The 132,255-nt window shown below is 58.4% G+C and overlaps 13 protein-coding genes across 25 annotated transcripts; 7 read left to right on the forward strand and 6 right to left on the reverse strand.

Moving 5' to 3' along the window:
* Positions 1 to 389: 389 nt before the first annotated feature.
* On the reverse strand, positions 390 to 8,704 carry OVOL1 (ovo like transcriptional repressor 1). The gene is made up of 4 exons (XM_075005718.1): positions 8,605 to 8,704; positions 2,509 to 2,684; positions 1,808 to 1,994; positions 390 to 685 (listed from the first exon to the last, which is right to left on the reverse strand). The coding sequence occupies exons 1-4, from the start codon at positions 8,702 to 8,704 to the stop codon at positions 390 to 392; spliced, it is 759 nt and encodes a 252-aa protein (XP_074861819.1).
* An 8,784-nt stretch (positions 8,705 to 17,488) lies between these two features.
* AP5B1 (adaptor related protein complex 5 subunit beta 1) lies at positions 17,489 to 21,771 on the forward strand. Its single transcript, XM_075005346.1, has 3 exons — positions 17,489 to 17,555; positions 18,378 to 18,538; positions 18,946 to 21,771. The coding sequence occupies exons 2-3, from the start codon at positions 18,386 to 18,388 to the stop codon at positions 21,574 to 21,576; spliced, it is 2,784 nt and encodes a 927-aa protein (XP_074861447.1). The 5' UTR covers positions 17,489 to 17,555; positions 18,378 to 18,385; the 3' UTR covers positions 21,577 to 21,771.
* A 1,000-nt stretch (positions 21,772 to 22,771) lies between these two features.
* RNASEH2C (ribonuclease H2 subunit C) lies at positions 22,772 to 24,977 on the forward strand. The gene is made up of 4 exons (XM_075005936.1): positions 22,772 to 23,048; positions 23,321 to 23,433; positions 23,749 to 23,868; positions 24,820 to 24,977. The coding sequence occupies exons 1-4, from the start codon at positions 22,895 to 22,897 to the stop codon at positions 24,847 to 24,849; spliced, it is 417 nt and encodes a 138-aa protein (XP_074862037.1). The 5' UTR covers positions 22,772 to 22,894; the 3' UTR covers positions 24,850 to 24,977.
* Positions 24,978 to 26,134: 1,157 nt separating this feature from the next.
* On the reverse strand, positions 26,135 to 39,821 carry KAT5 (lysine acetyltransferase 5). Of its 6 annotated transcripts, none has more exons than XM_075005929.1 (14): positions 39,684 to 39,821; positions 39,529 to 39,595; positions 34,952 to 35,020; positions 33,679 to 33,815; positions 33,038 to 33,217; positions 32,153 to 32,233; positions 31,360 to 31,434; positions 30,545 to 30,628; positions 29,964 to 30,053; positions 28,391 to 28,531; positions 27,652 to 27,745; positions 27,419 to 27,578; positions 27,099 to 27,180; positions 26,135 to 26,706 (listed from the first exon to the last, which is right to left on the reverse strand). In XM_075005929.1, the coding sequence occupies exons 1-14, from the start codon at positions 39,693 to 39,695 to the stop codon at positions 26,572 to 26,574; spliced, it is 1,407 nt and encodes a 468-aa protein (XP_074862030.1). In that variant the 5' UTR covers positions 39,696 to 39,821; the 3' UTR covers positions 26,135 to 26,571. The 6 variants fall into 6 exon arrangements, with proteins under 6 accessions (XP_074862030.1, XP_074862027.1, XP_074862026.1 ...); XM_075005926.1 differs by having other exon boundaries at positions 30,545 to 30,793; XM_075005925.1 differs by having other exon boundaries at positions 30,545 to 30,817.
* A 500-nt stretch (positions 39,822 to 40,321) lies between these two features.
* On the forward strand, positions 40,322 to 62,441 carry RELA (RELA proto-oncogene, NF-kB subunit). 4 transcript variants are annotated; one of them, XM_075005923.1, is made up of 12 exons: positions 41,589 to 42,374; positions 47,014 to 47,295; positions 54,241 to 54,285; positions 56,139 to 56,290; positions 56,848 to 56,996; positions 57,359 to 57,450; positions 58,033 to 58,170; positions 58,647 to 58,751; positions 59,361 to 59,573; positions 59,729 to 59,809; positions 60,209 to 60,307; positions 60,498 to 62,441. In XM_075005923.1, the coding sequence occupies exons 4-12, from the start codon at positions 56,198 to 56,200 to the stop codon at positions 61,100 to 61,102; spliced, it is 1,575 nt and encodes a 524-aa protein (XP_074862024.1). In that variant the 5' UTR covers positions 41,589 to 42,374; positions 47,014 to 47,295; positions 54,241 to 54,285; positions 56,139 to 56,197; the 3' UTR covers positions 61,103 to 62,441. The 4 variants fall into 4 exon arrangements, with proteins under 4 accessions (XP_074862025.1, XP_074862023.1, XP_074862024.1 ...); XM_075005924.1 differs by lacking the exons at positions 41,589 to 42,374; positions 47,014 to 47,295 and adding an exon at positions 40,322 to 40,440; XM_075005922.1 differs by lacking the exon at positions 47,014 to 47,295 and having other exon boundaries at positions 41,587 to 42,374; positions 60,212 to 60,307.
* Positions 62,442 to 64,022: 1,581 nt separating this feature from the next.
* C11H11orf68 (chromosome 11 C11orf68 homolog) lies at positions 64,023 to 67,417 on the reverse strand. Of its 3 annotated transcripts, none has more exons than XM_075005935.1 (3): positions 67,324 to 67,417; positions 66,481 to 66,643; positions 64,023 to 66,133 (listed from the first exon to the last, which is right to left on the reverse strand). In XM_075005935.1, the coding sequence occupies exon 3, from the start codon at positions 66,108 to 66,110 to the stop codon at positions 65,370 to 65,372; it is 741 nt and encodes a 246-aa protein (XP_074862036.1). In that variant the 5' UTR covers positions 66,111 to 66,133; positions 66,481 to 66,643; positions 67,324 to 67,417; the 3' UTR covers positions 64,023 to 65,369. The 3 variants fall into 3 exon arrangements, with proteins under 3 accessions (XP_074862036.1, XP_074862032.1, XP_074862035.1); XM_075005931.1 differs by having other exon boundaries at positions 67,319 to 67,417; XM_075005934.1 differs by having other exon boundaries at positions 66,429 to 66,643; positions 67,319 to 67,417.
* A 1,211-nt stretch (positions 67,418 to 68,628) lies between these two features.
* Positions 68,629 to 77,037, forward strand: DRAP1 (DR1 associated protein 1). Its single transcript, XM_075005298.1, has 7 exons — positions 68,629 to 68,788; positions 72,273 to 72,345; positions 72,773 to 72,866; positions 73,378 to 73,497; positions 74,201 to 74,291; positions 74,702 to 74,787; positions 75,467 to 77,037. The coding sequence occupies exons 1-7, from the start codon at positions 68,747 to 68,749 to the stop codon at positions 75,618 to 75,620; spliced, it is 660 nt and encodes a 219-aa protein (XP_074861399.1). The 5' UTR covers positions 68,629 to 68,746; the 3' UTR covers positions 75,621 to 77,037.
* Positions 77,038 to 78,307: 1,270 nt separating this feature from the next.
* On the forward strand, positions 78,308 to 88,107 carry SNX32 (sorting nexin 32). Its single transcript, XM_075005170.1, is given in 16 exon segments — positions 78,308 to 78,462; positions 79,159 to 79,270; positions 79,395 to 79,499; positions 79,730 to 79,840; positions 80,806 to 80,927; positions 81,128 to 81,251; positions 81,803 to 81,866; positions 81,869 to 81,913; positions 83,523 to 83,615; positions 83,915 to 83,990; positions 84,611 to 84,650; positions 85,032 to 85,118; positions 85,323 to 85,370; positions 85,372 to 85,486; positions 86,442 to 86,527; positions 86,976 to 88,107. Coding segments are annotated over 15 exon segments (1,212 nt in total). The 5' UTR covers positions 78,308 to 78,462; positions 79,159 to 79,228; the 3' UTR covers positions 87,030 to 88,107.
* Positions 88,108 to 89,418: 1,311 nt separating this feature from the next.
* Positions 89,419 to 95,041, reverse strand: CFL1 (cofilin 1). The gene is given in 5 exon segments (XM_075005142.1): positions 89,419 to 89,601; positions 90,263 to 90,339; positions 91,501 to 91,808; positions 94,668 to 94,808; positions 94,811 to 95,041. Coding segments are annotated over 5 exon segments (855 nt in total). The 5' UTR covers positions 95,027 to 95,041; the 3' UTR covers positions 89,419 to 89,488.
* Positions 95,042 to 98,671: 3,630 nt separating this feature from the next.
* Positions 98,672 to 107,974, forward strand: MUS81 (MUS81 structure-specific endonuclease subunit). 2 transcript variants are annotated; one of them, XM_075005071.1, is made up of 16 exons: positions 98,674 to 98,927; positions 99,241 to 99,370; positions 99,829 to 99,959; positions 100,260 to 100,346; positions 100,524 to 100,604; positions 100,889 to 100,977; positions 103,667 to 103,825; positions 104,166 to 104,300; positions 104,454 to 104,581; positions 104,840 to 104,952; positions 105,071 to 105,187; positions 105,870 to 105,965; positions 106,271 to 106,393; positions 106,630 to 106,733; positions 106,935 to 107,018; positions 107,366 to 107,974. In XM_075005071.1, exons 1-16 carry the CDS (start codon positions 98,793 to 98,795, stop codon positions 107,430 to 107,432), a joined length of 1,779 nt encoding a protein of 592 aa, XP_074861172.1. In that variant the 5' UTR covers positions 98,674 to 98,792; the 3' UTR covers positions 107,433 to 107,974. The 2 variants fall into 2 exon arrangements, with proteins under 2 accessions (XP_074861173.1, XP_074861172.1); XM_075005072.1 differs by lacking the exon at positions 105,870 to 105,965 and having other exon boundaries at positions 98,672 to 98,927.
* A 135-nt stretch (positions 107,975 to 108,109) lies between these two features.
* Positions 108,110 to 120,520, reverse strand: EFEMP2 (EGF containing fibulin extracellular matrix protein 2). 2 transcript variants are annotated; one of them, XM_075005073.1, is made up of 12 exons: positions 120,363 to 120,520; positions 117,569 to 117,656; positions 116,786 to 116,834; positions 115,695 to 115,931; positions 115,233 to 115,355; positions 115,028 to 115,144; positions 114,652 to 114,771; positions 112,962 to 113,081; positions 112,187 to 112,313; positions 111,746 to 111,941; positions 109,115 to 109,288; positions 108,110 to 108,406 (listed from the first exon to the last, which is right to left on the reverse strand). In XM_075005073.1, the coding sequence occupies exons 2-11, from the start codon at positions 117,650 to 117,652 to the stop codon at positions 109,127 to 109,129; spliced, it is 1,335 nt and encodes a 444-aa protein (XP_074861174.1). In that variant the 5' UTR covers positions 117,653 to 117,656; positions 120,363 to 120,520; the 3' UTR covers positions 108,110 to 108,406; positions 109,115 to 109,126. The 2 variants fall into 2 exon arrangements, with proteins under 2 accessions (XP_074861174.1, XP_074861175.1); XM_075005074.1 differs by having other exon boundaries at positions 120,359 to 120,518.
* Positions 120,521 to 123,070: 2,550 nt separating this feature from the next.
* FIBP (FGF1 intracellular binding protein) lies at positions 123,071 to 128,964 on the reverse strand. The gene is made up of 11 exons (XM_075005141.1): positions 128,358 to 128,964; positions 127,834 to 128,003; positions 127,327 to 127,525; positions 126,881 to 127,007; positions 126,438 to 126,538; positions 125,863 to 125,996; positions 125,433 to 125,541; positions 125,087 to 125,150; positions 124,385 to 124,471; positions 123,700 to 123,797; positions 123,071 to 123,338 (listed from the first exon to the last, which is right to left on the reverse strand). Exons 2-11 carry the CDS (start codon positions 127,916 to 127,918, stop codon positions 123,269 to 123,271), a joined length of 1,074 nt encoding a protein of 357 aa, XP_074861242.1. The 5' UTR covers positions 127,919 to 128,003; positions 128,358 to 128,964; the 3' UTR covers positions 123,071 to 123,268.
* Positions 128,965 to 129,951: 987 nt separating this feature from the next.
* Positions 129,952 to 131,440, forward strand: CCDC85B (coiled-coil domain containing 85B). Its single transcript, XM_075005457.1, has one exon. The coding sequence runs from the start codon at positions 130,212 to 130,214 to the stop codon at positions 130,815 to 130,817; it is 606 nt and encodes a 201-aa protein (XP_074861558.1). The 5' UTR covers positions 129,952 to 130,211; the 3' UTR covers positions 130,818 to 131,440.
* The last annotated feature ends 815 nt before the right edge of the window (positions 131,441 to 132,255 follow it).

The following is a 132,255-nucleotide window of genomic DNA, read 5'->3' on the forward strand; positions in this document are numbered from 1 at the left end:
GTCTCCCAGGCGCGGGGCGCTCCTCAGGGGGCGCTGTCTCCCAGGCACGGGGCGCTCCGCAGGGGGCGCTGTCTCCAGGCACGGGGCGCTCCGCAGGGGGCGCTGTCTCCAGGCGCGGGGCGCTCCTCAGGGGGCGCTGTCTCCCAGGCGCGGGGCGCTCCTCAGGGGGCGCTGTCTCCCAGGCGTGGGGCGCTCCGCAAGGGGGCGCTGTCTCCCAGGCGCGGGGCGCTCCGCAAGGGGGCGCTGTCTCCAGGCGCTTGGCGCTCCGCAAGGGGGCGCTGTCTCCCAGGCGCGGGGCGCTCCGCAAGGGGGCGCTGTCTCCAGGCGCGGGGCGCTCCGCAAGGGGGTGCTGTCTCCCAGGCGCGGGGCGCTCCGCAAGGGGCGCTGTCTCACAGGTGTGGGGTGCTTGGCAGCAGGGTGGGGAGGGCCCCATGCAGGGCGGCGGCTGTCTTGCGCGAGGCCTTGCGCAGCAGGGGGCTGTCCGGGTGCTGCTCCCGCAGATGGAGCAGGTGGCCCTCCTGGCTGTCAGCCGTGCAGCCGCACTCCTCGCACACGTAGAGCTTGGCCCGTCGCTCCTTGTAGGCGTAGCGCTGCTGCACCCCGTGGATCTTCTTCAGGTGGGACTCCAGTGAGCAGCGCTGCGTGAAGGCCTTGTCGCACAGGTTGCACTTGTAGGGCCGCACGCCTGGGGGCGAGGGAAGGGTGAGCGCGGCCCGTGCTGAGTCACCCCCACGGCTACCTTCATCCTCATGGACCTGCCCCCCCTCGCCTCCCGCCGACCCAGATCCAGCCCCTAAAAGCCCCACGGCCCTGAGACCCCCCACAAGCCCTGCTGTTGTGTGCAGACAGCCAGCCAGACACCGCACCCCCCATCCCAGCCCCAGGAGTCCTGTCATCCCACTCAAGCAGAAGCCGGAGCTGGGGAGGGTGGTTACAAAATCCCCCAGGAGCCAAGTGCAGGGGTTAAGGGTGGGGGGTCTGTTGCCAGGGCTCACGTGGGCAGGTGTGAGGGTGCCGGGTTAACTGGGGCAGGACTCTCAGCCACATGGGTGCTGGGATGGGGCTGGCATGGGCATGTTGCTGTTGGCACAGGGTGCTCACCTGGGCAGATGCTGGGGTAGGGCTGGTGGGAACGTATCCTGGGGGGGGCAGACTGTCGCCTCTGCAGGTGCCAGGGGCATGTCCCAATGGGGACGTGGCTCTCCCTTCTGTGGGGGCTGGGGCAGGGCTGGAGGGGCATGTGCTAGTGGGGGATAGGGCTGGTGGGGGTATGACCCAGCAGGGGCAGGGCTCTCACCTTGTGGGTGCTGGGGCAGGGCTGGTAAAGGTGTGTCCCAGCAGGGGGGCGAAGCTGGTGGGAACATGTCCCAGCAGGGATGGGGCTCTCACCTGTGCAGGGGCTGGGATGGGACTGGTGGGGGCGGGGGTGGCGTGGCCCAGTGGGGGCGGGGCTCTCACCTGTGCAGGGGCTGGGATGGGACTGGTGGGGGCGGGGGTGGCGTGGCCCAGTGGGGGCGGGGCTCTCACCTGTGCAGGGGCTGGGATGGGACTGGTGGGGGTGGGGGTGGCGTGGCCCAGTGGGGGCGGGGCTCTCACCTGTGCAGGGGCTGGGATGGGACTGGTGGGGGTGGGGGTGGCGTGGCCCAGTGGGGGCGGGGCTCTCACCTGTGCAGGGGCTGGGATGGGACTGGCGGGGGTGGGGGTGGCGTGGCCCAGTGGGGGCGGGGCTCTCACCTGTGCAGGGGCTGGGATGGGACTGGTGGGGGCGGGGCTGGCAGGCCCATGGCTCGGGGGGCGGGGCTCTCACCTGTGTGGGTGCGGACGTGGCGCTTGAGGTCGAAGGTGTCGTTGAAGCCCTTTCCACAGTAGGGGCAGAGGTGGCGCTTCACCTCGCTGTGGCACTTGAGGTGCCGGTTGAGCATGCGCTGGTAGCTGAAGCTCTTCTGGCACACGGGGCAGGAGAAGAGCTCGCCCGGCCCCTCGCCCAACGTCACCTGCCAGGGTCGGGGTGGAGCTGTCAGCCTCAGAGCCCACAGAGGGGGTGTCCACTGATGAGCCTCTGTCACCTCCCCTCGCCTAGAAACACCCTCTGCCACCAGCAGCCCTGGAGAGCCCCAGCTCCTCCACTGCCCCGGGGCCCTGCCCATAGCGTCCCCCACCTACCCGGCCACTCCACATAGCGCTCCCACCCCTCACCCGAACACCCCCCCACAGACTGCCCCCAGCATTGGCGGTGGGATCGAGGGGCCTTGGCAGAGCTGCGTGGGGCAGCAGGGCGTTGGGATCGAGGGGCATGAGGCCAGGAGTTCTTGGCCATGCTCAGACCCTCCCTTGTGCTCGGCCGCACTCTGATGGGCAAGAAGCAGGTTCTCTGGCCAGGCTGGGCGGCAGCCAGAGCCTGAGGTTCCCCTGGCTCCCAGCCTGCACAGCTCAGATTGGCCATACTTGGGCCCTATGTGCCCTTCGCCTGGTGGAGCACCACTGATTTCTCTGGCCCTCACTCCATACCTTCATTTTGGGGCGCAGGTAGCCATTGTGCTGTGCAGCCAGGGGTCCCTCCCTAGGGAACTGGGCAGCTGTGCAGTTTGCATCTCGCAGGGTCATGTCCAGGGGTATTGGGTAGGAGGGGGCTTCAGCCACGGCAGGCTCCAAGTCCTTTACCAGGGCACAGCCCCCCAAGCAGACTAGAAGAAAGGAGAGGGGGTGTGTTATGACTCTGCTCTCTAAGATCTAGGGGGTGCAGCCAGTGGAGGAGGGGAGTCAGGCCTCACCCTCCAGGACCACAAGGGAGATGAGCCACCCAGCTCCTCATGGCCCTGTACACATAGAGGACCCTCCCACGCTCCAAATGGGCCTTCCCATCATCCACCTGACCCACCCTGCACACAACAGATTTTCTGGAATAGCTTATTTCACATAGCGTGTCTACACACAGAATGAGTTCCAAATAGCAGGTGGCTATTTTGACATAAAACATCCACACATAGCAGAACCTATTTCAGGTTACAGCCCCTGGAACCACTAGGTGGTATTTTGAAATAGCCTTTATTCCCTGTCTACACAGTCCCTATTCCAAAACCTCTCTTGGCACAGCTGCTATTCCTCATAGAATGAGGTTTGCAGAATTCAAAATAAGCCGTAGGCTCTTTTGAAATCATAGAATCACAGAATACTAAGATTGGAAGGGACCTCAACAGGCCATTGAGTCCAGCCCCGTGCCCCAATGGCAGGACCAAGTACTGTCTAAACCATCGCTGATAGACATCTATCTAACCTGTTCTTAAATATCTCCAGTGATGGAGATTCCACAACCTCCCTTGGCAATTTATTCCACTGTTTGACCACCCTGACAATTAGGAACTTTTTCCTAATGTCCAAACTAAACCTCCCTGGCTGCAGTTTAAGTCCATTGCCCTTGTTCTATCCTCAGAGGACAAAAAGAACAAGTTTTCTCCCTCCTCCTTATGACTCCCTTTTAGATACCTGAAAACCGCTATCATGTCGCCCCTCAATCTTCTCTTTTCCAAACTAAACAAGCCTAATTCCTTCAGCCTTTCTTCATAGGTCATGTTCTCTAGTCCTTTGATCATTCTTGTTGCTCTTTTCTGGACCCTCTCTAATTTCTCCACATTTTTCTTGAACTGTGGTGTCCAGAACTTGACACAATACTCCAGCTGAGGCCTAACCAGTGCAGAGTAGAGCAGAAAAATGACTTCATGAAAGTGATTTTGCAATGTAGATCCTCGTAAAGTTGTTTTGGAATAGCAGCCATTACGCTGAACTAACATTGCTGTGTAGACACACCCAGGCTATGGCTACACTACAAATGCATTCTGAAATACCAACTTTGCTGCTCAATGCCATGCTCGAAATAGCACCTGTGTTAATGCCTGGTTGAACTAAAGCAGTAGTTCTCAACCCGGGGTACCTGTACCTCTGGAGGTATTCAGAGGTCTTTCAGCGGGTACATCAACTCACCTGGCTATATGCCTAGTTTTGAAACAGGTGTCCGTAAAAAGCATTATCAAAGGCGGTGCAGACAAATGTCATCCAATGACTTGCTTGCACAGCTCTGGGCTTTACACTCCCAGATTTAAAGACAATATTTATCTTCGCAGTCATCTATTTTATAATTTTGAGGTGAACGTGAGACAGGAAGCCACTGGTCAGCAACAGGGTGTTGCAACTTTAAGGTCTGATTTTGGAATCAAGTCGTTTTTAAGGTGAGGTGAGGAGTCAGGCTTGCCTGCGCCCCTCTGACTCCTGAAAGCCTGCACTTCCCTGGAAAGGCTGAGAACCACCTCTCTGGAAGAGTTGGGCAATTATTCAGAAAAGGTTTTCAGAAGTTCTAGAACACAAAACAGACCAGGACCGCCATGCTACAGGGCAACTTTCTCTGCTACAGGAGAACAAATGTGTTGCTATGGTAGAAAAAAAAATACATGGAGATAGGCATCTTATAGAGCTGGAAGGAACCTTGGAAGGTCATCAAGTCCACTTCCCTGCCCTCTTGGTAAGGCCAAGCACCTTCCCTTTTTCTTTATAAAGTCCATTTGCTACAGACCCCTAAGTGGCCCCCTCAAGGATTAGAGTGCACAACCCTTAGCTTAGCAGGCCCATATGCACACCACTGAGCTACCTCTCCCCTCTGTGTCTGCATGAAGTAGATACTGGGGTACTTATAATTTTTAAGGGGTACTTTATAAAAAAGAGGCTGAGAAACACTGAACTACAGCAGATTTTCTAGACAGACAGATAGTCTTGACTTAAAACTAGCCAGGGATGGAAAACACACTGCAGCTTTTGAGCTGTGGTCCCCTTGGCTGAGAACCCAGCCATCCTTGCTAGAGCCCAGCACCACCTGCAAGGGGCTAACCTGCACTGGTTGAGAGTTAAGCCTGGGGATCCAAGGGGGTAAGGCCAGTTTGATGGGACACCCCACAGCAGGGCTGAGAGGCTTATCAGATCAGAGGGGGCAGCAATGCTTAATGCACCAGGAGGATGAGACAGGGCTAAGGGAACCAGAGCAGTTAGGACAAGGGGGAAGCCAGCAATAAGGTGAGGGCAGCTAATGGGTGGTCCTGGGAGCCAGGACTCCTGGGTTCTATTGCCAGCTCTGCTGCAAAGGATCAGTTTCTTTCCCCTCCTAGGGCTTTTCTTCTGTCATGCAACAGTGATCTCAGAGGCCCTGAGGTCAGGCCCAGGCAGGGGGAGCCTCACATTGAAGTCAGGCCCCTATGGATTGGGTAGTGACCCAGACAGACGCCAGGTTCTGCGAAGAATCAGCAGGGTGGAATCCACAGACAGCTACTCACACCATATCCGGGTATTAATTACCAGCTAATTACAGACTCCAGAGCCACGCACTCCTAGGCAGGGCACTAATGCATGCCGCCTGCGTGCGGCAGGGTGGGTCAAAAGCCAGGTACTCCGCGTCCCGTTGATTTCATAGGGGGCCTTGTTCATCCATCCTGACTCCCTCCCACTGTCAGCTTTACATGTCCCCTTGTGCTGATCATACCCAGCAGCACCCAGGGCCTCTATCCTCAGCCCTGGGAGGGGAGTGGGGACTAGTGGTTTGATCCCCTTCCTATCGCCCATCAGGGGGCAGAAGTGATGCGGAGATCAGTTTTCTCGCCTGCCATTGGACACACAGTTGGAGGGAGCTCTCCCTGCCACAATCAGCAGAGATGCCCAGCACCAAAGTAGAGCTCAGGGGCACCAGCAGGGGAAGGCTCTGACCTGGACACAGGTAAAAACAAGTGGCATCCAAGTTTGCAACCCCACACATAAGGCACCATACTAGGTTCTGTTCCCACCTCAGACCTGTGACAGGTCCCTTCATCTACCCTGTGTCTCAGTGCCCAGTCTGTAAAATGGGGATAACTCCACCAGCCATAGATTGAAAGAGGCCTTCGGACCATCTAGCCCCCCCGCACGTGCTCAAAAACAACAAGAAGTCTTGTGGCACCTAATAGACTAACAGACATTTTGGAGCATAAGCTTCCGTGGGCAAAGACCCACTTCATCAGATGCATGAGTGGGGGGGTTCCAGGGGAGGGCTTAAAGAGGGAGTCTCGGTCAAGGGGAGGGCCAGAGATGACAAGGTCTGTTGGGTCCTGGAGGATGTGGCCCATTATCAGCAGTTAATGTGCAGCTGTGAACACCAAGAGAGGAGAAATCAAGTCCGTTCAGTCAGGGAGGATGTGGCCCATTATCAGTAGCTAATGTTGAGGTGTGAACATCAGGAACGGAGAAGCTGCTTTTGTAATGGGCCAACCGCTCCCAGTCTCTGTTGAATCCTTGGTTGATGGAGTCAAATTTGCAAATGAATTGCAGCTCAGAAATTTCTCTTTAGAGTTTCTTTTTGAAATTTGTTTGTAGGACGGCTACTTTTAAATCTGGTACTGAGTGTGCAGGGAGATTGAAGTGCTCTCCTACAGGGTTTTGTATGTTACTGTTCCTGATGTCTGATTTATGTCCATTTATTCTTCTATGCAGAGACTGTCCAGTTTGGCAGATGTAAAATGCAGTGAGGCATTGCTGGCACATGATGGCGTATATTATATTAGTGGGTGTGACTCAATCACTTGTGTTTAACTAAAACACGTCCCCCAAAGCAGCCAAGTCAGTCCAAGCAAGGAGAGGCCACCACTGGTCCTGGCTGTTTGTTCCAATGTTAATCACCTGCAGGGGGGGCCACTGTTCTCACTTGAATGTGCTTGGTTTTTACCCACCCATTAGCTCTGCCTCTCTCAAGATTCGAGACCCTTCAGGATTCAATTTGGTCTTTTAGACCCTGTCCTCAAGTTACTGCTCTTCCTCCTTTTTGAGCCGTTCCACCAGCTCCCCTCCCAGCCAGAGAGCTGTGCTCATGCACTCTAGCCTTGAAGATTAAGGTCTGGGAGACACTGCTGGTGTGGTCTGTTCACTTGATCAAAACTCAGCACAGAGTGGGGGAATGCAGCCCTGGGGGCAAATGAGGTGAAAAATAGGCCCGCACTGGCATTTCTTTGCTTGCATAGGATTTTTAAAAGAGAGAGATTCAATTCAACTTTGAGAGGAGGCTGGGATTTATAAACCCTGTCCTGGTTTCTAAAGTGCCTCTTACCAGAGCACACAGGCCCAGCACTTCCAGATCAAAGATATTTCACTAGTCTCAAGGAGAAGAAAAAAAAACCACTCTGCCACTACACTCCCTGTCTATTGCTTCCAGCCCAATGGACTTTTATCCCCATTTTACAGATGGGGAAAGTGAGGCAGTGAGACATTCAGTGACTTACCCACTGTCACAGGGAATCTGTGCTAGAGCAAGGAATTGAATCCACATCTCGCCCTAGTCCTATGCTACTGCCCTAGCCACAGCCACAGCCTTCTTCACGAAAGGTGGCTGGACCAGCATTAACTGGCAAAACATCCCTTAGAATTAACACTATAGAAGGGCGTCCCAGGGGCTTGAGTTGAGGAAGTCCTGCCTTCTAAGCTTACTCCCAGCTCTGTAGGAGGCAGGGGCTAGTGGTTAACAAGTAGGGCTGGGAGTCAGGACCCCTGGATTTTAGCCATAGCTCAAAAAGGGCAGTGGGGTCTAGTGGTTAGATGGAGTCTGGCCTGTGGGATCCTTCCCAAGCAGTGAGGGTACAATGGGTCCTGTTGTTCCTGAGTTACCAACTTGCAAGCTCTCTCCAGTCCCTTCCGCTGGGAGCCAGTGTCCCCGCACACCTTCCAGCCCCTCAGCTAACAAACAAGCCAGTCCCAGGAGGGAGTTTAAACATTAAAAGCTATTTCCTAGGCCTGGCTGCTCCAGTCCTGCATCACTGCACCCTGCCATGTCACCCCCTCCCCCCATGGGGTGCCGCGAGCTGACCTCAGGGCCAAGTGATTAAGGAGCTAGAGGAGCGGCTGGCGTGACACTGCTTCCCCGTGGACCCACTGCTGCTTGGAAAGGCTTGTGGGTCCCCTTGCAGCGCTTGTCGGGTCCCTCAAGTCACACCCAGGCTCTGCGCAGCCAAGCAGTGAAGGAAATGAGCTGTCCAAAGGTCGCACTCCTGGAATCCGACTCCTGGAACCAAGGGCCTGGGGGAGACCCTTCCTGGAGGCCAGGCAGCACCACTTAGCTGCAGGCTGGAGGGGTTGGCGGGGGCAAGGAAACAAGGGCCCCATATTCCAGCTGCTTGCCTCAGTTTCCCCAGGCTCCTGTTGTGAACAGGCAAGGGGCCGCTCCAGCACCAAGTCAGACAGCCCCGCTGTAATGTGCAGCTCACTACCCTAAATTCCAACGTATCTGCCGGTGTAGACAAAGCAAGGGACATGCGGGCTCTGCGCCAGCCACAAGCCTGAACGGCACTATTTCCAAGGGCTCCAATCCCCAGCAAGGAAGACTGGCTTAGCGGTTGGGGCCCTTGCTTACAACTTGGAAGCTCTGATTTAAACCCCGTCTCTGCCACAGACACTCCCGGCGGACTTTGGCGAGTCACTTAGCTTCTCCGCGCTTCAGTTTCCCCATCTGAGCAATGGGCAGGAGGCTGTGCGGTGCTCAGACACTGGGTGAAGGGGGCCAGGAAAGTACGTGCGCAGAGCTAGCCCCCTCCCTTCAGTCAGACTCACCTGGCACATAGATCTCGCCTCTCTCTTCATCAGGCAATTCACTCCAGTTCCTCTTGCCCACAGACACGCGGGGTTTTTTCACTAAGAAAGCCCGCGGCATCTTGGAGGTCAGTGTCTTGCCTGGGATTCTCACACGGATCAACCAACCAACACAAGCCTGGTGTAAAATCAGGGGGCAACAATCCCCACGCCCGGGGCAGGGGCTTCTCCTGGCACGCCGGCAGCCGGGGGGATCCCCGGGGAGGCTGTGACGTTACCGGGGGCGCTTGGAACAAAGTCCCCCCCAACGTTCCGAGGAGAGAACGTTCCCACCGGGGAGCACCACCGGGACCATTGGGTGCTGGTCAGTTTCTCGCCGGGCGCTGGCTGCGCTCGGGTCAGTTTCAGCCTCCCGCGGGGCGCAGCCGCTGGAGGGGGGTAGCGGGGAGATCGCGGCGGGCGGGCGGGCTCCCCCGGGCTCTCCGCTGGCTGCTGCCCAGGCGGGACTTTGGCGGGCCGGGGCGCGGAAAAGAGCTGTCCCTGCGCGGAGCTCATTAGCGAGTTTGTTTTTGACGGAGTGGGTGGGGATGGCGCATGCGTTTGGAAATAACGGTGTCACCCACCTGTGCGCTACCTGCCCGACCGGTTCCCTGCCGGGAGGAGCGCGTGTGACACGCAGAACCCACAGCTGGGGCTCCCCCCCCCACTCCCGGATCCATCAGCCTTTCTCAAGAGGGAGCCGTTTGCGAGGGGACACCCCCCCCCTCGCCCCGGAGGGAAACTTCCCCAAGCGCGCCGGGCCTGGGGGGCGGGGGGGGGCTGCGGATCGGTCCCAGCCAGGGGAACCCCAAGCGCTGGAGCCGGGGGCCATGGCATTTAACACGGGGGGAGGGATGGTCCCGCAAGGACTGGGCCACACTCTTCTTGCTTTACACCCCTGTCCCTCCCCAAGCCCGGTGCGTTATCCCCGAAGGTACAGGAGCCTGGGCTGGTGCGGCCAACAGCTTCCACTGCAGCCAGGGACGGCGGGACACAAGGCACCAAACTTCCCCCTGGGTTGCACTTGTGTAACTCCCCTAGCGGGCATGGACCAAAGTGATTCGCATCAGTGTGGCCTGGAGCTAAACCCACCAGCACTGGCAAGGCTGCAGGGACCCACCGCCCCACTTGGAGATTTTCCCTTAGCTACCAGGCCCAGAGCTGGCTGGTCCAAGGACCCCCAAGCTCGTCTCTGTTAGTCTGGCTGGCACAGGGTGCTGCTCATGCCGGGAGGGGAGGCTGGCTGCAGTGGGGAGGCTCCCATCACCCCACTCTGTTCTGCTCTCAATAGCTGCGTCTACACGTGCATGCTACTTCGAAGCAGCGGCACCAACTTCGAAATAGCGCCCGTCGCGGCTACACGCGTCGGGCGCTATTTCAAAGTTAACTTCGACGTTAGGCGGCGAGACGTCGAAGTCGCTAACCTCATGAGGAGATAGGAATAGCGCCCTACTTCGACGTTCAACGTCGAAGTAGGGACCGTGTAGACGATCCGCGTCCCGCAACGTCAAAATTGCCGGGTCCTCCATGGCGGCCATCAGCTGGGGGGTTGAGAGATGCTCTCTCTCCAGCCCCTGCGGGGCTCTATGGTCACCGTGGGCAGCAGCCCTTAGCCCAGGGCTTCTGGCTGCTTCTGCGGCAGCTGGGGATCTATGCTGCAGGCACAGGGTCTGCAACCAGTTGTCGGCTCTGTGTATCTTGTGTTGTTTAGTGCAACTGTGTCTGGGAGGGGCCCTTTAAGGGAGCGGCTTGCTGTTGAGTCCGCCCTGTGACCCTGTCTGCAGCTGTGCCTGGCATCCCTATTTCGATGTGTGCTACTTTGACGTGTAGACGTTCCCTCGCTGCGCCTATTTCGATGTTGGGCTGAGCAACGTCGAAGTTGAACATTGACGTTGCCGGCCCTGGAGGACGTGTAGACGTTATTAATCGAAATAGACTATTTCGATGTTGGCTGCACGTGTAGACGTAGCCATTGAGTCCTGGAAACAAGCTGCCCGGCTCTGCCCACGCAGCTGGGCACACTCATCTTGTGACAGTTCAGAATGGGGGTCGCTGGGCAAAAGCCACCCTCCGGCTAGTGGTGCTGAGAAGCAGCTCCCAGGTGTGTCTGGATGGGGTCCTGCAGCCAGCAACAGAGAGTAGCAGCCAAAGGCCCTGAGGAAGGGGTGGGAAGAAACTGTGCTGTTTATTCCAGGGCACAGCTTGGCTCCATGTGAGGCACCTGCTCCTGTTGGAGAGACAAGCAGTGGAGCAGTGCAGCTTGCCCTGGAGCAGGGATTCCCAACCTATAGGTCAGGACCCAAACATGGGCCGTGATTAGATTTGTTAACCATCCCCCACAGCTGGGAGCTGTATGTGGCTCTCAAAGGAGCCATTTGCAGCTCCTTAAAGCTGCCCGGTCCAGAAGGTCCCTGTCAATGGAGGAGCAATTACACATTACAAAGACAGCTTCTCTGCCTTTGCTAGGCCTAGTCATCCCAGGCAAGCCACTCAGCAGACTCTTGCAGTAAGTCATTTCACACCCTTCTCCCTTTTACTCCCCTCTGTTCTGTGGAGCTGATTTCTCCATTTTCATTTTGTTGTTTGTATCTCCCCCCAGCCCTTGAGTGCGACCCACCCAGAGCTCCCAGCCCCCGAGTGCGACCCACCCAGAGCCCCAGCCCCTGAGTGCAACCCACGAGAACCCCCAGCCCAAGTGCGACCCACCCAGTGCCCCCAGCCCCTGAGTGCAACCCACCCAGAACCCCCAGCCCAAGTGCGACCCACCCAGTACCCCCAGCCCCTGAGGGAGACCCATCCAGAGCCCCAGCCCCTGAGTGCGACCCACCCAATACCTCCAGCCCCTGAATGTGACCTACCCACAGCCCCAGCCCCTGAGTGCAACCCACCCAATACCTCCAACCCCTGAGTGTGACCCACCCAGAGCCCCAGCCCCTGAGTGTGACTCCCCCAAGCCCCTCCAGCCTCTCAGTATGGGGTGCAAACTGGGGGGGACAGTTTGGGGCTGAGAGTCTTTGCCCCCCCCACAACTCAGATCAACCATAATAACAAAATAATAAACTATAACAAATGCAGTATTATTATTTTATTATTATTAATATTAAATAACTACTTTGAATCGAAACACGAGGGGCACAATTTTATATTCTTGCCTCTGGAGCAAAATTAGCTAGTTGGGGCCCTGCTGCCCCCATTTTTGAATTGCCTGGGGTCCCCACGTCTTTCTGAACTGTCAGAATGGGTGCCAATCTGCAAAAAGTTGGGAACAGCTTTGTCAGAGGGACTGTCACACAGTGCGAGTTCACCGGACAGAGGTTAGCTGGGGACACTCAGCCAGGACCTAGGGAGGTCATCTAGGGCAGCCCCCTATGCTCAGGGCAGTACTAGGAGGAATTACCCCACTGAGAGACACACCCCTCTGGCGAGGTCCCTGGAACAAAGGCCCATGGAATGTTCACAGCCCACCCGCCAGCAGGTCTACTCCTCTCACCTGGAAATAGTCGTGAGCTGCATCCCAGGTCCCCAAGGCCCTGAGTTAGAATGGGGAGGGGGCAGGATCCTGAGGGAAAGGTGTGAGGGGAGGGGTGTTTTGTGGGGGAACGTATGGGGCTGGGGGATGAGGTGCTCTGGGGTGCGGGATTAGAGTAAGAGATTTGGGGGTGGCGTTCTCAGAGGCATTTGGGGCAGGGTACAGCAGGGAAGGCCGGGCTGGGACCCAGGACTGCACAGCTCTATCCCTGGCTCTGGGGAGAGTGGGGTCCCTCGCAGGTAGTGTGGGGGGGTTGTGTGTGGAATGGAGGACAGCTGGGGGCTGTGCCGTGCTGTAGAAGAGTGAGAGAGAGAGCTGTGTCAGTCTGTATTCTATCAAAACAAACCAGCAGACCAGTAGCACTTCAAAGACGAACAAAATAATTTATAAGGGGATGAGCTTTCCTGGGACAGAAGACCCAGTTCTGCAGATCATTGATCATTGATCTGCAGAAGTGGGGCTGTCCCACAAAAGCTCATCCCCTAATAAATTACTTTGTTTGTCTTTAAAGTGCTACTGGACTGCTGGTTTGTGCTGTAGAAGGGAAGTGATGTAGGGGGCAGGCTGGGGAAGGGGCTCAGGACCCTGGATTGTATCACCAGGCCTGGGAGGAGACGGGGATAGACCGTGGAGGTGTTAAGGCTCAGGACCCTGGGTTCTATTCCTTGCCCTGGGGACTGTGGGGCTAGACCAGGAGGGCTGGGAGCCAGTGTCCGGTTCTGTCCCCAGACTGGGAGGAGAGTGGGGCAAGTAGGGGCTGGGGAAGAAGTTTAGCCATGACCCATCCAGCACAGCACCTTGTCCCATACAGCCCCTTCCAGCCCTGTGTTCTTCACAGCCACTGCCAACACACAGCCCTCCCCAGCAACAAGCGGGTGCTTCGTGCAGTCCCGCAGCTTCCCTGGCGGGAGGGGGAAGGAGCTGCCTGTGATTCACCCGCTGCTCAGGGGAACCGGCGCGTCGGGCGGATACTGGAAGCCAACGCCTGGTGGGTGGGGGACGGCAGAGCTGCAGGCCCCGCTGGGCCCAGCTCCAAAGAATCTTAATTGCAGCCGGCTTGGCACCTGTCAGCCGAGATGCTCCTCCTGGCACACGCAGCCCAGTCCTGGGGCCAGAAGTCCCGCAAGTCAGGCCCTGGCACACACAAGCCTGGGAGCCGAGCACAGGCGCGTCTAGGAGGGCCGCTGGCTCGAATTCAGGCCCAGGCTGAGGGGACTGGCTGGCTTGGAGGGGAGGGGGATGGGACACAGCCTCTGTCTTACCAACTGGTGCCTCCTGGAGGGAAAAGACCCCCCCCCATTCCCTTCTCCTCCTCCCAACCTGGACTGGAGCAGCAGACCCAGAATATGTACCCTTTAGCTGGGTGGGGAAGGTAGGGACCCATTCATTATCCAGCCAGCCCTGCTCAGGACTAGCACCAAGGAAAAGTGTGATGCCTGGAATGTATAATTATCCCGCCTGTGTTTCCTCTACTGACCCCGTCCCACGACACGCCAGCGAGCAGCAGAGCTCAATCCATCCCCCGCTGCAATGCGGCCAGCCCTGGGGTGGAATGCACGGGAGTGGTGGAGTGTAACAGTGCACAACAATGCTACACAGCATTGGTGGTGGGGAGATGGGGGGAGAGACTGGGGAAGTTTCCCTCCGGGGCGGGCGGTTCCCTCCCCAAACGGCTCCCTCTTGAGAAGGGCTGAAGGATCTGGGGATTGGGGCGGGGGCCCAGGTGTGGGTTCTGCGCGGCACACCCTCTGGGGTGCAGAGAGGCAGAGCCAAGTCATCAGAGTTGGGGTTTGGCCAGAGTTCACACCCCAGCATGCGGGCAGAGTGCCAGGAGGGTTAACAACCTAACAGTCAGTAAAGTAGCACGGCACCCCCAGGAAGGGCACAGCACCCCCGGACTGAGCTCCCCGCCCCCAGCCCTGCATCACATCACAGCACCCAGCGCTGCCTGGGAAAGGCCAACTCCCCATACCGAGCCCTCCACCACGCTCCCTGGCGCGCCGCACCCTTTAGCACTGTGATGGTCCGTTGGGGCCAGCAGTGACTGAGGGGAGAGCACCAGCTGCCCACACCCTGCAGCTCCTTACTGGTCTCCCCCTCCAGCCCAGCTGAAGCTTAGCATGCCCTCCGCCAGCACCCCAGCCCAGGCAGGGCCCCCTGCCTCCTGAGCCTCAGCCCACAGGCAAAGCGGATGTCAGCATGTCTGAAGTGTGGGAACACCCAGGGCTGGGCAGGTGGTGCCAGCCCAACGGGTTCAGCTGAATACCGGGATGAATAACCTCAGGGAGGAGAAGACAACTAACAGGAATTCTGGGAGGGCAGCGTACCTAGTGGTTAGGGTGAGGGGGGAGTGAGGCCTCCTGGGGTTTCGCCCCGTTCCTGGTGGAGAACGGGGCCAGACCAAAGGCAGGGGCTGGGAGGCAGAACCCCTGAATTTCCTTCCCTCCCGATGCCTTAGTTTCCCCACACTCCACTGGGGGAGTCTCCTGGCTGACAAAGGTGGGCACCAGCAGGTAGACAAGCTGTGAGGCTGATGTTGAGCTGGCCTGGGCACTATGGCCCACCCAGGCTTGTGGCCCTGGCAGCTTGCTGGGCAGCACAGCCTGCGTTGATAACAAGCCTTCAAAGAGGTTGGCTATGGCTAATTAACCCCAAGGTGAAGCAGCATCAGAAGGGCTCAGATAGGGAAACTGAGGCACCACAGCTTCGTCTAAGCCACGAGTCAAGGCAGCACTGGGAATACAACCCACTCTCAGCCCCCACAACCACTCGGCTGCCCTCTTTTCCCACAGCTGCAAAGAGAGCCCAGGTGTCCTGGCTCCCAGACCACTAGACTCTACTCCCAGCACCAGGGTAGAACCCAGGTGTCCTGGCTCCCAGCCAGGCTCTCTGGCTTGTGGTGCTCCCAAAACCCCAGCTGGAGTTTCGACCTCACTAGTTCCTGGTGTTGGGACGCGTCCCAACCTCAGCCCCAGGGAGAAATGAGTCTCGTGGCAGGGATGGGGCAGACGCTGGGGAACCAGTCTGGATGTGGATGGGACGGGTGCGGCTGGAGCTCGGGGTGAGGGGGAGGGAGGGCTGTCCACAGCTCTACCACTGACTCATTGTGTTATCCTTTCCTCAATTTCCCCATCTCCTCCTGGGGAGAGTGCCTCTGAGAGGCTGCCCAAAGGGGTCCGTGTTTAACACACACAAGCGCTTTTCCTCCCTGGCCAAGTGCGGAGGTGCAGCCACTTTCAGGGTGGGGCCCAGGGGCTGGAGAGCCGTCCGCAGCAGCACCCCACAACAGTATGGGACAGGAATTGGAAAGCAATTGGCATCAGATTGAAACTGCAGGGCTCACTGGGACAAAACCGCAACAGCAGAGGGAGAATTTGGGCAGCTCTGCTCTAACCACTAGCCCCCACTCCCTTTCCAGAGCCACAGACAGAGCCTAGGATTCCTGACTCCGGCCCACTTCCCCTGGGGCCTTGCTGCTCCTCCTGCCACTGGGTTCCTCCCTTCTCGCCCCCGCACCTGGCTAGGGGAGCAGGAAGCTACTGGCTCCATGTGGGGGCCTCTCCCTGTGCCCCAGGCAGGCCCCGTTCCCGCTGCCATACAGTTAAGTTTCACCTCCCACCCACATGCCAACCTATCCCAGTCACCCTGTGCGCAGAACTCCCTCTCCTCAACCCTGCACCCAGTGCTGGGGTAGCTGGACCTACCCAAGGTTCCTTGGTCCTTGGCAGTGCCCGAGTCTCAGCCCTAGGGGTGCCTCCAACCCAGCAGTGCCATGGCTGCCGGCTGAGGGCAAGCAGGTGACACAGTGAGGAGGATGGAGGAGTGGGAGGAGATATAACAGTCTGCCCTGTTCTCCTTCCCACCATCTGCCCAACCCACCTCAGGCCCTGGGCTCAGCCTTCCTGTGGCTTTGTCTGTGGCCCCATAGAGCTATGCATGGGGTGAGGGGTCCCAGGGAGGGCAGGGGGCTGCAGGTCGTTGGCATTGCTGGTGGGAAGCCAGGGGGGGTAAGCAAGAGATGGGGATTGGACTGGAGGCACCTCAGGAGAGATTAGGGGGCCAGGCTGGGCTAGGAGGGCATCAGGCCCTGCACAGCTCCCAGGTACCTGCGTCCTGTTTGGCTGCAATTCCAGTGGGGGTGGCTTCCCCAGACTGTTACTCAGAGGTTACACAACGAAACTGAAGCAAGTCCGCGCCTGCGTCTGCCCCTCATCCCAGTCCTGCGGGGCAAAAGAGCCGCAGCTCAGCCAGCGCCGCCTCCGTTAAGTGCTCTGAGGACAGAGCCCTATGACTCCTCCCTGCTCCAGCCCACAGGCCAGCCCTGCCTTCCTCCCCATCCCTGCCTGCCGCACTGCTAAACCAGCCCTGAGCTCCCCACAGCTCTGCCAGGGCTCCATGTCCCCACCCGCAGCCCCCCTCCCCAAGTCTGGGCTTCCCACCGCTCTGCCAGTGCCTCAGCCGAGATTCCCAACCCCCTACAATCCAGCCCTGAGGGCCCCAGCGGCTCTGTCGGCGCCTCTCCGCTTGGATTTGCAGCCCTCCGCTATCCCTACCCCCGGTGCCCTGTAACTGACTGTAACTGACAGGACCCTGCGCAGATGGCTGTTAGGTGGCAGTCCCAGGGGTGAGAGGAATCCCTGGCTGGGTGGGGATGCGGAGCAGGCAGCGACAGGCAGGAGAGAGGATGCTCCGATTGGGGTAGGGGTAATGTTGCGGGGAGACAGGGGATGCCCCGGAGAAGGGACCCGGCAGTGACGCGGGGAGGGAAATATCCCGGGGGGAAGGGCTGAGCAGTGACGCGGAGGGGGTCCCGGGGAGGGGGGGAGACACCGGTTGTGACGCGGAGGGGGGATACCCGCGGGAGGGGCCGGGCAGTAAGGCGGGGAGGGGGCTACCCGGAGGAGGGGCTGGGCAGTGACGCGGGAGGGGCTCGGGGGGAGATGCCGGGCAGTGCCGCGGAGGGGGGATACCCGGAGGAGGGGCTGGGCAGTGACGCGGGAGGGGTTCGAGGGGGGAGATGCCGGGCAGTGCCGCGGAGGGGGGATACCCGGAGGAGGGGCTGGGCAGTGACGCGGGAGGGGTTCGAGGGGGGAGATGCCGGGCAGTGACGAGGAGGGGGGGTACCCGGAGGAGGGGCGGGGCAGTGACGCGGGAGGGGTTGGGGGGGTAGATGCCGGGCAGTGCCGCGGAGGGGGGATACCTGGAGGAGGGGCTGGGCAATGACGCGGAGGGGGTCCCGGGGGGAGGCGCCAGGCAGTGACGCGGAGGAGGATCCCCGGGGGAGGGGCGGGGCAGTGACGCGGGGGCAGACTGGGGAGTACCGCCAGCAGAGCGGGTCTGGCCCCATCTAGCGGCCGGCTGGAAGCAGGAAGGGCGGGGCCCGAGGCCGCTGCTGTACCGGGCGGTGAGCAGGCCGGGTGGGGACCCCCGGCGGGGGCCGGGTAGGGGAGCGCCACCTCCTTCCCTCGGGGCGGGTTTCCCCGGGCCCCTTTGGGCACTGAGTCCCCCCAACTCCGACCGCCAGGAAGCTCCACCCCAGCGCCCCCGCCCCCCACAATCCCCGGCTGTTCCCCCTGCCCCCCCTCACCCACAGTCCCCGGAGCCCCGACCCAGCACCGCCCTATTGTGTTACCTGCCCTCCCCAGCGTGGGGCGCTGGGCCACGGGGCCTTGCTTGTTACCCACAATACCCTGCGCGGGGCCCTGGCTCTGCCATGGCCGCACTCCCCACGAACCCCACCCCCCTTGTTGCCCGCACTCCCCCGTATGGGCTGTTTCCCCAGCCCCCGCTTCCCTGGGCTTTGAAGGGCGCCCAGCAGGAGTCTGTTCCGCAGGTTCCTGAGTCTTCTGGATGCCTGCTTGTTCCCAGCCACTTGTTCTTACTCAGAAACACCTAGGCCCCCCCTAGACCCTGCCCCAATCTGTGTCCCACAGGCTCCTTTAGCTGCCCCATTTTTGATGCCTCAGTTTCCCCAAGCATTAAAACGGGGTGAGTAGTGGCCTGGCCCCAGATCATCAGTAAATCCCGTTACATACATACCCCTTGCCTGGCCCTGAGATGCAGCTACTGCTTGGGTGGGTCATGGGACCTGCTTATACAAACAGAGCTGTCAAGCACCACCATCTCAGAGGTAGGGCTTGGGTGAGACTAGGAGCTGGTGGCTCTGGCGTGGGTCACATTTTTGTGCTGATTGGCTTCTCTCTCCCACCCTGGTGGTTCCTCCCAGGCCTTGCCATGAGTGTGCGGAGTGGGGAGAGTTGGGCCCAGCTCATAACCTCCTTCCGAGCAGGCCCCACAGCCTTTCTTCTGGCCTGTGGGAGCGATGGGACCTTCCTGGCTGAGCTGCTGCAGGATCTGAGCAGCGAGAAGATAAGTGAGCAAACCAAGGTAGGTGGGCTTGGGCAGGAGGCCTGGGTTCTGTTCTGGGCTTGAGGAGGGTTGCAGTGGGTTAGAGCCAGTTTTAGGGACTGCTGGAGTGGATGCTATTTTCAGTTTTGAAGGGCAGGTGGAGTGGGGCTTAGTGGTTAAAGCTGTGGGGGAGTGGGGAGCTAGGACTCCTGGGTTCTCACTTTGGCTTTGGGAAGTGAGCGGGGTCTAGCAGCTAGAGCAGCGGGGCAGGGAGTCAGGACACCTCGCTTCAGTTCCCGGCTCTGGGGAGGGCAGCTTCAAGCAGGCTAGAGCAGGGGCGTGAGAGTCAAGACTCCTGGGTTCTGTTAGTGGCTCTCCTCTTCTAGCTTCCGTTGGTGCTTCTGTGCCCGGTGGCCCCTGACTGCTCTCCTCTCTCTCTGTTGAAGGTCTCCATGCTGACCCTTCTGCTGGAGTTCCCCACCCAGCTGTGTCCAGACCCCGAGGCGGGCGAGCAGGCAGCCAGCTCTCTCCTGGCTCACTTTGCCCAACTGCCCCACGCACCCAAGCTGTCCTGGCTGCGGCGCCACCTGCTGCTGGCGATAGGGACTGTGTTGATCTCTACCGAGTCCTTCCGGGAGAGTTCCCTGGCCTCGCGTGACTACCTCTCTCTGCTGCTGCACCTGGCCTCGGACCTCAATGACCAGCGGCAGGGGCCAGGTGACCGTGGCGTGCGGGCAGCCGCCTGCGAGAGTCTGAGGGAGCTGGAGAGCTGCTACCCCGGCCTGTTCTCCCGGCGGTTGGACTCGCTACGCTCCATGCAGCAGCAGGAGCTCACCCCTGCCCACCAAGGCTATACGCTGCTGTACGGCCTGGCCCTGCGCAATGCTGTGCTGCTGCTGGCCTGCAGGGGCGAGGGGGCCCTGGGTGACTTGCTGGCTGGCAACGAGGGCCTGGCCTGGGAGTCAGTGGGGAACGCCGGGCTCGTCTCTCCAGCCTCCATTGACCGCCTGCTGCTTCTGCCCAGCCCGGCTGAAACCAAGGAGCTGAAGTCGGTGCTGTCTCAGCTGCTGGATGGCTCCTATCTGCTGACGCCCCCTGCCCAGAGCCAGCTTCTGTGGCACCTGGCCCAGGTGGTGTGCGTAATCCGCACCCAATCGCCCGCCATCTTCAAGGCACAGCTGGTGCGGCTGTTTGGCACGGCCCAAGTGGAGCTGCTGCACGCCAGCCTGCAGCTCAAGGGGCTTTTCACCGACAGCCTCTTCACGGCAGAGGACGAGGCCTTCCTCCTGCGCCGCCTGGTAAGCATGGCCCAGCACCCCGCACTGCCCTCCCCCATCAAACTCTTCTATCTCGACTGCCTGCTGCACTTCCCCGAGAACCGCCCGCTAGGCTCGGGCTCTGAGGAGGGGCTGCCTGTCCTGCTCACCCCCCGCCTGGCCTCCTCCCTCTTCCCCTCCCTCTTCAATGACCCGGGCACCATGCTGGCACGCCTCAACCTGCTGAGCCTGGTGTGCCTGGAAAACCAGGGCCCCGAGGCTGAGCGGGGGGTTGGGTATATCTTTGAGCATGTCCTGGCCCTGGCAGCCACGGTAGCTGGCAAGGGTGGGCGTGAGGCCACTGGGCTTTTCTTCCGAGCAGCCTACCTCTTTGCCCGCTACTTTGGCTCCAGGCCACAGCTCATGACAGAGCTGACGGGCACGCTGGTGGGTTTGTATCGCCAGCGCTGCTCCCTGGCCCCCAACCTCATTAACCTGCTGAATGAGACCCAGGCGGTGCTGGATGACCCAGCCTGGACTGCATCCTTGAGCAAGGCCCTGCAGGAGCTGACTGTGAGCATGCCGCTGCTGCCACCCCGGGAACAGGAACTGGGCTGGCACCTCAAGATGTTGGCCCGTGTGGCAAAGGAGAGTGGGGTTCCACAGGGCAGCACACTGGGGTTCTTGCAGCACCTGGTGCAGCTGGCAGGCGCCGGGCAGCTGGGAGATTGGCACATGGGCCAGGCTTTGCTGAGCGTCTGCCGCAACCTGCTGCAGCACCAGCCTCCAGCTGCTGTGGGGTGCCAGCTGGCTGAGCTGCTCCAAGCCGTCTCGCTGAGCTACCCTGACGTGGACGTGCAGGATCGAGCCCGCTTCTACTACACGCTCCTGTTGTGCCTGTCTGGGGACAAGCTGGGGGCTGTGCTGGCACCCGGGGGGCGCCTCAAAGCCCGAACTCTCTCCTCCTCCATCATGGCAGACAGTGAGAACTTTGCCGCCGCACTGACTGTGCATCCAGGCCCACAAGGCCTGCTGCAGCTGCAGCGTGAGGTCCCGGCCGAGCCCACCCTGGGGCCAGGGCCAGCCCCCCAGCCATGCGCTGCTGGCACTCAGGCGGTGGAGGAGTGGTGCCAGCAGCTCCTGGAGCTGCGTTCTCCAGCCCAGCTCAGCCTGGTGTACCGGCTGCTCCACAAGGGGTCCCCGCCCGAGCAACTCTTCTGCCTCCTGCTGCGCTTTGAGCGCTCCGACCACTTCTACGAGCCAGTGCCTGATGTGTGCGTGCCCTGCCTCTCCGCCACGCGCCCGGCGCCCGTCCTCACGCTCCACCTGCAGCCGCGCTGCCCCTATCCCACTGAGCTGGCAGTGAGCACTTTGTACACGACGCAGGCAGGACTCACCTACTGCAGCCGGCTAGAACCACTGCAGGTGGCCTTTCCGGACATCTTTCTGCCTCTGGCAGTGCCTGCAGCTTGGGACCTCGAGAGCCGGCACCACCTCTTTGACACCCTCTGGTCCTCTCTGTGCCCATCCGGGGTGGGAGACTGTGCTGAGAGCCTCTTTTGCTGGCCTGCCACCCAACAGGCCTTGGGGGTCCTGGTGCAGGCTCACTTTGCCAGCTATCTAGTGGCAGAGGAGCCAGACACTTACAAGATTGCCATTGCCCTGCCACCCCACTACCACGTGCTGCTGCAGGCCCAAGGCACCCAGGGGGCAGTGCGCATCACCATCCGCACTGACAACTGGAAGGTGCTTCCCCACCTAAGTGCCTACCTGCGGGAAGTGGTGGGGGTGACAGAGCCTCAGAGAGGGACTATGGGGTGACTGTAAGTGGGGCATCCCCTAGGAGGGGAATCTGTGAGTGGGAGTAAAGGGGATGTCTCCAGCCACTCCAGGGGTGTCAGAGTGAGAAGAATGGGGACACATTTCCAGTTCCTTGAGGGGACAATGAGTGGGACTGGCAGCCTGAAATGTGAACTTCCCAAGCTCTGTATAAATGTTTTACCAGTAAAATTTGCAGTGCAGTGAACAAACTAGTGCATGGGGAGAGGGGAGCACGGGGGTGGAGACAGGAGTGGTACGTTGGGAGCAGTGAGGGGAGATGCAATGGGATAGAGGTGGAGGAGTGTGGGGGTGGCGCTATGCATTTGAGGGTGGGATGTGCAATGAGTTGTGCCTGAGTTCCTGTACTGCTCCCAGCTAGGGGGGAATTTCCAGCATTGGTTCTGCGTGGAGCAGTAGCACAGAAAGGAGAGCTGGGAGTACATTTGTACCCTTACGTGCTGAAGGGCTCCATGGCTGCCTGGTGGACCTAGTGCTGAAAGGAGGGTTTGGTTTCTGAGGCCTATTCTGTCCCTGGCTGCTCTGCTGGGACAGGGGCTGGGGAGCAGAGGCCCGAGGTGTCTTGTTGCTCATGGTGAAAAAGGTTTTCTCTGCCCGTCCAGGGCTCTGGTGTTCCTGAATGTTGGTGACCAGGCTGACCACCTAGCTGGCATGGCCTTCACCGCTTGGCTGGGTGGGGTCGTGTCTGTGGGGGATGTATGGGGGTCGGTCCCTGCTGGGATCTCCACAACTTGCAGTGCAATTAGTTGTCTCCAGGGTAACGGCTGCGCAGGGTCTGAATTAGGGTCATCCTCCACTTGGTACAAAACCGCAGGCCAGCCAGGCTGAGCCTGTAAGAGTGGCCAGCTGGTGGCAGGCCCTGAGCAGCCCCTCGACTCTCCACAAGGCTCTGTTACTAACCCCCAAGCCAGCCCTGCCCTGCTTTCCTGGGGGTGGGGGAGGGACACGACGACCACTTCCAGAGGTGGTCACAGGTTCGTGCAAACTGGAAACTACAGCATCCAGCATGCACCGGGACGGGACTGCCACTCCCAGCATGCACCGGGCGCGAGACCCCCCCCCCCCCAAGCTCTGCCCTCGCGTGAGGACTACAACCCCCAGCATGCCCCGGGGCAGGAGCAGGCTGCCGCGCGCTGAGAACGGGTTCTCGGCCTGCTCCTGAGCCGCCGGAGTGGACTCGCCCACGTGCCGGCTCTGCAGCCACTCCCCCCCCCTCCAGTGCTCCCTCCCGGGAGGGAGGCTCCTGCCCACGTGGGGACAGGGCTCTGCAGCCAGCCCCCGCCCCCGCCCCCGCCCCGCGATGGGTGAGAGCGGCCGCCCGATTCGGCTGGAGCTGAGCGCCCTTCGGGCGGCGCCCCGCGAGGTGCTGCACCTACTGCCCTGCGAGGTGGAGCACAACGGCAGCGCCTCCGTGGCCAGATACTTCACACCGGCCATCCGGCAGGGCCCGCAGGGTCGGTGAATGCCGCGTGCTAGCCAGGGGAGGCTGCGCTGCAGGGAGCAGGATGGGGGCTCGCAATTGCGGGGGGTGGCGGCTTCTCCAGGCCGGGCCGGTCGCGGTGCAGCGCGAGGAGGCGCTGTGCTGCTGCAGGGGTGGGTGGGGGCGCTCTGGGGCGCCCGCCCCGCAGCACGAACCCCAGTGCGGTTGTAGGGTTGTGGCCGAGTCCAGCTCCTGCCTTGGCCAGGGCCCTTTGTCTCCCCGGCTCAGTGAGATCTCGTCTTGCAGACCAATCCGTATCCTTCCGCGGCAGAAGCCTCAAGGGGCAGGAGGTGGCCGTGCCTCAGGGTTACGTGGGGTTGGTGCTGAAGGATGATCAGAGGCCTTGCACGGAGGAAGAGGTGAGCCCTGTGGAGACGGAGGTGGGGGGATAGGGGAGAAGCAGCCCTGGGACAATAGTACCTGCCTGGGGAAGGCTGAGAGGCCAGCCCCATGGCTGTGCTTGGGCTGGGATCCAGCAGGTTGGGGGCACTGGCGGCTTTTGGAGAGACAATGTGCCCCCTTGTGGGGTTGGGTAGGCGGCGTGTGGCTACCCTTTTGAGCAAGGCGATCAGTGCTGGGAACAGCATTGCGTTAACCCTCATGCTGCGGGGGTTGTGCCTGAGAGGTGGTGTCCTGCTGCATGTGTCCCTGACTCCCAGCACCCTGTGCGGCAGGAGCGGACTGTGCGGCTGAAATCAACCTTTGCAGCGCTGACGGTGTGGAACCTGGAGCAGGCTCCCACTGCGGATGATGGACTGTTCCTGGCTCTGAGCTGGCCAGCGATCGCCGAGGCTGTAAGTTCTGCTGTGCTGTTCCCTAACCCCAGAATGGTAAGGGATGTGTTAGGGCCTAATCTTGCTGCTGTACCAACTACAAGAGGGCCAACATCCTTCCTCATCCCACACAGACTCTTACAGTACTGCTGTGGGATCCATCTTAGCAATCAGCCAGGTACGTTCTCAGCCTTCTCACCCAGATATCCGGCTGCTTCTGTGGTTCATCCAGTATCCCTTGAGTTGCTTGGGGTGAGGCAATCGTTACATCCCATAATGCCCCTGCATTTCTCTGTTAGTGAAGGAAGGGCTGGTATGTGTCATTATGATTGGTTCCCCCAGTGTGAGTAAAATACTCCAGGATGAAATAATTATAGCCCGTAATATATACCCCTCTGTGGACACCCAGCCATGCCCACACCCCCTAATGTACACCCCTCGTACCCCAGCTGCTAGCAGCAGGGGAAATGTCTCCAGGCCCAGCAGGGGGGAGAGGCCAAGGCTGCCTTGGCCTGCTGGGATGTTCTTGGACCTTGATATGGGCAAATGGAAGATGCTGTCCCCAGCCGTTCTGCCCTGCTTGATGGGCACTACCGCTTTGTGGGGGAATACATAGGCAAAGGGAAGGTGACTGCAGTACAAGACTGGGCCTCAGAATTCCTGCCCTTGAGCAAGTCTTTGTCCCCCTCTGAGCCTCAGTTTCCCATTCCACTCTTGCTTTAGACAGAGCTGCTTAAGGCAGTGAATCTTGCGGTGGGTCTCTGTAATGCCTGTCCCAACAACAGCCCCACCTCCGTTGCTGTGGGGAGAAGTGTAGTGCCTATAATGGGGGACCCCCTGCTTTGTTAGGGTCACTAGACCATCCTGTGCTACACCTAATAGCAGTAGCTGTTCCTGCAGTGCTGTCCTCTGGGGCTGGGATCCCAGAGGTGCGGAGGGGAGGTGATTTTTGATGTCTCTCTCACATTGCAGATCCATGCACCAGTGTTGAAGGAAAAGTGAGCCCTGAGGGAGTCTGCGGGCTCAGGACCGCTAGCTACTGGCTGATTCTGAGGGCTGCACTGGGAAACGTGGCCCCAGCATCCTGCATGCTGCCTCCATGCTAAGAATACAGGATTCTCTCTCACAAAGATGGCTGTGTGGTCCGAGTTATCATTCTGGAGTTTGCAGAGGCAGCACCTGGAAACTGGGTAGGACAGCTTCTCCCCAGGTCAATGGCTGGCCACCTGCTCTGCTGGGGAGTGCAATGGACTTTATCCTACAAACACTGACTCCTCAGGTCCCTGGTATAGGCAGCGTCGTCATCCTGCAGAGGGGAAACTGAGGCACACAAGCTTGGCTCTGGCACAAGTCACAGCAGCTGAGTGGGATAGAACCCAGGTGTCCTGCTACACAGCCTCTCTTCAGGCCACTTGTCCATGATTCCTCTCCACGGCTCATGCTACCCAGGAAGGACTCTAACACAGATGTTGCCATGGCTTTTGGGTTCTCTTCCTTCGCCACCCTGCTAGGCCTCTGCTTCCCCCTCTGAATGGGGCAGGAAGGAGGGAAGAGAGCTGGTGCATTCACGAGCGCCGCCAGGTCAGACCAGCTGGAGGCTGTGCATGGCAGCAGGGATGTGCTTGTAGCTTCTTCTCTGCCCCAATTCCCTTCTCCCAGCCGCCACAGGCTTTGGCCCCAGGCCTGTGCCCCCCCAAGAATCCTTCTTGCCACATGAAGGTTCAGCAGTGTTATTTTGACGGGGGAGCACGCTGCTAGCAAGGCCTAACTCCACTGGGTGGCTGGTGTTTGCAGGTGGACCCACTGCCAGATGTGTAGGGGAAGGGTGGGGCAGCGCTAGTCAGGCTCATGATGTGACGGGCCAAGGATCAGCAGCAGGAGCCTCCCACACAGCAGAGGGAGATAAACTCTGCTTTCTCCATGCCCCTAAGGTTCAGCTAAGTGTCTTGGCCAATCACCATGGCTCAGTGCTGCAGCCCCTTGGCACTAGGGGACGCCCGGTTCCAGATTCCGCTGCTCCCAGGACAGGGGGAGCACAGCAGTTTGACACCCTAATTTTGTGTTTAACTCCAGGTCCAGCCAGCCTGCACCTTCCGGGGCCTGGTCGTGTTCATCGTGCAGGGCGCGCGCTGCAGGTGGCTCTGGCGTAGCCTGTACCAGTTGCTACTGGCAGGGAGGCTGCCCCCCAGAATCCCTGGGAGTAGAGGCCGGATGTTGCTCATGTATTACACAGCCGTGGGGAGGGCAGTGCAGCCTGAGCTGCCTTGTCCTCCCCAAGCTGATTAGAAAGGGGCAGGATCAATTGTTTTAAGTCCAGGATCTTTATCAAAACTCGGAGGGAGTGACAGAGGAACACAGACACCGGCCAGCTGCTGGGGCTGCAGGTCCACCTGTTCCCAGCCTTTAGGCTCCTCCGTCACAGCCCACGCTGTACAGGGCGGCCGGGCAAGATGCAAGTCCTAGATACAAACGGGGCCTTCACGCTGGTGCTGAGACAAGGAGAGCAGCAGGGGGCCTCTGCCCCTTCCCATGGGCTCGAGCCGCGGGCTGAGAACTACGCAGCCCCAGCTTGGCCCCGTGACCGACCACACGATCGCCCTTGCAGATGGCGGTGCCTGGTCTGTCCCAGCTCGGGTAAACTCCCAGGAGCTGCACGGTAGCTGGATGGCTGAGAGGCCCCAAACCGGGGCCACAGGGGAGTGGACAACAGACAAGCCCGGCCTCTCACCACTTGCCCCTCTTGCTCCAGTCCTTGGGGGTGAAGTGTAGACACTTGGAGTCAATGCGCAGGATCCGCTTCAGCATTGCTCGCTCGTGCCCGTCCACTATGTCCTCTGAGAGAGTCAGGATGTACTGGCCCTTTAAGGGAGACAGCAGGGGGCCAGGTAAGCACTATGTCTGGATAGAAATGTCAACGTCCCTTAGAAGGGGCCTGAGCCAACCTGGGTGCTTGTCTCCACTGATGCATTCCAGTCCAGTGGGGCAGCCCAGGCAGCAGCTCCTTTCTCTTGGCATTTGGGGAGTTCTACCTCTACCCAATGCCCCCAACGCATTAGGTCCCACTCCCCTACCACAGCCAGGGACAGCCCTCATGAGTCCTGCCTCCACGCCCCCCTTTAAATCAGCCACCCCAATGCCTTGGTGTCTCTCTGCGCTAGTGGCATATACAAGGAAGCCATCTGCCCACTTTGGGTACTGCCAGGTCTCTCTTACTGCCCGTCTCCAGCGCGCCTCCCCCCAAGGATGGGTACCTTGTAGTAATTTATGAGATTCAGGTACTGCAGCGTGGAGATCACATCTTCCTTCTTGATGCTGGTGATCTCGCTGATTTCACTGAAAGGGAAGGGGAAAGATGAGGGGTAGAAGGCAGTGGCCTGGGTCACTAGTGTGCACCGGTGGGGGCGGGGGGAGACAGGCTGCAGGAGTCAACTGCATCTTCCCTGTGTACCCTCCGCAAAGTGTTAACTCTGACTCCTAATGAGAGCTGGAGCTGTGTTCCCGCTCGCTTATTACTGGTGTGGAATTGTGGCTCTGGGGCTGGCGAGTTTGTGACCGTGGGTGGGGCACTCACTTGATAGTGATCTGTGGGCGCTCCCCGGTCTCAGACTTCAGGTTCATGAGGATCTCCAGGATGGTCTGGGACCAGTAGCTGCGGTAGGAGAGGAGCCCCAAGTCTGAGAGGGGCTTTTCTGGCGTCCCCGTCTTCCCTTCCACCTTGGACAGCTCGTAGCCTGCCAAGCGAGAGGCAACAGGGTGAGGGAGATGGCGATTCGGGAGGGAGCCGGAGAGGAAGGTGCCACTTACTGAATTCAATGAGCAACTTGCCATAGCCTCGCCTCTGGTAGGGAGGCAGGGTCAGGATGCAGGCCACATTGTAGTCTTCCGTGGACTCCTTCTCCTACGGCACACAGCAAGAGAGTCTGATCTCAGCCCAGTGGCTGCAGACTGCTTTGATGCTGGGGGTGTTCCAGTGACTCTTTTGCCATCAAGATTGCCCCCATTTCTGCTCCAGCTCCCCATGCCTGTACCATGAGTTCTGGCCCGATCCCCCAACCATGCCCCTTCCCAAACCCTGACCCTGGCTACAGATGCCTGCTCATGCAGCCTGCCCCAGATCCTGCGCTGCTCACAGCCAAAGCAGCCTGCCTCCTGCACCCATTCAGGCCAATCACATTGGTCTTGGGCCTTCAATCCCCACCAGTCCCTCCCCCATCCCAGTCACGGTCACAATGGGCCCTGCTCCCTCATCACCGGATACCTACAGCAGCCTGCAGATAGAGCCTGGTCAATGGGGGAGCAGCTGCAACAGTGATTCCCTGGCCAAAGGCTTCATCTCTCAGGTGCCCCCTCGCCTCTATGACCCTCCAGGCATCTCCTCCCACTGGGAGGCTCTGATCCCCTCAGGCAGGGGGTTGGCCTTCAGGTCCCCATCATACCACCGTCACCTGCTCTGGCTGGCCAGAGACCAATGGAACCGGAAGACGGGACCAGGGCTAGATGGTGCCAGCCAGGCCCCGGGGAGCAGAGCGCAGTGCTCCCTCACCTTGGAGAAATAGCCCACAATGTGGAAGCCTTTGCAGTCGTACTCTGTCATGACGTAGAAGAGGAAGGGATCAGTGTCGTAGTACAGGGTCTTGTGGTCCAGGAAGCACTTAGCCAGCAGGCAGAGGTTCTGAGAGTAGCTCTGTAGGGACAACACAAGCTGGGAGTGTTAATATCCCCACCCCGCTTTTGGAGGGTGTCAGCTGGCCTTGAGGGGCTGATGGGGCGAGGGCAGCTCCGCTCCCCAGCAGCGCTTCCTGTAAGCCGAGTGCTTGGGCAGCCGCCTGGCTGGTTAGAAAAGCAGCCACATCCTGACGGCAAGTGTTTCGCACACGCCCTGCTGCATGTAACAAAACTTATGCTGCCTGGGGGTGGGAAAAATTAGAGGCAACTGGTCACCAGCCCCCTGGGCCAGTGGGGAGCTGCACACAGACTGTCTCCAGCCCCCCTCATCCCAGTGGCGCGGGCCACAGTATGAAAGCTCTATTCTGGCCGGGAGATTGGCATAAGCAAACTAGAGAAATGCGGTCTCAGTGTTTCTCAGCCTTCACAATACCAGTGAGTGGCTCACCACCTTCATCACCTGTGTCAGGGAGATCTCACCAGCCAGCCCTGGTGGATGGATACACGACTGGTTAAAAGACTGTACTCCCAGGGGTGTTATCAAAGCTTCACTGTCAGTCTGGGAGGGCAGCGCTAGTGAGATGCCAGAATGGGCTTTACATAGTGGTCCTTGTAACACCAAGCAGGGAGGGGTTGCAAGCACTGCAGTGGGCAGGCTTAGAATTCAGAATGATCTTGATGAAGTGGAGAATGGGGCAGAAATCGACAAGATGGATTTCAAAACCGACAAGTGCAAAGTGCAGCACTTAGAGGGAAACATCAAAAGCACAAATACAAAACAGAATCCAGGGCAGGAGTGGGTAGGTGGGAGTCCTGCTGAAAAAAGAGTCTGGGGGTTAACATGAGTCAATGAAGTGCAGAAACTAGCACCATTCTGGGGTGTCTGACCAGGAGTGTCATAGATGACACATAGGAGGCCAACTCAGCAGCAGTAAAGCCTCTGCAGGAGAGCTGTCCCCTGGTTTGGGTGCCACACTTCTAGTTAAGTACTAAAATAAGTTTCCAAGGGACGTTGTATAACCCCACTCACTGGAGGTTAAGACAGGTTATTAGACAAACACCTGTCAGGGATCATTGAGGTTTACTGGTCCTGCCTTAGTACAAGGGGCTGCACTGAATGACCTCTTGAGCCCTACATTTCTATGAGTGTCTGGAGGAAGCGGATGGGAAAGAATTCTGTATGGGGGAAACTAAGGCACAAAGATGGGAAGACGCTTCCTCAAGGTTACCCAGAGTGGCAGCAGTTAGGTTGGAAATGAACCCAGGAGTCCTGATTCCCAGTCCCTCTGTGTGGTAGCCACTACAAGCCATTCCCCCAGCCAGCCCTGTCACAGCCCCAGGCTCCCAGTCCCTGGAATCAGGCAGTCTCCTAAGTGTGAAAGGTGGAACACAGAGCCCCACTCCAGCCAGGCCTCGGGGAGGGGACAGCTTGCCCCAGGGCTGCTCCTTGCCTTGTTCTTCCGCCCGTCGATCTCAAAGAAGGAGATGGTGCCTTTGCGGTAGATTTCATTCCCAGGTGGGTGCCGCAGGTCACACTTGGTCTGGTGGAGAGAGAACCCCAGGAGAGCGGTCAGAGCCTGCAGCTTGCACATGGGGCCCATCGAATGCAAAAGTGGGGCTTGAGGAATTGAGTTCTGAGGGGCAGAAGGAAAGAGCTGCCTGCACCTAGCAGAGGCTAACAGGCAACTTCGAGCCAGAGGATACCACTCCCTCACGCCCCCCCAAAAGCCCCCAAGATCTAGTCTGCCTCCTCCTCCCCTTCCAGCCTTGGATTAGAGCATTATAGGGACTCTGCATCCAGCACCGAGATGCAGCATCCTCTGGGGTGAGGCAAGGGTGCTGTTTACACAGCCAAGTGGGGCCAGTGTCATCACTGACCTGGCGGATAAAGCAGCCCCTACTGAGTCTCCCACCCTGCTCCCTGCAGGCCAGGCCCCAAGAGCCAGGCAGGAGAACACACAGGAGCAGAAGCCCTGGATCATGGAGTCAGGACTGTTCCCGCCTGGGGCCGGACAGGGAGGGCGATACGTACTAGATGCCTCTGCAGGCACTTGAGGCTCTTGACGTATTTGAGGCAGAACTCGCAGAGGTACAGCACGGGCAGGGCGGTGAGCTCCTGCGGGTAGGGTGAGAAGTACCAGGGCTTCAGGCGGTGCCGCCCCAGCTCGATGCACTCGATGTTCTTCATGCGTGTGATGATGTCGTCGTGGCTGCGGTCTGACACCAGGCTGCCCGTCATGCGTGGGGCTGAAGGGATGCCGTCCGAGCTGTCCTGGGAGTCCTGCAGGCAGCACAGGGGCAGGAGCTGCCAGACGTTCCCCCCCTAACCCTCTACTCTCCTGACCTCCCTGTGCCCTTCCCAAGGGCCTCCAGAACCCACAGCCTGGCTGCCAGTGGAGGTGGGGTGGCACAGAAAGGATCCCTGGCTGCTCTCCCATATCCTGCAGGTCTTCCACGTCTGAAAGACTGGGCCAGGGAGGTCCCCCACCCTACTTCCCAGCCCTGCCCTCCAAACTTCAATGGTGCTGCAGCCCTGGCCTTGGACAGGCCATGACTTCACCTGTCACCCATCCCACATGCGCTGGGGCGCACGGCTGCTTGTTGAGCTGGCAGCGTCTCCCCCACGGAAAGGGGCAGGAGCTAGCAGAGAGCCGAGAGAGAAACTCTGGGCCAGCAGTTGCTCCTGGCTACATCCTGGAGGGGCCCCCTTGATGACCCAGGAGTGGGTCCCTGCCCCATGCCCTGGGAACCTGAGAGCGCTCTTCCACTGCTGGCTCTGGCTAGGGGGTTCCCTGGCAGAGGGTCGCTAACACCCCATCCCTGCATTCAAGACGGGGCAGAGTTTACCTCATCTGTGCCCAGGCAGTTGGATTTCCTTTTCCTGCCAAGCTGGGCAGCCACAGCTCTCCTGGCTGAGCCATTCTGGAAGAGAAAGTGACAGGAGTGTTAGGCGCAGCCAGGCAGGGAGCAGTGGGGGAGCGGGGACGTAGCCTTGCAGCAGCACAGGAAGATGGTGTTGCTCCCATCACCTCATCAGCAGGATGTAGCTAGGAACTAGGCAGTTTTAAGGCAATCCAACACCACATGGTAAGCCCTGCTAGTGCCAAGGAGTCAGGGATGGAAGCAGGGACCTACCACAACATCCCACAGGGGCAAGCAGGCGTCATCCCCACTGTGGGAGGTGAACCCTTTCTGCTCCACACAAAGCCCCTCTCTGGAACCCCTAGCAGGGCTGTTAAATCAGCCAACCCGTTCTCACCCAGGTCCTGCTGCCTGGCCCCCGCCTGGCGCCGGCGGAGTTCACCAACAAGTGCTGATGAAGTGGTAAACATACCAGCAGGGTTCCTGCTTACCGGTTAGCACCGCTAGCCCCAGGCAGCAGAACTGCGAGTTAACACCCCTTGGGGGTACCCAGAGCAGCTGTCCTCTCTTGGAGGCTCAGAGATGCCTGCACTGGTTGAATCTGGGTTACATATGCTCCCAAGCGTGAAGGTGAGAAGCTCTAATTTTGCCCTGATCATAGGGCTTCAGGAACTCAGGCCCTGTTCTCAAGGCATCAGTGCCTCGCCAGGAAGGAGCAAGAATCAGTGCCCAGAGCTCCCTCTCCCTGTGATACAAGCGCCCTCCCCTCAGCTCTTACCTGGGGGAACACAGAAGCTTGAGTGGTCTCTGTCGAAGCAGGGACCGGGGTTGCTGGGGAAACCACCTCCACCTTCCGCTTCTGAAAGAAACCCAAAAATGGGTTTATCTATATGGGATGTCACAAAGCTTCACAGCCCTCCAGCCCCGCACAGCCTCCCCCTCCAGGGCAGTGTCTCAGCTGCAGACGTACATGCAAACAAAAGGTCTTGTAATCTCAAAAGAACTTTCTAGGCCATTTTTATGGGAATCCCTCACCCAGCACTGCCTTGCAACTGCCTCCGGGGTGGGGCGCCATGCTGTATACGCAGAGCTCCCTGGCCAGGTGCTAGGGGTTATCCCCCTCTCAGGCCAAGGGGGTTGGACTGCACACAGAGTGCAGCATGACAGCGCAGAGCAGGAAGGGAAGAATCTCTTTTCCAGCTTAGGCTGCATGAATTTCTAGGGAAGTGGGAAGGAATGTCCAAGCTCTGATTTGGACAGGACTCCACAGCTCACACAGATGCTGGGGGAAGGGCTGAGCAATCTTTAAGGACCAAGGGGAGTCACAGAACCTTTGCTACCTGCACCAACTGGTTGAGACCTCACAGTACCCTCCAGTCTCACGCTGAGAAAAGAGTGCCCCCCATTAAGCCCCTGCTCCCTGCAGCACAGCAGCTTCCAGCCTCATGACCGGACAGGACAGTGGGCTCTGCGGGGCTCTGGGGGTGGGAAGAGTGCCCCATAGTGAATCCCCAGCACCATGCCTTGGGGGCCTCCCATGCAAGTCCAGACCCAGCCCGACCCCGGCCAGCTTGTGCGACCTGGCGCGATCTCAGCTTGCGGCCATGCCCAGACCATGCTGAGGACACGAGATGGGGAAGGTATCCCCGGCGCCGGTGCGTACCGTTGTCCGATGGTTCGGCTGGCCGCAGGAGCTGGAGGAGAGGGGTTGGTCAGGCTCCCCGGGAACAGCCTCCCTCTCCTTGGGTAGGTTAAAGCGGAGCGTTATCTGCACTGGGATGGGCAGGGTTTTACCGCTGGCTGGAGCTGAGGCAGGTTGTAGAGACAGATCCAAGGTCTTCCTCTAAGCAGGGATGAAGATGGGGGGCAGGGGTTACCAACACACCCGGCTGGGGAGAGGACGCATTGCTGGGCAGACGAGGAGGGCATGGCACCACTGTCCCAGCTCGCCGCAGGCCAGACAGCGAGAGGAGTACATGGGCCCAGGGAGATGTGATGAGCTGGTGCTAAGGCCAATGCTAGGCCCTGCTCTGCGGGATAAGGGATACTCTAGCACTCCTGCCCTGGAAACCTGTATGTTTACAACCCCTGGATTGGGATCAGGGAGAGGGAGCCGGCCTGGACCATCTGGAAGAACAGTTCTGGATAAACAACCTCGTCGCCCCGTTACTAACCCCACACACTCTCTCCAGTGCCCCCTAGAGCCCTCCTGATCCCCAGGCCGGCACTCTCATCCTGTCCCACCCCCTACAGCATCCCCCGAAGGCACCAGCATCCTCCCGGCCTGCCGCCAGCTCCTCTTACCACTTCCCGCTCTGGAGAGCTGGGCCGGGAGCCAGGCAGCCCATTCTTGGTGGGAGTCTTGGCTTCTTTCTTGGGGAACTGGATCTTCTTAAGGTCCAGCCGGTCATGGGTCACCCATTCATCCAAACGCTTGTTAACTGCGGACATGAGGAGACCAGGTTAGTGGCTCTCCCCTTAGGGTGATGGGAGAAGAGGACAGAGGTCCCTGCCAACAGCCCGTCTACAGCAGAAAAGTGGTGCTAAGATTGTTCAAGGTGGGACATGGATGGGTGAGCCGCAGAGGGGAAGGCAATGCCTCAGGCTGCTGAGCTGCACCACCCTCTGGCCATTGGGAAAGCTCAGCCCAAAACATGTAGTTCCACGGAGGCTCAGCTCCAGAAGCAGGAGCTCTAACTTCCTTGTATGAGTGAGGCTTACAATGAAAGGGGGAGGGTCTTCAGGAGGGAAAGTAACAAGCCCAAGAACTTGGGACATTCTTAACTATTGACATATACAATAAACCCTCCAGGTATGTGGGGGCTTGTGTTCCTGCAACCCTCACATAACTCACATTTTCACGCAAGTCGAGGGGAGACAGGAACCAGGCTTCAGCCTAGTTCCTGGCTCCCCTGGGCTTGCAGGAGCCAGGAAACTGACTAGCCTGGTTCCTGTCTCCCCTGGACTTGCACAAAAAGTGGCAGTCATGAGCTGGTCAGTTTCCCAGCTCTACAAGTGGAAGGGAGCTAGGAGCCAGACTGCTGACTGGTTCCCAACTCCCTGCCACTCCAGGGACCGGGAAACCATTCCTGTCAGGGGCAGCAGTCACGTTAACCCAAGACATGCGCAACTTGGTTGCACATATCAAGAGGTTACTGTACATAATGCCCCAACTACATGTGTGTGCAGGAGGAGGCCCAAGCAGGACAGAAAGCACAATACCCGACTGTCCAGTTGGGAAGTGGGGTCAGCTCCAATTCTGAAGTAAGTGCACCCCCTCCTGCGTCCCTGACCCCACTTGCCATGACACTCTGATGGGATACCTCAGAAGATCCAGACTTCCTTGAGTTGGATCAGGGCTGGCACCCACTAGAGGGGAGGGCCCTGTAATCCATTCCCTGCCCCCCTGGAGCCAGCCACTCCCCCCAGCATAAGGCCAGAATGGAGACAGCGTCCACTAGATGGGAAAGTCCTCGGCTCGTATTCCCCAGAACTCCCTATTTCTGTCCATATTCCAAACCAGCCTCTGTCAGTAAATTTCCTACTCTCCCACCCGAGGGCCAGCCTGTTTACTCACAGTCAATGTAATGTACGTAGAAAAGCTTCCTGCCGCTGATGTCCTTGACGCTGAGGATTTCAGCGAGGGCTGTATGGAGGAAAGAAATGAGAGTTCAGAAGAACTTTTCACTCAGCAGAGATGAAAGGACCCCTCCCTTGTGATGTTTATACACCACAGGAACAGAGAATTAGGGGGAGAATGCACAGGGTCACTGCTGGCCACCAGAAACAGGTGGGACCACAGATACAATGGTGCATAAGATTAGGTGCTGCAAGGGGAGTGTCCTGCTCAAATCTCTTCCCCCTGCAACACCCCTCCCAGAGCAGAGAACAGAACACAGGTGGCCTGGCCCTTAGTATTCTTCTGCATCCAGGATTGGAAGCTAGCAGTCCTGACACTAAGCGCTCAGCTTTACTCCCCAGTCCAGTGATGGGTAACCGAGGCTAGTGAGTCAGCTGCATAAGAGGCCCTCAAAGGGCTACAAGATTATAGTAACCAAGACAGTCTCCTGGGATGGGGTAGTTCTGCTAACGGCGCTTATGTACCTAGAATTTGCACGATACGTCCATTGACCCAGAGCAATGCTTTGACCAGACACAGAGGCAGCGCACGGCTCTCACACGATCTGTGCAATCAGCACACACCTCAATTCACATGCCCTTGTTTTACCTGCCTGCCGCTTTAGTCATACCGGAAGGGAAAAACCTGCACAGCTGGAACCCAGCGGAATCTGGCAAACCTCCGCATGGGCAACGGCAAACAGAAACGTCTTCCAGGCAACACACAAAACTTCAATGGGCTGCAGGGTGCCTAACACTGGAGTAATGCCAACCTCATGCACATACACACCACCCTCACAACGAGTGGGGAAGACAGTGTATTTTACCCAGAAATGACAATATTCTGAAATTTCCGTATTTTGAAGAGATCTCAGGTTGTGACTCCGTTTCCCAGGAAATGCCCTGGTTCTAATGCTGTGCTCTGGAACATGCTAGAGGACTTAGTGGGAAGCGTGGGGCACTTGCTGGTTGGGATGCAATCTTCCAAATATTGTTTATGTTCCTTTCAAAACACTGTTAGAAGGATTTTTCTCCCTAACCCCATGCTGATGCTTGTAAGGGTTATTTTTTCCCCCAGCAATGGAGAATTTTACCACGGAGAGTTAAGAGTGAAACTGCGCCGAGCTGTCAAATGCGCACAATGAGCAATCTGGTGAGAAAAGAAAAATACGTATATTAGTTTGATTCATTTCTGTCCGTTCTAGTGATCTGGGGGGTTATTCTCCATGACTGTAGGTTCAAAAGATGGAAAGTCACATAGCTAAGGATGCAGGTCAACTGTTTAAGAGGAAGACTGTACTGTGGAAAGTAGCAACTGTGAAAAGTACATAGGGTCAAAGGAGATAACCAGTTGAACATGAATTTCCAGTGAGACCCTATAGCTACATGGATGAATATGACCTTTGGATGGATAAGCTTGAAGCAGGGGGCTGGACTAGATGACCTCCTGAGGTCCCTTCCAGCCCTAGGATTCTACACTGGAGATGAAGAATGTTATCTCAAGTAGGAACTAAAGGGACTACATACAGAAGCAACAGCATTACTGGATATTGTCCCCATTTGGATAGCCGCACTTTTAAAAGGAAACTGAAATTGGAAAGAGAGCTACAAGAAGGATGAGGGGTCTGGAAGACCTGCCTGACAGTGAGTGCACGGTCTGGGCCAGGAGGAGGTTCACTGGACTGTGCTATATGGGGAGAAAATTCTTGACAGTAGAGGGCTCGTTAATGCAGCAGAAAAAGCTAGATGGAGATCCAACACTTGGAAGCTGAAGTTGGCTATTCAGCCTCGGAATGAGTCTTTAAATCAAGATTAGACATCTCTTTCTAAAAGCTGCACTCTAGCTCGACCCCCAGACCTAGGCTGGAGGCAGGAGTGGTTGAGATGGATTTTCAGGCTGAGGTGGTGTGGGCAATCAGACTGGATGCTTAGTCCTTTATGATCTCAGAAACCACGACCACTGCATTCAGTTTTGGCCTTCCCAGCTCCTCAAGGATATAGCAGAATGGGGGGTGGGAGGGTTCAAAGATAAGTGAGGAATAGACTTCCAGGGGGAGGGCCACAGGACAACGACGACACGACAGAACTCTCCTAGACAAGAGGTGAAATGTCTGGGATTATTTGGCTTACAGAGCAGATCATGTTACACGAGGATATAAAAGAATGATTGGGATAGAGAATGGGGGCTGGAGTGTCTGTTCTCCACGTCTCATGGCACAAGAACAACAGGAATTTCAGGAAGCCTTCAAAACCAATCAAATAACATTTTTTCTCATGTAACACACCACTAGCCTCTGGAACTCATTGACATGGGACACAGTGGAGTGCAGGATCCCAAAGGAGACTGGAGGCTATCCAGGGTCAACTGGAAAAAAAAAGAACAGGAGTCTTGGAAACCTCCCATCTCAAGCATTAAGCCATTCTCTAAGCACTGCGGGGAATCCACCCTGCATCCGCTTAGTCCACCATGACATAAAAGTTTTTACACTTTCTACTGAAGCATCTGTCTAGGTCAGCAGTTCCCAATGTTTTCCAGAGGACGACTCATTTTGACAGTTCAGTAAGGCTTTGTGACCCAGGCAATTCAAAACTGGGAGATGGGGAGGTTCTCCCCTGGGAAAACATTTTTTTTTTTTTTTTTTTTGGTAAATGTTGATTCGCCTCCACCCCCAGGCTTCAATCCCTTGCACCCCCAAACTACCCCCCACCCCTAGGCTTAAATCCCTCACAGTCGCAAAATGTGCACCCCCTCGCCCCCCCCCGGCACGAGCATCACTGCTGCTCCCCACCCACTCCTCCTTCACCATGGGGACACTGCCTCCTCTGCGCGGCTCCGCCCAGCCCTCCTATTCCCTTGACCCATCTGCAACACAGGCAGTTCCCTGCCCTGCCATGCTGAAATGTGACTCAATTTAATTGGTTTCATGTCCAGATCCCTCCTGCTTGCCATTAAACCAATTAAATGTAGTTCCCTTTCAACAGGGCAGAGAATGGGAGCCAGAGGAATGAACAGTGGCAGCAGCGGGAGCCACACGTGACTGAGAGCTGCCCAGCCAGCAAGCCTTAGAAAATCTAATGGCGACCCATGTTTGGATCCCAACCCGTAGGTTGGGAATCCCTGATCTAGATGGACCCACTGATCTGCTCCAGTGTGGCATTTCCTATGCTCATGGTATTAGCCAGGAAGTCTGAAGAGTATAAAATAAAAATACCCTCTGCAAATTAAACAAAAAAGCAGTCATGGAGCACTTTAAAGACCAACAAAATTATTTATTAGGTGATGAGCTTCCATGGGTCTGCCCCAGGAGGGCTCATCACCTAATAAATTATTTTGTTAGTCTTTAAAGTACTACATGACTACTTGTTTGTTTTGTTGGAATACAGACTAACGTGGCTACCCCTCTGTTACTACTCTAAAAATTAGTTACAGAATTAGGGAAATACTCCATCAGATTCTATTGGATCTGGTCAATTTGGGATGGTGACAATATAGAAATATGAGAGATTATAATCTTAAAACAGAAACGTGTCTAGAGAAACACATACTGATTAGCCATTTGACATAGAGCAGTATAGACAAGTTTCTTTCCCTGTGTCTAAATTTCTCCAACTGAGAATAATGTTACTGATCTGCCTAAGATCGAGGCTGCATGGAGCTTTGAGATCCCGAGATGGAATGTACAGGGTATTATTATTTATAATTCACAACTTGTACCATCACAGGGCCTAGATTAATCACAGATCAGGGGCCTATTGTGCCAGACCCTGACCCAGGTCAGAAGGTCTCTCTCCTGTGTCAGGCACTGCATAGTAAGAGAAAAGCCTTGTGTTGAAGAGCTCATAGGCCAAGAACACATGAGAGATAATGAGCGACAGGAGAGAAAGGTGCATGAGAAATCATCTCTGCCTACAAGCAGCCCAAGTCTGGCCCTTACTACAGTTATATACATACAGGAGATTGTTCTGATTCTGGGTCAGTGTCTTAGATATTTACCCAATGTCTCTCCTATCCACTGTGTGACAGCTCCTTCCTTCAACCACTGCCCTGAGATCATTGATCATACTGGAAGTGGCTATCCAGAGCCTTGGGGCACCCCTTGTGATGGTCAACACTTCCCTCAACAAGGAACCTAAAACTCAATCCCAAAGAATGACAAGGGCTCTAGAAGACCAACAATACCCATGATATTGGTTCCTGGCTACTACAAGGAAAGAGAGGCCCAGCCCCAGATCATTACTGCCACCATCACATATCCTGCATCCCTTTCTATAAATGTCACAGACTTATTCCATCTTCCAACGGGGAACCTCATTACCCCATCCCCCTAGTCTCCTATTCGGCCCAATCTACTCCCATACCACAGTCTCCACATTGGCCTCCTTGGAGCCGCCTCCCTCCCTTTCCCCGGGCGCTCCAAGTTCCCACTTCACCAGCGATATCCCAATTACTTACCCTCTAGCTCCACCCCACCACGTCTCGCCCCTCCCTTCCCTATTAAATCCCACCCCTTCCAATTAGCCCCACCCCTCACTTACGCCATTCATCCTCGTTATCCTGGTTGCGACGCAGCACGGGCAGGCGGCAGCCCTCGGTCACCTCTCCCTGCGGGCGGGATGCAGAACGGTTAAGCGGGGGCTGCCGGGAGTCGCATCCCCGCCCTACCGAACCCCACCCTCCAGACCCCACTCACCACCTCCGCCATCTTGGATGCTCGCCGGGGAGCGGGATCTTCTCTTCCGTTCCCCGTACCGGGACACTTCCGGGAACGCGTAGGCTCCTTTCCTGTCTCTCATAGCTACTTCCGGCCCATTCAGGAGCTGCTCCGATAGCGTCCAGCCGGGTTCAAATTACTTCCGGGAGACTGGGTAACCGCTTCCGGTCCTACCTAGGCCCCATTCTCGGGCTGTTCGTGGCGCTCGCCTGACTCGGAAGGGGACTCTGAGGAGCCGGCGGGGTCGGGGTCAGGGAGCGAGGCGCGAACGGTGGCAGTGGGGGCTGGTGCCAGCAGCTGTGTTGCTAGCCGGACAGTTGGCAGGAAGTCATGTGATACGGATGTGACGCAGCGTGAGGAGCGTCGAGCTTCACGTGACTCAGCACGAGGCCAAGTGGGGCCGGTCGAGGCGTCGCAGCGCGTGTGGAGAGGATCCTACGATTCGGCTTCCCCAAACCTCCCTGCCACCACCTTGCCAAACCTCCTACTGCGGCAGCCTCCAGCGGAGCCGCGTGCTACGTATCCGTGGAGCCGGGGAGAAAGACACAGGGGCCAGCCAGGCTCGGCCCCCAGCTTCCTGCCCTGGAGACAGAGCCTCGTGGGCTGGGACCCGGGGATTAGGAGTACAAGATGCTTCCATTGTTTGCTACTAACATTTCCACCCGCTTCCCAGCCCTTCCTCACTGACCTCCTACCTCAGCTGGGCCAGGGATGTAGCATGCTTTCTATTGTACAGGTAGGAAGCCTAAAGCAAAGCTGGAAATAGAGCCCAGCTTTCTAAGGTGGTGTGGCAGCATCTGCATTCATAGCGGCTCACTGTGGCATCACTTGCCTGGCCTCAGTTTGCCACGGCTCTTTAAGTTCTTTTTTTGGGGTTTTTTTAGTGGCCTTGTGGCAGGAGTTAAGCCTCAAGAGAGGCTGTTCACTTTGCATGGCTGAGACCCACATAGTACCAAGGTGCTGTATAAGCACAGAACCTGCCTCGTAAGCTATAAATCAAAAAGTGCCAGTCAGATATAGCCAGGAAGAATGAGACAATCCTGATGTGCACTCTGGGTAATGGATTTGTACACGAGCAACCTAAACATCATGCTTTTTTGTAGGTACTCCAACAACAGATAGTTATAAGAATAGCAATAAGATGGCTCTGTGGGCACTTACAGGTAGCTCACAAACATGGGTGATGACATGGGAGAAAAGACGAAGTGGCTTGTTGGTAAATGTAGGCAGTGTATGCTTGGCAGCATGGGCTGATTGGGGATGGGCATTGAGAAATCATAAGTACTGGACGCGCAATGCTCCTGTACCCGTTAGCTTAAAGTGGTTTCCATTATCTGTTTGATTTACAGTTTGGTTTAATGCCTCTCTGCACTTCTGCAGTAAAAATTGTTTCACCACTTCTGTGAGAGATGATAGGTTAAGTGGGGATTGGACATGGAGGACCTAGAAAGGGGGAGAAAATCAGATGACTGATACACAAGAGAAGAGTAGGGGAGGCAAAGAGAAGGATAACATGGTCAAAGCGATGGCATGGAAGAATGATCTTTGCACCAGCAAAGGAACTTACCAGAGGTTTGAGCTCCTTGACAGACCTCTGAGGGTGGAGGTGAGGGGATGTGGTTGTGATCTCTTTAAGGGAGGTTAGTGTGAGTGAGTTCATTTGCTTATGTTGACTGTGGTGTCCTAGAAACAGGGAACAATAGCTCTGCCAAGAAACAGCCCAGATGGTTCATCTCTGATCTCTAAATCTGCTAGCTATATAATGCCCTGCCCTGGTGCCCATGTGGTTCCATGCTGACCGTGTGGAGCCTACATAATGCCCTGCCCTACTGTTCTTTCGAGCCTAGAGCGCTCTTTCCTGATGACCGTATAGCCTAATGTCACATGTGCAAGTCCGCCCGGGTCCCATAGGGCCCTTGGTAGCTGCCGTTTCCCTCTGTTTTTCTTCCCCTCGTTGGTTGCTAATTAGTCCCTTGGTGCCCTCGCGGGAATTCCTTCATATCCGTCGCTTCTGCGCCTGCGTGGAATCCCCCGCTCATTTGCATGAGGCGGGGCTTTCCCAGCAGCGGGGCGAGTCACGTGTCGCGGGCATTTCCGCATGCGGCGTAGTTTGCGAACGGATACAGCGACGGCGCCAGGACCCGATCCCGCCAGAGGGCCCCGCCCCCGGCCCCGCCCCTGCCTCGGAACCCCGATCGGCCGGAGGCCCCTTCCGCCTTGGAGCCCTTCGAGGGGTGGCCCCGCCCCAGCTGGGCTCCCGATCCCGCTCGGACAAGCTCCTCGGGGCGCCCCCACCAGCAAGCCTCTTCCGGCGAGGACCCGCCATCGGGATCGGTTCCTCCACCCCATCCCCCCGCCCGCCTGGAACCCACACAGGAGGCAGAATCCCCTCGTTGGGGCCCCCACCCTCCCGGAGGCCCCATCTGCTTGGAGCCTCACCGCCGTGGGGTGGGACCAGCCGTTGTACTTGGGCACCCCGCGCGCACTGGACTGGCGTTTGTTTCCTGAGCCCTTACGCAGGAGCCTTCCTCCCGCCTCACATCCCCTGGATTCTTCTGGTTCCCAATAAGGGAGCCCCCTCCTTGACTCCCTCCAGCCAGGGAACCCCCAGTCCTGTACCTCCTTGATTCCTAGCCTGGGACCAGGCCTGACTTCTGGCAGAAATGGATGGTAAGTGTGTACAGCCCCAGCAATAGGGACTTTTTTCCCCAAATCCAGAACCTCCATTTGACGCTAGGGTGTGTCTGCTCCTCTCTGGGGGTTGTGCGTAAAATACTCATATGGGGAATTGCTGAGAGAGTTGAGGGTGTAGAAGCAGCTGAGCTCATATTGGTGTGTGGGGAACCCCCATTATTGGAGCATTGGTTTTAAATATGGGGTCTTGGAGAGAAGCTGGGATGTCCCCTGCTTTGTCCCCTCCCCCCATTATTTCCCCATATGTTGCATTTCTGGTCCCTTGCCTTGTTTTGAACATGTTTTGTTGTGGTGTTGTCTTGTGAGACCTGCTCCCTGGGCCTTGGTTGGCAGCAATTTGCTTGGGGGGTAACATAGAATGGTGGATTTGAGGGATGAAATCTGGGGAGGAGAGGGGATTTGCATTTTTTGAGTAAAGCAAACACAGATGATAGGAGAAAACAAGAAGTCCTGTGGCACCTTGTAGACTATCAGAAGCCACAGGACTTCTTGTTGTTTTTGCAGATACAGACTCACACAGGAGCCCTTCTGATACAGATGATAGGATCCTTCAGCAGGGATGAAGGCCTGAGCTTGAATTGACTGGACATTACAGCCTGGAAATGGCAGCTTTGACTTAGTATTATTGGGCCTGTAACCTATATTATATTAACATCTAGTTCTTATATAGTATGGTATTTTCCGTATTATCCAATAACCCAGAGCTCTGCTGTCCCGCTGCATCTGGGGCGGAAATATAGCCACAGAGTAAATTACTAAAACCGGAAGTGGTTTGTTGTTATGTGTTTTAGACTTAAGGAACTCAGTGTGTTTAGCCTAACAAAGAGAGGGTGATTTGAGCAGGCTCTTGATACATTGGCTCTCATAAGAGCCAATGGCTGGAAGCTGAAACTCAAGAAATTCATACCAGAAGTAAAAAGTATTTGTTTTAACTGGGAAGGAAATTATTAATAACACTGGGATGACATCTCAAGGGATGCAGTGGATTCTGCATTGAGGGCAACTTTTAAATTAGCCTGGGTTTTTTTTTTCTAAGAAATTTTCCCAAGTTCAATCAGGAAGTAATTCAGTGCTGTCCTGTGGCCTGTTACACCAGGGTTCAGATTACATTATTATCACAGTGGTCACGTCTGGCCTTAGAATCAGAGAATCTCTTTATCTTGCAATAGTGTATGGCTTCCCCAGTCATGGTCCAGGATTCCTTTTGCTGGGCCCATGCAGACAGAACAGAAGGACCTGGCCCGAATGAGCTGACAGCTCCTACCGAATCAGCCCTGTGAGTGGCTTGTGTGCTGGGTGCATCTCCTGGCTTTGTAGATAATTAGAACTGTATCAACAACAGATTCCAGTTAAGAGCTTCTTCTGCCTAGGTCCTTTTCATGTACACATACTCTGTGTTGCCTTCCTGAGACCAGGTCTATGCGTGGGGGGAAAAAAATGGATGTAAGATACGCAACTTCAGCTTTGAGAATTGCGTAGCTGGAGTCGGCATATCTAAAACCGATTTTTGCTGCCACCCCCTCAGTGGGAGGTGGACGGGAGAAACTCTCCCATCACTTCCCTTTTTCCTTGCGAGGTGTACTGGGGTTGATGGGAGTACCCAGACTGCGTGATTTAGCATGGCTTTACTAGATGCGCCAAGTTGAACCTGGGAAGATCAACTACCAGTGTGTCAATCTTCCAGTAAGTATCGACATGTCCTTAGAGTTTCACGGGTGCCTGAGTGGGAGGGTTTGGCAGTTGTGGCCGTAGGCTCTGGAGAAGGGTTTGTAGGTGAGCCAGCTGTCCATTTTGGTTGATTGTGTGGTGGTTTGGGGACAGTTGTCATATGTTTCAAAGTAAATGTGGACATTGTGTGCGAGAGCAAGAGCATGTGAGTGATGCTAGATTTAAAGGGCACCGTTATTTAATATTATTTGTATTATGGTCATAATGCAGGGTGCCAGCTGAGATCAGCGTCCTCTGTTCATATTCAGAACCCCCCTTTTCCCCCAGTTCTCCAGCTGAGGTGGGTGGGCACCACTGGAGGAACTCACAACCTGAATAGACGAAGGTGAATGGGGAGACAGAGGCACCAAGAGAGGAAGGGACACGCTGAAGGTCCACAGTAGCTCGCTTAGAGATCTGAGGACAGAATTCAGGAGTCCTGACTCTATCATGGCAGATTTCAAGGCCAGAAAGGAGTTTTGTGATCATCTCTTGCCTGGGTCACACTGGAGATCCCATTAGAACTGTTCCTGGCCATTCCTGCCTCCATCCCAGATCTGATGGTTGAGCTTGAACGTTATTTTTAGAGAAACTTGTGATTTTTATTGAAAACCCCCAAGTAGTAAACACTCCACGCAGTCCTAGAGTCAGCTGTTCTAATGCTTAATCCCCCTCCACATTAAAAAATTGCATCTTTTGGTTTGAATTGGTTAAGTTTCAGCTTCCAGCCAGTGGATCTTGTTCTGCCTTTGGCTGCTGGATTAATGAATCCTCTGCTGTCCAAACTCTCCTGTGCACAGAGGTGCTTAAAGCCTAGGATTGAGTTAGTTCTTATACTTTGCTTGGAGAAACTAAACAGATGGTCTTCTCAAGTGTCGCTTTGTGGGGCAGCTTTCTAGACTCGGTTGAATGATCTCTGTAGTTTCATGTTGGGCGGATTGAAGTCAATTATTTTATTATAAAATATCAGTTTTTTTTAATTCAAATTACAGTTTTATTTTCAAAAATACGCCTGGTGAAAATTAACCGAAAACCTAGTTTAAAAATATGTAAAACCTATACTTTTCTTATAATCTCTTAAAACATTTAAGTAAAAATATGCTGAGTCCATGAAATTCTGTTGAAAACAATCTGTGAGTTCAAGGCTGCCTTTCTGTATAAAGAAAGAGTCAGGGGGAGGCGTATAACATTTGAATGTGGGCTTTAGAAATAAGGCACCGGCCATCAGCCTGCCTCATTTTGTAATTTAAACTCAGGTCTCTTTCACTTAGGCATATTTGAAAATTTTCCCAGGCTGAGCTGAAATAATCAGTGTAAATCACTGCCTACAGTTAATTGCTCTGTTCATTTAATAAATAATTTAGTTGTAAATGTGAAATATGTCTTGATAAGAGAAGTTTATGGATCTAAAACATTTAAGGTTTTATTGAATAAAAATGCAATTTAGCTGGTGTTTTGTGTGTTAATTAAATTCCAGTTACCATCCCTAATGCGTCTTGACACAAATAACGAGGAAAAGTTAATAGTCTAGTCAATAAGCCCTATGTCATTCTCCAGTTTCTAAAATCCGAAAAATGTTCTGTTAATAAGAAGTTGAAATTAGTAAGCTATATAATCACATACATAAATGTGTGTTGTTCTGTTGTATTCTAGGCAATAAAAGGATGTACCAACTCTAATGTAAAGGCTCTGTTTAGTTGTAACTTAAAACGTTTTAATGAGAAGGCATATTTCTTTTGAAAATTACTAGAGGACAAAGGAAAAAGTTTGTGAAAATGGATAGCTGAAATTGAGGCTTTCCACTGGTGATCTAAATCTCTTTCATTTTAAATCAGTCCGCCCTGCTTTCTTGGCACTTATGGACACAGGAGATGATCAGGTCATGTAGCCTAACAGAGGGATTAATTTTCAGCAAGTTTGAGCCTAATGCATTTCAGTTCTTGGGAGCTGTGAGCCCCAGGCAGAGCACAGAGAAGGCTATGGGGATCTTAGTGCCAAAGGACCCTGTGCTGGCAGAGGATTGCTGAGGTGAGCTGTGCCCAGCTGATCTCAGCAGGTGACCCAGGTCCCATGCTACAGTGGGAGGTGAAAACTCCCAAGGGTCCCTGCAAATCTGACTTGGGGGTGGGGAAATTCCTTTCTTGAACCCCATTCTGAGCGTTAGCTGGATCCTGAGCATCTGGGCAAGACCCACCAGCCAGGCAGCTATAAGAGAGGATTTGATACCACTTCAGAGCCCTGTTTTATCCCATCCAGAGTCCCAGCTGGACTGTTCTCTGGTTATTCAGAAGGCAGAAACCACCCCCAACCCCCACACAGAAACAGCCATACCGGTTAGATCAAAGGTCCATCTAGCCCAGAATCTAGTCTTCTGACAGTGGCCAAAGCCAGATGCTTCAAAAGGAATGAGGGGAACAGGTAATCGCCAAGTGGTCCATCCCTTGTTGTCCTTCCCAGTTTCTGACAAAGAAAGGGCAGGGCCACCATCCCTGCCCACCCTGGCCAATAGCCATTAATGGACCTACCCTCTGTGAACTTCTCTAGTTTTGTTTTGAACACTGTTGTCGTCTTGGCCTTCATGGACTCCTCTGGAAGAGTTCCAGACCCAGACGAGTTGTGCATTGTGTGAAGAAATTCTTCCCTATGCTTGTTTTAAACCTGTTGCCTATTAATTTAATTGGGTGATCCCTAGCTCTTGTGTTACAGAGGCTAGACACTTCCTTATTTACTTCCTTCACATCTGTCATGATTTCATAGGCCTCTATCCTACTTCCCCCCCTTTGCTGTCTCTTTTCCAAGCCGTAAAATCCCCATCTTCACTAAGTGCATCTGGCTAGTGACTGGCTGAAGCCCTGAAGCAGGAGTTTGGATTACATTCTTAATACAGAAAGCCGCTGTCTTTTTTCAGCCACGGAAATGAAATCTGTTTAAAAGCTGCTGCCGTGAAGATTTAAATCCAGCCCATCTGCATCTGATTTCAGCGCGTTCATTGGAAATGGGACAGCTGCAAATTTAAAACTGATTTTCTGGGGGAAGGACACTTTCCCTGTGCAGCAAGTTAGTCTGAAGGATGCACTGCCACAAGATTTTATTGCTGCTGAGAGCTCGGGAAGAATTGCCTAGGGTCTGGAAGCTCATGAGGTGATCAGAACTATCCAGAGAGAAAAATCTAAACAAACCAACCAACCAGGCAAGCCTTTTGGAAGAGTTTTTGGCGCTTCCTGCTTCGAGTCCCCAGCTGCCTGCTAACTAATGGCTTAGTGATACTCTGGGAGCTCAGCCCGTTTAGCTTAACTAAGGGAAGGGATGACTTGATCCTAGCGTAGGAGTGTCTGTGCACGAAATAGAACTTCAGTAGTGGGTTCTTCAGTCTAGCAGGCCAACGTGTAGCAAGAGTCGATGGCTGGGAGCTGCAGCTAGACAAATTCAGACTGAAACTCAGGTGTAAATTTGTACCAGTGAGGGGGAATGAACCATCAGAACAAGCTACCAAGGGCCAGGCTGGAGTCTCCCTCCCTGGCAGTTGTAAAATCAAGATGGGATTGTTTTCAAAAATAACCGCTGAAGTTCCAGCAGGAGCTGGTTGGAGGCTGGCCCATGGCCTGTTGTACAAGCTGTCAGAGAGATCACAGTGGGCCCTTCTGACCTCAGAATCTGGGCACCTGTAACGGGAGTTCAGGGATTGTTGCTATAATTTTTCCTTTAAATGTCTGACTTGGCTGCAGTTGGAGACGGGTGCCAGGCTAGCTGGGCCCCTGATCTGATCCAGTCTGGCTGTTTGTTCAGGTTGTCAGCTCTCTGGGGGCAGGTGGGGACTGTCCTTGAGTTCTGTGTTCACACAGTAAATACTGCAGTAGTAGGTTGCCTGTATCTCCCTGTCCCGAATATGGGGCAAGGCGATATGTGGGGGAGGGGTGGCTCCACAAAGCCCCAGGGAGCCAGGAAGGAAGGGTCAGCTGCCAGCGTTCCCCAGGAGTCCTGTGGAAGCAGCAGGGACGTGGCAGCCGTCCACGTTCCCCCCGGCTTCCCCAAGGCTCGGGGAAGTGACCTACATGCTCTCCAGCCAGCAGCTGTGCCAACGCAGCTACTGGCAGAAAAGGTCAACGGGGGGAGGGCCCAAATACAGGACAATTCATCCCATTTCAAAAATAAGTAAGGACGCCTTTTTGGTGTCCCAAGTACAGGATGGATGGTCACCCTGGGCAGTAGGGTGCTGGCCTGGAGCTCAGGCTTCTGTTCCCAAGCCTGGAGTAGAAGGCACTGGGGGCTTTGCTCTCTAAAGAAGGTGTGTCACAGTCCTTCCTGTGGCCCAGCTGTGTGACCTCTGGTGAAGCGCTACAGGTTAGTTCACAGTGACCACCTCTTGTTCTTGTCCAAGCGTGGGGCAGTGGATGCTTGCGTGGCTCCGGAGCTTCGCTGCAGCTGCCTTGCATTGTTGCTGTGGATTGTGGTAGCTCCTGTCAGGTGCTTGGGGTTGTTTGCCTTCAACATACATGTGATGCATGTGCCACGGGGGCATTTAAACTCCCTCACAAGAGGCATGTGCAAGGGACAAGTATCAGAGAGGTAGCCATGTTAGTCTGTATCCTCAAGAACAACAAGAAGTCCTGTGACACGTTGTGGACTAACAATATGTGTTAGTCTATAAGGTGCCACAGGACTTCTTGATGCACAGGGTAGGGGATCATACACACAACTCCCACTCTGTCCTCTGGATAATCTCATGTGTATAATAATCTTAGCTCTTATCTCGTATTTTTAATTGGGTTTCGAAGCACGCTACAAAGGGGAATGATATTCTAATGCAGCTGCCTCTGGGGTGGAGCACCAGGGCTGTTTATACAAAGATCCCTTTGCCCAGCATTGAAATGCAGCTGCAATTATCCGTTTCGCAGATGGGGAAATCGAGGTATGGAGCAGGGAAGATTTATCCAAAGTCGCTGAGTAGGCTGGATGCCAGAGTCAGGAATAGACTCCAGAGCCACAGTGACGTGCTTTACCCACCTGGCCACATTGCTAGGTGTGGTCATCTCCTGTGATGACCCACAGAGGATGGGAGTCTTGTAGCCCTCAGCTATCTAGCCTAGCTCTGTAGCTCAAATTGTAACGATGCTCTCCTAAACCAGAAAAGATTTGTCAGCGCCACTGTACCAGTGCACTCCTACTGGCAAACCAGCTTCCTCGGGGAAATTCTGCTTCTACGGGCAAGATACTCTGTATACCAGTGCCCTGTGCAGAGCAAGTCACTGGCAAAAGAGCTTTTTCTAAGTCGTGATTAACATGGGTAATAGTGATGCCGAGTTTGCCACTATCACTGGGCCTGCATTGGATCTCTGGCTTGTAGAAAATATGTACAGGTCTCATTCATCAGTGACATCACTTTACCAGCAAGTATTCAAAGTCAATCTGACTGTAGCCTTTTAGCTCGGGAAGTCCCCAGTTCAGTCCCTGAGACTGTCATGCGTGTGTGTGTTTTACATACCCGCCTCTCTCTGTGCCTGCCTCTCAGGCGTCTGCGTGGGGAACAGAAAGCACCTACACGGGGAACAGAAATTGGATCACACGGGGGCTCTTCAGTCATTAGGCAGAGGTGTAACGTGAGCCAACCGCTGGAAGCTAAAGCTTGCCGAAGGCAGAGAGGAAATGGGGCATGCGTTTTTACCAGGGAGGGGACCAGCCGCCGGGGCCTGTGGTGCACGCTCCATCTCTGGCAAGGTTTGCATCAAGACGGGGCAGTTTTCTAGAAGATGTGCTGTACGTAGTTCAGCCAGGACAGTTCCGAGCCAGCCTGTGCTGTATAGAATGAGGCTGCTAAATGATCACGGGGGCCCTTCTGTCCTTACGGGTGATAGTTCTGCTCTCTCTCCAACTCCCCTGTGCAGGCGCACGCCCCCTCCGCTGAAGATGAGCAATACACAAAGGTGGCTTCTGCCAGCACGGATGGCTGTTGAGGCGGGATGGGGGCTAGAGGCCTCCGGTGTCGGTGAGAAAGCATGAAGTGCTGGGGTGAGGAAGTGGGGGACATAACTTGGCTGCCTCCCGTTCCCCTAGTTCCTGTTCCCCTCCCAGTGCTGCAGCTGGAACCAGGAATCTTACAGACCGGTAAAGGTTACCAGAAGCTTCAATGGGTGTGCATGTGGAGGCAGCTGAGCACCGGACTCCTGGCTTCCACTGCCACCTGGATGGGCCTGTCATTGTGAGCAGGTCCCATCTGCTCTCTGTGTTAAGTATCGGAGGGGTAGCTGTAGTGAGTCTGTGCTCACACAAGCTCATGCTCAAAACTTTTCTGTTAGTCTATATGGTGCCACAGGGCCCTTTGTCTCTGTATTAAGTTTTCCCTCCCACCATTTCTTTGTGTGGGTTATTAATATACTCTCCCGGCAGGACTGTCTCTCTGGGTGTGTCTTTGCAGGAAGTCCAGTCTCGGTCAGAGTCCATGCAGGGTCCGGCGCGATGAGACTCTGAGCTCCGTCTGGGTCGGGGCAGAGCCTGGCCCTGCTGTGATGCTCATAATTCATAGAGATGAGGAGGCCCTGTCTCAGTCTAGTCTTTCCTTGCCCCTCTGGCACCCAGGGCAGGATTGATCCCCAGGCCTCCTGTTCTCCAGCCTTCCTATGCTGAGCACCTGCCACTCTCCTGTGGGGAGGAGGGGTGTTGGCTCAGCCTCTGGCCACAAGATTCCTGCACAAAACAGATGACATCAAGGGACAGGAATTGTGTTCCCACTGCCCCTCCCCTGTGTCCAAGCAGCTGCAGCAGGCTGGGGAGGGGAGCGGGCCTAGGGGAGGAGGGTTCCCCACCCCTAGAGCTGGCAGGCCTGGGGTCAGTGGTTGGACTATTGCCCCGACCCCTCAGTATTTCCACTTGGAATAATGGGGCAGAAAACTCCTTTTGGGAGCCCCTCCGTCCTGCCTGCAGCCCTATGCTAGCCCAGCCCTGGGCTCTCCCCTGCCCCCAGCTCCGCTGGTGTCTCACACCTCTCCTAACCTGGCTCAGGGTGGCTACTTCCCCCGTAGCACACACCTGTGAGTTTTGGGCCGATAGGAAATACAGATTCTGTTGTTCTTCCTCTTCCTAAATTGCTGCCTCCCTTGGTCCCATAAATCACGTCCCACTAGCTGCCCTGCTGGGACAATGGCACCTGATTAATGAGTGAGCTGGGCCCCAGAGGAACCAGGCTGCAGCCTCCAGCTCTGCAGACAGAAATCAAAGGCACTAACTGCTTGTCAGCGCTGGGAGCCCCGGGGCTGGTGGGAATCCGGCTGCAGTATGGGAGGTGTCGGTGTGCGCTGGGGCGGCTCAGTAGGAGGTGCTCTCCCAGCCCTGTCACTGTGGCCCTGAGCTGGAGAGGGCGCTGTGCTGCAGGGAGGGGGCTGGAGGTGCTCTCCCTTCATAGTGGCCGTGTCTGCACTTGCCCAAATCTTCGAAACGGCCATTTCAGAGATTACTAATGGGGCGCTGAACTGCACCTTCGGTGCCTCATTAGCGTGCTGCTGGGCCCGGCTCTTCGAAACTGCCGCTTTTTGGTGCCGGGCGGCTCGTCCAGACGGGACTTTGAAATCCCCTTGTTCCTGTCTGCTGGTGGGAGTAAGGGGATTTCGAAGTTTGCGGGGCCCTTTTGGAGAGGAGCCCCGTCTGGACGAGCCGCACAGCCGCAAAAAGCGGCAGTTTCAAAGAGCTGGGCCCGGCGGCACGCAACCGAGGCCCTGAAGGTGCAGTTCAGCGCCTCATTGGTAATCTTTGAAGTGGCCGTTTTGAAGATTTGGGCTAGTGTAGATGTAACCAGTTAGTTGTGGCCCCAGGGCTCTGGCCTGGTGCTCGGCTGCACCAGCTGCAGCCAAGGCTGCGATGTCGTGGCCGGGTGGAGGAGGGGTACAAGGAGGCGTTCTGGTACATACCAGGGCAAGGCTCTCAGCAGCTCATCTTCCCAGGAGTTCCCTGTTGGAGCTTTGCTCCCTGGCGGTGCTGTGTGGGAACTTGGGTTTCAGGGCTCTCCCAGAGCCAGGAGTGAGACCCCAGAGTCCGAACTCCTTACCCGCTGCTCTGCCCACTAGTCCCACGGTGTCCCGTATGCTCCACATTCGCCACATGTGGCGAGTGGGGAAGCCTATTGTGGCGAATGCATCTCGGTGTGGTGTGGGGGTGTAGGCGGGGCGCACAGCAGCTCGGTGGGCTCACATGGCTGCTCCTTGGGTGCCATGTGGCAGGTTGGCTCAGAAGCTCAGGCACCTGGCTTGGGGGCCCCGTCATAGCACGGTGGCGGCTCGGGCGCCATGCAGCTGGGTTGGGGCTGGCAGCTCCAGTGAGTCGCCGGCAGCAGGGGGATAGGGCGCCTGGCTGGGGGAGGGGAGCTCCTGCCTGGGGGCAGGGGGAGCACGTGGCCATCGGGTGTCTTGCTGTTGGAAACCACTGCGCTCTTCCCTTCCGAGTACTCGGTGCTGAACTGCCTGTGTCTCTGCTGGACTGGCACTGCGGACTTACGTGGGCATAAATAGGTTGCTCAGAGGCGTGAGAGATCCCCCCCCCCGAGTGACACCTTTACGCTGACCTAAATCCTGCTGCAGGCAGTGCTGAAGCAATGGGAGGATGTTTCCCATTGACCGCTCCCATCTCTTGGGGGGGGCCAGAGGACCTGCACCAATGGGAGGTGCTGCTGTGCTGGACCTGCAGGCGAGTCCTCCATGATGATGTCCCGTTCCCTCCCCACTTGGAAGGATTTGGGTGTTTTCACTGGGCAGGGTCCACCATAAACCAGCCAGATCCTGATCACCCAGGCCTGAAATTCATGCGAATCACCAGGCCAGGGCAGTGTGCCCTGAGAAGAAGGCAGGGGGTTATCTTCCCACAGGGAGCAGATAGAAGCCAGGTGTCAGGATGTGATCAAGGGGGAAACACGGAGCCATATAAACAACCCACACCAGAGGTGGCTGCATTTCAGTGCCAGGCAAGGGATCCCCGGGCTGTTTCTGAAAGATGTATGCTTGGGAGGGAAGATCCCAGTAGCAGAATTTGTCTGGTGCTTGCTGTTACCCAGAGACCCCTCTGGTCCTGTAGGAGCATCGGGTCTAATGTCCAGACCATTCTGTAACTGTTACAGAAACCACGTACCATTTCATCCCTCCAGTGACATGCAGCCATTTCTGGGGTGGAGCGTGGCAGTGTACAACAGCCACCCAGCAATGCTGCACAAGGGTGTCTGGGGTGAAGAACAGCTGGATGTGCCAGAGCATCTGGGCACAGCATATGGAAGCGCCGGAGCTAGGACATGGGGCTGAGAGGTCAGGCTTGGCACAGCACCATCTAGTGCTGCATTGGGGCATCTGGGCCAGTCCTGGCTGCGGCGGGAGAGAGAGAGTCTGTTCCCTTCAGCACTCAGCATTTCACTTGGAGGCGTTCCAGCTGCGTCCTGACCTGGCAGTGTCTGTAGCCTGGGTGTCCTGTGACAGTTGGGAGTGGTGCCAGGCTGGCATAGTCCCCGTGTGAGTTCTGGGAAAAGAGCAGCAGGATCTAGAAGCCGGGACTTTCCCATCTCTGGGACGAGATCTGAGATCAGGAGCCGTTCACTCCCTGCCATGGGCACCCTGCCCTGCCTGCTCCCTCCTCCGAATCCTCGCGCTGCCTGAGCATCAAGGTGTGAAATAGCATGTGACCACCCCCCCAATTTCCAGGCTATTTCCTACCCCAGCAGATCCCATTCTGTCACCAGGAATAACCCCCTGCCATTTTCTTTGTAATTCCAAATGACTCTGCACCTCCTACCCAGCCCTGTGCTCACCCAAGTGGCATGTGCATCTTGCCCCTCTTTCCCCTAGGGCAGCATAAGCCCTATTGCCATTGGGTAAGTTAAAATTGGTCTACGTAGTCTGCGTAGACTGAAGGATGCCTACTACTACCAGGTTAAAATTCTGGGCAGCAGGGGGCAGAGCAGGTAGGACTGGCTTAGAGGAGCATGTAATAGAAAGGAGAGCGGGAGTGAGGGGCGATGGGGTGCAGTAACAGGTACGGACACTAGGTGGCACTGATTGATGACGAGCAGTTTTGGGCCCCCGCTGTGCTTGCGGAACTCTCTGCTGCAGGAAGTTGCTTAACCCCTGGCTCATTCATGCCAATTATCACGCCCATTCTTGCCTTTCAGACCTGCTGCCGTTTGTCTTCCTCCCCCAGGACTGGCCGCTCCAGGGTGAGTCTTGATGCATCTTGCATATTTAAATTGAGTGTGACTAACACAGTTAGGAGTATTAATAAGGTCGGTCACTATCAATTGCCCTGCAAGGCTGTGGTAGGGCTGTTAGTGCTCTAGAGCCTCAGAAAACCATGTCAAACATGAGAGGTTACACCGGTAGAACCCAGGAGTCCTGGCTCTTGGAACCTCCTGCTCTAACTCACTGGATTTCTCAACCAGGGGTACCTGTACCCTGGGGGTACACTGAGGTCTTCTGGGGTACATCAGCTCATCTAGATGTTTGCCTAGTTTTACAACCAGCTACATAAAAAAGGCTAGTAAAGTCAGCACAATCTAAAAGTTCGCTCGGACACTGACTTATTTTTACTGCTTCCTATGGCTTATGCTGAAATGCAAGTAAAATATTTCTATTGCGAGCCATTTATTTCATAAGATGTCAGAAAGTCAGCAAGTTTTCAGGAGTTGTCTGCTGTGACATTTTTGCATGGTTTTGTAAGTAAGTAGTTTTTAAGGCTACGTGTGTACTAGGCAAAGTAAGTCGACCACAAATAAACAGTTCTAGCTAAGGCAATTGCGAGAGTTTCTCCCATTGACCTCCCTTACTCCTTGCATATCACAAGGAGTACGATTGACTACAAGCCCTGAGAGGTCGATTTCGCGCGTCCAAACGAGACTAGCGGGTTGGTCTTCCGGGGTAGTTTAGACGTAGCTTAAGTGAGGTCTATCTTGGTGGTATGCAAACGTATCTGACTCTGGAAAAGGGTACAGTAATCTGCACAGTTGGATGGCGCTTGGTTCAAGATCTCACGTTACCTTAGGGCCATGTTTCCAAACGGGTGGTACGCGTCCTCTTAGGGGTACACAAGAAAAGTCTGGGGGTACTTACAATTTATTTAAAAGGGGGTATTTTATTTAAAAAAAAAAAAAGAGGTTCAGAACCCTTGAAATAGATAGTCCTCTCGTCCCAGACCCGGGAATAGGGTGCAGGAAGCCACTGTACTGCAGTGATGAGGCAGGGGTAGGTAGGGGGCACTTTCTCAGAGTTCGTGCTGCTCCCGTACTGTAACGTGTCACTAGCGTGGTGCTAGAAAGGCCATTGATTGCATGAGACACAAGTGTGACACTCCTTCTCAGCACCAGGTGAGGGATCCGTGTATAAACAGGCCCTGTGTCTCACCCCAGAGGTGGCTGCATCTCAGCATTCTGGGATCCTGGTGCCTGGAGTTCCCCAGACGGGCTGGCTAGGATTGGGATGACTCATCATGGACTCTGGATTAGTCACATTGGGAGGTGGATTCCTGCAGTGGATGCTGCAGTCAGTGGCTGTGCCCATGGTGAGGACCCAGAGCATGATCTGGGGGGGGGGGAAGTTCAGGCCTGGCTCTGGCTGGAGATCTCCTGGGGATTTCATCTCCTGCCTGCAGCACTGCTGGTCTGGCCAGCAGAGAGCAACAGGAAGGGCTGTGCATCTCTTGTGGTAAAGCTCCCATCTGGAAATCCCCAAGAAAGAGTAACTGCCAGGGCTGAGGCATCCCAGGCTGGGCTGAGATGTGGAGGCTGCTTCTACTGGACTCCCTGGTCCCATGCTGAGCTGTGGCTGCCTCTGGCGTGGGGCTGTGCAGAAGGGTTCCTGGGTTCTATCTAGATGGGATCCGATGGACAGGGTGGGAGTCAGGGCTCCTGGGTTTTTATTCCTCGGGTCAGCCCCTTGGCCATGCGCCTCGTTTTCCCTTCCTAGGATTTGCGTCCTGCAGGCCAAAGCTGTTGCTGGTTGCAGAGGTGTGGGCAGGGGTGGGGGAGGCTGAGAGTCAGTCTGTCCATCACTCACACCTGTCTGTCCGTGTCTCCAGAGCCCCACCACAACAACAGCCCCTATGTGGAGATCATCGAACAGCCTAAGCAGCGCGGCATGCGCTTCCGCTACAAGTGCGAGGGGCGCTCGGCTGGCAGCATCCCTGGGGAGCGCAGCACCGACACCACCAAGACACACCCCACCATCAAGGTTAGCTCCTGCCCCACCGCACCGATCAGCCCGCCTCCCTGCTGTCACTCACCTCCCGTGTCCCTTCCCCTGCATCCCAGCTCCTCACCTCCGGGTTGTGGCCTGGAGCCCCTAATGACATCCTGGGGCGCTGCCTGGTGGATAGAGCAGAATGCTGGGAGCCAGGACTTCTGGGTTCTGTCCTTAGCTGTGGGAAGGGATGGGGGGCGAGTGGGACAGAGTGGGAGCTGGAAGCTAGGACTCCTGGGTTCTCTCTCTGGCTCTCTTGATTTGCTGCATGACCCCAGGGTATGCTGCTCCCTCACTCTGTGACTCAGTTTCCCCCTCTGTGAGGTTGGAGAAGGGTCTCAGCATGTTAAAGCTCCCATGCTCCCAGATGGAACATGATCCCAATGAGGCCCGATGCCAATGGGGCCAGAGCCCTGCAGCGGCTGTCTCCAGGAAGTTCAGGGGTGCTGTGAGTTTGGAAGGTGGCGGGGGGGTACCAGGCTCCTTTCTAGCTCCGTTGAAGAGCCTTGGGGCTGTTAAACTCTGCCTCCATCTCCCCGCCCCCCCAGATCAATAATTACACAGGGCCTGGGAAGGTTCGCATCTCACTGGTGACCAAGGATGCCCCCCACCGACCCCACCCGCACGAGCTGGTGGGCAAGGACTGCAAGGACGGCTACTACGAGGCTGAGCTATCATCTGAGCGTAACATCCACAGGTGAGCCGGGACTCCTGGGTTCAGTCCCCAGCTTTGGTAGGAGAGTGGGGTCTGCAGCATTAGAGGTGGGGACTGGGAGCCAGGACTCCTGGGTTCTGTCCCTGGAACTGGGGGCAGGCTGGCGTGGACAAGGTTAAAGCTGTGATGGGCACGGGGAGCTGGACAGCAGAACTCCTGGGTTCTGTTTCAGCTCCTGTGCTGATTTCCTGCGTGCCCTTGGGGAAACTGAGGCCCTGCGAAGGGCCGGGAGGCGAGGGATCAGCACGTCAGGACAGAGCTGGGGACGGACTTCAGGGGTCCTGCTCCCCAACCGCCCTGTGACTGGGCTGGCAGCCGAGGGCATAACCCTCCCTGCGTCTCAGCTTCCAGAACCTGGGCATCCAGTGCGTGAAGAAGCGGGAGCTGGACGAGGCAGTGGCGCAGCGCATCCGCACCAACAACAACCCCTTCAATGGTGAGGGGGGATTGCCTGGAGGGGGGAGGGGGCAGAACCAACCACAGCACCTCAACAGCGGAGGTGGACTGCCAGCTTATGGGGCAGAATTAATGACAGCCCCTTCGCGGTGTAGGGGGTGGAGGACGGCTGGGTTCGGGACAGAACCAGTGGCAGCCCCTTCATGGGGAGATGTGTTAGGGTGTGGGGCAGAACCAACCACAGCCTCTTTGCAGGGGGGAGAGCTGCTGGGGTTTGGGACAGAACCAGTGACAGCCCCTTCACGGGGGGTGGAGGACTGCTGGGGTTGGGAAAGAACCAATGACAGCCCCTTCACGGGGGGTGGAGGACTGCTGGGGTTGGGACAGAACCAATGACAGCCCCTTCTTGGGGGAGGACCACCAGACCATGGGGCAGAACCAACGTTAGCCCCTTTGACATGGGGAGGGTGCTGCCTGAGTTGGGATCAGAGCTGTAATAGCCCCTGCAGTCAATGTGGGAGGGGAGAATTTGCCCCAGGGAGGGTTGAAGCCAAGGCTTCTGGGAAGGGAGGGGAAGATCTGAGCTAAGCAGGGGTCTCATCCCTTCTCTCTCACCCTGCAGTGCCCCTGGACAACCAGAAGGGGGACTATGACCTGAACGCTGTGCGGCTCTGCTTCCAGGTGTGGATACAGGACCCTGTGGGCTCCGGACACCTTGTCCCGCTGCCCCTTGTGGTGTCGCAGCCGATCTATGACAACCGTGAGCCTCGGGGGCAGGCCTGGCTGGGGAGAAGGAAGGGATTGGAAGGGGGGATCTGACCCAGCTGAGGGGTCACCAGCACAGCCGTGCAGAAGAAGGGACCAAGGGAGGGGTCCGGGGCGATAGTGGGGCTCCGGAGCAGCCGTGGTGGACGGTCCAGGAGAATGGAGGGGCTGAGGGATGCTGTGGGGAGGGGACTCAGGAAGAGATCCACCTGTCGCCATGTGTCAGTTTGTGCTGCAGGACCCTGACCAGTGTTCCCTGTAGGCTAAGCCTTGGGCAGCTGCCCAGGAGAAATTCAAGTGCTGCCCGGCTGGTTAGCAGAGCGCCCACAGCTGCCGTGGCCTGGCAGTGTGTGCTCCTACCGGTGGTGCACCTCCGCACATGCCTCGGTGCATGCAGGAACATTTATTCCACCCCCGGATGGGAAAAATTAGAGGGATCATTGACCCTAACTCCATCTCCGCCTCCTCCAGGAGCCCCTAACACGGCTGAGCTGAAGATCTGCCGGGTCAATCGCAACTCGGGGAGCTGCTTGGGGGGTGATGAGATCTTCCTGCTGTGCGATAAGGTGCAGAAAGGTGAGTGCTGGCGGGGGATGCGGGGGGAGTTCCCTGGGACTCCTAGTATTGTGGGGTTGGGCATTCCCATAGAGGGTGAGGACAGGGTTCCTGTCCTCCCATCAGCTCACAGCTGGCTTTATTCCCAAGAGCTGGCTCTCAGCCTGGCTCCCTGCACAGGAATTGTGACTCATGCCTCCTTCCCCTCCCACAGACACACCCATCCCCCAAGCAGCTGGTTCCATTGCCCTCAGCTGAGGAAGCCAGCGGTTAGCGGCCATTGTGAGCATCCCCCGTAAGCTGTGCACGTGTGCAGCCGCTCAGGAGAGAGTCCGGTGTCACTCAGCTGATGAGGGGAGTGCCCACAGCTGGGTTTTGTTGGGTGGTGCACATACTCCTGCCTCGGCGCGCATAACCATTTATTCCGCACAGGAATGGAAAATATTAGCGGGGACTTTGTCAGGGGGCTAGGCTGGTGTCAGGGCTCCAGGGGTCTCTCCTAGCTCTGGCCAGGCTGTAGGGTCTAGTCGTTGCGGGGTAGGGGGCTGGGAACCCAGAATCCTGGTTGCTTTCTCCACCTCTCCAATTGGTGTCTGCAGCCCCCCTCACTGCCTCTTTCCCTCCCCCCAGAGGACATTGAGGTCCGGTTCTACAAGGACTCCTGGGAGGCCAAGGGCTCCTTCTCGCAGGCAGACGTGCACCGGCAGGTCGCCATCGTGTTTAAAACGCCCCCCTACCAGGACCAGGCACTGAGGGAGCCGGTGACGGTACAGATGCAGCTCCGGCGTCCATCTGACAAGGAGGTCAGCGAGCCCATGGAGTTTCGCTATCTGCCAGACGAAGGTAACGTGGGCCTTTTCCTCTAGGGGGCATTCACTCCACTTGGGCCCTGCGGGAGGGGACTGGCTGGCTCCAGGAAGAGGGGATGGGACCCCAGCCCAGGCCGGGGTGAGAGGGGGAATCAGCCCCCAGGGCTAAAGGGCCGTGCTCTGCCTCAGGTGACTTCCATCGCATCGAGGAAAAGCGGAAGCGAACGCGAGACACCTTCAAAAACTTCATGCAGAAAACACCTTTCAGCGGTGAGGCAGGGGGTCAGTGATGGCTCTCAACAGGGGCAGGGGAGTGAAGTATCGGGGGGATGGGCAGGAGATTGGGAGGGTCTCGTACCTGGAGTTGGGTAAGGGGGGGCCTCTGAGCTTGGCAGGGAGCTGCGTTCAGCTGGGGGGTGTGGGAGAAAGGGTTCTCTGCTGGGCAAGGGCAGATGAGGAGCATAGGGAGGGGGTGGCTTGGTTGGGCTTCAGGCACCAGAACCAAGGGGGCTGGGAGAGGAGACGGATCCTGGTTATGTCTGGGATGTAGTGAGGTGGAGCCCATCAGCCTCCTTCCTTGAGGTGGGTGTGAGGATGGCCTAGCTGCAGCAGGGGGTGGTCCTTTGCTGTGCCCCCCCCTCACGTCACTGACTTGGTTTCTCCTCCCAGCAGTGGGAGTTCCGGAGACACGCTCGCCCCGTCGAATCGCTGTCCCCGCCCGCGCGGCTGCTGTGGCCAAACCCAGCCTCACCCGACCCAGCATGAGCGGTAAGGGGGCTCCAGCCGTGCTGCATCGGGGAGGGGAGTGGGGCGCAAGGGCTTTCCCACTAAGAGGCGTCAGCTGCAATCCAGCCCCCCGTGTGCGGGGACTGCCCGATCGCCCGTAATCCATTTCTGTACCATGCTGTCCTGGGGCAAGGCACTGGGGTCCAGCACTAACTTCTCCCCTCTCCTCTAGGTCTAGCAGGAGCCATAGGGCAGCTGCCGCCCATCATGAAGCCTCAGGCCACGGCCCAGCACCCCCCTATACTTTTCCCTGGCCCCAGCCAACCTGCTGCTGCTTCTGCTCCCCAGCTGGGCTACAGTACGGTCAGCCTGGAGGATTTCTCCAGCCTGGGCATCTCAAGCCAGACTCGGCTCCAAGCCCCTGCACCGGAGGGCGAGCCCAGCTTCGATGCTTTCTTCCCCCTGCCCTTTGAGAGCGGGGGCGACCCGGTTACCATGGAGCTGGGAGCCTTGCTGGATGACACCACCTACACCAGCCTGGAGTCCATCAACACTACTGAGTTCCGGCAGCTGCTGAGCCAGGGCTCATCCATGGAAGGGGCTGACGGGCACACCATGCTCATGACCTACCCCGACTCAATCACCCGCCTGATGAACAGCCAGCGGGGCGTGGTGGGCGGGGCAGGGGAGGAGCCACAGGGCGATGGCGGGGGTGGGGGGAGCAGCGGGGCCAACAACTCCATCAATGGGGGTCTAGGCACCCTCCCAGAAGACAGCCTCCCTTCCATGGGAGATCTGGACTTCAGTGTCCTGTTCAGCCAGTTCAACCCCTCCTAGTGGGGGTGGTGGGAAAGATGGACTGAAAGTGAGACTCTCCGTCTGGCTCTGCGCAAGGGACTCAGGAGCAACTGCTCATCTGTCGAGAGCTCTCTGGGAGGATCGGACTCTGCCCTGGATTCCATCTGCCCAGGTCCCCCCTCCTGTCTGCCTGGGCCTTATATTACTGGCTTCATTTGGCTATAGGTCTCACTGTCGTCTCCTGTGTGTCCTGCTCTGTATCCCCCTGCTGCACCCCGGCACTGGAGGGGGTCTCCCACCAGTCTGGCTGAGGGGGCAGTGCCAGGAGTGCAGGGAGGAAGGGGCAGGAGCAAAGGAACGTCCCTCCCTCTTCTCACAGAAAGGGAGGCGGGAGAAGAAGAGTGTGGACTGATCCATCGTGGGGCTGGCCTGACACAGAGGGGGGAAGGAGGGGAGTGCAGCTACCTGGAGCTTCCAGATTCTCAGATCTCCTTTTGCCCTTACCTGAAAATGGTCAGCTGGGTCAGGGGAGCTCCTCAGCCTCAGCTCCGACAGCCATTCTGATTGGCTGCCTGTCCCCATTCCCAGCCTAATGGGGAGAGGCAACTAATCGGAAGGGGTTTCCTCCAGGCAGGGCTGTGGGTTCTGGCATCCAGACCAGATGGGCTCTGCCCTGTGTGTGTATGTTGCTGCGGAGAAGGACAGGGCAAAGAATTCTCTCATCCCACTCCCAAAAGGCGCCTTAGCAGCAGCAGCAGCATTAACTTCCCCTGTCCTTTGCAGCTGGGAAGCGTGAACAGAGCCTCTCCCACTCCCAGGGGGCCCGGGGTGAACTGTGCTATACCCCACCCCCCTCTTGCTGAGGGGACCCCTGTTGCACACTGACTTTGGGGGGCACTCTATGCCCTCTACAAGCTGAGTAAAGGGGAGGGGGATTGTAGCTGCAGGATTGCTACAGCCTGTTCCGGCACATCCTCCAGTTGTTAGTGTGCCTTGCTGTGTCCGGGGGAGGCGCTGTCCCTCCACACCTCATGCCCCTGGATTTCCCCATCCCAGCTCCATGTCTCAGAAGACTCAGCTGGGCTTGGCCCCGCCCTGCAGCAGCATGGCCCAGAGAGCAGCACTACAGAACACCTGGGCCCAGTGTGGCTTCCTGGCACCTCTGTGCATTCCCCATTGCAGGGTTTGTGCTGCATTCCTGACTCTGACTTTGGCTTCTGCTGCCCTTTTGTCTTACTATTGCCTAAAAGCAGAGGGACGGTTTTAAGCACGAGTGACGTACTAGCAGTGTAGGGCTGTCTCCAGAGGGCAGGGGACTTGCTTCTCTGTCCACATTTTCTGCTGAATTACGTTCCTAATAAACCCAAGTCAAAGCACAGCCCCTGCTTCTTATTGGCCCACAGGGGCCTGGACACTTTCCCTACTGGACCTGCTCTGAGACCAGTGCCTGGTGCGCCTTGACCTCCTGGGTCAGGCAGTTCTATCAGCAGCCCTCGCCAGCACTTAAGCATTGAGCTATTGCCTGTTCCTTCAGCATCACTCATGGCCCCAGTACCCCTTCAGGGGCCACCAGGGAGTGTCGTGTGTAAAGTCCCTTAATGGACTGGGTTGGAATTGACTCTCTTTGCTCTCTGACTCAGGAGTGACTGCAGAGAGTTGGGCCCAGATCTTGCTCCCTGAAGCCAGAAGTCCCTAGGAGCATGGGTGAAGTGAGTCCCACCTGTGCTCTGCCCATTCTCTGAGACACTGAGAATCCTGCTTGCCTCCCCATTGCAATCAATAGCCTTGCACCAGCTCTGGCTAACACCTTGGAATCGGACCAGCCACCTTCCCTGTAGTTTGGGGAGCAAAGAGGCTTCACAATGGTTTTGCTGTTCTACAGGAGAGGCGAGAAACTGCTTTAAAACAACAGGGCTTGCTTTGCTTTTAGCCTTGAAATTCTGGTCTTGGTCCCTCAGGTGCTGGGGAGTGTGTGGTCACAGCACTGACCATGTAAAACATTGCCTGACGCATCAAAACCCACAATCTGTTGTGTGGAAATATTTAATCAGAAAACCCTTTAAGGATTCATCTGCAAGTTTTGTGGCAAGTGCCAGATCAGTCCCACCTACTCCTGGATCCCAGGTTCAGCCAGCACCAGGCACAAGAACCTCTCAGTAGCAACTGTGGCATAATCTGTCTCTATGAAGGGCTCACCCTGACCCCTAATTGTTGAGAGCAGCTGAAGCCAAAACATCAGTTTACTAGCCCTTACAAAGCTTAGAGTTAGTGGTGACTGGCTGTTCTTATCTGAGGTGGGGGGCATTGGCCTGCTAAATCCAGGGTTGTGAGCTCAATCCTTGAGGAGGCCTGGGGTAAATAGATTTAAAAAAAAAAAACGGGTGGTGATAGGTCCTGCTGATAGGGCAGGGGACTGGACTCAATGACTGCTGAACGGTCCTTCCATTTTGACAAGAAACGTGGCCACGCACTCTTTCAATCATAAATGTGCAGAGATGTTTCCTGTTTCAGCAGGTAGCTCCTTGGAACACAAGGCAGAACAAGCCAAAGTACCACACTTTGTATTGGTGCTAGGCTCAAGTTGTAGCTAAAAGCAGCTCCCAGCCCATGGCTGTCAGCTCAGGCTCCTCCCTTCTTCCAGTACATCCTGGGCCAGCTGGCTAACACACAGCCTGAGTAGTCCACTCATTCCTTCCCCTCCCTGCTCTTTGATTCTCCCCCAAATTCTAGGCAAAGGCATGTCTACCCCAGGCATCAAGTGAGAGGCCAGGGCTGCGTGAGAAGAGCTTTCAAGTACACCAGGGCCAAGGCAAAGCCCTTCTCCACCCATTGGTGACAGGCCCCCACCCCTGTGCATAGAAAGAGATGCTAACTGTGCTTGGGATATCCAGCTGGCCTTGGACCTGCCCCACCAGGGCACTGTGGCTGCCTCACTCCAGGAAATAAAACCCCATTCACAGGAGAACTGTTTTTATTAATCCTGTTCACACCTCAAACACCCATTGAACAGCTGGAAGAAACATGTTCCACAGGGAAGACCCAAATCCTCAGCAACCACTTGCTCTGTTGTCATAATTGAGAGTCCTGAGAGTTCAGAGGGGATGCTTCCCCTTTCCACCAGAGAGTATCAGGATTCAGTATGCTCAAGGCCCCAGGAGATGCATTTTAAGGACCACCATGGAGCAAAGGAGGCCTCTGGGCAGGGAGCCAGCACCAATTTATGGCGCCTAATGCAGGCAGAAGGGCTCCCACGCTGTATCTACACCTCCTTTGGCTGTTAAATGTTTAACCCCCCTTTGTGCAATTGAGGGGACTCAATGCACAGCCCTTTTCCAGGGCGTGCACATGTCTGCACAGAGCTTATGTTCTGATAACTGGATGGGGAAGAGGATCAGTGAAGGGCCTACACAGTGGGGCACCCAATACTTCCTCCTGTTTTCCAAGAGCCTTAATGGGTTCTGCCCAGACCTGACAGCGGCTTCTTTCACGCAGCAGTTCCATCGCCACCCATGAAGTGCTGCAACGGCTACAGAGAGAACTAGTTTTCCAACAGTCTTCTCAGAAAGATAAGCCAGCTGCTGCCATACAACCAGAGCTCAGGGTTGTCTCCTCTATTAAGTGAGCTCTGCGATCAGCCTTTCCTAAGGGACAGGCGGCTGGGAGCTGTGGCACTTTCAGCATATAAGCAGAACTGGAAGGAGTTATGGGGAGTTGGACCCACAGCCCTAGTCCTCAGCTATATGGTAGCATAGATCATGAAGGAGTTAAGCATGCAGAAAGGCACCAGTAAACCCCATGGGCTTCAGGAATTTAAAGGGACAGTGTCCATTGGATGCAACAACCTCATTCTTCTGTCCAAGTGACTGTAGCTCAGAGGTGGCTTTCCAGGGAAATGGAAAGGACCTCATTTTACACAGCCAGCCCTGCATCGTGCTGAGGAATGCCAAACGTGGCTGAGAATCCTACAATAGTCCACTGATATTTTTAAGAAGCATAATCAGCAGCCACTACAACTCCCAGCAGGCAGTGCTCCTCCCTGCTGATTGAAGAATCTCTGGAAGACACTGGCAGAGGCCCTGTCCTTTCAAAGAGGAAGAAACTATTATATAAGCATGGAGCATTGCATGGTGGGACTTGTAGTCTGCATGGGACCTTCAATCTACTCTCACCTCTATGTACATCAAGTGCAGGTCGGTCCAAACAAACCAGATTAAACCACTTTCAGTGCACCGTTAGGAAGCATTGGTGCCAACTGCCCATGTTGGAGAGGGGAAAGGGGGAACAGAGGCTGGGCTCCTCTCCCCAGCTAAGTCACCTCAGCGTTACTGACTTTGTTGATGATACGGGAGCGGCGAGGGATACACTCTAAGTCAAACTTGCTCTCATAGATGGTGGGGCAGAGGTGCCAGCGATTGTCCCGGTAGATGCCCAGGTAGGTGTAGACGTCAGGCTTGTAAGAGAGCAGGCACTTGACGCCGGTACCCCGGATGGCAGCATCTGCATCCATTACCTTCTCCTCGTCAGTGAAGTCATCTGTGTAGATACAGATGACGTGCTTGCGGTCCGAGTTGGGGTAGCAAGGGCTAACCTTGGCCACCCCAAAGCGCCCCTCCAGCACTGCACGGGCAATGCCACTCCAAGCGTGGTCTACCTTGAAGCCAGTGTCCAGGTGCATCAGCCACTTGCCAGTGAGAACACGGTGGTTGAGTGCCAGCTCGCGGATGGTGTTGAAGGTGACGTGGCGTCCACTGATCTGGAGTTGCTCCCAGGCCTCCTGCAGCCCTACCACATCACCTGACTCTGGGCAGTAATTTGGGCCATAGATGGCAATCCAGCCCACAGGCTCGGTGCAGCGCTCGGGGTCCCCAAAACGAGACACCCGTGAGGGCTGGTAGGTCTGCAGCCACTCCTCAAACTCGGCCCGTGGGGTCTTTCGGGCATCAAACACCACCCAAGGGTCCATGTCAGCTGCCATGGACTCAGCAGCCAGGTGCTCAGCTGAGAAGGCCCCTTCCTTCCCCACATCCCCATCATCCTGGTCTGACATTACTCACTGGTCCGAGGAGGAACCTAGGACAGAACGGTCAGGGAGATGGGAAGCAAAATTAAGATGCACCATCTAATTCAATCTCCAAAGCCCAGACCAGGATAGACTCAATCTTTAGAGACCATCCTCAAGGACTCTGTCCAGTAGTAGCAAAGATTCCCCCACTCCCGTTAGTTCCTCCATCTCCTCCGAGACTCTGCCCCCTGTGGATGGAAACCCCCATTAACTCCCATGCCCCCAAGGCAGGATTGTCCCCTTCTTGCCCATCATTGATTGAGGCACCCTATTAGTTCCAATCCATAAACCAGAACAACGTACCTGTTGTTGGTGAGCTGCTGGGGAAATATTGAACACACAGCAGGATACGTACCCAAATAAAGGACAGGTGATCAAAGGCCGTGAAGGAGCAACACTAACATAAAGACCATCTGGACACCTAAGGATCTCTCTGGTAGCGCTTGGCAGGCTGCTGACTGTACACACCCAACAAAGATGTGGTCCCAACTTTCCAATTAAAGAAAAACCATGGTTCACTGTAGATTACAGAGAGCAGAGTGCAATAAATGATTGATACAACCCAGTTAGGCCAAGGGGTCTAAACGCGCGATCCCCGCTAGACTCATCACAGTGGGACCCTTGCAACATAGCACAGTAGGAAAGGCAGAGGGTGTTACACTTTCCCCCCCACCCATCAGACACTCCATCTACTGAGGCCAGCAGCATGCATTCCCTTGTAAGGCTAATTGCACTTGCTAGGCTCCCCCACCCTGAACATGCCTAGATTGCTATAGCACAGGGTCAGTTTGAGGATTATGACTTTTCTTCCTGGGAGGTGCTGCTAGGGTACAGAATGAAACAGGTCACATCTCAAGAGGCTTGAGGAAGAGATAGTGGGAGTTAGTATCACCAGCCTATTAGGGACAGAGTAAGTGGAAATGCTAAAAGGGGAAGGGACCTGCCCACTCAGCAAGTCTAAAGCACAGCTGGGAAGAGAACCCAGGAGTCCCGCGTCCCCCCGCCCCCCGCGAGCTGGGAAGAGAACCCACTTCCCAGCCCCCTTCTCTTCTGACCGAACACAGAGCAGGGGCCGCAGCCCGCGGTGCCGGCCAGGCCTAAGGCCCCCACGGCCTCTCCTCCCCCACACAGCGCCGCTGACCCCCGGCCGGTCCCTCCAGAGACAGCTCCGCAAGCGCCCACCAGGGCCGCACCTCACCGGCGCTCTCCCGCGCTCAGCTCCCGGCCGGTCCCATACTGCGGGCCCCGCTCCGCCCACACGCGGGGTAACGGCCCCGTGGGCGGGGCCTCGGCCTGACCCGGATGTGGAAACGCTCGAAGCCGGATGTGGTGAGTAAGAAGGGCAAAAGAAGGGGCGGGTGTAGGGTACGGAAGTGGGCTCGGGGGTGGGCGGAGCCAAAAGTAACCAATCCCCTCGGGCCCCGCCCTCCTCCCCCAATATCGGGCTGTGACTCCAGCCCGGGCGTGTTGGTGTCCCTGTGCGCGCGCAGGCTCGCGGGGCCGGGCTGCATCCCGGAAGGTGCCGCTGCCTTTGAGGTGGCCCGTGTCAGGAAGTCGAGCCCGGAATCCCCGAGGGCCCCGAGCCAGTGGCCGGCCCCTCGTGTGCCCCTGCGCGGTGTTCCGTAGGAGCAATGGGCGCTGAGCCCCCTCTGGGGTGGGGGCAGGGGCTATGATACAGGGATGAGATGCAACCACCTCTGGGCTGGGGGCGGGGGCCATTGTGCAGAGATGAGATGCAGTCACCTCTGGGCTGGGGGAGCAGGGGCTTTCACAGAGACCCTTCACCGTGTGATGCTATACAGCCAGCTGGAGAGGGGCACAGGGCCATGAATACAGGACTCCATGGCCAAGTTTTCGGGTGTAGCGGTAGGACACATGGTTGAGGGTGGGCGAAACAGCCAAGGACTAGAGTGGAGAAGCAGGCCCTCTGCCATCCTTGGTGTAGGAATCTAGGACGTGGAGAGGGAGCTGGGTGCACACAATCTACCTGCACCAGGAAGGGGGCTGGCCTGAGACCTTCCACAGGGTCTCTGGTGCTGGGGGCCAACCTGGAATAGCAGGATCCTGTGAAGCAGGCAATTCCAGGGAGGCCATGCCTAGGGAACTGGGTGGCTCTTGCGGGCGGGGGGCAGCATCCTCCAGTATGGAGGAGAGGATATAAGATCTGTTTTCTCGGGGGAGGGGGGAGAAACAGATGCGTGGCCCCGCGGGTGCCTGTTCAGCGGGGAGGGGACCCTGAGGCGGGGATGAGGGAAAACAAAGGCTTGCTCGAAAGGTGCATTGGAGACCCCATGCTGGGAGAGGAGAAAATACAGGGGAGGGGTATCTGCTGTGGGGAGGGGGCGCCAGTGTTGGTGGGCGGGAAGACCATGAGGAGACACAGGGGGGCACTTGAGCGTGGGGCGCCCCCTGCGCTGGGGGTGGGGGCGGGGAGAAGGAGGGGGCGGGGGGGGGGAGGACGACGCATGGAGTCAGCGCGGCGCGGGGCGTGTTCCGGCGGCGCTAGGACACCGGCGGCCGGGGCGGCGGTGGGCGACGCAGGGAGCCGGCGGGGCGGAGCAGAGCGGGGGCGCTGCTGCCGCTGCCGCTGCTGGAGCCGGAGCCGGAGCCGGAGCCCCGCGATGCCGAGCAAGAAAAAGAAATACAACGCGCGCTTCCCGCCGGTGAGTGCGGGCCGGCCCCGCGCCCCGACACCCCAACCCCCGCCGGCTTAGCCCCCGCGTGCTCCTTAGCCCCGGAATGGCCTCGTCCCCCGCACCCCTTAGCCCCGGAATGGCCTCGTCCCCCCGGCACCCCTCATACCCCGGAATGGCCTCGGCCCCCCGGCACCCCTCATACTCCAGAATGGCCTCAGCCCCCCGGTACCCCTTAGCCCAGGAATGGCCTCGGCCCCCGCACGCCTCATACCCCGGAATGGTCTCGCCCCCCTGCACCCCTCATACTCTGCAGTGGCCTCGCCCCCCCAGTACCCCTTAGCCCGCGGAATGGCTTCGTCCCCCTGCACCCCTCATACTCCCCAATGGTCTTGCCCCCTGCACCCCTTATACCCTGGAATGGTCTCTCCCCTTGGTACCCCTCATACTTTTCAGTGGCCTCGCACCCTCAATACCCCTTATACCTTGGAATGGTCTCCTCCCCCCTCTTCACCCCTTATCCCCTGGAATGACTTTGCCCCCCTACACCCCTGACACTCCCGGAATGTCCTCGCCCCCCCCCCCAAATGGCCTCACCCTTGACATCCCTTACACTCCTGGGCAGACCTAGCCCACCTCCCAGCTTCCCCCTTATGGCTTCCACTCTCATGGCCAGCCCAGCCCCCCCCAGGGTTAGCCTAGTCACTTTCCCAATACCCCTTAGCCCACTGGTCCAGGTCTCCCCCTGCCCCTTCACTCCCTGGATGCAGCCTGCTCCCCCATTCCCACCACAGGTCCAGCCTCAGCCTAGTGCACCCCCCACACCCCAAGATCCTCCTGCCGTTCTGCGCCAAGTCTAGCCCCTGGCACTGCATATGTTCCCCACCACCACCATTAACCTGAGCCCCTGTGAACTTTGATCCTCCCTCACACTGAGCTTAGTCTGGCCTACCTCCCTCCTTCCCCCAGGGAGTCCAGCCCTGTCGTCCTTTTCCTTCCCCTGCCTCCCTTGCCCACCCCAATCCAACACTATCTCCTTCCCCTGTAGCGCCCTCATACGGATGCCCCAAGCGCCTCATCTTTTATAGGGTCTCCTGTGTCCCTCACAGGCGCACCTCTAATACCCGCTTCTCCCTGCAGTGCATGCTCTCCCCCTGCGCTGCCCCAGACTCCCCTGCTCTCCCATACAGCCCATCCTTCTACTCTGTGCCCCCTGCAGGGATCCCCTCTGCCCCATATAGGGTGTCCTTCCAGTGTCACCCACTGCTAATCCCTGCAAGGATGCCTCTTCCTCCTATGATCTGGCCTCATTATGAATCTCCCACCTCTTCAGGCATCCTAGGGCAAATCCATCGCTGATGAAGCCTCATTCCCTCCCTCGACCTCTTTAGTCAGTGCCTGCAGCCCATATAGGGCTGTGGGTCTTTGCAGACACCCCATACTCATCATGAAACTTGTCCTTCATCCAGAGGCTCTCTTTCTGTGCCCGCTCCCACAGGACAATGAATTCCCCCTCTTATATTCTGGGGCACCAATTCTGGTGGGCTAACAGAGGGAATGGTTTGACACCTTGACCCTTGAAAGCTCCTCCCCACCAGAGGATCTCTGTCCAATGGTCTTTCAGGGGACTCAGGATTCCTGGGTTCCATCCCTGGTTCTGGGTGGGGAGTGGAGTTTAATGGGTGGCAATGCGCAATGGGGGTTGGGGGGAAGGTGGGGTGCATGGAAGCCAGAACTCCTGGATTCTAGCACCAGCCCTGCTACCTGTGCTGTCCTGGTAAGGGTGGAAGGGGCACTTTCCTCTGTTTCGCTTTCCATAAAACGGGCTAAACCTGGACCTGCTTCCTATGTGACTCTACCTTAGGGCCAAGGGCTTCAGTCAAATGGGGAAAGGTTCTTATTGGAATGGCTGGAAGAGGATGCTGCTGGGGGGGGAAGGGGAAGAAGCCATATTTGTGATTATATAGGCCTCCTGTTCCCCTGGAATTCACATCTCAACGTGCTCACACCACAAGGCCCCACTTTTCTGTCTTTGTCACATCTTCAGCACTGGAGTAGTAATGGGAGCTGAAAAAAAGCCTGGTCAACTTCATTTTCTCCTGGTCAGTTTCATTTCCACCTTTCTTGGGTTGGGGGTCCCTGGTACTGATGGGGAGCCTTTCCCGCCCTGACCTCCACCACAGCATCCCTGACATCTGCACTGCGATCCTGCAGTGATTCAAAGCCCTTCGTCAGGCCCTTAGAAACATGCTTTGAAAAAGAGAATCAGTGGGAGGATGGAGGTCATTTTATTTGCCTTTCGTGCTGGTAGGGAGGAGCTTTTAAGGGTCGAGGTGTCAAGCTTTAAATAAAAACCATGCTTCTCCCTGCCTCTCTTGAGTCCACAAACTGGAGATTTATACCCTGACACTGACAGTGAGATTCTGAGAGTTGGCAGCACTGAATCTAGCCTCTATGCCTCTTCAGTCTCCAAAGCTACAGTTTGTGGTTAAGGCCCCAGGGGAGGTTGGAGCTCTGGGATCAGCACCTGGCTGTGCTGCACATTCTCTCTGGGCAAAATGTGTCTCTTGGTGCTTCAGTTTCTCCATCACTGATCTGAGAGTAAAACTTTCACTGGAGAGACACTGAGCTTGCAGGGCAATGGCTGTCTCCCTGAGTGTCTGTGAAGAGCCCTGCCTGGGAATCCAAATCCACGTAGGGGCCAGCACAGTGGGGTCCCCCGTGTTGGGTCAGAGTCCATGTGTTACCTGGCACAGTCGAGCTCCCCTGTCTCATGTCAGGGTTTGTACAGAACCTGCGCACCACAAGGGAGCTCCCAGTCTCAGTTCAGAGTCTGGGCAGTGCCTGGCATGCCAGGAGATGGTGTGGCCTGACTTTGATCCTCGCTGTTCGCACCTGGGTTGTGACAGTGGGCACCTGGGGATTTGATTGCCCTTTGACAGTAAAGGATGACTTAGAGAAGAGTCTCCGGGGGGGTGTTAGTTTGTAGCTTCACAAAAAACAAGTAGTCCTGTAGCATCTTAAAAATGAGCATATTTATTTACTAGGTAATGATCTTAGGAGAAGAGGTGGCAACGTAATTCAGGAATTAAAAATAACTTATCTACGACTGGAGCTCTAAAATCGCTTGAGAGGAGCAGGGTTAGAGCAAAGGCCAAGCCATGACTTCTGGGTTCTATCCCAGCTGTGGGCGGGGAGTGGTGCCCAATGGCTAGTGTAAGGCTGTACAAAGACAGGCGTAGGTCTGGGGCCCGCCTGGTTCCAGGAGCAGGACTAGAATCTGGGACCTGTTGCTTTAGGGCAGCAGACTGGCTGCTTTGGGGGAAGAGAGGATGAGATAAGGTCAGTCCCACCGTTGGGGTTGGAGCACCTTTCCTCCCATGGGGGTGCTCTCTCCGCCCCGCACAGCCAGACTCCTGGTGCTGAGGGTGGAAGGGAGTACAAGTCCCTGGGGGGCATTTCCTGACACCTGCCCCCTCCCAATATTAAATGTTTCCTCTCATCTCCCTTCCAGGCCCGGATCAAGAAGATCATGCAAACGGATGAGGAGATTGGGAAGGTGGCTGCTGCTGTCCCTGTCATTATATGTATCCTTGGGAGTGCCGGGCTGCCAAGCTCCCACTCCTGAAACCCCAAATGCCACCCTGTGGTTCGGGCACTGCTGGGGGAACTGCCTCTGAGCCAGGCTCGGTTCATCATCCTGTAGGTTTCGTTGCCTTGGCTGGTGGCTAATTACAACGGCAGGTTAGATAGAGAAGCAGAGGCAGCTGGTCTAGTGGTTAGAGCGGGCAGGGGCGGCTGGGAGTCAGGACTTGGGGTTCTGGCCAAGCTGTGGGAGGGGAGTGGGCTTAGACTGCGGGTGGGAGAGGCACCGGGCTCCAGGAGTCAGAGCAGGATGGGGGATGGGTGGGAGCTGGGGTTCCTGCGGCCTGGCCTGTCTGTATGAGCTGTGATCCTCGTACGAGCAGTGTTCCGATCCCGGTGCTGAGGTCCCTTAACTCTCGCCTTGTCAAGCCCGGGCGCTGGAGCTCTTCCTGGAGTCGCTCCTCAGGAAGGCCTGTCAGGTGACACAGTCCCGAAATGCCAAGACGATGACCACCTCCCACCTGTAAGTACCCCTCTGCCTTCCACCTGTACGTCCCCTCTTCTGCCTGCCCGGGAACCTTGCAGTACGGAGAACTGACATGCCAGATCTTCTCCAGGCCCCCCACAGACCTGCCCTGCTACAGACAGACCCCTCTTGCGCCTCTTGGAGCAGGGGCTTGGGAGCCAGGACACCTTCGCTCCATTCCCTGCTTTGCCACCAACTCCCTGGGGTGCTTTTTGAACAGTCCCTGCCCACCTTGTGTGCCTCAGTTTCCCCCTTTTCAGCTGGACAGAGGAAGACACACTCATCCCTAGCAGGGCTGAGGATCGGGCAGGCAGTGGTGATGAGAGTGTTATTAAGGCGGGCGGGGGGTTAAACCCTGCATCCCCAGCTGGGCTGGATACTCCATGGGAGTGCAACCTGGCCCTCAAGAAGCCAGTAGAGGCCGGGGGGGTCAGTCCCCAGGGTTTGTGGGGATGGGGCTGCTGCAGTCCCTTCCCCCAGAGTCTGGGTTGCTCTCTACTCCCTGCAGGAAACAGTGCATAGAGCTGGAGCAGCAGTTTGATTTCCTCAAGGATCTGGTAGCCTCGGTGCCCGACATGCAGGGAGATGTGGAGGACAACCATGCTGAGGGCGAGAAGGTCTCCAGGAGGTGGGCAGGAGGCGGCACTGTGCAGTGGGGAGAGCGGGTGGGGCTCAGCGGGGGCGCTCTTCTCTTGCAGCCTGTGCTGGCCGAAGCCCCAGGCTGGCATGAGGGGCACAGAGCTACAGGGGCTCAGTAGGGGGCTCTGGCCCCTCCCAGCCCGTAGCGCCCTTCACTCCCCAGTGTGCTGCAGGGAGATGCTGGCAGATGGTGGTCACCACAGATGCTATCACCTTCACTAAGAGTCTGGGAACCAACTCCAGTGTCCGAGCGCAAGTCCTCTCCCGCTGGTTCCACCCTGCCTCCCCAAACCCTGGCTTTGCCATCAGAACTAAGTGTGGGGCTTCTCTTGGCTTCCTTACGGACCCTGTGCCTCACGGCTGTGTGCTGGGACCCAGCCAGCATGCCACGCACCAGAGGTGGCTGCACTCGAGTGATGTGGCGAAGCGATTCCTAAACGCCTCTTCCCCCCTTGCGCCCTTTGGGGGACTGGAGCACGTCACGGGGGACTGTCCGGGGGAGGGGTGCTGTCGCCGGGCTTGGAGCTTGGGAGGTGAGGCTGGGGTGTGGCCAGGGAGCCCTGGTGTGGAGTTGGGGGACTGACTGAGTGACCCAGGGGGAGTTGTCATGGGATTCTTTTGCATCCGTCTCTGCTGGAAGCCCCTTCTTTGGCAGTGCCCCTCATGACTCCTTGGTCTCTCTCTGGCCGCAGGGGCCGGAAGCCGGGCAGCGGGCGGAAGAATGGCGGCACTGGCAGCAAAGGAAAGGACGCGAAGCAGTCAGGCACAGACTCCGAGCAGGAGGTGAATCTGGCAAGAAGTGTCTCCCAGCCTGCAGGCTCCTCCCTGCATGCACCGGTGCCCCCTCCTGGCTGAGCCTCGCTGAGGTGCATGGGAAGCTGAGGGTCGGGAATAGTCCGCCGGGGGCCACAGATGGTGAAGGGTCTTCAGAGGCTGCCCCTCCCAGCTGTGATGCTGGGCTGGGTATCCCCAGAGGGGTGTAGGGTCTGGTGGTTCTAGCAAGGGGATGCTGAGAGCCAGGACTCTGGGGTTCTGTTTCCGCCTCTGTTGCTGCTCTTGTGGGATCCGGGGGAGTCCCTTTCCCCTCTCTCTGCCTCAGTGTCCCCGGGGCCAGCTCTGGGGAGCATCAGCCACTGTGTCCTTCTGGTGATGCCATCTGCCTGCTGAGCCCTCTGCTTAACCTGCCCCCACAGGAGGATTCTGAGGACAGCGAGAGTGATGGGGAAGAGGAGACGTCCCAGTCTACACCCCCCAGCCGCCCCACTGCCCATTTCCTCAGGTAAGAAGCGGGGTCTGCCCAGTCAGGGGCCACAGAGCCTCCCAGGCTGGGCCCTACTGCAGTGCTGAGGGGCTGGGCAGGGCTTAGAGCAGGGGGCCACTGGCCCAGTCAGGGGCCACACACAAGTGAGAAGGGGAAAAAACCCTCAGTGACCTGGCCCCCAAGTGGGAAGCAGAAAGTAATTGTGAGAAACACACTCCCCTCAAGCTGGGGCAGATGGGAGAACCTCACAGGCCAGAATCAGGCACGCTGCCGGCCAGATTTGCCCTGTGGGCCATAGGTTCCTCATCCCTGGCTTGGGCTTGGGGGTGGCAGGGAGTCTTCTGGGTTCTGTCCCTGCCTCAGGGATGGGAGTGGCATCTAGGGGTTAGAGCAGACCTTTAGCTACTGGTGGGTAATGCTAATTAGAACCTAACAGCAATCGGTATGATCTGGATGGAGCCAGACGCCTGGGGGGCTGCGTTACTGGATGCAGGGCAGAGCTGGGCACTGGCTGGATGTGCGCTGATGGGCCGGGCGGTGGGCGGGGTCCCCAGGCTGCCTCAGAATATGGATCCAATCCAGGGTAGGGATGCTGGAAGAGCCCACAGAGCTGATTGGTCCGGGGCCAGTGAGGGATACGAGGTAGATGATCTCCCCTCTCCCACGCTAATCTTCCTTCTCCCCTCCCTGGTTCCAGCTCTCCGGCACCATATTTGCACTTCTCCTGCCCCCCACAGCCCACCATGGCCATGCCTGTCTCGGTGCCCCCAGCCCCGCCTGCCGTGATGCCCTCTGCTCCAGCACCCCCCGCCCCAGGGCAGGATGAGGAGGAGGAAGATTATGACTCGTAGCCCTGTTTCCTTTTAGTTTGTTTTAGTTGCTGCATTCGGGGGGAGGGCTGGGGGAGGGGGCGGTTCTTAAATTTATTAAAAAAAGAGAGAAAAAGCATTTTACCTTCACTGGTTTGTTTTTATTGTGTCCCTGGGTCCGGCTCGAACCCCTGATTCTCTGAGCCTGCCCCGCTGTGGTCATCCCTCTCTGTGGTGCCTTCCCTCAGGGGCTGAGCACAACTGAGCAACCCAGCGACTAGCTGCAGGTGTCTCCGGAGAGGGAACAGGGATGAAACAGCCGTGGCAGCTTGTGAATCCCTCCTCCCGCCCCCCCAGTCATGGCTTGATTTCTCCCTCCCCAGCCCCACAGAATCAGCAGAGTGTAGGGCCAGTGGGTCTATTGGTGTTCCAGGTCTGAGCTGTGCTTTATCAGGGATGGTCAGTTTCATCCCAGGCCTCAGCATCGTCAGGCCGTGAGGTCACGGAGGCCTCTGCGGCATCAGGCAGGATCAGTTTAAGTGGCACCCTCACCTCTGTCCCCACCCAGCAACCATGGCTCGGGGCAGGGGCCAAGCTCCATTTTTGTTCGAAGCAGGATGTTTGGTTCCCTCCAGCCCTGGTTCAGCATCCCCTTTTCTCTGCCCACTGACACGGCTCTCCCCAGTCCTGAGGTGGAGGCTCTTTGTATGAGCTGGTTCTGCGCCCACTTGAGAGGAGAGGGACACAGTGAATCTCACAAGCAGTTTCTTCTCCCTGCCCCCTGTCACTGCATGCGCCAGTCACTCTGATCAGATGATTGACCAGGGACGACTCGGACACGGGGGGTGTCCTTGGGGCCTGTGAGGGATTCCCCCCCGCTCGTGAAAAGACACAGTCTAGGGCCATGTCTGTCCGGGGCGTGACTTCGTCTGCCACTGGGAAATGGGCCTGTGCTCTCACCTGTCAGAATGCCCCTGCCATCCCACAGCTGTCCCAGGCCCTGTAGGTTCTCATTCCTTCACGGCGTTTGCACTCCCCATCTGCACTGGGCGCCAGGACTCCTGGGAAGGGAGCGGGATCTAATGATTAGAGCAGGACATGCACAGAGCAAGCAGGCCTAGGTCCTTCCCTCCCAGTTCTTTCCCTCCTTCGATAGTTAGTGGACTCAGTCTCCGTGACATTATCATTGCTAAAACCCAGGGCTGCACCACCCAGCTCCTGTGAAGTGGAGCCCTAAGAGACAGAAATTTCCACAGGCCCTTTCCATGCCCATCTGCCATAGATTGTTTCTGTGATGGGGGTGAGGGCTGGCATCCCTTCAGGGCAGGGGTCCTCTGAGCAGTTGGGGTGCAGGGAATGAGGGGTGAACGCTGTGTGGCTTGCAGCCGCCTTGAGAGCTGGGAGGTTGCGACTTTTAACGCGTGCGTTTGGATTTTGTATCGACTCAATAAAGTTCTGATTTCACGAGACTCCTTCCGTCTTTGGGGGTGAAATTGAGAACGGGCTGGTTCTTATTCCAGGAGGGGCAGTAGAGCTGGCCAGGACTCCTGGGTTCTATCCCCAGCTCTGCCGCTGATTCAGTGAACAGCTGTTAGTAAGTTCCCTACCCTGGTGCCTTCTCCTCTCCCTCTGTGCAGAGAGGAAAGGGCCCAGGCCTCTCCCAGGGAAGAGCTTTTGCAGGGTGTTTGGGAAGAGCTGTGGCATCTCTGGCCCAGCATCCCTGCTCCCAAACACCATCATTAGCCTGGGTTATACCCCCAACCTCCCACTCCCTCTATCTGGCCTGGGTTATGGTAGTTCTCTGCCTAGGCGAGATCCCCCATTGGCCTAGGCTGGTAATTTGTCCCCATTCCCTTGCAGACTGGCCCCCACCCCTTAAATTATCCCCCATCCCTTCCCCCGGGCTCTGTGTCCCTTCCGTACCCCCCCAGATGTGGGAGGCGTAGGGATACCTAGTGCTTATACCCAAAGTGCCACCCTAACCTTGGAGGCCTGCCCCATTCCTCCTGGAGAGAAGGCACAAGCTTCTCACCCCCTGCCATCTAACAGTCCCCATGCTCCACTGCAGCTCCAGCCTCCTCCCTGTCCCCTGCCTGGGTCCTGCTCTCCAGCACCTGCTTCCCTGTCCCCCGGCTGGGCTGATGCCCCGTTCTCTCTCCTGGGGGAAGCAAAGAGGTGGCTGCATTCTTGGTGAGGTTGGGGGCGGGGGGGTTGCTCCTTCTTCTCAGTGCCCAGGGAAAAGCCGGTTCCTGTCATGAGCAAATATCTGTTCTTGGGGAAGATCAGCCCCTGGAGGGGGAGAGACTCCCCCCATCATTGGGCCCACAATAATGTAGGAGCTAGTTGTAGAATTAGGAAAGTTAAGACTCCCTGGGTCCTTGCCCTGGGTTGGGGGGTGGGCTAGTCTCCAAATCGAGGCTGGAGGCCCTGTCGGGAAAGCCAACCATGGGTGGCTGGGCCCTGTGGAGGGCTGCCCTTAGTTGTGAGAGGCAAGAGCTCTGACCATAGGCCGGTGTTCCCTTTGTTGTCGGTGTCTGCATGTTGGTAGATTGGAGAGGGGCCCAAGAGCCAAGTGCTGGAATGTTACACTGGGGGTTCCCTGCCCAGCACGCTGCCAGCTGAAACCGATGGAGCGCTTGTGGCTTCAAGGAAGGGGACCATAGCACAGGGGTGCGGATGCACTTCAGTTCCCTGTGCTTACGTTGCTGCAGTTTGAGTGAGCGAGCCACGCTGCTGTGACTTCATGGTGAGGACATGGCTTTGGCGTGTACCCCGTCGCTGGGTCCCAAGCCGGGAGCCAACCTGGGGACATCCTGACTGAAAATGGGGACATTCTGCCCATCGAGCTACAGAGCAACGAATGGAAGTGCAGAGGCAGCAGCAGGTAAGGAGCCTGCTCCACGCAGTGATAACAAGGGTTGCACATGCCCATGGTGACTGAGACCTGGGCCTAGGGGTGGGTCTATGCCCAGCTCTGCTGGGGATATCCTTGCGATTGCAGGACTGAGGCCTTGTTGTTTGGGCTGGGAAGGTAGCAGGAAACTTATCACAGGTGTAGGACCTAGAGTGGTGTCCACGTGGTCGGGGGCTGACCCCCACCAGAGCTCATGGCTGACGTAGGTCAGGAACAAGGGGGCAGGCAATGCTGTCATTTCTCCGTCCGTGGCCTGAGCCAGAGTAAGGGATAGGTGCTGGAGCCCAGGTGCTTTGCATCCTCTGCCACCTTCCCCTGCAACCTCCCAGAGCCCTTAGGGCTAGGGTGATGTCAGGATTCCTAACCACACCCAGCTGACTTCCCTTGCTGCACCCCAGGGTCTCCCACTGCCCCGTCTCCTCAACTGCCAGGGGTCACCCCCTTACCCAGCGGGCACCAGCCCCGCAGAGAGAGGGAACACACGCACACTCAGCTCCCCTACGCCACCTTAAGAAGGTGTGACGCTCCGCCGCCTGCTGGGTGACGAGTGGGAATTCCAGCGAATGGGAGCCAGGACTCCTGCCCGTTGCCCAATGGGAAGAAGGGGCGTGGAACAGCTGCCGCTGCAGATTTAAAGACACAGCACCCTCCTCGTCCTCCTCCCAGCTCCCCATTCCTAGTCAGCTGATGAGGACCAGCCACGGAGCATCCCGAGCTGCTCTCTTCTTCGGGGCGCATGGAGGAGCCTCTGGAGATGCCTCCTGGGAAGGAGAGCAAGGTGAGCCCGGGACCCCCCTGCCCAGGGCTGAGCTCCGCCTGCCCCACCCGGAGGGGCAGTGTCTCCTGCTGCCCCCTGCCCCGTTGACCCACATCTCCCCCTCTAACCTGCTTCTCTTCCCCAGCCTTGCTCGCTCTCGGGGGGGCTCCCCGCCGACCCCTCGTTGCAGGTTGAGATCTCAGACGCAGTCAGCGAACGGGACAAAGTGAAATTCACTGTCCAGACCAAGGTGAGGGGAGTGTGGGGTGGGGGAAAGGGGACCCATATGCGGGGGGCTTCCACCATGGGAGTCTGTTTGGGGATCTGGGGAATGTCCCTCGTGGGTTGGGGGGTGTTTGGCTTGGACATGCCCATGTGAGGAGTCTCTGGGGGGTCCCTGGTTTGAGCAGGGGCGTTATCTCTTGAAGTGGTTTCTGTGGGGGGCAGCTTTGGGGTGTCTCATCCCCTGCCCCATTGCAGAGTTCCCTGCCCCACTTCACCTGCCCAGAGCTCTCTGTGATCCAGCAGCACGAGGACTTTGTTAGGCTGCACGACACCTTCTCTGCAAACGATGACTACGCAGGCACCCTTGTAAGTGAGAGTCCTGCTGGAGAGGAGGGGATGTGGGGGCCCCGGGGACCAGGGTAGAACGTGACTGCAGAAGGGGCGGATGAGATATGGGGTCATGATATGGAAAGGATCTGGGGGGACATGGGGAGGGGAACATCACGTCCGGTTCTGCTGTCCACAGCTTTAGGAGGATGTTGTGAATGGGGTCTGAGAAGAGCCCTGGGAAGGAACGAAGGACTGGAAACATGCAGTGACAGGGAGAGATGCCAAGGCCCAATCTGCTCCACATAACTGGGACCGGGGTTATGGGGCGACCTGACCCCGCTCTGTAGGAACCTATGTGGAGAACAGGAATTTGGGCTCTTCAGTCTAGCAAATAAAAGTCCAGAAGGCCCCCGCTGAGCCCTGTACTGCACCGCCCAGCATCCTCTGATCCCAGGCAGCCCCCTGACCTGCGAATCCATGTCTGGGAGTGGCCGGGGGTTGCAGTGCAGCAGGGGACACAGAGTCACTGCAAGGGGATCAGAGACACGTGGAGGACAAATGTTTATAGAGGCTGGAGGGAGATTCTCTAGTCATTGCTCTTCTGTCCCTAACAGAGCCCCAGGGGTCCTCCCCCCCAAGTTCTGCTCTAGCCCTGGGGGTTATCCCCCAAACAGCACCTGAGCCCTTTGCCTTCCCTGAGCCCTGCCCCCCACATTGCAACTGGCTACAAATCCTCTGTCAGCCCTTCTGGCATCGCCTCCCGGGTGCCATTGTCCTGCCCCCCTTACCCCCACAGCTTCGCTCTGAGGACCCCTCCGCTCTGCCCTCCCTCCCACATGCGCCTATCAGTTCCGCCCTCATTCCGCCCTGGTCCTACCCCTTCTCCCAGCCTGCTGCCTGGTAGTATCCTGGGGCCATGGGCTCCCAGAGGTTAGGGAGGCTGGAAGAGGGGTTCAATGCTCATATTTCTCCTGGTTCCCCCACCCCACACCCTTGCCCAGATCCCCCCTGCACCGCCCAGGCCTGACTTTGAGGCATCGCGGGAGAAGCTGCAGCACCTCGGGGAGGGGAGGAGCGGCCTGACGCGGGAGGAGTTTGCCAACATGAAGCGGGAGCTGGAGGGGTGAGTGATACCAGGGGAGGGAGGGGCTGCCCGCGGGGGCAATATTGGTGATCAGTGAGAGGTGGGCTAGTAGGGAGCATTGGGGGGGCGGGCAGTGCAGGGGCTCAGTGAGAGCGATCCAATGGGCTCGCTAGCGGCAGTATGACGGGCAGCGGGGGGGGGTCGTGTCGCTGCTGATGCTCACAAGCTGGCTCCCCCAGCGAGTACCTGGCCCTCTTTCAGAAGACGGTGGCAATGCATGAGGTGTTCCTGCAGCACCTGGCAGCCCACCCTGTCCTGCGCCGGGACCACAACTTCTACGTCTTCCTGGAATACGACCAAGAGGTGAGCCCCCCAGCCCCCTTCTCCGAGCAGCCCGCCGCTGCTCAGTCCCCGGCCCCCACCCACCTAAGCTTCATTGGATCCTGCTGCCCCTCCAAACGCCTGGACCCTGTTGAGTGCCCCCAGCTCTCCTCTTCCATGCTGCTCTCCACGCCGAGTCCCCCCTCTGCCACCAGCTGTCTCAGTTCCCCACTCCCCTGCGGAGCTGCTTGTCTTCCTGCCACTGGGTTTGGGGACCCAATTTGCGGCCGTTCCCATTTCCATCCCCTCTCACCAGCACAGGGAGGAGGGCAGTGCTGGGGGACTCCTGTGTGACCTGCGGAGGAGCACACGGCTGGAAGGAGCCATGGATGAGGGGGGACCTTCTTCTCCTCACCCTCTCCCTGTCCCCATCGCCCTCTAGCCCCGGCCTGGCAGATTTTTCCCCTAGTGTTCATCTGATCTCTGGCTCTGCGCAGCCTGTGTGCTGGGCTGGGAGGGATGTAGCATGCAGGGAGCTTGGGGGTGGGGGGAGCCTCTCCCCCTCACCCACCTGGCACTCCCTCTCCTTGCAGCTCAGCGTACGCGGCAACAACCGCAAGGAGCTGCTGGGTGGCTTCTTCCGCCATCTTGTCAAGTCAACGAGGCGCTCATGGCGGGGGTGTCGGGGCTGAAGGTGAGCAGGGGTGGGGTGTGCGAACCCCTAGGAATGGGGGAAGGAGTGGATGCCCCCATCCAGTCCCATCTTCCCAGAAATCCCGGGGCCCAGCACAGACACCCCCAGCCTCTGGAGAGTGCTACATCCTGCCCCCAGCCCGCGGGGATGTTCGGGGGGTCAGGCCGGGCCAATGCTTGTCCTGCAGTTCCAGGTGCCTGCAGTGTTCTGCTGCTGTGGCTCCCAGCCCTGACACCACCAGCCTGGCTGCCACTAGGTAGGCAACACCCCGGCTTCCACTCCGGTGACCCACCTGCCAGCTCCGACCCCAGTCTGGCAGGGCCCAGCCCTCTCCTGGAACACTCCCAGAAGTGACACCGGCCAGGGCTCCTTCCAAGGGACAATCCAGGGCCTCTCCCTGGTGTGCTGGGGTTTGCCGAACGCTCGGGTGTGGAGTAAGCAAGCTCTGCGAAGGCACAAGCCCAGGGCTCCGTGTCCGGCAGGAGGAGCTGAGATAATACGCTCTGTGCTTCTAAGACCGACGCTGCCCTTCAGCCAGGTACAATCGCTGCCTGAGCAGGGGCCTCACCCAAACCTAATTCCCCCAGAACGTCAGCTGCCTGGGCTGCAGGAGCAGCGGTCTGTGATTTCAAGAGCTCTGTCCCCTTGACCCCTTCCTCATCATTATAATGCAGGGATACCACTGACGGGCAGCCGCTTGTGGCTTGTCGGTGGTAGCGGAGAGCCCCTGTGCGTACAGCTAAGAGGTCTCTCTTCCCCTTGCTCGGCCGCTGGCTTTGGTCACCATCGCAAAGGTGCCTGGCCACCAGGCAGGACGGCCAAGTAAATACACGTCCTTTGGCCAAGGTCCCCGGCCATATTTGGCAAGCCCATTTGAAGAGCCTAGTTCTAGTGCTCGTTCGTGATGCTCAGGTCCTGCATTGCACATGACAATTAATAAGCAGGGAGTTAGTTTTCCAGGGAAATCTGGCATGCCACTGGTTGGGCCTGTCTCATGGTAACAGGGCGTGTAACGCACACACACGGAAAGCGGCATAACGTGCGCATAGCCACATCTCCCCACACTCATGGGGAGAGGCAGGGCCTGCACACGCACCTCCCCATGCAGCAGTGACCACGTTAGCACTTTGCCAGGCTGTGAAGATTCCCTCCCACCATCCACAGGGGGCAGTGGGGGATGGGTGCTGTCGGGTGAGGGGGCAGGATGCAGGGGGCAGTGGGGGATGGGTGCTGTCAGGTGAGGGGGCAGGACGTATGGGGCAGTGGGGGATGGGTGCTGTCGGGTGAGAGGGCAGGATGCAGGGGGCAGTGGGGGCTGGGTGCCATCTGGTGGGGGCAGAATGCAGGGGGCAGTGGGGGATGGGTGCTGTCGGGTGAGGGGCAGGACCCAGTGGGGGATGGGTGTTGTCGGGTGAGGGGCAGGACACGGGGCAGTGGGGGGTGGGTGCTGTCGGGTGAGGGGCAGGACACTGGGGGGTGGGCGTTATCTGGGGCAGGGCCAAACGGCAGGTCCCAGATGTGAGCAGCTGCTTGGTGTGCACCGTCCCCCCTCCCCTAGTCGGGGTGGGCCCACATGTGGGGCGCCCCGGCTCCCTGTCCCCCTGCAGGAGGTGGGCGAGTGCTTGAGTGCGAGTGAGCCTTCCTGCTGGAGTACCACTCCCATGTGCGCGCCGCCTGCCTCAAGGCCGACCGCGTCATGTGCTCCCACAAGAGTAAGTGGCTGGGCCCTGCCCCAGGCCCCCTCAGGCCCAGGGTCAGCCCGGCACCACCCCTCCCAGGAGTGTCTCACTTGGTGCGGACCCCCTGGCTTACTTAGCGCCAGGATCCCCCTGAAGTGTGGGCGTTGCCCAGCTGTCCCCTACCGCGCAGCAGTGGGGGAGCCCGCGGGGGTCGGAGGGGCAGGGTGGTGGAGGCTCCTGGGGCTGGGGGTGAGGCAGGGTCTCCTGGTTCGGTGGCGGGGTTCCCTGGGCTAAGGCGTGCGTCCCCGCCCTGATGCCTGCTCCCCATACAGGCCTGGCAGAGGACAATCTCCCCATCTCCATGGCTCTGGCCAGCCTGGGCACACGGGAAGTCGGCCAGCCCCAGGCGTGAGTACTGACGAGCCAGGGGGGACGTGCTCCCTGGGGAATTGCTGCAACAGGGGTTGGAATAACCCCCCACCAAGCTGCAGGGGCGGGGGGGGGGCGATGTGAGGTGTGGCCCCCCCAGAAATCACTCTGTGCTAACCAGCTTCTCCAGGGCTTCATGCGGCAGGGACCTCGGCTGGCACCAGGGGGCACTTCCAACCCGGCCTCAGGTGCCAAATGGGGGTTGGAGGGTGGTGGGGGTTGGGGGCAGGTGGGGCTGGTAGGGCTCCTGGAGGGGAGGAGGCACCTCACGCAGAGCTGGGGGGGCAGACTGGGGGATGGGTGTCATCTGCTGGGAGGCAGGATGCAGGGGGCAGTGGGGGAGGGGTGCTGTCGGGTGAGGGGCAGGACGCAGGGGCTAATGCACGACGGGGGGGCTGCTGTTTTGTGGGGGGATGGGCTCAGCGGGTTCCTAGTTTCAGGGGCTGCCCCTGTGCCAGGGGTTGGGAGGGGGAGCTCGCAATGGGGATGGCCTATCAGAGCAGCCCCAAGGTAGGGGAAAGGGCGGAGGGCAGGTGGGGGTGGTGGTAGGGGGAGGTGTCACTGGGCAGTTGCTGATGAGTCTCCCCTTTGCTCCCCAGGACCTTCCTGAAGTTGGCTGAACTCTTTGAACGGCTGAGGGTGAGTGAGGGCTGCGTCGCCCTCCCCTCTTGTGCCATGGGTCCCTCTGCTCTGGGGCTTCTCCCCCCAACTCTGCCGCCATTCCTCATGCTCCAGGATGCCCCCGCCCACATCATCTGGTGTCTTCCACCCTGCCCTGAATGCCACAGCCGGGCTCAGCCTCACCCCAAAGACCCTACCTCAGGGCAGCAGGACCTTTGCGTCCCGCAGTCTGCACCTCAGCCCCCTGCTCAGAGTATCTTCTCACCTGTTTGCTGGTGCCCCATGTTACTGACGTTGAGTTCTGTGCTGAGGAGGTGATGTTAGTTCATAAGGATTGGGGGGCGGTAAGTGTGGGATTAACACCCCCCTTAACTGAACCCCCTTCTGTCTCCTCCCCAGAAGATGGAGGGCCGAGTGGCATCAGATGAGGATCTGAAGCTGTTTGACCTGCTCAAGTACTACATGAGAGCCTCCCAGGCAGCCAAGGTACTGGCAGCATGATGCAGAGATGCAGCCACCTCTGGGGTACAGCATAAGGACTATTTATACAGGGATCCCTCTTCCAGCACTGAGATTCAGCCACTTCTGTGGCAGGTGCTGGGCTGTTAATAAAGGGATCCCTCATTCAGCACTGAGATGCAGCCATTTCCGGGGTGGGGCATTGAAATGTATAACAGTCTATGTCCCCAGGATCTGCTGTACCGCCATCTGCAGCCCCTGGCCCACTACGAGAATGCCAACCAACAAGGCACGGGACAGAGCCCGGATCAGGAACAAGGAGGTGAAGCTGGCTGAGGCCCATCAGCAGCTGTGCTGCCAGCGCTTTGAATGGCTGTCGGCCTCCGCTAAGCAAGGTGAGTGTGCAAGGGTGCTTGGGTTCTGCCCCTGGCTTTGGGCGGCAGAAGGTGGAGATGTCTAAGGTGGTGAAACTAGGGGCTGGGATCCAGATCTCCTCGGTTCTGTCCCTGATTCTGGGAAGGTGGAGGGGTTCAAGGTACTGTTTTTCCTTTTATTTGGCCGTAGAAGCCTTTTAAACTCAAAATAATGTTGCAGAATCCCTATTAAGTCATATACGGAGCTGAAAACGTGGACCACCAATAAATAAGGATAACAACACACAAATGCTAAACAAGATCCTGAGATCAACCTTTAGTTTAATTGCACGTACTGAAAAGCAAAAATCACATTTAACGTGAACTGAAAAATAAAGCTCAAAAACTGATAGCCCAATCGTGGCAGGTTTCAATGCAAAGAATGGATTTTCTTCTCTGGGCCCATTCTTTTTATATTTGCTTTAATCCTGGAAAGTTGGGTTCCCAGATCTGGCATGGCACTCAGTCGGTTTCTGTATTTCCTTGTGTAATTCGAGAACCCAGTTTTGCACAAGTACCTGCTGCCGAAGGGTAACTGACAAATTGCACAGCTGGAGAGAGGTGAATATTCTTGACATAGGCCGGCCCAAAATGATCCCCGCTCCCTGAGAGGGCGCACGGGGATTTACAGTGGTAGGTAACAGGTGAGTGCACCGAGTTGCGCCAGCACATTACACAGGGGGACAGTGCAGCAAACAAAACGAAAATTGTTTTTAACAACATTCATAAATGCTTAGCCCTTATTTTCACTTCACTGAACCCCAGGGTTCCACAGAGCACCACTTGGGAAACACTGGTCTATGGGGTACAGCCAGGAGCTGGGATCCAGAGCTCCTGGGTTCCATCCCTGGCTCTGGGAAGTGGGGGGAAGAGGTGTCTAAGGGGGTGGAGCTGGGGGCTGGACTCCAGATCTCCTGGGTTCTCTCTCCCTGGGCAGAGCTGACTGATTTCAAGTCACGTCGCATCACTGCCTTTCACAAGAACCTCATCGAGCTGGCAGAGCTGGAGCTGAAACACGCCAAGGTACTGGCTTCCCCTGTCTGTCTGGTACCCCCAGGACTCCCCCTCTCAGCTTGCACTGAGTGATAGGAACTGCTCCAATCCTGACTAGGAACCCCCAGGGCTGCCTCATTTCCCTCCCTCAGAAACCTGAACCCCTCAGAAGCCCCCCATCATCTGATACCCCCAGCCCCTGAGGAGCCCTGTTCCCCTGCCCCCACTCTCTGCACCCTGGGCATCCCATCACCTCGCAGACCCTGTCTGCGGTTGCACTGCCCAGGCGTGGCCAGCAGAGGGCAGGAGAGAGAGACAAACCCTGCTGCAGTGCTCCAAGTTCAGCTGGAAGCCAGGACTCCTGGGTTCAATCCACAGCTGTGAGGCAGGGTGTGTGTGGATGGGGGTCCTGGTTTCCCTAGGAGCATCAGGGGGGTGGGCACCCCCCTCCCATCTCTAATTGTCTCCTCTCTTCTAGGCCAGTAGCCAGCTGCTGCGAAACACCCTGCTTGTCCTGAAGGGCAACACCTGACACTGCCACCGAGCCCTGCACCTGTGGGAAGGGCCATTTGGTGCAGTGTCCCCCCACCCCATTTTCTATCCCATACCCAGCTCTGCTGCCAGTCCAACCCCTCACAGCTGCTCTACCAAGTCTGGGGTCCCAGCTGATGGCAGGGGCAACCACCCCATAAAAGCCCATTAACTACTGCCCCTGGCTTCCAGCAATGCCTGCAGCCAAGGGTCCCTTCCGAGGGGAGGGGGCTGGGAACCAGAACTCGTGGGTTCTCTCCCCTACTTTGTAAGTGCAGGGAGGTATAGTGGCTGGAGCAGGACTGCCTCTTAAGTGAGCCCCTTCCCCTCCTCCCTGGTAGGCAATGAGACCACCCAGCAAAGAGATGTTAAGGTGTATTCAAGTACATAAAAGGCATAAAGGGGGAGAAAATGGTTTGAAATAGGAACAGAAGCAATGGACTCAAAAGGTAGCAGGAACAGTTTAGGTTGGACAGTAGGAAAGTCATCCTGTCTGGGTGGGTGAGTCCAGGGAAGGTTTGGCATCTCCCCCGGGGAGAGGAAGAGCAGGTTAGACAGAGCTTTCAGAGGTGGCTGAGCTAGTACCCGCTGTAAGTGCAGGGGGCCAGACTGGACTTGTTCCAGTCCCACACATGTAGGATTTTGTGCAAGGCCAGAGTAGCTCCAGAGGCCAGGTTCACAGCCCTCTCCCAGCACTGCAGGGGCCAGAGGAGGTGAGAGAGGAAGGCAAACCATTACCTGGCAGCTATTCAGTTGTCCTTCCCCTGCAATCTGTCCATGCTCAGCTCTGTACCCCCCTGCCCCAAACTTCCCTAATAAAGGCCCATTTTGATTCCAGCACCACTCACCACAGCCTCAGTGTCAAAATTCCCTGCTTCAACCAAGCCCCTTTGCATCTCCTGGCCAGCCCACCAACTCCAGCATCACAGCCCCCAGAACAGCTCTACTAGCCTCTCTAGCTGGTGTGACCCATGCAGGCAGAGGTGAGGGCTGACAACCCACCATTTGCTGGCAGGGCCAAGGATCAGTGGGGCCATGGGAACACAGCTCCCTGCAGCAGAAGGGCAGATTCCAGCTGGGATTTCCTTCCCCATCTTACGCCATCCAGTGCCTGACTCCCACAGGGAGCAGACCTCTGCACAGGGGTAGCTGTGTGCAGGCCGTGACACTGCTGCTCTTTCACACCCAGCATGGGACTTTGAACCCCAGCAGGAGAGGGCACCAAGCCAGGCCTGACCTGCCTAGACGGGGTTGGGGGGGGGGAGGAAGTACCAGCCCACATCCCCTGTGTATCTTTCTTTGTGAAAGAGCTGTTGCTACTGATAAGGCTGCAGCCACACCCCTCAGCACTGATTACAGGCTCCCAGGAGCCAGGACTCCTGGGTTCTATTCCCAACCCTCATGGCCCCACACCTGACACAAGGAGGAAGCAGGGCAGTCTGTTAGAATTTTTTTTTATTGAACATCATGACAGGTGTTGCTTCCATATTAGTAAGTTCCACTGGAAGGGTGTGTCCCAGCCCCCAGTTACTTAAATTTTGCAAGTTTCTCCACAATATTCCATTTATACACAGTACTACAGACAAGCACAAAGCCACTAAGTCATGGACAAGTTGGCAGCAGGGGTTTGCTTTCCAGGAACACCCCCAGCCCTTCCCGTGGGGCCACAGAATCAATCTTCCATAGTTTCAAAAACACAAAACCCTTAAAAAAAATGTACACGCGCACCAGAAATGTCTAACTCCAGAGTCAGGAGGAGGCTACAGGGATGCAGTTAAGAGGATCTATCAGGAGGTCACCTTCCAACAAAAAAAAAACTGCTAGTGGCTCAAGACCTGGGTTGGCCATTGGAAGGTCCCTCACTCACTAGCCCTGGTCAGCCCATTACTGGACCTCGAGGCCTTGGCCTAGAGTATCTGAGACAGGACATCAGGAGAGGGCAATGTAACAATGAAACCAATTGGTCCCTGATCAACCTTTGGAGGAGACATTTGGAAATGGAAATGAAGAATGGCCCCAGAACTAGACCAGGCTTGGGGGAGGACCCCCAGGAATGGTGGAACAGCCCCAAGACCTACACAGTGAGCTCCAGCGCTCCAAGAATGGTCCCTTCTTGGCATTGCTAAATACCAAGCTAGGAAGCTCAGTGCATGGTCCCTTCTGATGGTGGAGCAGCCCAGGACCTTGAGGAGAAGCTACAGTACCCAGGGAACAGTCCCATTGGTCTCTGAGGAGGCAGCGGGTTTGGCAGGTGCCCTGCACACCAGTTGTGGCCGGGCCGTGGAGTGTCAGGGACTCTGATCATGCAAACTGGAGAAGGAGACTTAGGAGGCAAAGAATCTGAATGTTATCTAAGGACTTATCCCCCCCTCCCCCCCACAACCCTCCCCCCTCCCCAAAAAAGGTAGCACAGGACTGATTAACATGGAAGCTCCGGTACAAACTGGCACTGGGAGCAGCTCACAAGGGCTTCCCTTCCAAGCTGACAACGGTGTTGCCACCAAGCTTCTGGGCCAAGGTGCACCGGTCCTTCACCTCCTCGTAACAGGTTGCTTGTAACTCATGCTTGATACCTGGGAAACAGAGGAGGAAATGGAGGTGGAGGTCAGCCTCTACATAGCTGGGATCCAGCCAGGTATCCCCCACGTCCCAGATCCAGCCAGGACCAGGACGCCCCCCCACCCCCCATGGGCAGGATGTGAGCTGCAGGCCAAGAAGCCCCACTGTAGCCTTGGCACTGGCACAATCTGACTAGGGCCTGAGATGGTCCCACTCAAAAGGCCCCTTCCTCCACTGCACAGGGCCATCCTGCCATGGGATATGGGACTAGGCAGAAACTCCTGACAGGTCAGGAGTCACACAGCTGACACCCCAACCCCTCACCCCAGGGGAGGGAAGGAGGCAGTCAGCCTTAGAGTCCAAGGAACCAAATCCAGGCCCCTGGGCCACTCTGAATGGCTCTAGCCCAACCGACCCCACTCCCTCCCAGAGTGGGGAACAGAACCCAGGAGTCCTGACATCACTAGCTCCCAGGGGCCACTCCCAGAGCTGGCCTCTGCAGGCACAGGCAGGCCAGGAGGCTGGAGTCACAACACTCCACTGCCAGGGAGTGGCAGCCCAATCACAGGGCTCGAGCTCAGCCACGTGCCACAGGCCCCGAGCTCAGCCACGTGCCACAGGCCCAGGTCCCTAAGACGGCAGGACACAGCTTGCGGGGGGCACCAGACCACTCACCTGGGAATTTCTTCTTGATCGCATCCTTAGAGCTGGCGTAGATCATCTTGCTCTTGAGGGGGGCACTCTCGGGGGCCCTGCAGGAAGGGGGACACTCACCAATCTGAGACAGGCAGTTCCCCCGCAGCCCAGCCCAGCCCAGCCCCCCCCCCCACAGCCCCACTGCTCTGGCCTCTCACCCTTCAGAGACTGAAAGAGAAGGGGCAGGGGGCTCACCACACCTTAGCACCAGCACCCCACCAGCAGGAGCTCACCATGGAGGGGAGCCCAGGAAAGACTGGTGGTTAACAAGGCAGAAAGTGAGTGCTGGACCTCAGTGCCCAGCAAAATAAGGGCCTTTAAATACCACCCCAAATAGGCTTCACCCAGCACAGCAGCTCCCAGAGGGGGCACCAGCAGCTTCCCCCAGCCCACTGGCCGGAGAGTAGCTGCCAACGGGCAGGACATTTCAAAGCCAGGCCAGTGGTAATTCCCCTCTTCCAAGCACTCATTCAGATTCCCTCTTATTAATGGCACCCACCCACAACTCCCATCCCAGCTACCTCCAGCTGGCGCCAGGGAGCGAGCGTGTTCAATATCCCCGAGCACAGCCTGTGCCCTGGACGGGGGTGTCCGAGCTGGGCTTGGTGGGGGCTGGTAGAGCCAGCACAAGATGCACTGAATGGATGATTCCTAGAGCTCCAGCTCCTCCCACCTGCCCTAATGCTGTGGGCCCCACTGCCAGCTGGCCAGCCAACAGCCCCTTTAAACTAGCAGCTGGCACACTCTGCCGGGCTTGCTCCACCCAGCAGAGGGACAGGGTGAACAAAGGCAGCTTTCACTGCTGCTGTGCAGAGGGAAGGAGCAGCATTGCTGGCCTGGGAGGGGGAATGGGGCGCTTCTGAGCCCTGCAGGCGTAGGCCCGACCAGAGCAGGCCCAAAAAAAAAAGGATGGGAGAGCCAGAAAGGGGACGGGCAAAGGGGACACCCGGGGTGGAGGGATGGGGCTCAGGATGCAGCAGGTCGAACAGAAGCAGAGAGAGGCAAAGGGTACGATACGGAAGAGGGGTGTGGCCAGAACAGGAATGTGCTCTGAGGATGGGCCCAGCCAGCAGGCAGGAGGGGCACACCAGGCCAAGGGACACCACTCCCCTGTCGCTAGCTAGAGGGGCTTCTAGCCCATGGAAAGGGTGGGCGTGGCCAGCAGGGGCCAAAGGACAGTACCACCCTGGAGGGAACAGGGGTGGACACAGCCCTACCAGAAGATAAAAACCAGATCCTCCTTTTTGCTCTCCTTGGTCTCATAGGTGGCGTCGTAGAGGGCGTAGCGGCAGTCAGAGTCTGGGAGCATCTTGACAAAGTGCAGATAGGGGTCGTCGATCGTCTCGCCCACATCCCCCACCAGGATCTCCTTGCCCTCCTCCAGGATGATGTCCCTCTTGTCCTCGCTCAGGCAGAACAGCACCGCCTTCTTGCGCTTCTTCACCTCCTCGGGGGTGGAGGCCTTCCGCACCTTCATGTCATTGAAGACCTTGATCACTCCATCAGAGACGGCTACGCCAGATGCCTGGGGGGGGGGGCGGCAAGAGGAGGGGGCATTAGGGGTCTCCCCAGCCCATGAGTGCTGAGAAATGAGATGCCTGTTGTGGGTTCCAACCCCACCACACACATCAATTCCCAGGAGCCAGGAGAAAGACACTGGGCTTCCGTAGCCCCAAAGGGCACATCTTCTTAAGGGAAGAGATCACCGAGGTGATTCAACACTTGCCCCCACCACAAGATCTGAGGGCTAGGCAAGATCAGAGCTGGAAGCCACTTGCTCTACCAGGCTCTGAGCCAACGGACCCAGAAGATTTAACCCAGCAACTGCCACGAGCTTTGGACTGAAGAAGATGGATCTGGCAAGGATGAGGGTGGACACCCTCCAGCAAGGGCCAGCTGCAGGCATGCACAATGGGAAGCGCTGCACCAGTGCCTTACGCAAGCATCCTGGGCAGGCGCTGCGAGGGAACCCGAAACCCCATGCAGGAAACGGTGCTGCACGTGACCTCTGCAGAAAGACTGTGCCTGCCGCTTCCCCATCACCAGCCAGGGCCCTGCCCCCACTGCACAAGACACCTCTTGCAACTCTTCCTGATTCTCTGCTCCCCAAGGGCTCTGCCAGCCCCATTCACCTCAGGAAACCAACTGCCACCTCCACCCTGTGCCTACCAGCCAGCCCACTACGCCTTTGACCCCCACCCAACCTAAGCTAATGCCCTACCTCCTCCCCCTCCCATTCAACACCACCTCTCATCTCCTCCACAGGGGATGCTTTACTGCACCAAGACACCGACTGGTGAGCCCCCAAGACACCCTCCTTCCTGGCCCTGGGGTTGAGAGCACAAACACCCCTCCCCCATAGGTCCTCTGAACCCACCCTTCTCCCCACCCCCACCAGAGACCTTCAAACGGAGCAGCTTCGTTATTGAGGCACTGCTCTGGCGCCTTGGCCCCCCTGCTGTGGGGCACAATCTGGATCAGTAGGGGGCACCTCCACATTCTAGCCACTCAGTGCTCAATACGAGCCCCTGCCCAGGTCCTCTCAGGATCTGAGCTGGCCCTCCAATGGTGTCTGACTTCAGCAGCTGGCCAACAGCTCAAGACAGCAATGTGCTCTTCTATGGGAAAGGCAGCTCTTTTAGGGGAAGCACCAGCCGCTCTACTCCAGCAGCCACTTCTGAGCTCCCTCCGGAGGGTGAGGGTAGAAGAAAGGGACATGGGGACAACGCAGGGCTCAGAACAGGGCCTGTCAGGAACCAAACACTTGGAAGTCCTCAGATCCCCAGCCAGGGCCTAGATACTTCAGCTAATACACTCACCCCTGCAGCAAGGCTGATGCAGTCAGGAGCAGCCACAGAAGCCTCCTAAATGAGCGGGCCATAGGCAGCTAAAGGGCTTTTGTTCCTGGACCAGCAGCCCTGTCTGAACTCGGGGCAAAAAACCTAAACCCTGTAAAACAGTACTCGGTGCTATTGGCTGTGCTCAAAAAGCAAGATTAGCAAAGGCCACAGACAGCAAACAGCCTGTGAACAATCACACCCTGGTTTCCCTGCACCCTCCACCCCCAGATTGCGTACAAACTGGAAGCCCAAGCACCAGGCTAACCAAGCACCTCTCTTCTTGCCCATCCCCCTCCCAGCAGCAGCTTTGTCCTCGGGCACAGGAGGGGGAGGGCTCTACCAGCTGCCTGGCAGCACCCTTGCAACTCAGTCCAGAGCTGCCCAGGGCCAAGAGGGCTCCCTGCTGGCCCCGCGGAAGGCTTGGTCAGGGCAAGCCGGGAGAATGGGCGCCAGGAGCACAAGGCAGCGACAGTCAGACATTTTGCAGAGCAGCGTGCTCGCCCACCATTACGGCATCACCAGAGGGGAGCGGTGGCGGGACACTGAGAGCAGGACACTGGATTGACTGATGGGAGGGGAGCCAGGACAACATGGGGCACAACGCCAGGTTCCCCTTCATTAGGTGGAGATGTTAATACCCGAAGGGCTACTTATGATGGTCTCTGAGAGCTCTCGTATAACAGAGGCCACAGAATCCCCCCAGCCTCTCCGGCATCCAGCTGACACCAACCTGGCAGCCCCCAACCGGAGGGGGGGGGCATTAGCACTGTGGCTCATGCAAGGCCACCTGCACCCCACCACCCAAAGGCTGGGGCGCACAGCCAAGTAACGCAGACGGGGGCTCTTGGTTCCGCAGCCTCACTGGGGCTAGGGCAGCAGGCGGTAGACATGGACCTGGTAGGGGGGAAGCCGGCGGGCCTTAAACCCCGCGCCTCAGGGGCATCGCCCTTTACCAACCCCGTTGCTCTGATGCGTCAGCAGCCCAGCGGTATCCGAGGGTGGGAGACGGGAGCAGCCCCACGTGGGGCTCAGCCGGGCGCGTGCACCAGGGACACCCCGCCACGCTCGCGCCGCCAAAGGAAGCAGCTCCCACAGGCCCGCGAAGCCCCCGCCCAGGGACCCCGGCCCGAGGCGGGGAAAGGAAGCAGCATCTCCTGCGAGCCCGGGGGGGGGGGGGGCAGCGCCGTACGGAGCCCACGTGGCGCGGGGGGACCCCTCGCAAAGGGCGGGAGCCCGAGGGATCCTACGGAGGCGGAAGGCGGCAAACAGCCGCTTATCGAGCCCATGGCGGTGGGGGGGGGGCAGAGCCCCGCCGGTCCCATTCACACACACCCCGCACAGCGCAGCGCCCCCCGAGAGCAGACCCCGCGGCGGGGCCCGCGGCGGGGCCCACCACGGGCCCCACAGCCCGGCTCACCCCGACGCCCCCTGCAGAAGGGGGCGGGCAGGCCCGTCGCCCCCTTCCCCGACGGCTCCCACAGGCGCCCCAAAGGCAAGATGGCGGCCGCGGGGCACAAGATGGCGGCGGAGGGCCGGGGTCTTACCATGGTGCTGCGGACAGGGGGGTGGCGGTCCGGGCTGCGTAGCGGCCGTTCTGCGGCAACTCCTCGCTCGCTCAGCGTCGGGATCGAACACTACCCCGCCCCAAACGGACCGGCCGCCCGCTTCCGCTTTATGGGGGGAGGGGGCACTTCCGCGCGGCGCCGGCCGCGGGGCAGGCCGGGAAAGCGAGTCCACGCCGCGGGGCGCGCCGGGAAACGGAATCTGCGCCAGCCGCCTGCAAAGAGCAGCAAAGCGCCGGGAAGCGGCGCGAGGGAAGAGTGGGGGCCGCGGGAGACGTCGGACGGGGAATCATGGGAAATGTAGTCCTAGGAGCCGGGAGGCACTGGCGCGTCTGGGCCATCCCAGTGGGGGTGGCCTGCAGTTGCCATGGGTGCAATGCGAGCTGTTCCATCACCTCCCGCACCCAGGCTGAGCCCCGCGGCTGTGAGGCGGGCGAAGCGTGCAGCCCGGACGCCTGGGTTCCTGGGGCTAAGGGGTCTGGTGTGGAGAACCTGCCGGAGACGCCGCCGAGAGAGCAAACAACCCTGCTGTGGGGCAGGAGCGCAGGCAGGCGCCGCTACCGCACGTGCGCGGTGGGAGCGGGGGGACCCGGCTCCAGGGCGCGCGCTCGGAAAAGCAGCTGCTGATTGGCTGAGCATGTCCCCGATCCCGCCTTCTTCCCGTGTGCGTTCTGTTCCCGCCCCCCTCCTTGCGTCGCTTCCAAATAAGGGCGTGAACCAGCAGCAGAGGCGGAGGCGCCGCCTGCTGCAGCGTCCTCTCCTTATAAGGACATCTAGGGTGCCCAGAGGAGTCCCCCCCCATCTGACCCATGCAATGCGTGTGACCCTTAGTGTCCCCTTAGCCCTTGCACCTGGCACTTTTCCCGCCTTCCTATAGGCCCAGATCTCATGATTTTGTCAGGATAACTATAGTTTTGTCTAAAGCCCCAGCTCCTGGAGTCAAGGGAGCATGTGATGATTTCAGCCTTCATTCTTAAAGAAAAATATGTGCCTAGCCTTTATGCCTGTGGAGAAAGCTTTAACATGTGAACCCCACTCCCCCACCTGCACCCTGAGGCTCAAAAAGCGCAAAGTTAAAGAGCTTCAAAGCTATTCTTCTTACACAGTCTCATGATTTTTGAGTATTTGGGATTGGTAATACTGCCCCAGAGCTAGTTTAGGCTTAGCTATACGCAGGAGCAACCCTAGGCATTTTGCCTGGCTGGTGGTCTTCCCCCCAGCTGCTTTCTGCTTGAGAATGGCTGCAGGGAAGTTTTTAAAAGAGTTGGCCCAGTAACCCGGGAAGTCACTGTGTCAGCCAGGGTTCCCTGTAAGCAGTGTGCTTGTGTGGCTACTCAGAGGAAATTCAAATGCTGCCCAGTTGATGAGCAGAGTGCCCACCATGGATTTTTTGTTTGTACTGGTGGTGCACATTCCCACATGTCTTTCTGCACATCAAGATACTCTTCACATGGATGGAAAAGATCAGAGGGAACCTTGGTGATCGTCCTGCTTATCTGACCCTACAAGCAACTCTGTTTATACCTCTTAAGGACAATATTTCTGCTGCTCCCATCTTCTGGGCCACAACAAGTCACCTTACAAGTGATGACCATTATGCTCCACGCGTAACAGGTGGATGGGGTGTCTGAGGCAATGCCAAACCTGTCCATGCTGCTGTTCCAGACATCCTGCATGAGGCAGCAGAGTGCCACCTCTCAAAACTGGTGCTGAAACCACTACACCGGCAAACCCAATATTAACAGGCCCTACATCTCACCGTACAGAACAATGTGTCAGCACCAAGGGAGGGATCCCTGTTTAAACTGTCACCCTGTGGCACATCCCATGCAGCTGGGTCTCAGAGCTGGGCCAGAGCTGCCTAGGGGATAGGGCTGGCAACAGGCAGGAGACTATCAAGAGATTAAGCAAATGCTACCTAGAGTATCTCCCTCAAAGATCAAATTGACAAACTACCTGTGTGGGGGGCAATGACAGCCCTCTGGGTTGGGGTCAGCTGGAGGGGAAAGGAAGATCTGAAACCAGGACGAGGATCAGAGAGGTAGGCAAGTTAGTCTGTCTCTTCAAAAACAACCAGAAGTCCTGTGGCACCTTATTGACTAACAGATGTTTTGGAAAGCAGCAGAAATGTAGCACTTTAAAGGCTAACAAAATATTTATTTGGTGATGGGCTTTTGTGGGAGAGACCCACTTCATCAGATCAATCTCATTTCCAATACAGACTGACATTTACCAGTACAGAGGACCAAAAAAATTGCAATAAAAACTGACAAACCAAATAGGACTGAAAGAAGGGGATAAGGGGAAGTGTGTGGGGGGGATGTTAAGTGTCCTGCCAGACATAATTAGGAGCATCAAAGGAAGGGAAGGAGTCCTAGTAATGCCGGAGGTAGTTGATGTCTCTGTTCATACCAGACGTTAATGTGTCAAATTTGAATCTGAATTCCAATTCAGAAATCTCTTGCTGTAATCTGTAATCTCACTGTAATGTATTTTGAAGCATAAATTTTGGTAGGCAAAGGCCTGCTTTGTCAGATGCATGAGTGGGGGTTACACTGCAATTCATTTGCAAATTTGGCACCATGAACAGAGACTGCAGTTTCTTGATGTTCACACCTCCACATTAGCTGCTGATAATGGGCCACATCCTTTGTGACTAAATTGATCTTGTCAGCTCTGGCCCTCCTCTGGACTGGGGCTCCCTCCTTTTCATAAGCCCTTATATTTAAACCCTCCTCTGGAACCCCCCACTCATGCATCTGACAAAGCGGGTCTTTGCCCACAAAAGCTGATGCTCCAAAATAGCTGTTAGTCTATAAGGTGCCACAGGACTTCTTGTTTTTGAAGCCAAGATAGTGGCTCCCATGGTGAGGGAGGCTGGTTCCCCTCCTTTCTCAGCATGACTCCTGAAGCCCTAGCTGAATCAAATCATGAATATGCATGAACCTGCTCATCAATATGTATATTTATGCCACACATTCTTCCCCTCCCCCTCCCCCTTCTCCAGCAGGGCTAAAGACCCTGTAACAGTGTACATGTACTCTTACATAGAGATCTTCTAGGGGGTACCGCAACTCATACTTGACTAGACTTACAAGAAGTTTGGTAAAAAGCACCAGCAAAGTCAGTCCAAATGAAAATGCCATACAATGGCTGGCTTATATTGCTCCATATACAAGTCGTTGAAATGTTAGCACAATAGTTATATTCGACTTAATTGATTTCATAACTGTACAGTAAACAAAATAATGCAGTCAGCACTTGTTCCCGAGGAGTGTGCTGACACGAATGCATTGTACCTCTGCTTTTGTAAGCAAACCGTACGTTCTTCAGAGGAGGTGAAAGGGGGCAAACAAGACAATTCAGACTCCTGAAAAGCTCTGGAAAGGTTGAGGGTCACTGGCCCTGTAGCCTGGCCAGGGAGGGATGGGTGATGACCAGGACATCTGCCCCCTGATGCTACCAGACCCTCCTGGTTAGTGGCTGAGATCAGGCACCCTCCCCCCCCGCCCCGCACTGCCAAGAAAGGGGGAGAGCTGTAGCAGGAGCTAAACGAGGGAAAAGCAGCTATAAGAGTCTCCCCCCATTCTGCTAATGCCCCCCCAACTCACAGCCTCCTGCTACCCCACCCTGGGCTCCCCCTGCCCTGCTGGTAGCTCCCACCCACACAGCCTCCTGCTACCACAGCAGTGGGCTCACCCCAGCCCTGCCAGCGGCCGCCCCGCCCCCCGCTTCGGGCGGGTCTCGGGCGGCGACGCTCGCTCTGGCCGCCAGATGGGGCTGCAGCTCCCCAGTGCCGGAGGACGCTCTGCCCCCTCCCCCACCCCGCGTGTCTGCGCTCTATGGCGCCCAGCTGCGAGGGGCGGAGCTAAGAGATGATGGACCCGGCGGGAGGGGACGGCCGGCTCGGGATGGGGGCGGGGCAGAGAGCGGGGAGGGGCCTCCCCGTGCCGCGGCCATAGGCCCGCGAGAGCCCAGGGCTGCGTGTCCCCGCCCCCCGCCATAAGAACGTGCGGGCCCCGCCCCCGGCCCGAGGGGAGCGAGCCCCTGGCAGCCCCTTCCCGGCTGGGTCCGAGCCAGCGCCCCTGGCGGCAGGAGCCCTCCCGGATGGCGGCCCCGCGGCGGCTGGCGCGGAAGAAGCCGGTGCCCGCCTGCCCCAACCCCCTCTTCGTGCGGTGGCTGACAGCCTGGCAGGATGAGGCGGCGGCGAAGGGCAAGAAGACCCAGTTCGTGTATCAGAGGGTGAGCTGCCCCCGCCCCGCCCCGATCCCGGGAGTCCTGGCCCCCAGCCCCCTGCTGTAACGCACCAGACGCCCGGGACCCGGGAGTCCTGGCCCCCAGCCCCCTGCTGTAACTCACCAGACCCCCTGGGACCCGGGAGTCCTGGCTCCCAGCCCCCTGATCAAACTCACCAGACCCCCAGGAGTCCTGGCTCCCAGCTCCCTGGTCAAACTCGCCAGACCCCTAGGAGCCTTAGCTCCTCTGCTGGGAGCACACTGAGAAGTGTGTGTTTGCATGCTGGAGGCTCTTTCTGTTCTTGTCTCCTTCTTGCCAGGCCCTACGCTCCCTTCAGAGGTACCCGCTGCCCCTGAGCAGTGGGCGTGAGGCTGCTATTCTACAGCATTTTGGGGATGGGATCTGCCGCAGGCTGGATGAGGAGCTGGCGAGGCACCGTGCTGAGCAGGGTAGGTGCAGCGCATGGGGCAGGTGGGGTACCAAAGCTTGAGGGGTCCCCCAGGATGGCCTGGTGTGAGGAGAAGGCTGAAGGATACTATGGGGGTGGGTGGCCGTACTGGGGCATAGGTGTGTCAAGATGCAGGGCATTCCTGGCTAGCGGGTTCCACTGCATTTAGGGGATCTAAGCAACTGTGAGAGGTTTAAAATCAAAGGGCTGTGATTTGTTATTGTAGGGTCTCTCTTATGGAGTGGGAGGGTATTATCTCTGCCCTTCAGCCTAGCAAGCGAGAGGCTGCTCCCAGCAAGGAGTCCCAGCTGGAGGGCAGTGGGACAGGCTGGCTGAGTGAGGGAAGCAGGGAATGGGTGATAGGACCTGTCCTCTCCAGGGGGCCTAGGCTGTGATCTAGGCCTGGGGCAGGGGCGCTGGCTGGCTGGGGAGTCCCTAACATTTCTCTTTGAACCCCAGGTGCAGATGCCCAATTTGATAGTGTGGAAGGGGCCAGTCCCTCCATGGGGGGACAGGAAAGTGACCTTCCCCGCACAGAGCACCACTCCCGTAACAACCCCTCACCTGGGGACCTGGAGCCTCCCTCCATGGTAAGAGCACTGCCTCTGTCAGAGGGACCGAGAGCCAGGACTCCTGGGTGCTCTCCCTGGCTCTGAGAAGGGAGTGGGGTCTCGTGGTTAGAGCAGCGGCAGGGGGTGGGGTGAGGGTTAGGACTCTGGGGTTGTAGCCCTGGATCTAGCACTAAGATGCTGGGTAAGTCCCACTGCCACCCAGGAGAGGAGCAGCTCTGTGTGAGAGTGGATTGCAGGGACAAGTGGGGGTTTGGGAGCACGATGCGGCCGTGGGGAGATCAGCGGTGGGGCGACACTGACGCTCATTATATTTTACAGCGGAAGCATCGTCCTCCCCGGCGGTATGTCCCCGCCCCACGTTCCGGGGGCTACGCGGTGCTGCTGGCCCTCTACCAGGACAGCCTGGTAAGCCTGGGTCCCAGGCGACACTCTGGGTGGGGAGTGGTGTCTAGCGGTTAGAGCAGTGGGCTGGGAGCCACGACTCCTGGGTTCTGTTCTTAGCACTGGGAGGGGCGTGGGGTTGGGAACCTCACCTCCTGTGTTCTCCCCCCGGCCACCGACTCTTTCTGCTCCCTGTTACAGAGCCCGCACGGCCGAGGGTTCCTGACAAAGCTGGAGCTGCAGCGGGCAGCTCAGCCGTTGTGTGATAAATCCTTCACCGTGGTGAGCGAGCGCTGCCTTGGCGAGTCCCCCAGCCTGCCAGCCCCTCTCAGTCTGTGCACCAGCTGCCCCACAGCCGGAGGTGCTGGAGTCGATGCCGGGCACCTCCTACGGGGGAGTGCTAGGGAGCTGTCACAGCTGACACAGAGCCCAGTACCCCTTCCCCTCATGTTCCCTTATCCCTTCTGCTTTCCCCCACCCGCCTTGCCCTCCTCCCTGGCTCCATGCTGGGCTGGGGCTCAAGCTGGTCCCACCCAACAGAGTCACCTGGGGTGTCTGTCTTGCAGGGCGACCCTGGAAATAGGTACACCGCCTGGGCTTCGGTGGGCACCCTGATCCGCAAAGAGCTGGTGCTGAAAACCAATGTCCCAGCCAGGTAGTGGGGGCTGTGCTGGGGCGGGGGGACGTTCAGGGCTCGGTGGGGGCATTGTGCTATGAGGGGGAGCCATGCTGGAAGGAACAGGGGCGCTCAGCAGGGAGCAGTGTGCCACTGGGGGTTGTGGACATGGCCTGGCCTTTGCGTTGTTTCCTGGGATTGTTCTCTTGCTGCTTTATATATATTGTGTAATGACTGGTGCAGTGGGGTCTCAAGCTTGGTTGGGAACGTGATAGTAATAATATCACGCTGTCTAAGCCCATGCTCATAATAGACCACAGTATTATCTACTCTGATCTCTTGCATAGAATCATAGGGTTGGAAGAGACCCCAGGAGGCCATCAAGGCCAACCCCCTGCTGAAAGCATCAGACTCCAGAGGTGCATATCACAGACCATTAAGCTTTCTCCAGTGCCCACAGGCCCACACCCATGCCCAAGGGCAGCAGCCAGCTGGCAGCCTTAGTGACTCAGTGTGAGTCTCCTTGTAATGCTGGGATCTGTGGGGAGGCCAGGCAGCCTGGCCAGGCCGAGGGAGCGCTGCATAGTCACCTGGGCTCCGTCCGCCAGCAGCCTGGGCAAGCCACAGGTAGAAACCACGTTGGTAGCAGCAATTGCTTAAGAACGTAGGAACGGCCGCGCTGGGTCAGACCAAAGCTCCATCTGGCCCAGTCTCCTGGCTTCTGACAGAGACCAATGCCGGATGCTCCAGAGAGACGGAACAGGGAATCACCAAAGCGACCCCCCCTCCTGACATCCATTTCCAACCTCTGACGAACAGTGAGGGACCCCATTCCTGCCCAGCCTGGCTAATAGCCACCCATGGGCCTAACCTCCATGAATGTATCTAGCTCTTTTTTGAGCCCTTGGTCTTCACAGCCACCTCGGGCCAGGAGTTCCACAGGCGTCGCAAGTGGTGTGTGAAGAGAAACTTCCTTTTGTTACTTTTACACCTGCTGCCCAGTAACTTCATTGGGTGACCCCTAATTCTCTTGTTGTGGGAACAAGTAAATAACTTTCCCTTTTCTGCTTTCTCCGCCCCAGTTCCAGACCTGGGCTCTGCTAGGCTCAGATTCTCTTAGCTCCATCCTCCCTCTGCCCGGCTCTGTTTCTTGTCTGATCGCAGCAGCAGCCTCCAAACCAGCACCTGGACAGCGTGTCCCTTGGGGAGGTTCTTTCAAGGCCCAGGACACCCTTTGATACTGGGCCGTGCAGAGCATTTTGTCTGCCTTGCCCTTGGCAGCTTGGAGGTGCCATCCCAGGGAAGGAGCAGCCAGTCCTTAAGAGCTTCCACCTTTGCAAGTCCTGGCCTGGTGAAGCTGCTTCTCGCCTTTGTTTGGGGGTCCCAGACAAGCCCCCTCCAAACGCCCACTCTACACTCGCCCACCTTTCAGGGAGTGGGGTACCTGCCAGCCTAGGCCACATCTGCTTCCCAGATTTAGCTGCAAATGTCACCCACATATGCCTTGGCCAAGTGCTCCATTCTCTTCAGTAGCTGAGGGACCAGGCACTGAAAGGTGGGAGGTGCCTTTAGGCCAGAGGGTCAAACAAGAGCCCTGGCGTGGGGTGAAGCCCCCGGCACCTCCTGGTCTCCCTAGGTGAGGGCTGTCGTGCTACGGTGCCATGCACCTCCCTTGCCTAGACTCCCTTTTTTGGAGGCCTGGGCAAAGCATCAGCCACCGATTGCACAACACCTTCCCGAATCCACACAGCAGCCATCGCCCCCAGCCGCTTGGATACCAGCACCACAGCTGTGGCCCCGGCCTGGGCCCTGGCAGGCAGCTGAACCCCCGCAAGGCCAGCGTGGCTGGTGTTTCCCAGGTGGTGGGCAGCTTTCCCCAGGGACTGACAGAAGGGGAGAGTTGCCGCTGTCTCCACCTGGTGGGCAGCTAGGCTGGTGCCCCCTCGTCTACTGGAGGATGCCTGCTTGCAAGGTCACTGCCCCCCTCACCCTTCCCTCTGCAAAGCCTGCAGCTTCTGCACTAGGGTGAGAGCCATAAGCCGCTCCCTGTTGCTGGGCATGCGTTTGCCTCCCACCCGCCTGCAGGGAAGGGACTCCAGCCTCTGGGTCCGTGGTACTGAAGCTTCCCAGAGCCTGACCTGAGGCCCGGCCCTGTCCCCCTTTGGAGGCGCTGAAGCAGGCTGCTAGAGTACAGGTCCCCCCGTGAGCTTCGATCCTGGGTGCAGACAGCCCTCGTCCCGCGGTGGGAGCCTTTTGGGGGCAGCTCAGTGCTTGCAGGAGCCTCATGGCCCCCACGCTGCCCGGAGACACCAGCCGTTCTTACTCATTGCGGACAGCCCCAGGCTTGGATCCTGCAGGCCCGACCTCCAGCCCGCAGGTCCTGCTGCCAGCTTGGCCTCACTGCCCAGGCCGCCTCTGCCCTGTCTCCCCATCACCTAGCTCTCCTGGGGGGCCAGACTGTAGGCTGGGGTGAGGCCGGTGCTAGGGCTGAGCCCTTCAGCTCTTTGCTACTGGCCTTCGGGATCTCCGCCTGCCAGGGGGCCAGCAGGGCCGGACGGGGGTGCAGCCTTTCGCCTGCGCCAGAAGGAGCCGGGCAGCGAGTTCTGGACCCCGTTTGGAGCGCCGGGAGGTCTGCTGGGGGCATGAGGGGCAGCGGGTCAGTAGGAGTGAGGGGCGAGCGGGGGCGGTAGAGGGGACTCTGAGCACAGATGCCCTTTGCTCTCCCCAGGTATTCTCTGACCCCCCAGGGGCTGGCGCTAGCCCGGAGGCTTGTGGCTGCAGAGCAGGCTCTGAATTCGGCGGGTCAAGCCCCAGAAGCCGAGATGGCCCAGGGCGCAAAGCCTGCGGATCCTGCTGGGGAGGAAGAAGGGTGCCCGGAGCCCCAGCGGTGAGTGCCGGCTCCAGGAGTCTGTGTGAGATGGGGGTGTACCCGAAGGAGGGGGCAGGGCCGGGAGGGGGGGGCTGTCAGGCTGGGGAAGGGTGGTCAGAGTCCAAACCGTGGGGATCTGTGGGAGGGGAGTGGGGACTAGCGGGTGGAGCCCTGGCTCCATTCATTGTGGCAGGCTGCTGTCCGGAGACCCAGCCAATGGCCGCGTTGCTGACCACTGTGGCAGAAGCATTCCCCTACCAGGTGCTCTCGGGTGGGGCTGTGGGGAGCTAGGACAGCCCTTCCCTCCCTTGGCTGGCCTCTCTGCATGGCTCTGTTCATTTCTCCCACTTTCCTGCAGGCTCACTGGAACCCTGGGCTCCCTGGAGGGGGCAGCGGGTGCGTCTGGAGGGCAGAGGCCCCCAGAGCCTGAATTCGTGCTGAGACCCGGCCAGTTTGACATCCTTCTGTGTGTGGATTTCACTGAGACCCTGGGGTGCGTTGGGGGTCCTGAGCTTTTGGTGGGGGGGGGGTTCCCAGGCAGGCTGGGCTCTATGGGCAAGGTGTGGGGTGGGGAGGTCTTCCGGAGGTTGGGCGTGTCGCAGGGGTTCCCAGGCAGGCCCCCGGCCCACCCCGTCTCTCCCCACAGGGGCACAGGGGCCCGGAAGCAGGACCTACTGGCCGAGCTGCATCGCAACGCTGTGCCCTTTGACGTCCGCAAGCTGCACGTGGGGGACTTCATGTGGGTGGCCCGGGAGAGGGTCCAGCCCTGCCCAGGTAGGAGCTGCTAGGCCAGCAGCGAGGGAGGGCTCCTCCGGTGAGACCAGCCCCACCCCACCTACCCCGGGGGTATTTCCCAGCCCCACGTGTGCAGATACACGGTATTCAGGGCGGGCAGGGGGGTCCCAGGTGCCACTGCAAGTGTGGGGGGAACTGCGGGGAGCAGAGCCACCCGGCACGCCGGCTGCCTCACTCCGGCTACGCTTGGCCGGGGCGGGGCCTGTCCTCTCCCTCCTGAGCCCCTTCTTGCCCCAGGGCAGCTGCACCCACCCCCGGCCCGGGAGCTGGCCCTGGACTACGTGGTGGAGAGGAAGCGAATGGCTGACCTGTGCGGGAGCATCATCGACGGTCGTTTCCGTGAGCAGAAGGTGGGCGGTGGGAGCGGGGCAGTTGGAGGTTGTCTGGATGGAGTGTAGGGATCTTGGGGGAGGGGGGGGGGTCAGGGCGGTGCCCCCCCTCCCATGGTAACCTCCTCTGCTCCCCCAGTTCCGGCTGCGGCGCTGTGGCCTACGCCACCCCATCTACCTGCTGGAGGAATCCGGGTCGGCCCAGAACCTGAGCCTGCCGGAGAGCACCCTGCAGCAAGCAGCCGCCAGCACCCAGGTATGGGGCCCCCCGCCCGGCCTGAAGCCCCTGCTGGGCTGCACCCCTCAGGGCTAGAGCAGGGAGAGAGGCCTCTGCCTAAGCCCTAGAGCAGTGTGCCCCTCCCCCAGCCCAGCCCCACTGCAGCTGCTGTGGCTGGGGCGAGGGGCCTCTCATCCAGCCCTGAGCTGCTGGCGGGGGGTGGGGGTGGGGTTCCTTGCCCCTGTGGCAGCCCCAGCGCACCCTGCACACTAGGGATCTCCCCTGCCCTTCCCCATTCTGCCCCAACCCTCTGACCCCGTCCCCACCAGGGAAGTTCTGTGCCATTAAACATCCCACATCACCGCCAGGCTGGTGCACATAATGGTGCTCAGGCCAGGCATCGGCGTAATAAATCAGAGGGACCCCTGCCCAGTGTCCCAGCCCCCTGACACAGCCCCCCACGGCTCCCCAGCCAGGAGCCCCACATACGCCTGCATCTGCTGTGCCTCCCCCAGAGCACCCTGCAGCAAGCAGTCACCACCGCCAGCCCTGGAGTCCCCTGCCCAGCAGCTGGAGACCGGGGCCCTCCTGTGTCCGTTCCCTGCAAGAGCAGCACCGCTGCAGGCCAGGAAATATCTCAGCCTCGAGGAGGCTCTGACCCCGTCTCCGCTCCCAGCCCCCTCTTCCCCCGCGCCCTGATGGGCTCCTCCCCCATGCCCAGGTGGTGGACGGCTTCTTCGTCAAACGCACCAGGGACCTGTGGGAATCGGCTGCGTATCTCACCATCATGACACGTTACCTCAGCAGCCTCTATGGGGTGAGCTGGGGCTGAGAGTGAGCCGTGCACCCAGGGCTGGGCTAGAGGGGGGCTGTGGGGGCGGGAGCGAGAGACGCCCCGGGGCTGGGCTACCCGGGGGGGCGCGTGGGGCGGGAACATCAGTCCCCATTCCCATTAGCTGGTGCTCAGCACCTGCTGCCCCCTCCCTGCAGTGCCTCTCTCTCGCCTGCCGGGGGCCCCCGCCCTGACACAGCTGTGGGGGGCAGGGCTGGGCGGTGGGTCGAGCAGGCGCCGGGCAGCAGGTCGGGTGTCGGAGGTGCCCTGCCCGTCCCTTTCCTCTCCAGAACAAGACCCTGGTGAGCTGCACCAAGGAGGAGGCTCAGAGCCGCTGCCCCCCGCAGCTCAGCAGCGACTCCTGCACCCTGATGACCTTCCAGGAGTTCAACGAGGGAGCTGTGAAGAACAAAGTGAGTCCGGCCGGGGCCTGGCCCCCGTTCCCGCCCTCGCACAGGGCGCAGGACGGTGTCTTCCCCCTCCCGGGGGCAGGGAGGAGGACGTGGGGTTTTCCTTCCCGGGGGCACGGCTGTGACCTGCCCTGGGGCGGGGCACTGGCTGGCAGCAGGAGCTGGGGTGGCTGGGTCCCAGGGTGCTACCCGAAGGCTGGATTCCACCCTGACGGCTCCCCCTGCCTCTGCCTCCCTAGGCCCAGACCGTGCGTGAGGTGTTCGCTCGGCAGCTCATGCAAATAAGTGGAGTGAGCGGGGAGAAAGCGGCTGCCATCTTGGAGAGATACAGCACCCCGGCCAGGTACAGGGCCCCCCGCCTGGGTGTGACCCCAGCTGTGGGAGGGGACAGCAGGGGAAGGGCTGGGAGCCAGGAGTCCTGGGATCCTTTGCTGTTGCCTGAGTGCCTGGCTTGTTCCGTGCCTCAGTTTCCCTTCCTCCTACAGAGCTTGGGCTGAGAGCCCCTGAGTGTGTGCCCCCTCACTGTCTGTCTTCCTCCCCTCAGCCTGCTGGCCGCCTACGCCGCGTGCCCAGATGCCGAGAGCCGGGACAAGCTGCTGAGCACCATCAAGTGTGGCAAACTGCAGAGGTGAGTGAGAGCCTCACGTTGCCCCTCACCCTCTACCTGCTGCCCCCCGCTAGCCTGGCATTGGGCTCCCCCTTACCACAGCCCTGCCGGCGCCCCCCACACTGAGGGTCAGGCAAACCCCCCTCTGGCTTCAAAAGCTTTTTTAGGATTTTGACTGTTTGCTTGGCTTTGGGGCTACCTCAGTTCCTGCGGTGAAGGGGTGGGGCAGGGAGCCGGGACTCCTGGGTTCTCTAGCTGGGCATCAGTCCCAGTTTCTGGCTGTGACTGAAGGCCAGCAGTGGGGGCTTTTCGTGGTGCCCGTCCCCCGGCTTTAACCCCCGCTTTCCCCACTGTGCTTCCTCCGGCAGGAACCTGGGCCCTGCCCTGAGCCGGACGCTCTCCCAGCTGTATTGCAGCCCTGGCCCCCTCTCCTGAGCAGAGGCCTCCCGTCTCTCCTGCTGCCCAGCGGCCCTGGCACGACAGGCTCTGCCCTGGGCCTGGCGCCCCAGTGAGGAGTGCAGGGTGCTGTAGCCCTTTGGGCGCTGCTGGGCGAGGAGCCAGCTCCTGCCCTCACCAGGAAGTGGGGGAGGTGGAATGCTGGGGTCGACAATCGGTGGTCCGTCAGCCCTGGAGGCTGTGGGGGGAGGGAGGCTGGCGGTGGGGGGGTCTGGCAGGATGCTCAGGGGCTTTTGCCCCAGCAGTTGTTTTAGTGAATCTTTGTATTTGCCTTGTACTAATAAATAGGGAGTTTCTTTGCTCCTCCTGGGATTTTCCTGCCCCCGGGGGCATGAGGGGGGAAGTTGAGGCCGAGGGGGAGATCCCATTGCCGCGCTATCAGTGCGAGGGGAGCTGCTGAGCTCGGTTTTATCTTGTCCCAGCGCTGAGCTTCTGGTGCTGGGTGCAAGGGGAACCCCCTCCCCCCGAGTGTCTGCCCCACTCCCTGGCTGCAGCCCGCAAGGGAGGAGCGCCCCCTGCTGGAGAGCTTCTGCCCAACGTCCAAGCCCATGGGGCCAGTGGTTCTTTGCACTCCTGCAGTTGTGCCTGGTGCCCCCCACCAGCTCTAGTGGCAGAACCAGAAACAGCCCCCGCTTTCAGTCTACTTTGCCTTAGTCTGGCTTTGGGCTTGGTGCTTTTACTGAAATTTTCCTTTTTTTTTTTTTTTTTTTTTAAACCAGAAAGTGGAGTGCTCAGCTAAAAGCGCACCTCTGCTCTGAGCAGGAGCCCAGCCCCAGGGGCTCCAGCCAGGGTGGGGCAGAGCCCAGGGCAGGCTGGAGGGATGGGAGACTTGGACCCGGCTGCATGTCAATTTCCAGTGCTGGGGGCCGGCATCCCGGACCCCCCGTCATCTCTCCAGCGCCGGCGGGCTGAAGCTGGGACCGGCTGCGCTGTCTCCTTGGACTGGTGCCAACCTGAAGAGGCAGAAAATAGCCTGGCTTGTTGTTGCTTCAGCCCTTACGCTGCACCCACCCCTGCCGGTCTATGGTCCAGCCTGCCTGGTGCCCCCACTGCTGGAGTGCGGTCCTTTACAGCCAGCCAGGATGCTTCCAATCCCAGCCCACAACAGAGCTGGGCGAGACCAAACCTCTCCAGGGCAGATGGGGAATAATCTGCCCCCCTCCCGCCACAGCAGCTGGCACTCAGCCCAATGCCCCTCAGCTCCGCTCCTTTCCCATGTGATGAAGCTGCCCCCGCAGCAACCCAGCTTGCAGCCCATGTCTGGTGCTCGAGCTAGTGGGATAAAGCCCTGAGCCGGTAGCGTTTCTGCCCAGCTCTCTCCCTCGTGTACCCCCGACCTCCAAGACAAATCCCACTCCCTATTAAACATCCATCTCTCGGTTCCAGGCCGGGTCTCTGGCACTGGCTGGCTTCTCTTGGCCTTTGTCTGCAGGACCAAGAGACCAGGAGCTAATCCCTCTGGGCCCTTCTCTGGGAGATACTTGCCCAAGAGGGCTCCTTGACTGACTTTCTAGCTGGGGATTGTTCTCCCAGCTTCTCAGAGCAGGTGCATCCCAGAGCTGGGTGCAATCTTTCTCGATCTGATGGGGCAGGCTTCCCCCTTTTCCCTTTAGCCCCCCCCTCAATGCATCCCCCAGCTCCACAAACTAGCCTGGTCTTACCAGGCTGCAGCACTAGAAGGAGTAGGCTCCCACGAAGATGGTGAGGCGTAGCACCGAGCTGGAGCGGTAGCTCATGAGTGAGTTCATAGTCACCATCTCCAGGTCCAGCACATATTCCCGGGGCCCTGTGACAGGCCGGGCCAGGACCAGCATCGCGCTGATGTTATTGATTTGCTGCCAAGAGAGCAGGGACTGAGTTACTGACAACCTGCAGGGTGTGGCTGGCTCCCAGCTGAGGGGAGCAGCTCAGGGGTGGCGGGGGGAAAAGGAGATGTGGGTCCTTGTCCCTCCAGGGGAGCACACACAGTTTTTCAGCATAGTTAAAGTGGGGCTCACGTTGCTGCTAACTCAAAGTGTGGCCCCCCAAAGGGAGACCAGCAGAGGCCACCACCGCCTAGGCTAGATGGAGGTAGCTCTAGGGGTCCCCAGCGACATTCCAAAGGGGCCTAGTTTTCTATTGATCCTATTGCCTGGTTTCTGCCCCACCCCACAAGCAGAGGGGTTCAGCTCTGAAGTACCTTGCCCAAACATTATGGAGCTCATCCGCCACAGCGCCCTGCCGCATCCCTTTCATAGAATGGGAAGAAGCCTAGAGAGGTCACCAAATCCAGTCCCCTGTCCTCATGGCAGGGCCAAGCACCATATAGACCATTCCTGATAGGTGTGTGTCTAACCTGCTCTTAAAAATCACCATTGATGGCGGTGTCACAACCTCCACAGGCAGCTTATTCCCATGCTTAACCTCCTGATGGGAAGTTTTCCCTAATGTCCACCTAAACCTCCCTTGCTGCAGTTTAAGCCCATTGCTTCTTGTCCTATCCTCAGAGGTTAAGGAGGATAATTTTTCTTCCTCTTCCTCATAACAACTTTTTAGGTACTTAAACTGCTCTCATGTCCCCTCCCAGTCGTCTCTTTTCCAGATTAAACAAGCCCAGTTTCTTTCAGTTTTCCAATCAGGTTTTTCTAGACCTTTAATCATTTTTGTTGCTCTTCTCTGGACCTTTTCCAATTTGTCCAGCTCTCCTGAAAGGTGGTGCCCAGAACTGGACACACTGTTCCAGGTGAGCCTCATCAGCACAGAGTAGAGCAGAAGAATTACTTCTTGCTTCTCGCTTCCAGTGAATACACCCCAGAATGACGTTTGCCTTTTTTGCAGTAGTGCCGGACTGGTGACGTATATGTACCTTGTGGTCTGTGACCCTCAGATCCCTTTCCACAGCCTTCATAGACGGTCACTTCTCACTTTGTCTGTGAGACACAGATTGTTGCTTCCTGAGTGGCATACTTTGCACTGTGTGTGTCAAATTTCATCCCATTTACCTTGGATCGTTTTGAATTCTAACCCTATCCTCCAAAGCACTTGCAACCCTCCTTGCTTTGGTATCATCTGCCAAATTTATGCACGTATGTTCTATGCCATTGTCTAGATCGTTAATGAAGATATTTAACAGCACCGGTCCCAAAACCGATCCCTGCGGCACCCCACTTGTTACGCCCTTCCGGAGTGACCATGAACCATCGATTACTTTCTGCAAATGGTTATCCAACTGGTTATGCATCCATCTTTATAGTAGCCCTGTCTTGGGTGTGTTTCCCTAGTTTATTAATGAGAAGGTCATGTGAAACTAGTAAATGTTTTACTAACATCTGGCTATATCACATCTAACACTTTCCCCTTATCCACAAGGCTTCTTAACCTGTCAGATGGGTTTGATATGATTTGTTTTTGACAAATCCCTGCTGACTGTTACTTACCTCCTTGTTATCTTCAGATGTTTGCAAATGGATTCCTTAATTATTTGCTCCATTATCTTTCCTGGCACTAAAGTTAAGCTGACTAGCCTGTAATTTCCTGGGGTGTCCTTACTTCTCTTTTTATAGCTAGGCCCCATATGTGCCCTTTTCTTCTGGACTCCATCTTCCTTGCCTTTTCAAAGGTGATAGCTAATGGCTCAGGTATCTCCTAGAGTGTTCTAGGAGCATTTCATCAGATGACTTGGAGACATCTAACATCTGTAATTTAAGTTGTTTTTCTTTTAAGTGATTTAATTTTTTCCCCTTATTAACTTCTGAACCTACCTCATTTCACCAGCATTTACTCTGCCAGGTGAAGAATCACCACCAACCTTCTTGGTGGAAGCCAAAAGAAAAGTCAGTAAGCACTCTAGCCCTTTCCACATGTTCTGTGATTATTTCCACTCTTGGTCCTCCTTTGGCTACGGATATGATTGTTGAATGTTATCTTGTTATGCTTCATGGCTCTAGCTAATTTGAGCTCATTTTGTGCCTTGGCCTAATTTTGCCCCTGTGCACTCCCACTGCCAACAGCTGCTTCCTCTTTCGTTGGGGGGGAATTTCGACTAATGCAGGAAGTCCTGCCGGGGGGGCAAGCACCTGCTGGCCTATGCTAGGAGCAGCTCAGAAGGCGCCACCCTCAAGGAGGTGATCAGGCCTACTGGGGACATCTCTGGCTAAGCAGCACCTGCCCAGGGCCAGGCATTGCAAACAGCCAAGGAAGTCCTTGCTTGGTGGGTAGCAGGCCTCTGCTGGTGGCCATTTGGCTAAAAGAGGAAGTCCCGCCTTCTGCAGGGGTCTGTCCTGGCAAGAGCCCTCCCACTCCCCCCAACTCACCCGGATGTAGAACTCCCCCTGCTCGTTGCCCGAGCGGATCTGGAAGGCATTGTAGGCCCCGGGGTAGACGCTGGTGGCCTGGATCTGGAAGACATCGGAGGGCACGGTCCGGTCAGCCGTGATGCTCATGTAACGATGCACGATGGATGAGGGCTGGTCCCGGCACAGAGGGTTTGTGGTGGGGCACAGACAGCGACTGCAGGGGAAGGAAACAGTTAAAGGGGGGCAGGAGGCTGGGTCTGTGCCTGGGGCTTTCACCGACTTACTGGGTGTTTTGAAAAAGGCAAGGGAAGAGCACCCCCTCCTGAGCCCAGCACCTCCACTGCCGAGCTGGAATCAGCAGGGACTACAATGCAAGAGCTGGCAAGGCCGATGTTCCTTTGTGAGGCTCGAGCCCACCTTGCTTAGCCAGCGCCCACACCACCCAGCAGGCAGACTCACTTGTCAGACACCTGCACGTAGGGCTCCAGACAGCGGTTCTTCTCCACGCAGCGATAGTCCCCGTGGAAATTGATGCAGTTCTGGGTCTCGGTGCACTGATGGGCGCCTGTCTCACACTCGTTAATGTCTGGGGTGGGGAGCGGGGGGTAGCTGGAGTCAGCCAGCAGGTGCTACATGGACCCCAACCAAGGGCAGGGCTCCCAGCGTACCAGGCACTGCACAGACCCCAACTCAATCAGGGACCCTCCGCCCCCTGGCCTGGCACCACTCCGGACAACCTTCAGATCACAATCAGGGCTCCCCCGGTGCTGGGCACTGAGCAGACTGTGCCACTCCCTGCTTCAAAGAGCCCTCAGTCTGAACAGGCCTGGGGCACAGGGGAAACTGAGGCACCAGGTGGGGAAAGCATTTTTTCCAAGGTGAGCAGTAGAGCCTGGAACAGAACCCAGGACTCCTATGTCCCTGCCCCTTCCCAGTCAGTGCCCCCCTCCACCACTGGAGGCAGGATGTGCCAAGGGCCTCACCAAGGATCTGTTCAGACCTTGGCCTCTCTCCTGGGGTGGCTGGTGTGGAAAGGGGGGGGACCCCAGAATGCATTTCACCACAGCTCCGCTGTGACTCTCAGTCCCAGGTCCAGCCTCCTGCTGTGCCAAGCCCTGCCCCCGCCCTTCCAACGGCTCTTCAAGGGGCTCTGGGATTTACTGAGGGCGGCGGGGGCTGCTCAGGGCTGGGGTCAGTCGGGGAAGCAAAGCTCAGGGGCGGGAAGCGTTGGTACCTTGGCAGAGGCGGGTGCCCAGGAGCTGGTACCCCTGGGGGCAGTCACAAGAGAATCTCCCTGGCTCATTGATGCACTGGAACTGGCACAGGTAGCTGGAGTAGCTGCACTCGTCAATGTCTGGGGGAGGAGGCAGGAAGGCATCAAAGGGGCTGGGCTCCCCTCATTCCTAGTGTCTTCTTCCCCCACCCCTGCACGCCACAGGAGCTGTCTGCGACCAGCCCCCCCGCCCCCTTCATAGCCAGTGGTGGGAACAGGGCAGGGGTGGGGCTAGGGCACAGTATGGGCGGTGGGTGGAGCAAAGCAAAGAGATTATACATCATAGAACATTAGGACTGGAAGGGACCTGGAGAGGTCATCGAGTCCAGCCCCCTGCCCCACAGCAGGACCAGGCACTGTCTGGACCATCCCCGACAGGTGTCTGTCTAACCTGCCCTGAAATATCTTCAGGGATGGAGGTTCCACAACCTCCCCAGGTAACTTATTCCAGTGTTTATCTGCCCTGACAGTTAGGAGGTTTTTCCTAATGTCCAACCTCAACCTCCCTTGCTGCAGTTTAAGTCCGTTGCTCCTTGTCCTAACCTCAGAAGCTGAGAACAATTTGTCTCCCTCCTCCTGGTAAACCAGCATCATGTCCCCTCTCAGTCTTCTCTTTTCCAAACTAAACAAGCCCAGTTCTTTCCGTCTTCCCTCCTAGCTCATGTTCTCTAGACCTTCGTCATTCGTGTTGCTCTTCTCTGGACCTTCTCCAATTTCTCCACGTCCCTCTTGAAATGTGGTGCCCAAAACTGGACACAATCCTCCAACTGAGGCCTAATGAGCACTGAGCAGAGCGGAAGAATGACTTCTTGTGTCTTGCTCGCAACACTCCTGTTAATGCATCCCAGAATCATGTTTGCTTTTTTTGCAACAGCATCGCACTGTTGACTCATATTTAGCTTGCGGTCCACTATGACCCCCAGTCCCTCTCCGCAGTTCTTCCTAGACAGTTGCTTCCCATTCTATATGTATGAAACTGATTGTTCCTTCCTAAGTGGAGTACTTTGCATTTGCCCTTATTAAACTTCATCCTGTTTACCTCAGACCGTTTCTCCAGTTTCTCCAGAGCATTTTGAATTCTGACCCTATTCTCCAAAGCAGTTGCAACCCCACCTAGCTTGGCATCATCTGCAAACTTAATAAGCGTGCTCTCTATGCCAATAGCTAAATTATTGATGAAGATATTGAATAGAACCAGTCCCAAAACAGATCCCTGCACAACCCCCTTGTTATGCCCTTCCAGTGTGACTGCAAACCATTAATAACTACTCTTTGAGAACGGTTATCTAGCCAGTTACGCACCCACCTTAGAGTGGCCCCATTTAAGTTGCATTTGCTTAGTTTATTGATAAGAAGATCGTGCAAGATGGTGTCAAATGCCTTATTGATGTCTTGGTAGACCACGTCCACTGTTTTTTTGTGCCTAAAGGACCTACGGGGAAGTTAGAGGACCTGAAAGCGGAGACTGGAGGAGGGAGGAATTGCTCTCGGGAAAGGATGAGGGGAAATGGGAAAGCTTGAAACTGGGAAGGGGCTAACATGGGAGGGAAGTAAAAGGTGGGTAGTCGATATGCAACAACATGGGGCTAGAAATGGGAGGAGCTAAGCCTGGGGCAGGCTAAAAGCAGAGACAGGATCCCAGCTCACCGACCGTTGCAGGTGAATCCATCCCGGTCAAGCTCATAGCCCTGGTTGCAGCGGCAGATGAAGGTGCCATAGGTGTTGAAACACCGCTGCCCACACGGGGCCCCCATATCGCATTCATTCACGTCTGTAAGGAAAGCACTGTGTCAGACCCTGACACGCCCAGCACCAGGATGCAGCTGCTTCTGGGGTGGAGCACAGTGGTGTATAACAGCATTCAAACAACCAGGTGGTGCAAATAGGAACAAAACTTAAGAGTCTTGAGTCCCAACCCCGCCGCCGCGCACACACACACTAACCACTAGACCATCCTCTCTTGCCAGAGCTGGGATAGATAGATAGATCCCAGGAGCCCTGGCTCCCAGCCCCCTTCGTCCCCTTACCCACGCAGGAGCGGTTGTTGCTGGCCAGCTGGAAGCCTGGCTCACACTGGCAGGAAAAGGAGCCGGGGGAGTTGACGCAGCGATGCTGGCAGTACCGGTACCGGCACTCGTCGATGTCTGCCACACGGGAGAGAAGGGGTTAAAGCGTGTCTCGGCCCTGCTCCCTGCAGCACTGTGCCCCTGGCGCCAGCACGCACGCACTCACCCACGCACTCGGAGCCAATCTTGCGGTACCCGTCGGGGCACTTGCAGTGGAAGGCGCCGGCCGTGTTGATGCACTCCTGGCTGGGCTGGCAGTCGTGCAGCTCCTCCTCACACTCGTCCACGTCTGCAGGGGGCAGCACCGGGGCAGGCAGGGTTAGGGGGACGTGCCGGGGTCAGGCCCCAGGCTTGTCCTGGGCCGGAGGTAGCTGCCCCGTAGACTCACCCTCTACCTGGGGGATGAAGCTCCATAACCCACAGTGATATCAATCGCCTCCCCCCCCGGCACCTGATCTGTGCACCTTGGCTGTCCTCCCCACCACTCCGCCCTCACTCGGGAGGTGTCCCTGCCCCCTCTGTCCTCCCCGCCACTCCCCCATCTTTCTGGCCCCATCTGCTGCCCCTCCCCCTGCCTGCCCATCCCCCTCCTAGCTGTGCCCCTCCGCCCTAGCACCCCTGTGCTCACCCAGGCAGGAGCCGTGCCCGTCAGGCTCATAGCCCTGGGGGCAGGGGTTGTGGCGGGAGTCGGTGAAGGAGGGGCGGGGGGGCCGGGGCCGGGGGAAGCTGGGAGGCGCAGCGCTCTCAGAGTGCACATCATTGATGACGGAGGCGGAGCGTGGCAGGCACAGGTACCCGCCGTAGTGATTGATGCATTTCATCTCCCCCTTGCAGGCCTCGGGGATGGTCTCGCACTCGTTCACGTCTGGGGGCAGGCACAGGGTCATCTCCAGCTCTTCCACCCCAGGCCTCACTGTACCCTGCTGCCCTTCCCGTCCTGGCAGAGAACCCAGGAGTTCTGGCTCCCAGCCCCGCCCCCTCCCAGTCCTGGGGTAGAACCCAGGAGTTCTGGCTCCCAGCCCCGCCCCCTCACAGTCCTGGAGTAGAACCCAGGAGTTCTGGCTCCCAGCCCCGCCCCCTCCCAGTCCTGGGGTAGAACCCAGGAGTTCTGGCTCTCAGCCCCGCCCCCTCCCAGTCCTGGGGTAGAACCCAGGAGTTCTGGCTCCCAGCCCCGCCCCCTCCCAGTCCTGGGGTAGAACCCAGGAGTTCTGGCTCCCTTCCCCGCCGCCTCCCAGTCCTGGGGTAGAACCCAGGAGTTCTGGCTCTCAGCCCCGCCCCCTCCCAGTCCTGGGGTAGAATCCAGGAGTTCTGGCTCCCAGCCCCGCCCCCTCCCAGTCCTGGGGTAGAACCCAGGAGTTCTGGCTCCCTTCCCCGCCGCCTCCCAGTCCTGGGGTAGAACCCAGGAGTTCTGGCTCCCAGCCCCGCCCCCTCCCAGTCCTGGGGTAGAACCCAGGAGTTCTGGCTCCCTTCCCCGCCCCCTCCCAGTCCTGGGGTAGAACCCAGGAGTTCTGGCTCCCTTCCCCGCCGCCTCCCAGTCCTGGGGTAGAACCCAGGAGTTCTGGCTCCCAGCCCCACCCACTCCCAGTCCTGGGGTAGAACCCAGGAGTTCTGGCTCCCAGCCCCACCCACTCCCAGTCCTGGGGTAGAACCCAGGAGTTTTGGCTCCCAGTCCTGCCCCCCCCTAGTCTTGGGGTACAACCCAGGAGTCCTGCCCCATACCTTTGCAGTGCTGTGTGTCTGAATCCCACTGGTATCCGTCTGTGCATTCCTAGGGGTGTCAGAGGGAGACAGTAACAGCCAGGGATCCACACGAGGCGGGAAAGACCCCAAATACATGAAGAGTGAAGAAAAGACCTCCCCCACCCCCGGAACCAACCAGGTCCCATTACCCCTAAAAGCATTATTGGGCCCTGCAGGGAGAGCAGAGGAACCCAGGTATCCGGGACCAACTCAGGGCAAGCAGGCAGCTAAGCGAAAACTGAATAGGCTTTGCACAGACCCTGCCTGGAAGAAGGGCAGCAGGTGCACCCTCATGTCTGTCTGTCTGTCCATCTCTCTCTCTCTCTCTCTCTCTCACACACACACACAGAGCAGGTCTCATTCACTCCAGCAGGGGGCAGCACTCACATGCACACAAAACTCCCAACAGATTTAACACAGCAACACACTGAATTTATCTCCCAGACCAAACACAGCACAGGTGGGGGTGGAATTGGGGGCCTTGCAGGAAGACTCTTAAATAGAGGGGGGAGGGGGAGGTGTCACCCAGGGAGCTGGGGCTGGGCAGCCCAGTTTGTTATTCCAGGCCCTCTTGGGGCACTGAGGATGGGATCCCCTGCAACATACTGGAGTTTTGCCGAGGGATCCCTGAATACACAATCCGCACACCTCTCCCCAGAAGCAGCTGCATGGCTGTGCCAGGCAAGGGACTGCTGAAAAAACAATCCCGGGGGTGCGCTCCAGAGGGCACGAACAGGGTGGGCAGCGCTGGTACATTCTTACCGTGTAGCTGTCAGGTTCCTCCAGCTCCTGGGAAAGTGCCACACCCACCAGCACTGCCAGCAGCAGGCAGGAGACTGGCCACATGGTCCTGCCAGAGGTAAGACGCGGTTAGCATCACCTGCCCACAGTCCTGCCCGTGGCTCCCAGACCGGTAATCTAAAACCCCTGCTTAACTGGAGCTGACCATTGGCCTGGTATCCCCGCCACGCTCCATTGCCTCCATACTGCTGAGAATGAAGGTGATTCCCCGGAGCCTTGGAGCTGCAGTCCTGTCCTCGCAGCTCCAATGGGGCTAAGTGCACCCCACCGTACCCTGGAACATATGGCATGCAGCTCCCCCGCCCTGCAAGCTGAGGGCTCCCCCACAACCCTCTCCCCATCTCCCAGCACTCAGCAGATTCACAGCCAAAGAGTCTGGTGGGCTTGCATAGGCTCAGAGCCATGGAGCGCCCAGACCACCCCCATTCTGGTCCCCACCAGGGCACAGGCTGGGGTCCATCCAGCCCCTTTTGGAGGGCGACTGGGGAGGAGCAGATGCCCATCTCCGAAAGGCAGCCCCTCCCCGTACATCGTATCTGGCCCTTCCCATGGGGCCTCTCCACCCCCATCTTCCCTCCGAGGCAGAGAGACTCCAGGAATTCTGGACCCCTCGGGGATTTCACAGCTGGATCCAAAGTGAAAGCTGGCCATGGCTTGGAGGTTCTCAGCGTAGAGCCCCCACCAGCGTTCCCTGAAAGCTGAGCACTTGGGCAGCCACCCAAGGGAGATTCCACTGCTGCCCAGCAGGTTAGCCAAGCGCCCCCAGCTGGCAGCGTGTGTTTGGGCTGGTGCGCATTAACGTCTTCCATCCATGGGTGGAATAAATTTTGAGGGAACCCTACTCCCCATCATAACCCAGCCAAACAGTCAGTGCCGGGCTGGACCTCAATGAGTCTGACTTGAGGGGGACTGGCTGAGCAGTGGGGGAGGGCGGAGCCCAGGGCTGGGATGGCAGGCTACTGTGGGTTTGCATTGAGAGGCCCTGTCAAAACAGTGGTGAAGGGACTTTACCAACCCCTCTCCTAAGGCAGGAGCTCTGGTCAAGCCCAGGCTAATTATAGACTTTCTCTGGCTATGAATAGCCACCCACCCAGCTCCCAGGCCTTTCCAACCCAAAGCCTGGAGGCCAACCCAGCCTATGGGAGGAGAAGTCCCAGGAGTAGCCATCAGTCGGTCAGACCTGCGGGGACCCAGGGCATCCCACGGCTGGGCAGGAGCAGTGCAGTGTGGTGGGGAACAGGATTGGTGTTAGGAGTGGGATGAGGGGGGAGCGAGGGGAGCAAACTGAAGATACCCCGCCCCACAGAGTGCACAGCAGGAAGTGTGTGTGGACAGATATGCCACACATCCTGGTGGGAGCCTTCTTACTGACCTGGCAGGGTCAATATTTATGTCTGGCTAAGTCTATGATTAGCCTCCAGGGCCTGGAGCTCTGTGGCCTCTCCCAGTCAGCCAAGGCACGTGTGTGAGTGAGTGTGAACACACACACAAGTGTGCTCCAGGGGACTGTTTAAATTATACCCACCTCCAGACCCCGCTCCCTGGCTGTTGCCCCAAGGGAGGGAAGAAATCGGGGACCGAGCCCAGCCGTGGGAAAGCTGGATAATGCTAGTCCAGGCAGGGGCACTGGGGAGGGATTCTAGCCATGGGGAGGGGAAGACATGGGGAGCACAGGCTGGAGGGGAATTGGGGAAGGAGCCCAGCAGTGGAAGGACCCAATGTGGGGAGTACAGGGGCAGAGGAGGGATCCCGGCAACAGGGGAGGTGACCCGGAGGCAAGTGGGAGTGAGGCTCAGCTCCCCACCTCCAGAAGGGGCGGGGCCAAATGTGGAAGGGGCGGAGCTTAGGGCAGTTCGGTTCCCCACCCCCACACCCCCGGCTACTGACGGCCCTATGAAATGCCTGGCCCAGGACAACGGCCCGCTTTGTCCCCCGGCCGTGGGCCTGGTTGGGCACTAGAAGAATGCAGGCCAGGGCGCAGATGAGAGGGATCCCAGGCATGCTGGGGGGGGGGGAAGGGAGGCAGTATGGGACTCATAGGGCAGGGTCCCAGCAGCGAGGGAGGTGGGTGCTTACGGGGAATGTCAGTGGGGCAGGGGACGCAGGAGCTGCGGGGCGGGCTCGCTCGAGTGTAGGGGAATTGGGAGAGATCCCAGCAGTGGGGGAGGCAGGAGTTGAGGGGCAGAGGCGAATTGTGGAAGGATCCCAGCAATAAAAGGGCACGTGGCCGGGGAGGAGCTCGCGGGGGGGTCCGGGAAGTGGGGTGCCAGGTGGGCTTAGGGATGTGGGGGTACAAACTTCACGGCAGACAAAAATCTCCGTTCCCCCCGCAGACACCTCTGCGCAGGCGCCGCTAGGGGTCTCCCCCGGCCCCGCTCCGGGTCAGTGGGTCACTAATGGCTTGTTTGGGCCTTGGCGATGGGGCTGATCTGGCGGGGTCCCGCGGGTCCGGCCCGGATCGCAGGCTCCCCGCCCGCTGAGACCCTGCCCCCCCCATCGCGGCCCGTCGCGGGGCTGGTGCCACGGCTACAACGGGGGTTCCCGGGAGTTTGGGGCGCGGGGCGGCTCTGTGCGTTTTCCCGCTTCTGAGGATAACGCCCCCCGCCCGGATCTCCCCGCCCCCGACCCCTGCACGGCGGCCCGGCCCGCTCCCCGCTGGTCCCTCCGCCCCCGGGGTCTGCACGCGGCCCGAGCCGCTCCTGGGGTTCCCCCCCTACGGCCCCTGCACGGCTCGATCCCCTCCGGCCGCACCTACCGTCCCGGCTCGGCCCCCCGCCCCCGTGCTCCGGCGGGGGGTCCGGTCTGCGCCCCCCGGACAGGACGGTCTGCGCCGATCCCCCACGGCCGGGCGGGCGCACACGGAGCGGGCGCTGGCGGCCGAGGCTCCCAGGGAGAGACGCGCTGGCTCCCCCGGCCCCCCTGCCCCGAATTCCTGGCCCCGGGCCAGGGGACCCGCCCCGCACCTGGATCCACTTACAGCCGGCGCTGCACGCCCCGGGCCGGCCAGCTGCGAGACCGCCCCCTGCAGCCCCGGCCCCCTTCGCCCCCTGCAGCCCCGGCCCGGGCCCAGCTCCCTTCATCCCCTACGGCCCTGGCCAGGCCCGGCCCGGCCCCCTTCACCCCCTGCAGCTCCAGCTCGACTCCCCAGTCCTCCTCCCTGCCTCCATCACCCCCGGTCCTGTCCCGGCCCCAGGCCCCTTCACCACCAGCTCCCCCATCCTCCCCCCTCCGCAGTCCCTCTACCCCCAGCAGCACTGGCCCCATAAACCCCCTGCCCCACCCCCCATCCTCCCCCGACCTCTACAACCCCAGCTCCGCCACAGCTCCCCATCCTTCCCCTGCCTCCTGCAGCTCCTGCTTCTCCCCAGCCTCAGCCCCCATCACTGTCTGCAGCCCTGTCCAGGCCCAGCCTGACCCCTGCAGCTCTGCCCCAGCCACAGGCCTGAGGCCACCCCATCCCATTACCCTGTCCTCCTACCTCCACCAACTCCCCTGCAGCTCCTGCCCCATCACCACTGCTCCCCCCAGCCCTGCTCCACCCCGCTGGCTCCATCACTCCCAACCACCCCACTCTCCTCTTTTGTCTGTGACATCATTCACCCCCTCAACCCAGGGCCCCATGAGCCCCAGCCTCCCCCACCACACCCTCTGCTCCTCCACCCAATCCCCCTCCTCAACCCCAGCCTTCTTCATTTCCCCCTATGGATCCCACCTCACTTCGCCTCCCCCTTCCTCCATCACCCCCCCCAGGGAGTGGGGACTGTTAATCCAGGGGTCCATGTGCCCCTCTCCAGCTACACCCTCCACTGGCCGGGCTGCAGTAAGCTCCTGTGTCTCACCCCATCCCTCAGCAAGTGCCCTTTGTGGCTGTACACAAGTGGCTAGTGGGTTTATGGAGGGGGGAGAACCCAGAGCCTCCCCCCAGCAGGGCAAAAGCCCCACAGCCCATGCAAGCGTTAAAGCTGAACACGATCCAAGGAGAAACGTGGCCCTGTTTTCACTCAGAGGGTGATGAACCCTTGGGCCAAAGAGCCAAGTGCCTGGTGGACTGGGGTCTTCCTGGCTCCCCAGCTGACTGCCTTCGGGTCCATGCTTCAGTCCCGCACACGTCCCTGAGCTCACCCCTGGGGCAACAGTTTCTGTCCTGGGCCCTCCTGCTTCGCTGGTCTCCCAGTCCCTCCTGGTGTGGATGGCTGTAGATCCCAAAGGGAAACACACCCCAGGGTGGATCCTGGGGGAGGGGGACTGCAGCTGCCCTCCTGATGGCACTTCCCACCTGTTCTGGAGGGGCCTGGCTTCCGGCCCCTCCCCCTGCTCCCCCCACATCCTCTCCCTACTCCTGGGTTGTTGCCCAACTCAGGGAGCTCTCCATGGAGCTAGGGCAGGGTATGGGATGGTGCCCCCAGGGACTCACTCAGGAATGGGGAGGTGTAGTGAGAACATGCCCCTAGGCAAGGGATTAGCTGCACAGGCTCTGGCATCCTGCCTGAGCTAGCACTGGACCCATGTGCACGGGAGTCTGGAGAACAGAGCCATGAGGCGAGGGAGGTGGAAAGGGAGTCAGGACTCCTGGGTTCCATCTCACACCCCCTTCCCTACACCTACCCCCAGCACCAGGGGCTGGCTCAAGAGCTTGGCCCTTGAATGCCTACTCCAATGTGGGAGTAAATGATGTTCAATAGAACCACAGAGACAATCCTGCTCCACAGCCCTGGATTCAGGAGAGCTGTATGCAGGATGGGGCAGGGCGTGGGGTCTGATCCCATTAGATTTGGTCAGGTCTAGGGTCTGTATTTCTCCCTATCCCTGCATGCAAGGGATGGTGCTTGGCCCTGCCAAGAGGGCAGGGGCCTGGAGTCTGACTGCCCAAGGTCCTGTCCAGCTCCACGAGATGTGTATAGCCATGCGTTTTTAGGAAGAGGACTGATAGCTCAGGTGGTTTGGCTAGTGACCTAGTTAAACCCAGAGCTGTGAGTTCAAGCCCTCCGTGGGACACCCAGGGATCTGGAGCAAATAAACTTAAGGGGGAAAAAAAAACCCACCTGCCAGGGATGGTGCTTGGCACAGGGCTGGACTCACTAGCCTCCTGAGGTCCCTTCCAGCTCCATGAGGTGTGTATCTCCATAGATTTATTTAACCCTCCCCTCTGCCACCCAAGTGGCCAATCTCCCTCTAGAACAGGGCACATCAAAGAGAAGTCCTGGATGAAGCCACACTGGGGAGACACTGATTCCTGGAGACAGCTCCACACCAGGGGCGCTGAAGTATGGGGAAGGCCAGTCCTGTCGCTCCAATCCAGTGGGGTCAACAGGTGAAGTAGGTTCCCAGTCCCTGCTGGTGGCTCTGATCCAGGCAGCATTGAGTGGTGGGGCTACTGGGCTAGCACCTTGGCTCCAGCTGGGAGGTTTGATAGGTCCAGGGCTGTGGTTTGAGCTGATCCTGATAAAAACTCAAACCCTACTCTTGGTTGTTCCATTTATTCCCAAAATGAGCTAAAACTCCAGAACTGGAGCGGAGGAACCCAGGGAGGGGGAAAGCTGCCTGGGGAAATGGGGGGTTCCACACCAGGGCTCCCCACATGCAGCCCAGATAACCAGAAGCAGAGCAGAAAGCTCTGCAGTAGAGCAGGGTATTTAAAACAGTCAGGGCTACCCCTGCTGGTCAGTCGTGGTACATCTTAAGCAGGCAGGATTTGATGGTGTTCATGTACCGATCCCAGAGCGCCTGGTGCCTGCGGGGAAAAGAACTGGGATGTCAGACAATGGCACTGAGATGCGCCCACCTCTGGGGTGGGGCACGGAAGCTGTTTAAAGAGGGACCCCTTGCCTGGCACTTCTATGCAGTCTTCTCTGATGGGGGGAGCAGAGGCTGCTTACACAGGTACATTGCCTGGGGGGTGAGATACAGCTGCATTTGGCATGGGGTGTGGAAGCTGTTCCGATAGGGCTCCCTCGCCCACAGCGCCGATGCAGCTGACTCTGGGGTGGGGCTGCTGGCTAACAGCTGCCGTCAATGCTCTCCACATTTTGGACAGGCAGGAAATGCGGGTGTGCAGTGATTCGGCGGGGGGTGGGGACGGGACCAGCACTTACCGGAAAGCATCCAAGGTGTGAGCGGATGCTGTGTACTGCGTCAGGAAGAGGCGCACGTCGTTCAAGGTCCATTTGTCCGATTTGCAGGGCTCAATGAACTGAGAAGAAGGGGGAAAAGGAATCAGAGACAGTCAGGGTCCCAGGACTCCCACCCCACCACCTCACCTTCACACCTTGCTTGCTGGGAATTGAGACTGGCCCTGGGAGGAGGGAATGGGACCTGGGACCATTCCCCATGTGAGGAGAGCTGCTGCATCTCAATCCTCAAGTCCCTAATTTAGCCCCCGCCCCGCAGGGCCCTACCCGACTTCCTGCCTCACTAGCATGGAACCTGGGTGGGGGGAGGGAATCAGGTCACAAAGGTCACACCTCCTGCCCCTTCACTTCCTAGGCATGCAGGGGAACGTGCTCTGGGGGCTTGTCTGGAGGGCTCTCTCTGCTGAGGGGGGCAGGCGCTCCAAGCCACCCCAAATTCACCCACATAGATGTTAAATGCTGCAGGTGCTGACTCTGAGAGGGCTCTGTGTGCTGGGGGGAGGGGATGGGGCTGGGATATAGGGGGCAGTGTATGGGATGCTTGTGGGGTCCCATTTCTCACAGGCAGTGACGCCCCATGCCCTGGGTGTGGGGACCATGATGCTGGGGGGAAGGGAACAAGGCTAGGAGGAGGCCTGCAGGGAGGTACCTTTTCCACTAGGTCGATGAAGAAGTCACGCACATCTTTGGTGTGGGTCAGCTTGGAGGCCATATTGACCAGAGCCCGTGACAGGTTCTGTGGGGCCCAGACAGGTCACCAGAGCGACATGGGGCGCCCTGTGTCTCAGGCACCTGGGCAGTTACAAACCTCACCCCCAGCCCATTCACACACAGGAGAAGGGACCCACCAGGGTCGCTCAGTGAACTGCTGCCAGATCAGGGCAGACAACCCAGGAATCCTGGTTCCCAGCTCCAAGCTGGCAGAGGGTCAGGGGCCAAGGCTGGCGATGGCCCCATGCACCCCCCAGAAAGACAAACTGGAGGGAAGGGTGTTCGTGGCCCCCGTGCCCCCAAGCACGCGCAGCCCAGAAGGCTCATGGCGTGGCTGGGGCTAGGAAGCCTGACTCAGAATCCCCCGCCGGTGGGCACCTCATGCATGGCGGGTGCATGGAGGGGGGCATGTGGGGTTCGGCTCAGTAGGCTGCGGCACCAGGCGTGCCAGGCTGTGGGCTGCAGCCCTTCACTGGCCCGCAGAAGACCCAGGTGATCAGGTAACGCAAGGGAAATCCACTGAGAGGTGGTGCCAACTGTGGACACCAGCCAGCAGCCTGGTCACTGCATGGGGCTCTTTGGACCAGGTGGAAACCCCACCCTTCCCCCTCACTACTCCCTTCTTGTCCCCAGGACACACCTTGAAGTTGGCTTCCATCTCATTGTACACCGAGATCTTCCCACGCAGGGATGTGCACACATGGCTACAGAGGGACAGAGAGCGGTCAGGCCAGGAACGGCCTCGCACAGGGACAGAACAGACACACTCCGGGTGGTACTTCTTCCACGTCCACCACCACATGCACCACAACGCAGTCCAAATGGAGAAGAGACACCAGGAGTCCTGGCTCCCATGTCCTCTGCTCTAACCCACTAGACCCACCAGGTCCCCCTCCTCTAACCCACTACACCTGACTCCCGTCCCAGAGCTAGAGACATAACCTGGGAGTCCTGGCCCCCCAGCTCTGCCCACCTCGGGCCCGTACCTTTTATGCAGATCAAGCAGGTCCTTATCAGCAATCAGCACCTTGAGTTCCTTGAGCTCCTGCAGGAACTCCTTATCCAGATCCACATCCATGTCATCCACGTTGGAGTCTGGGGGAGCAGGTGGACAAGTGGGAGAAGGCTTTAGGGTGCAGGGGCTGTTTGTACAGGGATCCCTAACCCAGCGCTAAGATGCAGCTGCCTCTAGGGTGGGACTTGAGGAATCTGTTATAAACAGTCCCCCATCCAGCACTGAGATGCAGCCTGATCTGGGCTGAGGCCTGGGATCTGTTTACACAGAGGCAGGAGTAAGTCTGGGATCCAAGCGGCAGCAGCTCCCACCCCCTGCCCCGGTGCAGTAAGCTGGCACTGCAGGTCCCAGGAGCACCAGTGGATGGGTTTCAATGATCGTACCAGGGGCCCCAGGCTCACCCACAGCGCCCAATGTCCAGTTCTGGATCATCTGCTCAGCACAGTAAGCGAAATCCTCAAAGGTCAGGAACTGCAGTTTCTTCTTGCCGGTCTCGAAGCGGCTGTTGGCGAAGAAGACGATGGCCGCGTAGTACCTGGAGGTGGGGGCAGGAGGGCACACGCGGCGTCAGAAAATTCTCCTGTTCCTACCCCCGCTGCACAGCTCCCGCTAGCGCAGCACCTAGAGCCCAGGGGTGCACTCCCTGGGAGGCCACCCACCCAAGCACCGGCTCAGATCTGAAGGGATGGCTCAGAACAGCTCAGGTCTGTCCTGAGCTGGTCCAGGGGCTGCAGGCCCCAGCCCCGGGTTCCAGCTCCTGCACTCGGGCCATCGTCTCTGCCGCAGCCTGCAGAGAGCCTGAGCTGGGGCGGGGGAGGCTGGCCCAGGCGTCCTGAAGGGAACGTTCAGTCTCAGCCTCGCTTCTCTCGGGAGCTTTCTCCCAGCCGAGGGCTCTGTGCGGTGTAGGAATAATGCACCCACCCAGCAGAGACACTCGGGGGTGGCGCTGTACCACCGGGTGCCCCCCAGCGCGTACCTGGCCAGCCGGTCCGAGAGCAGGAAGTGTTGCTGAATGTTCTCCACCAGGGAGCCTCGCATCTCCTCCACCACCTTAAACACCCGCTTGAAGTTGTCAAACTGAGAAGGACACCGGGGGGCGGGTCAGAGCCCTGGAGCGGGAAGGCCTTGGATGCCATCCCCCATGCTCTGAGCCAGCCAGTCACCCAGCCCCAGGGTCTGGGGGAAGCCATACGCCAGGGGCTCCTGGGAATCTCCTGGCCAGGGGCCAGATAGGTGTCATTGTGTAGGAGGATCCTGGGAGTTCCAGGCCTGGGTCTCGAGAGGAGATGCTGCCCCAGAGACTCCTGGGAGCTGCTGGTCCAGGACCTGAAGGTAGCTGCTATGCCAGCAGCTTATGGGAACCCCCGCGGGCTGCCAGCTGGGGTCTGATGTCAGCTGCTGCCCCAGGCGGAGCCGTACCTGGCGCCGGCAGCTCTTGAGGGTGATGCCCGTCTTGGCACTGACGTCGTCCAGGTCCTTCTTGGTGCCCTTGGACAGCTTCTTGCCCAGCACCTCGCGCACAAAGGCCTCGTCAAAGGCATAGTACCTGCCGCCCGCCACGGGAGTGGGAGACAGAGGGCACCTCAGACACCCCTGCCCCATGCACCTCAGCTGCCCCCCGCCGCCCCACGTGGGCTTCACACACTGCCCTGTCTCCAGCCCCTGCCGCAGACTCTCCCACCGAGTCTTCGACATCCTCCAGCCCCAGTCCCCACCAGCTTGGTGGGGCCCCAGGATCACACCCAGCCTTCTCTCCCCAGTATGGCAGTGGGCGGGGCTTCCCCCCTGCCCCTGCCCCTGCCCCCGCCCCCCCTTCCCCTGCCCCCTCCCCTGCTGGTCTCCTCCCCCAGGGCCATACCCCGCACCTCTCGATGAGCATGGCCTGGCGGGAGGGGGGGATCTGGAAGTGGAGCTGGTGGATCAGCTTGGAGGGGGTGTGCAGCAGGCGCTCCAGCATGTGGAAGGTGCGGTAATGGTCCATGGTGTCACTCTGCAGCACGTCCACCGTGGCCCCCGTCTGCTCCAGGATCCCGCTGCGCAGCCGCAGGCTCACGGCATCGCTCACTGGGGAGGCCAAGGGGCTGAGGTCAGCAGGGCCAACCCCCACCTCACTCGCCGTGGGGGTGGAATGGGGCCCAGAGGTCAGATCAGTGCATGGGGGCAGGGCCTGGCCCCTCCCTACCACCAGCTGTTGGGGTCACAGGGGACAAACATTCTATTTCCCTCCAAGGCACTAGTAAAACAAGGGGGTAAACTGAGGCACGGGTGGGTTGTTGGGGGGAAAACACTCCGCCAGGCTCAGCTGGGGACAGAACCCAGCGGTCCTGACCCTGCCACCCCCTGGCTAGTGCAGCTCCCTCTCCTCTCCATACCCGAGTACCCATCCAGCCAGAGCTGGTACACCTCCTCGTCGATCAGCGTGGTGTTCCCCACAAAGATGTCCAGGTCATTGGTCATGGCCCGCGGCACCAGTCTGCCCTGGCCCAGGCTTCACCAGTGAGATCCCAGCTCCTGGCTGCCTGCTGGAGAAGACACTGGGAGCCTGTGGGGAGAGAAAGGGGGAAAGTGCAGCAGGTCTCGTAGAGTGGAGAGACAGGTGCTCCAGAGGGATCTCCCCGTGATACGGTGAGAGCCAGAGTGTCCTGCCTCCAGCCTACTCCGCTCACTCCCCCCAAGAGCTGGGGATGGAACCCAGGAGTCCTAGTTCCCAGCCCCACACTGCTTTAACCCCCAGGCTCACTCCCCTGCCACCCCAAGCTGGGGGTGGGACCCAGGAGTCCTGGCACCCAGCCCCACACTGCTTTAACCCCGAGACTCGCTCGCTCCCCCAGGCTGGGGGTGGGACCCAGGAGTCCTGGCACCCAGGTGTGCCCCCTCCCGCCCCACAGAGGCGAACCTGCGGAGCTGTCCCCCGGCTTCTCGCCCCTCTCCATGTGACCCCGGAGCCGTTTGCTTCCAGGTCGCAGCAGCCGCCTGGTTGCGCGCGTCAGCCCGTAGGGGCGGAGCCACGTGGGAGTGAGCTGCCGGGAGCCAGGACTCCTGGGTTCGTTCCGGGAGGGGAGTGCGGGCGAGCGGTTAGAGCAGGAGCTGGGCGCCAGGCCCCCTCCCTGGCTCTCAGGGGGGAGCGCTGCCTGCCTCCAGCCTGCGGTGTAACATGCACTGGGGCCGGGGGCGTGTCTCGGCGCGCCCCGCTGCAGGCTGCACCTGGCCTGTCTCCGGGGGCTCCTCTGCCCCGGCCCTTGCGGATTACAGGGGGAGCTTGTGGGGGGAGGGGTTCCCCAGCTTTCTCCTTAGCAGCTCGGCTGCTGTTTCTGGAGGGATCCCCCTGGGGGAGCGGAGATGCAGCCACGTCTGGGGTGGAGCACAGGAGCTGTGTGCCCAGAGACTCCTCGTAGTGGGGTGGGCGCTGAATCCGAGGGGAGACCAGCCCCTAATGAACACCCCGCCCCCACTCGCCGCGGGGCTGGATTCTCCTGGGCCAGCCCGGGTGCTGTCCTGGGGAGCAGGGGACGTTCTGTAAGCCGGGGGGGGGGGAGGTTGGGCGCTGAGGTCTCAGACCCTCGTCCCACCCCTCCCTTTCCTGCCTTGTGCCCATGTTCCAGCTTCCCCTCCCTCCCCCACCCACCCAGGCCTCGATGGCTCCCTCCCTGCCCCAGCGGGAACACAAAGGCCCTTTGTTCCCACCGGCCTTGGCATTGCAGGAATCTGGATCCATGTACCAGCCCCGGCCCTGCTACTCTCCAGCCCCCGCTCCCGCGGAGAGAGGGTTCAATCCCCGAGCCACCCCCCAGCCCCCGCGGGAGATCCCCTCCCACGACTCCTGCTACTGAACCCCAGCCCTACCCGCTAGCAATCAGCCCCCGCCGCCTGGATTCCAGGGGGACCATCTCCCCCCCCCGGGGAACGGCCCCAGACACAGCCCCTGTGCCCAGCCTTGGGCGCCCCCCTGTGTGTGGGGGGGCACCTCTCTCCCTGCCCCGGCCTGCCTGGGGCCCGACCGGTTAACAGCGCTTCCTCCCCCGCCCGGCCTGTCTCCTCTTCCATTGTACCCAACATCCTTCCTGTCTCCGGGCCGGGGCTCGCGGCGTCCCTCGGCCCCACTGCAGCCCTGGGGGGGTGGGGCTGGACAATGGGAGGCGGCGCTGCAGTGGCTCTGCCCCCCCGGGGGGTGCGGGGCGCGGCTGAGATCCCCCCTCCGGTCCTGCCCCCCACCCAACCCAACCCAACCCTACCCTGAGCTGCGCGGGGCGAGGGACCCCCGGCTGCCCCTCGCCAGGGGCCGGACCGCCCCAGCCCGCTCAACCCCGCCGGGGTGCCCCCCCCCCCGCCAGCGAGCCAGCACCTGCCCCTCCCCCCGCCCTCATGCCCCTCCCCCACCTGCACCTGTCGCCCCCTTCGCCGCTGGCCCCCCGCACCCCCTCCCCCGCCTGGGGGGGGCGCTGCCCCTCCCTTGTTATTCCCACGTCACGGCTTCCTCCCCCGCCCCCCCCAGCCGCAGCCCCGCTCCGCCCCCGCGGGTCCCCGCCGCAGGATGCGCCGGCTGCTCTGAGCCCGGCAGAGCCCAGCGCCGGGCCGGGGGGAGCCAAGCGCGCTCCGTGCGCCGCAGAGAAGCGGCCGGGGGCTGCACCCCGAGAAGCGGCTCCGTGCGCCCATGGGGCCCGGCCGCCCCCCAGGGGCCCAGCCCGGCCAGTGAGCGGCCCGGAGCGCGCAGCACCTGGCGGGGCTCCGTGCGCCCCCAGCCCGGCGCGCGATGGGCAGCGAGGCGGGCGAGGCGGCGGCCGGCCGGGCCCTGGCCCAGCTGAGCGACTCGGAGCTGGGCGGCTGCAGCAAGGAGGAGCTGGTGCGGCGGCTGCGGCAGGAGGAGGCGGAGAAGCTGGCGGCGCTGGTGCAGCGGGGCCGCCTCATCCAGGGCGTGAACCGGCAGCTGCAGGAGCATCTGCGCGAGGTGCGCGAGCTGAAGCAGGTGAACGAGCGCCTGGCGGCCGAGAACCGCGAGCTCCGCGACCTCTGCTGCTTCCTGGACGACGACCGGCTGAAGGCCAAGCGGCTGGCGCGGGACTGGCAGCTCTTCGGGCAGCAGGCGGCCCGGGTGCTGCGGGACGAGCTGGCCGCCTGCCTGCACAAGCTGGCCGGCCTGGAGGGGCTGCAGGAGCGCCTGGCCGCCGAGAACCTGGAGCTCAAGGCGCTGTGCCTGGCGCTGGAGGACGAGTGCGCCGCCCGCGCCGACGGCAGCCCCGTGGGCTCCTCTGAGCTCAGCCTGCCCTGCGGGCCCCGGGACCTGGGCGACGGCAGCTCCAGCACCGGCAGCGTCGGCAGCCCGGACCAGCTGCACCCGGCCTGCTCGCCCGAGGACTAGGGGGGGCGGGACTGCCGGACTTGAGCCCTGGACCCCCCCACCCCGGAGCTGGGGGCCAGCCCCCGCTGGAGACCTCCCTCCAGGACTGTTCACCCCCACCGGGCTGGGGGTAGTGGGGGGCAGGACCCCTGGACTACAGGCCTCCCTGGGGCCTCCCCCTTACTGGACTCCCCCCTGGAGCTGGAGAGGGATCCCAGTAGAGACCCCACCAGGACTGTCCACCCCCTCACTGGGGACCTCCCTGGGGTCTGTCCCCAGGACTGTGTGTCCCCAAGGGGCTGGAGGGAGTGAGCTCACAGGGCTCCCCAGTGACTTCACCGTCCCACCCCCCCCAGAGGACTGGAGAGCAGAGGAGACCTCCCAGAGAGGCTGTTGCTGGGGGGCTCTCCCAGGGCCCCCGGGAAGGGGCACTGCCGAAGACTGGAGGTCACTTTCATGAAGATCTCCATGCAGGCTCTGGGGCCAGGGAGTGGAGCCCGGAACCAGGGAAAGGTGAAAGATGCATTTTGGATGTCACCTTCCCAGAAGCCTCATCTTTCTTGTCTTCTTGGGCAATCCCCCCAGCCCCTGGTGCTAACACCAGGCCCCAGGTGTAGTGATAGCAGTTTGGTTCGGGGAGTGGGTGGAGGGTTGTTGGTGGGGGGGTCAGATTTGCTGCCTCTGGCTTTTGTGTGCAGGGGGAGGGGGAGGATTAGGGCAATTCCTCCAAAAAGTGCAAATAATAAATGTTTTCAAACTGCAGCTTTGGGCAGAGTCGGTGTCTGCTGACAGGCGAGTTCCGGCTGCTCTGTGGCCGGAGACCGTCATTGTGGGTCCCGTGTGGCGTTGCCCCCGTGCAATGCAAGGAGAGAGATTCTTTTGTGATTTTCTTCCCAGGACGCTGATATTTCCAGCCCGACATACGGTTTAGATTGCAGGTTTTGGTCTGCGATGTTCCGTTTGCTCTAGTTTTGTCATCCTGCGATCCCGGGGAGTTCACACGCGTGGCTGTGGGCTGGGATAGAGGGGCACAGGCAGGGCTGGCACAACAGAGGGCCTGCGAGTTGGGGTTAAGGGACCCCAGCAGAGTTGCGTGTGGGGGAGTCCAGGGCTGAGATCGGAGAAGCTGTGTTCAAAGGGGACAGGCTGTAGGGTGGCTGGATGCTGGATAGTCCAGGCCTCGTGAGTAACTAGTTCCCCTTGTCTTGCTTAGAACAGGGTTGAATCCCGCCATCCCTTCCTGACCAGGCATGCCTCAGAGACAAAGGGCTGCCAGGCCAGGAAGCAGATGTCCGGATCCACAGGCCATGATAACTAAGACCTGACAAAAGCAGCCCAGCTCCCTCTCCCCGGCTCCACAAAATCCAGAAGCCACCAGGCGGGGAGGCTCAGGGAGGCGGCTGTTCCCCAGTCCACCAGCTGGGAGCAGGGTAGAAAGCTAGGGTAGGTCCCTTGATGG

The sequence above is a fragment of the Carettochelys insculpta genome, chromosome 11, assembly GCF_033958435.1.
Source record: "Carettochelys insculpta isolate YL-2023 chromosome 11, ASM3395843v1, whole genome shotgun sequence".
Classification (NCBI taxonomy): domain Eukaryota; kingdom Metazoa; phylum Chordata; order Testudines; family Carettochelyidae; genus Carettochelys; species Carettochelys insculpta.

Excerpts from the sequence above, each read along its gene's own strand:
- OVOL1 (XM_075005718.1), bottom strand. The coding sequence starts at position 8,704 with ATGCCGCGGGCTTTCTTAGTGAAAAAACCCCGCGTGTCTGTGGGCAAG. Across the intron at positions 2,685-8,604 it reads AGGCGAGATCTATGTGCCAG|TCTGCTTGGGGGGCTGTGCC; the intron begins GTGAGTCTGACT and ends CCTTTCTTCTAG. Across the intron at positions 1,995-2,508 it reads ACCTGCGCCCCAAAATGAAG|GTGACGTTGGGCGAGGGGCC; the intron begins GTATGGAGTGAG and ends CGACCCTGGCAG.
- AP5B1 (XM_075005346.1), top strand. The coding sequence starts at position 18,386 with ATGAGTGTGCGGAGTGGGGAGAGTTGGGCCCAGCTCATAACCTCCTTC. Across the intron at positions 18,539-18,945 it reads AGATAAGTGAGCAAACCAAG|GTCTCCATGCTGACCCTTCT; the intron begins GTAGGTGGGCTT and ends TCTCTGTTGAAG.
- RNASEH2C (XM_075005936.1), top strand. The coding sequence starts at position 22,895 with ATGGGTGAGAGCGGCCGCCCGATTCGGCTGGAGCTGAGCGCCCTTCGG. Across the intron at positions 23,049-23,320 it reads CATCCGGCAGGGCCCGCAGG|ACCAATCCGTATCCTTCCGC; the intron begins GTCGGTGAATGC and ends CTCGTCTTGCAG. Across the intron at positions 23,434-23,748 it reads GGCCTTGCACGGAGGAAGAG|GAGCGGACTGTGCGGCTGAA; the intron begins GTGAGCCCTGTG and ends CCTGTGCGGCAG.
- KAT5 (XM_075005925.1), bottom strand. Across the intron at positions 33,218-33,678 it reads GCTCTCCAGAGCGGGAAGTG|AGGAAGACCTTGGATCTGTC; the intron begins GTAAGAGGAGCT and ends ATCCCTGCTTAG. Across the intron at positions 27,181-27,418 it reads CGCCCACAGATCACTATCAA|TGAAATCAGCGAGATCACCA; the intron begins GTGAGTGCCCCA and ends CTTCCCTTTCAG.
- RELA (XM_075005921.1), top strand. Across the intron at positions 54,286-56,138 it reads CCAGGACTGGCCGCTCCAGG|AGCCCCACCACAACAACAGC; the intron begins GTGAGTCTTGAT and ends CCGTGTCTCCAG. Across the intron at positions 56,291-56,847 it reads AGACACACCCCACCATCAAG|ATCAATAATTACACAGGGCC; the intron begins GTTAGCTCCTGC and ends CCGCCCCCCCAG.
- C11H11orf68 (XM_075005935.1), bottom strand. The coding sequence starts at position 66,110 with ATGTCAGACCAGGATGATGGGGATGTGGGGAAGGAAGGGGCCTTCTCA.
- DRAP1 (XM_075005298.1), top strand. The coding sequence starts at position 68,747 with ATGCCGAGCAAGAAAAAGAAATACAACGCGCGCTTCCCGCCG. Across the intron at positions 72,867-73,377 it reads ACGATGACCACCTCCCACCT|GAAACAGTGCATAGAGCTGG; the intron begins GTAAGTACCCCT and ends TACTCCCTGCAG. Across the intron at positions 73,498-74,200 it reads GGCGAGAAGGTCTCCAGGAG|GGGCCGGAAGCCGGGCAGCG; the intron begins GTGGGCAGGAGG and ends CTCTGGCCGCAG.
- MUS81 (XM_075005071.1), top strand. The coding sequence starts at position 98,793 with ATGGCGGCCCCGCGGCGGCTGGCGCGGAAGAAGCCGGTGCCCGCCTGC. Across the intron at positions 99,371-99,828 it reads GAGGCACCGTGCTGAGCAGG|GTGCAGATGCCCAATTTGAT; the intron begins GTAGGTGCAGCG and ends TTTGAACCCCAG. Across the intron at positions 105,966-106,270 it reads ACCTCAGCAGCCTCTATGGG|AACAAGACCCTGGTGAGCTG; the intron begins GTGAGCTGGGGC and ends TTTCCTCTCCAG.
- EFEMP2 (XM_075005073.1), bottom strand. The coding sequence starts at position 117,652 with ATGTGGCCAGTCTCCTGCCTGCTGCTGGCAGTGCTGGTGGGTGTGGCA. Across the intron at positions 115,145-115,232 it reads GATTGGCTCCGAGTGCGTGG|ACATCGACGAGTGCCGGTAC; the intron begins GTGAGTGCGTGC and ends CCCGTGTGGCAG. Across the intron at positions 112,314-112,961 it reads GGGCACCCGCCTCTGCCAAG|ACATTAACGAGTGTGAGACA; the intron begins GTACCAACGCTT and ends TCCCCACCCCAG.
- FIBP (XM_075005141.1), bottom strand. The coding sequence starts at position 127,918 with ATGACCAATGACCTGGACATCTTTGTGGGGAACACCACGCTGATCGAC. Across the intron at positions 127,008-127,326 it reads CAGGCCATGCTCATCGAGAG|GTACTATGCCTTTGACGAGG; the intron begins GTGCGGGGTATG and ends GGCGGGCGGCAG. Across the intron at positions 125,151-125,432 it reads CTGCTTGATCTGCATAAAAG|CCATGTGTGCACATCCCTGC; the intron begins GTACGGGCCCGA and ends GTCCCTCTGTAG.
- CCDC85B (XM_075005457.1), top strand. The coding sequence starts at position 130,212 with ATGGGCAGCGAGGCGGGCGAGGCGGCGGCCGGCCGGGCCCTGGCCCAG.